This window comes from Malus sylvestris, chromosome 12 (assembly GCF_916048215.2).
Source record: "Malus sylvestris chromosome 12, drMalSylv7.2, whole genome shotgun sequence".
In the NCBI taxonomy this organism is placed as follows: Eukaryota; Viridiplantae; Streptophyta; class Magnoliopsida; order Rosales; family Rosaceae; genus Malus; species Malus sylvestris.
The window spans coordinates 6,490,191-6,618,947 of record NC_062271.1 but is presented as its reverse complement, the minus strand read 5'-3'; the positions used below and the strand labels follow the sequence as shown (position 1 = coordinate 6,618,947).

Below are 128,757 nucleotides of genomic sequence, written 5' to 3'. Positions count from 1 at the left end.
GTATACCTACTCTCGAAACTTGTACTCTTTTAAAAACAACAGTCACTTTCCTATGATCTTTCCACTAACCCACGAATCATCAGCTCTCCCTAATACGAAATCCCCCATTTTCAGAATTCTCTACCTTCCCAGATATTTTTATTTCTTCCAAATTTTCAGACTCCCTTTTTGCTTTTCTCCCAATATCTTCTACCCTCGTCACCTGCTCCTTCCAATCTTACCAAATGGTTTCAGGATCCGACCAAGTCTAGTTATCATACGAATTTGGTGAAGGCATCGCTACTTTACGTCGCCTACTCAATGAATTGCATCACCCTCGGGTAGGTTTATGCTCTGAACTTTTCTTTGAAGCACACGGGGTACAATCGTTGGGTTCTGCATGGATTTCTCGCGTCCCTGCTGTGATAGAAAGTAATATGCCCAGGGGTAACTGGTTTACCCCTAATCCTTTCTTGGCCGGGTCGGGCATTTCTTCATCTAAGTGGTCATCATATCGTCGTGGCTTTCCTTTAATGAACGACCTAGCCTGGGCTCGGTGGATTGATGAACTAGAGCCAACTTTCAAGAAGAAATGGATGAACAATGGTATCTATGAACTAATAATGCTTTCGAAGACTACCATTATTCCCAAGCCTGAACTGCTTGCTACTTCTCTTCTTTTCTGGAATTCGGGCACAAATACTTTTGATTTTCGCATGGGTCCCATGTCTCAAACTGTTCTAGACATGACCCAGGTCTTCAGGCTAAGACCATCGGGCAGGATTGTAGATGTTACCCAAGACTGGGTTTCCTCTTCTTCTTCAATTGCTGAAAGCTCTGGTTCCTCCGCCTCTTTTCTTTAATTGGAATATAACTCTGCGACCTTTAAGAGTTACGGGACTTCTTTCAAGGGATTCATCCCTTTTGTAAAGGAGAATTTTGGTGCAGATTCCTCTTATGCCAATCAAGATCAGGAACATATGTATTTCCTTTTATACTAGCTCAACAAGCACATTTTCCCAAATAATCTAAAGGGGTGAAGGTTGAATGGATCCCTTTAGTGGAAGCTCTTCACAACTTTGATGATGTAGCCACAGGTCCATTTCTTTTTTCTCATCTTTATCATCTCCTTTTTGAAATGACTCAAGGTGAGCCATTTGAAACCAATCTGAATGGACCCATATGGATGATCCAAATATGGCTCTAATGGTATTTCCCATAATTTCGGGCTGTTAACTTAGAGTTCCGCGAGGGTGTGGCCCCTGCCCGAATCTTAGTTGAAGTCGCTCCTACAGATTTTATTTCTTCAAAGTTTGTAGAACCCGATCATACTTAGAGTGGGGTGCTTCAGTTTTGAGGAGGTATCCTTGGTTCTCTGACCAAGCCTTCCAAGATGCTCCTGGAGAAGATGCTACCTCATTTTGCAGGGAGAAATTTATCAGTTGTATTCAACCAAGAGACATAGCCTGGGTAGTTCGTGGCAACCGCTACAATCGTAGGTTGGAAGTGTATCATCCTAATTTTTGCAGCAGGCAATTAGGCTTTAGGCAAGCCATTCCTATCCCATTCTTTGATTCTATCCATTGTGGCACTTTCTTCCGAGTACCATCCCCTTCAGAGGTGACCTTTCGAGCTGCCCGACGAAGTCTTGAGGTTATGAATCAGGCTACCCGCAAGTCCATAATTCTTAACTTCGAATGTACTTCACTCTTCTCCACCTGGTGGGAAGCCAAATGGACCAAGAAATATGGAGGAGATTTGCGAGAAACTCACGACCGCCTTTTTAGCCAACTTTCCCTCAAGTCATACCCAAGTTCGGGCGAACTTGAAAACTGGAAGGAAATGATTCAGCAAAAGAACCAATTACTTCTGATAGGTATTTCTCTCATTGACTTGATTCTGCCTCCCTTTGAAGTTATGTAAGTCTTATTTTCCTTGATCCTGCAGCTCAAGTAGATGTTGAATCAGCATCTATTGAATCAGATGATGATTCAGCTGATGCAGTAGTTCTTCATGGAGCCGCAGTAGAGGCTAAAAGACGAGAAGCTGGAAAAGGCGGGGACAATTCAGAATCTTTTGGAGATTCAGAAGCTGAAGAAGTACCCGAAGCAAACATCAGAGCACCTAAGCAGAAAAAAGTAGTTGTGGTTGAGACCTCAGAATCTGAACCTGCATCACCACCTAAACCTAAACGGCCAATCCCCACCAGAAAGAGTAAGAGAGCGAGGACTATCCAAGCTTATAAGTCTTCGGCCTCGTTAACTCTAGTTTCCAAGGTAAGCATAAAGAAACAAAAGTCTTCAAGTAAGTTTTTTGCTCGTCGTTATCAGACTGCCATCCTTTTCCCTCATCTAACTTGTAAAGGCCCATATTTTAAATTATATTATATTTGTGATAAGAGAAAAGATTTTGATTTTTATATACTCATGTGCTTCATTTTGTTTAATTCGGTCTTCCATAAGGTTAGATATTTAGGCACTATTAAATATACATAGGAAGTGGATGGAAGCCACGCGAAGGTCTTTCTAAGTTTGAGTTGGATAGGCTTGTGAGTTTGAGGTTCTAATTTGGAATTGGGTAAACACGGGTTGTGATTAATGAAGTGATTAGGAAAAGTACTAAGTAGGATGGGAGCATCCTTATATTGTTGACAGCACCTCCTCTACGTGCACGCACATATCTGTAACAGGTTAATGTTTTATCTCTTGCCGCTAGACCATCTAATCAGAGTAGAGCTATTGCTGCCTTTTAGCTTCCTATAAATAGGGGTTGAGCCAGGGGTGCAGAGATCAGTTTCTTACAAGAAAAAAAAAGGGAATTGCAGAGAATGAGAGAGAGAGAGAGAGAGAGAGAGAGAGAGAGAGAGAGAGGGGACAGAGAGACGGCCGGCAAAAAGGAGGAAGTGATTAAGACACTAATCCACTACACCCCTGTTAACGCTATGGCACCCAAATTATAGGTAAGGATTTCTTATTCTTTATTCTTTCTTTACAACTAAAATGAGGAATATAAGGGATTGACCTAAACAGAAGCAGTCATCTCTTATTAATTTCGTGAAGTTAACTCATCTGTCTTGGTCCATGGGTGGTGTTATTCAAGCTAGTTTAAGACTCTTATAGAAATCTAGGGTTTAAGTATCTATACAAGCTAACATTTGGACTTAGCTTTATGAATATATTTTACTAATCATTAAGATCCGGTTGAGAGTATGTGTCTTTCAAGTATTTGAAAGCTTGGAGACTGAGATTAGTAAAAGGATGTGGCAAGTGTATTGACGAGGTCTCTAATATTTGCTAGGATCATGAATTATGATGTATAGGACTGGTGGATTAATTGATTGAGCAATAATTGGTTGATAAATACAAGTTCACCGCCTGATTGAGGGAAGTAGTCGGTGAAGTAAGTGTGTAATGTACTTTCTTTTACCACAAGTATTTTGGAGGCTTTATGAATAGTAATGGAGAGTCATGAACTAGATGATCAAAGTAGTACCCTTAGGCTTGAATAATATGTGTGTATTGTTGACTCAAATTGAAGAATTTCAATACCTTGATTTATATACAGAGTGATGTATAAGATTAATGTAAGATTTTAATCCTTCTACGAAGTTGAAGTTGTTGGTTAGTAGAGGATTAAAATAGTGATAACTTGGAATATTGACGGTTCAGCGGAGTCATGAATTGGTTTCAAATTGACGTCATGAAGTGATGGATTGTTGTAAAATTTTTGTGGTGACTCTTCAAAGAGGATTTAATTCTTTTGGATTTGGAGATATAAGCAATGCATGTACACAAGTTTATAAAAAAAAAAAAAATACTTGGAAGAGTATTAAATTTAAGGTGAACTCACTTGAGAATATTTGAGATGGGGTCTAAAAATTGATATTAGTGATATATATTTGAAAAACGTTAGCTGACATAGTACTGTAGTAGAATTGTGGGAAAAAGATTTTAATTTGATAGAAAGTGAATATTGCATATTGGAGAGTTGAAAATGCAAATGGTGATTGGTGATGGAGAATTTCTAGAGCTTACCACTAGTTGGAATATATATATATTTTCTTTTGAAAGTGACCGGAACAAAATGGTGGGGTTTAGTCCAATTCATATTTTAAGAATATGGATATGAAGAAAAAGAAGATGTATGTTGATAACCATCTATCATTATCATGAATGTAATTTGAGGAATTAGTTAGTATTAAGTTTCGAATGAGGTATATTAGTGGAAATTAAGGGTTGACAACTGATCATTTATGGTTTCTAGTTACTCTGTAAAGTTTGTAGTTTTAGTCTCTAAGATTTGTATTAAAATTGGTGACTAAGCTCATATGGATCTCTGTTGTTCGTTATATATTTGTTGTTCCCATAGTAGAGCTTGAGTTTGTTGTGGTTCACTTCTTGACTTAAGATTTTGGAAGAATACATTTATGAGTGATAGTAGAAAGTGTGCATGGCTTGATGCTTTAGACTTGAAAATGAAGAAAGGAAGAAATGATGAAATTAGATCAGAGCAACATTATGATGATCACAAGAACTATTGTCATACAAGACTCAACAAATTTCGAGGAAAAAATAGGAAGTTAGCGAATAGGAAAGCTTACAAAATGATGGAAGATTGGATCTTCTTATTACCTTAAAGGTAAGATACTACTTGAAAAGGATGTGAGGAATTTGAAGTTGACAATTCGAATCAAGGTCAATGTACGAGTTCAATCAGCTATGAAACCGAAGAAACAATTTGGAGATAAGAATTCGACATTTAGATATTCACCTATATTTGTTGAGTAGTTCACTATTTAGTGGATTGAAATTGCAGTATAATGACAAGAAAGTATTGGCTATTTGTTTCTTTTCTTATTCATGTAATCATTGTCATTTGCTCGAGTTAAGAGACCGACTGGCCACCGGATCTTTGATACTCTATAATGAAATGTTCATTGGTTCATGGAATAAGAAATATGATAGATAGCATGATGAGAAAATTGTGCAAAGGTACACACCATTTTCTTGGGATTTTGTGTGTTCGACTAAGTACTAGGGACGAGCACGCGTAATCACTAAGCTTAAGATTTTGAACTCGACTTGGAGAATTACATGAATACTTACTCTACATGCGACCATGGATTGACTTGGATATTAGAGTCCAACATGAGAAAGAAAAGTTTGCACTTGTTTGAATAGCTTGGATGTGTTGAGTAAATTTCGAGGACGAAATGTTTTTTAAGGAGAGTAGATTGTAAAGGCCCATATTTTAAATTATATTATATTTGTGATAAGGGAAAAGATTTTGATTTTTATATACTCATGTGCTTCATTTTGTTTAATTCGGTCTTCCATAAGGTTAGATATTTAGGCACTATTAAATATACATAGGAAGTGGATGGAAGCCACGCGAAGGTCTTTCTAAGTTTGAGTTGGATAGGCTTGTGAGTTTGAGGTTCTAATTTGGAATTGGGTAAACACGGGTTGTGATTAATGAAGTGATTAGGAAAAGTAATAAGTAGGATGGGAGCATCCTTATATTGTTGACAGCACATCCTCTACGTGCACGCACATATCCGTAACAGGTTAATGTTTTATCTCTTGCCACTAGACCATCCAATCAGAGTAGAGCTATTGCTGCCTTTTAGCTTCCAATAAATAGGGGTTGAGCCAGGGGTGCAGAGATCAGTTTCTTACAAGAAACAAAAAAGGGGAATTGCAGAGAATGAGAGAGAGAGAGAGAGGGGACAAAGAGACGGCCGGCAAAAAGGAGGAATTGATTAAGACACTAATCCACTACACCCCGGTTAACGCTATGGCACCCAAATTATAGGTAAGGATTTCTTATTCTTTATTCTTTCTTTACAACTAAAATGAGGAATATAAGGGAATGACCTAAACAGAAGCAGTCAGCTCTTATTAATTTCGTGAAGTTAACTCATCTGTCTTGGTCCATGGGTGGTGTTATTCAAGCTAGTTTAATACTCTTATAGAAATCTAGGGTTTAAGTATCTATACAAGCTAATATATATGCATATATGCAAAGGGTTGTGCGATTATGAAGGAAGAGAATGAAGAGTTTTCATATAGGTTGAACTGTAAAATAAGAGGGAATGCATAAATGTATATATGGCTACACGTGTAGATTAAGGAATTAGGAAGAAAGAAAAGGAAAATAAGGAGAGCAGGGACTTTAATATAAGAAATATAGGCTATTGAGATTTGTATGGCACAAAGTGATCTTACCCTTGTTAATTAAGGGTTATGGTTTTGTTCTTGGGTTACTGAATGCAGAAATGAATGTGGAAAATAAAAGGAGAACATCAGATTTCACAAGGTGTGGTCAATGTGATTGCTTCGTGATTGCTTGCTTTGGAATCCAGGTAGGGGAAATACGGCAGACCTTTACGGAGATTGGCTTTATTAAATTTCGTGAAGCATTATACTATTATTATCGATCTTGTTGGTTGATTAATGTGATATGGGTTGCTAATTGGACAAATACTGCTCTTGGGTGTTTACTTGTTATTGGTTACAGAATTATTGGTGAAGTTATATTCGCTGAGAATATGTTATGGTACATGTGAATGATGAAATGAGATTATTTGTGCATCACTCATGTGTGAGAATAGTTGGAAGTTCGTTGTTGAGGAAGGAATTATGGAAATGAGGGTAGTTGGAAATATCTTTTGTGTAGTTGAGCCAAACTCTTAGTAGGTACCAAGTCTCAGGCGAGCCCACAGTGCACAGTTTCTTTGAGGGTAATTCGGGATTGGCGACGAAGGGTTTTGGCAAGATGACTAACAAAAGGGGAAATTGGGATGATTGAGTTACAGGGGCTTAATTTGTATATTAAAACATTCGAACCACCACTGCAGAGGTAAAATGCATGGTATGGGACGTGTAGGTCCGCGTGTTTTATTATATGAATTAACGGGTAGAGATGAAGAGTATTGTATTGCACTCATGCATTGTTGATGATAATGATTTGGTACTTGATTACATGATTTTATTACACTTAATTTAATATTGTCAATTTACTGTGATAAGGTTATGTCCCTACTGAGCTGTTGAAGCTCACCCCTCTATTGTTATGCAGGTTTACTAACTAAACTGTCAAAAGAGTAGACGGGATGAGATCGAATTAGATGTGAGGCTAGAATTGTATTTATTTATTTTTAGCTTTGTAAAGAATTTTGGATTTCTTTTTATAAGAGGAGTTTATCTTTTCAACCCGTGTCATTTCTTTTATTTATTTAGCTTTTAACTCACGTTTCGGATTCGGGTTCAAGTTTTTATTACCGACCCCGGGTCCGGGGCGTGACATAACTGTCCTTGTTCTCTTTAAATCAGGGCCTCAAGTCTCCAAGAAACCAACCGTTGCATCCAGGGAAGATCCTCTGGGAACTAAAATGCCTAAAAAAGCTGAAGATCTGCAGAATGTCACCCTTAGGAACTTAAGGTATTTGCTTGTACATTCATCTGTATGATCTCCCTTGCTTTTATTAAGTTCTGAACATAATTGCTTGATTTAGAAAAAGATTCCTCTGCCCGAGGTTTCTTTGTCATTTACCCGAGAAACAAGCATCTCTCTTCCCCGGGTTAATCCTTCAGAAGTGTGTTTCCCTCACCCTTGATTCTTGAGTAACTTTATAGTCTCTGGAACAAATGACAGAACAAACTTTTCTTTTCCTCTCTTTTCATCCAGGTTGGGATGGTTAGGGTATCTGCCCCTTTGCCCAGTCAAAGTTCACCTCAAAAGTCTTCTATTTCTCCTTCTGCCTTAGAGGCAACTCCATCTTCTCAATTTAATCCAGCAACAGGAGTCATGTTGCATTTTGTAGATGAAGACAGTAATTTGCTGAAATCTCTTGATGTTCTTAGGGCATTAGTAAAGGCTCGGGCACAGCTCTTTTTTCCCCTGTTGGTGGTAGTAATTCTCCTCCTCAAATAGGCACTGATTTTCCTCCTTTTAAAACCCCAGGACCTACTCAGGCATATTTCTTCTTCCCAAAGCTTCTCTCTACCTTAAACTGTCTTTCTTGCCTTAACTTGATCTTCTTTGGTTTTTGCATCAGACCCTAGAAGAGGCTTCGGGCAAATCTCCCCCACGTTTGGCACGTAAGACGGAACTCCCCTAGCCTCCTTCAACTTCTGAAGGTACAGGGATTTCCCTTCCTAGAATTGAGAGGATCGGGACCAAAATTGGAGATCTGGCCTCATCAGTGATCACTACTCCATCAGAAGATACTGGAGTACGAACTCCTCCCCTTTCTTTTTCATTTTCAACGACTGTTGAATTGCCCAAACTTTTTGAAGAATTCGGGCAACTTGAGACAAGGCTGAAATCTTCAAAGCGTTCTTCTGAACCTTCCGTCTTTCAAGAGCAACGCCGAACTTTCCAAGAATGGGTGAGGAATGACTTCTCTGCTTCATTCAGCCTCAAAGCTCTTCATGACATAGAAAAGGTTACGATAAAGTTTTTTAAAGCCGGCCAGCTATCCAAAACCCAACATGATTCCTTTCTCTCCCACTTCGAGAACCTAAGGGCTCTCAGGGATCAACATCAGAGAGCTGAGAGACAAGCCAATTGTGTAAGATGCTTTCAGGAGAAAGAATTAAGCATTTCTGCCCAAGTCGAACAGTTGATAGATGAGGGCTTGCTGACAAAAGAGAGGATTAGAGTGGTAACTTCTGAAATCCAAAAGCTGGAAGAACAACTTGTTGCTCTTAAAGCTGAGCAAAAAACTCTTCTTGGCACCCTTAAACATCAAATTGAAGAAGTAAAAAAGTCAAACTCAGAGTTGGAGCACACTAGGTCCCAACTTGTTAATAGCCATACTGTTCTGACCGAACCTAGTAGAATTTTTGCAATCATGCAGACTTATCATTCTCGAATAATTACTCTGAGTGAAGATGTAAATCTGTTAAACTAGGATCACTTGCACCTCTTCTTTTTATCAGAATGAACAAGTGTTTTGCTTCTGCTTGCCTTGCTCATGGCACTATCTGAATAAAAAATTTCTTTTTGAAACACCTCCTGAGTTGGGACAAATCCCATGTTATATATCTGCGGGAAGCTCCATGCCCCTTTTTTATTTTCTTTTCTGCTTCCCCTACTAATACTAATTCCAAGACCTGATCATGATCACTTAGTCCTCCTTCCAATGTTTTGATTATTGACGTGGGGGTATTGGGGCAACATGAGATCTATCTCCCTCTTCTTCTGCAATGATTGATGACCTCGACTTCTTTACCCAAATCAGGTTAATCGTGTTGATAGGGGCTTTCGGGAAAGGGTTTGTATCAACCATCATACTGGTTTGGGGTTTGTCAAGCAATAGTTTTCCCTTCACTATAAGGTCTTGTATCCAATCTCTGAACTGGACACAATTGGCTATGGAATGGTTGAAGGTATAGTGCAACTTGCAATACTTCTTCCCCCTTAGTTCTTCTGGCTTGGGCATCTTTTTAGTATTGTCGGGCAAAATCACTCTTGCTCGCACCAGTTCTTCATAGATCTCAGGTGCTTTGGCCAAATCAAATGAATAACTTTGGTATTTGGGAGGTTTCATAGGAACGAACGCTCCATCATTCATTATGATCTTCTGGTCTCTGATGGGTTGCACCAATCCTTTCACCGTTAATGGTTTGAAAGGCGTGATCATTTCAACAGTACAAACATCAATTTCCTCTCTATCATGACCATCTTCATGTTCTGGCCTTGCTTATTCTATCTCTACACGATGAATTGTAGATTTGTTTTTGTAAAAAGGAGGAGCCTTAGAAGTATGCTTCACTTGTTGTTCTTTTAGCAGCAACCTTTCATACTTTGTGGCGACGATCACCAACTCCTGTAATTCGTTGAATTGCGTATTATAGAACCTTTTCCTCAGAGGTAATTTCAAAGCCCTCTGAGCAATTGATATAAGTTGAGCTTGGTTAACAGGGAATTAGCATCCCATTCTTGTCTTTCTGAACCTCATCATGAAATCCTCTGTGGACTCATGGTCGTATTGTTTGACTTCAACCAGGTCATTGATAGTCATTTCTGGTTCTATTCTATAAAACTGTTCATGGAATGCTATCTCCATCTGCCCCCAGTTGGCAATAAAGTTAAGGGGCAATAGAGAGTACCACTGAGATGCTAGCCCCGCCAATGAATTTCCAAACAACCTCAACTTGTAGTTCGGGTTGTCTTCATATGCTACACAATGATTGGATAATTTGAAAATGTGATCTTTAGAGGACACACTGCCATCCTCTCCCGTGAATGTTGGGAATGCAGGCATTTTGAAGTTGAGAGGAAATGGATTTTTCTCATCAATGTATTTAGGATAAGGTTTTTGATAGATAACCCTAAATACTGGACAAGCTTGTGGTTCAGTATTATGAGCCACCGTCCTCCTTAACTCAGCCAACTCATCCCTCAGTTGCTGAGTGGCTACATTATCATTATGGAAGATATGAGTAGACTCATCCTTCGGGCTTCGGTAATTGCCCGCACCTGCTTCCTTATTTGATTCGGGCTTTCTCCAGTTGGCTCCTCCTCCCTTATTAGCCAACGGGGGTGGTCTATAAGGAAGAGGTTTATCTGAGGTTGCAAAGCCTTCCTTTCCGTTGGATTTTCCGGCCATTATGGGCATCCCATACTTCGTTCTTTCTTGTTCACTATGCTTCCTATTATTAAATGATAATAATGGGAAGCTGGGGAATTCTTTCTCTATAACCGGTTCAATCACGGATGTACCTTCTTCAAGAACTCTCTTTTTCTTTCCCCTTTCCTTTTCTTCTTCGAATAGCGGAAATAAGGGAATAACTCGTTCACTTCCGGATGTAGCCTGGCTCACCACACTTCCTTGAGTACCTTTTGGGGTAGAAAACTCCAGATCTAGTCTCCTCTGTAGATTCCCTGTTAAGGTACAAAGTCTACTTACTTCTCCCTTAGTTTCCAAAGAAATCATTTCCATGCTCTTCAACACTTGTATCATAGTAGCCTGCAGCTCTTCATTAGTTCCTTTTTCCTCAGACCTTTCAGATGAAGTCGGGCTTTTCAAGACCACCTGTCCTGATGAAGAAGAAGGATTTCCTAGTTGATTTGTCATCTTTGGCAAAGGTTGAGATGATTCGTACTTTGTACTTTTTCTGGAAGTTTTATGGCTTCTCTTCTTTAACATACGAGATTGAAAAGTGGTCCCACCGAGCATGCCAAAACTATGTTCTTCTTGAGGAATATCCAGTGGGGACGTTTCCTGATCAACGAGCACACAGCTCCCCGAGAGGTTTGGCGCCGGTTGATATTGTCTGTCGGGCTTCTGCTTATTGGCGGGCTGTAAGAGAAGGACAGAGTTAATCCTGAAAGGTGCCTTTGTGGGGCCTTAGGTGTAGGCGTTGAGGCTTACAATCAAAATTAACCTTTAGGTGTTCAGGCGTGCCACTGCCATCTTTAGCATGACAGATGTAAAACAAATGTTTAGTTTGATTAAATATGCCCGAGTTTAGTAATGAAATGTGTCTTTGTGAGGCCTTTGGTGTAGGTATTGAGGCTTCCAATCAAAACTAACCAAGTACTCGAACATATATTGGTTGTTTCATTGTTGCAGAAATATCATGATCGTTATATTTTAATCGCCCGAGCCCGCAGAGCAGAACAAACTCGGATAGGTGCCTTTGTCAAGCCTTAGGTATAGGCCTTGACCCCATCAGAATTAATTCTATATTCAAGCGTTCTGTAGCAATCATAATACAACAGAAGTAAGACTAAGAAATAGGCTAATTACTTGCGCCCCAAGTAACTTCGGACTTCTTTGTTATCAAGGACTGTCGTGGATGGGTTAAGTCCACATAAGGTTCTTTTTTATGCCTTGAGACTAATGACTTTTAATTGATCAATCTTGTCTGCCCGAATGGTTAGAACTTAGAAGTCTTTTAATCATAAACTGGCTAGAAATAACTTGGGTGCAGATGGAAATATACATCATATTACTAGATTGATAAATGAAAAGACAAAAGCAAAGGAGGTCGGGCAAGGCTGTTCGTCTTGCAACTTCATCTCTTTGTGATTTACAAAGGGTTTGAGTGCTAGAATGGGAGATTGGAAGATGAGTTTACATGAGGGAATCGATACTACAGCAAGATTTAGACAGGGTAGCAGAGCTTTTATAAAGGCTTTTTGGTGAAGGTTGATCCCGAAACGGATGAAGGCTTGGTGCTGACTACAGCTTCATATGCAAATCTGGCTTGAACAGAGTTTGTGTATTTGTTTGTTTGATTGAATGTCCTTGTCTCTGATTCTCCTTTCTCCTTTTATAGACGATTTGGCTTGGCTGTCTGTAGCTTCAATCTTGCCCGGATGCCTCTGAAGGGTAGTGACTCATCAGCTTTTTACTTATCCTGCCATTATAAAGTACTTTTGGGCTGATTAGCTGGCTGGTCTACATCACTTGACCTTTAGGTAGGTGAGTAGGTGGCTTGAGTGATCTGCACCTAGTCGGGAAAAATGCCTCTTGCGCCTTCTGGGCTTCAGCTGAGCCTTGGGCTTCTTGCTTTCCATTCCTTCGTCTGGGCTAACTCCCTTTTGAGCCCAAAGTTCAAGTTTTAACCCAAACAGGAGGTTTTATAGATTAACGGGTCGGGCCATGGTGAACGAATTGGTTTTAATTAACAGAGTCAAGGGCCCGCCAAGAAAAACATCAAGAATTAAATATTGATCCTATAAAATGGTCTCTAGGATTTGAAATCAATAGAGGTGGTTCTTGAGATTTTCCACCATCAATCATTTTGATCCTTTTGTAAAAAATTATGTTAAATAAGGATTAATTCATCTTACAAACAACCTATTTATTCCATCCCAGTTTTCTAACACATCAAAACTTGAAATTTTATTTCGTAACCCATACGCTCAACAAGAAACACAAACGCTAATTTTACTTACAAGTATTAATTCATCTTACAAACAATCTATTTATTCCATAAATCATTGATGAAGGAACTTGGAACTAAAACCCTACCTTACTATGTCTGCAGAAGCTTTCCTAGTCGGAAAAAAATAGAACTTTCCAACCAAAACAGAAAATATGGTACAAAACCTAGCTCACACTTCTCACCTCTCTCTCACATCCTTTTGTTTGAAATCAGAGGTATGAGGTCAACCCAAAACCCAGCTCACTCTTCTTGCTTCTTCTCTTTGGACTTCCCTCTTTTCGAAATTGGAGTTCAACCCAGAAACCCAGAGCTCATAGAGCTCTCTCGACAACCCTCTCTTCCAAATGAGAACAGCGATGCAATGGCTAATGATTTTTAGTATTTATATATGGGTATTTTAGTAATTTCGATTTTGTGCATGGCTTGTCCATGACCATTTTGTCCCAAAATTAAAAAATTGTCCCATTTTAGGGTATTTCCCTATATTTGTTTGTTGACATATTACAATATATTTTTAATTGTCCTACTATGACATATTGTACTTTAGTATTTAGAGATTTTTCATATCGTAGTCTCATGTAGCAATGTATCACTATATTCGTATCTGCTTCATTGGGTAAAAATGAAACAATGACCCATCTAATTTTTGTGCAAGTGTAAAGCAATAATTGTTTGGGTTGAACTAAAATTCCCCAATAGAAACAAATTTGTCTGCAGCAAGGTTTGTATTTCCTTTTTATCAATTTCCATTTCCATTTCCTTTTCACATTCAAATTCCTACTCCTACCATCAATTTCTATTTCCTTTTCACATATGGATTCCTACCTCCCGAATTTGTCTCGAGCATGGTTTGTATTTGGTTCCTAGTTAAAATACGACCCCTATTGAAATATTAATGTGTGCCTATATACTCAGTACTGCAAACCAATTTGCCTTTGGCTGGCTAGGTTTTTGGAGCATTGGATAACCTGCAAACCAAGGGTTTTGGCTAGGTTTTTGGAGCATTGGATAACCTACAAACCAATTTGCCTTTGTCAATCAGTTTTCCCAGCTGCTTCAATGAAGAAAAGTGATGAATCAATCACAGTCCATGACGCGGTTCACAAAGGAAACAATCAATTGCTATGGTTAGACAGGTCAAAAACAATCCTTGATCGAGGGCCGTATGCTACACGAAGAGGTCCTGGTAGAAATTCTCTCAAAACTACCTGCCAAGTCTGTGATTAGGTTTACATGTGTCTCGAAAGGGTGGTATGCCCTTACAAAAAGTTCTTATTTCATTGCTAGACACCTTCATCGCTCTCGATCTGCAAACAATCCATGTTCTCTCCTCGTCTCGGGAATTAGGACTGAGAAATATAATTATAAAACCCTTGCAGTCTCATTGCTTGCTGACGAAGAAACAACACTTCTGAATTTGGATGTATCGTTCCCCAACTACACAAGCTTGAGGTATGAATCTTTAAGGTTAGTGGGATCGAGTAATGGTTTGGTTTGCTGTTTTTTACGAATTAAGAATCAGAATAGCACTGCACAGGTGGAGGAGGAAGCTGATGTTGCCACCAAGTATATGGAATCCGGCAACAAAACAATTTAGGCATCTTCCGGAACCTATTCCATTGCCTTTGGAGGAGGAGGGCAGACGGGCGTCCACAACGCATATGGGGTTGCTGTGAAAACTATCCTCTCATAGGTTTTGATTTCATGCAAGAGATAAATCAATACACTGTGGTGAGAGTTTTCCCGGAAGCTGATGGCGATGATCCCATTAATGATGATGGAAAAGTTACTTTTCGAGCCAAGTGTTTCTCCAAAAGCACAAATTCGTGGAGAGAAGCCAAAAACAAATTAGAGCTGCCATCATGTAAAACTTGTATAACATGTTTTGCGGCTACCTCAAATGGAGTGTTTTATTGGTTGGTACAGCAGATAGGGGCGTGTACTGTCTCGTGTCGTTCAGCTTACATGGTGAGGTTTTCCATGTGAGGCCTCCACCAAAAGAATTGTGTTGTCCTGAGAATGGACACGAGTATGCTTACAGGATACCATTATTTTCAAGGAATAATTCAGCTGCAATTCTAGCAAGTCTTCATCAGATGACAGACGGAGAATATTTCATCGAAGCCCTCTGGGTGATTAGTAGTAGTACTACTAGTACTGCTAAGCCAGCTTGGGTTGAACAGTTTAGAAGCAGATCCAAAATATATTCAGGATCCCGGTTTGTAGGTGTTTGGAAGGATCGATATATAATGATAGTCAGCTGTCAGAAAACTTGTTTGTGTATGACCCTAGAAGTAACACAAAGAGAGATTCTCAGTCATGGAGAAATGAACAAGTTTTGGATAGGAGTAAATTATGTGGAGAGCCTAGTTCCAGTCTAGCTGGTGATAGTTCTATATTGTGTGTGGTTATGCAGATGATCTCCTTTACTAAATATTTTTTTGATGTTTTGTTGGTGGTTGATGTTTATTTTGTAAACAAAATTGTGTGTATTAACCGAAAAAAGACAAGATGTTAATCTTGTATTCAGAGTAAAATCATGAGGTTAATTCCCTGTTTGGTTCCCTAGAAAAATCTAATAAGAATCAATCATAAAATCTAAAATCTAATAAGGTTTTGTTTTGTTGTTTGATGAAGAAAACAAAAGGGAAAAAAATTGTTAAAATGTTCATCCTTCTACTAGTTTCTTCAAAATTTATTTAGAAGAAACTGGTCTATATGCGGGCTCGGAGGATTTCCCTTCACTTTAGGCCATCTCCAACGGAAAGGTCCAGAGGGCCAGATGACCGAAAATAGCCTGAAAATCGTCTCCAACCGAGGGCTAAGCCAGAGGGCTGTGGAATCTGAGAGGGCCCCACGGAATTGGAATGGGCCAAAGGGCTAGAAGGCTGGCCACTTCCAGCCAGCCAGCCCCGAGTTGACCAGAATTTTTTTAAATGTGTCGGATTTTCTGTCGGTTATAACCAATTTATACTATATAATATAAATGTATTCCTGTCGGTTAATTCTTAAGAAAAATTTCAAATGCAACAGCTAGCTGACTACTCGTTGCATTTGAATTTTTTTTTTTTTTGTTTACAGTTTTATTATTATTTTTTATTGACAAAATTTTTCATATAACTTCTATTTTTTTCCTATAACTTTTATTTTACAAAATTTGTTTATTATTTTTTTTTAAATTCCATTTTTTCCTATAACTTTTATTTCACAAAATTTGTTTCATTTTATTTTAAATTCTTTTTTTTCCTATAACTTTTATTTCACAAAATTTGTTTCATATTTTTTTTTAAATTATATTTTTTTTCCTATAACTTCCTAAGCCATTATACAACATTAAATTAAATTAAGTAACATGAAACAACATTAATCAATATGAAACAACATTAAACAATATGAAACAACATTAATCAACATTAACCAACATACAAATTATACAACATAAAAAAACATTTAACAACATGAAACTTAAACAACATTTTTAAAAACATTTAACAACATAAAATTTAAACGCCTACTCCATGCTTCTTTTGGCCCAAAGATGTGCAACAATATCCTGTTGTAGGTACTTATATGTGGCACTAGAATGTATCATTCTATAGCGCCTCATGTACTCATTTATAGAGATACTACTAGTACTTGGATTGAAAGGCAAATTAGGCCCATCATATATTTTTGCACGAGCCCTTCTTGACCTATTTGGATCTTTTTGGTCGTCATCGGACTCTCCATCAATATACCCATCTAGCTCATCCTCCATTATCATATTGTGTAATTTGATGCAAGACATCATGATGGAGTCCAAATTTTCTTAACTCCACCCTATTGCCGGTTCGTTGATGATCTTCCACCGTGCTTGTAGAATACCGAAAGCTCTCTCAACATCTTTCCGGTATGCCTCTTGGTGTAAGGTAAACAACTTTTATGCGTCATTTCTAGGGTTTGGAATAGCTTGGACAAGTGTCGCCCACTTTTGGTAGATGTCATCTGCCAAGTAATACCCCATATTGTATTGACGGTTGTTGATGTAGTAGTCAAGTTGATGTGTTTTACCTTTCGTCAAGTTATTGAAGAGAGGTGAACGCCCAAGAACTGTAATGTCATTTTGGGATCCAGGAACTCCAAAGAAAGTATGTCAAATCCATGTGTCATATGAGGCAACGGCCTTTAACACAACAGTTGACTTTCTCGACCTTCCGCTAAAGCCTCATTGCCATCCAGTATGACAGTTCTTCCAATCCCAATGCATGCAATCTAATGACCATATTATGCCCGGAAACCCACGATCTTTAGCTTTGCGAATGAGTCAATTCAGATCTTCTTGATTTGGCTCGCGGAGGTACTCGTCTTTGTAAACTTGAACAATTGTGTCACAAAATTGTTTAAGAGTATCAAGGCATGTAGACTCAGACATACCATGGGTTTCATTCATCGAATCAGCTGGGGAGCCATAGGCCATCATTCAGAGTGCAACGGTAACCTTCTGATGAGGTGAGAAACCAGGGCAGCCTGCTCTGTCCTACTTCTGTCCAAAGTACGGATTGACCTGCTGGACATCACGAAGTAAATGTTTGAAGACATGACGCCTCATTCGGAAGCGACGTCTGAAATCCTCTTCTATTTACACCGAGTTGGGGTTGAAGTAGTTGTTGATCAAATTGGTATGCATCATCGTTCTGTTTCGTGATTTGTAAGAGTGATCAGCAATAGAGCCACCCCATTGAGGCTGTTCCTCAGTTGGCTTACACACCATGACCGCAGCTATGGCTGCTGCTCTATTTTGTTTGTTACGCCTTACTTGAACTTCTTCATCAGACTCCTCATCTTCTCGTCTCATTTGCGCCCATTTTGCTTCTCTTTTGGAATTGGATGAGGACCCCTAGTTAGAATCTGAAGAGGATCCAAAGTTGGAATTCATTGCAAACTTGAATTGAAAGAGATTAAATTGAAATAGATTGAATTCAAAGTTATGTGAATTATATCCCAATATCCATCCTATTTATAGCAAAAAAAAAAAATTCAAATCCAACGGCTAGCTGACGTCACTTAGCCGTTAGATTTGAATTTAAGTTGTAGATTTTAAATAATAAATTATGTTGAGCCTTATAACCCTTTGGCCCTCGGTTGGAGACAATTTTTTGTGACAGGGCTAAAACGAGTCATCTGGCCCTCAGTTGGAGACAGAAGCAAATGACCCTATATTGTTTATTAAAATATTAATATCTTGGAGGATCTTGGAAGGCCAGAGGGCTAAATGGGCCCGCTGACCAACCATCGGTTTGAGATGGCCTTACTATCAAAAGACAAGCACCTCATCCATCCGTACATCTTTTTCCCAAAGCCCTAGGGATAACAACGAATCTTTGTAGCACAATCTTAAGCAAGTGATTCTACGCTCTCTGTTCCCTTTAGTACAATACTACCAGGTGACCATGGCAAATTGTGGTACTGACCAAGGTATAAAATATCGATGATATCGAAAATATCGGTAGTCCAAAAATACGAAAATTTCGATGGAAATCGGGATATTATCGATATTGATAAAAATTGAATAAAAACCACAGAAATTGTAAGAAAAAACTTGGAAATTTTGATTGAACTTTGCAGAATATTTATTTAGTCAATTATCTATTAGTTTATCATAAAAAATTGGTAGGAAATGCATTGCATAATAGATATAACTGATTTAAGTTGATTATATAGCGAGCTGGCAAACATTGTGAGTTAAAAATATGTAGTAATTAATGAAAGAATTTTAAACACACCATAATCATTTATATATAATGAATTAGTACAATATTTTACACTTTATACATTGCATGGTAAGATACATGAGTGACTTAGCAAAATCTATAATATCAATGATATCGAAAATATCGGTAATCCAAAAAAAGATCGGTAGTCTAAAAACACAGAAATTTTAATGGAAATATCGGGATATTATGGATATTTTAGACCATGGTACTGACTAATCAAATCGAGATACGTAGACTTTTGAGAAGTGAATCAAAGAATTCGACGAACCAAAAACTGCATAATGAGAGAACGGGATTGTGAAAATCACTTCTCCCTTTGAAAATTTGTTAATCTACTTCAAACCCGTCTCTATATACATAAAAACACAAACCACTAATGCATATTCAACATCCAAATAGTAGGTTTATTGCTAGGTAGGAAGTTCAAGCCTTGAAGGCGAACTATGCATAGTCAGTTTAGGGTTCAACCATAAAAGGCATAAAACCTTCTTAGTTAACCTTTTAAACAAAATAAGCATAGTTTAGGGTTCTCCCATAAAAGGCATAAAACCTGCAAAGCAGATTCCATGGTTTTAAAGTGACCAGTGCATCTGCTGACTGGTGGAGTCATAGCCCCTGGTGTGTCCGAGTTCCATGTGTTGCTGCCTCCTACCCTGTTGAGACAGCTCCAGCACACCAGAGTACTGACTGCTAAGCGGCTGCGAGATTTGACCGAGACCCAGATCTGGAAGCATCCCGTGTGAGCTGCTACCATTTTCATTTCCTTTGAAACCCCACGAAGTGGTCGGAAAGTGATTGGAGGTTGCAGAATGAGGGACTGGTTGAGCCACAGGTACCCCTTGAGTGTTCATCAAGGAATTCATCCCAGCACCCAATACTCGGTTTCGAGAACCCCATGGTTGATTTGACAGAAGAGAGAGAGCACAGCTTGAGTCAGTGACTACTGTGACACATTCTCCTGGAGGAATTCCAGGACCAGGATAACTAGTCCCGCCTGCTGAACCTTGTAGGTAAAAGCCGGATGTAGAAATCTCAGAGTTGCTCTGCCACGGCTGTTGTAGAAACTTCCCTGCGTCATTGGCATTTTGATTAACAGGTGCTCGCTCAGAGGTTCTTGTTGTCGTTGTTGTCCATGTATCCCTCCCAGAAAACCTTGGGTATGCAGTGAAGTCCATCAGAAAGCTTCCAATTCTGCTGCTGTTTTCTATAATTTCAAGTAAAAGATTTTGTAGCAGTTTACAAGTAGTGTTAGAGGAAACGCACATTTGACAGGTACAGAGTGAAAATTATGAGTCGACCAATAAAAAAGAAGGGTTCAACAAATGATATGATGATGTCCAACCGTAGAGAGACGAAGAAAGTCTGCCACGCGTAGACAGTATGGATCCTGGAGGTGGTTTTCTACGACGCTCATTATGCCCAGCCAAGCGTCTACGACAACTACGTTTTCCTTGATCAAATTCAGGAAGTAAATGAAACCTGAGAAATGCAAGGTAAGAATATTGTTTATCATTAACGTAGGGACTGAACTAAAGACTTGAAATTTGTAAACTAACAAAAGCAAAAGTGGACGTTAACTAGGGTTATTTCTTGTTAATGTTCTAATACAAATCTAATCAGAAGGACTGCCCTCAGCAAAAAAGGCATTAGAAAACATACATTTAAGAACATCCTAGCTGAAGTACCGACAAAAACAAAAACAAGAGACAATACCGTGTACAAGATTGCTGCCACTCCACAGCAGTACATCCTGAAGCAAAGTATTACATGACATATCTAGCAAGTAGTATAACAGCATAGGTGAAGGGAATATTCGTGTTCTCCTTCAATAGGCACGTAATATTTTGTTTGTTAACAGCAGGCCTACCATCACATAGATCCAGTAACAGATTGTGAACCCCCCAAAAATATCACACTTATAGGATTGTAGGGGACCAAAATATAAAAGAACCATCATAGAGACTAAATGATCCTGAAAACCATCTACTACCACAGGTAAATACATTAAATGCTAAATTTCAACTTGTACTTGAACAGCAGATTTGTAAAGAATGTCATGGTTACCGTGGTTATCAAATCAATCACAAGGACTTCTATAGCTCTAAGAAGTGGCACAACAATGAAAAAGAAGTTTATCATTTGTTTCAACCCAAGGTGTTATTCAAATCGCTATTGCTGCAAGCATTCATGAGTCATAATTTATCTGGGATGAGTAATATGTTAAATGGTACAGCTCAATGAAACGCAAGGCCCCCATCAAGGTCCAAAGCAGCTAACACACAGAAAAACATTATCCAAACAACAAGATACACACGCGCACACACTCACATATATATAACACAACGTACTCACTCACAAACAGAAGTCAAATGGGAAACAATCACAGCTAAAACACAAAGAACCCCACCAAGCACCAAGGATTGTAATTCTTCAAAAACTTGAAACTGCAAAATGTAATGTGCAATTGGGGTTCCCCTGCAAATAAGTAAATAAAATAGCCAGCAATGAAATTTGAAAATTTGATTGACCTGCTACACTGTTGGCAAAACCTCTGTTCAAGACCAGCAACAATGACAGTGGGGGTTTTAGAGTGCAAGCCACAGACTTTGTGCCTGGAATAGTAAGCTTTGGCACCACTCAGATCTACCTCGCAGCCCTCCACCTGACACCGCGGCGGCTGACCCAAATTTCCGCCGCCCCTTTGCTTCTTTGGCGGCGTAGCCCCGGCGGAGGAAGACCCAGCAGCAGACCCGCATGATGATTTGTGCAGAGCTCCAAAACCCCCATCCTCAAAGTAGATTTTCCGGCCGAATTTCAAGCCGTTGAGTGACTCAGCGGAGGAGTTGGGCGGCGAAGAGGAGGAAGAGCTCGCTGACTCGGTCTTAGAACTCGAGCCCATTTCCATTATTGTCCTCTACAGCCCCTTCATAATACTACCTTGGGAGGGTCATCAATTGATAGAGAGATAAAGGGTAGTTTGGTTTGTTTCTCTCTCTAAAGGAGTGGTAGTGGGAGAGTGATAAAGTTGGTGAATGTGGAGGGGTAGTGAAAAGCACACACCTGGCAGTGACCCATGCCAGCTCTGAGCCAAAGAAAGTAGGGGGAGGGAGGGACGGAGAGAGAGAGAGTCTGTTGGTGCAAATTGTGTGGGTAAGAGAGAGAGAGAGAGAGAGAGAGAGAGAGAGGGAAGTGGTACACTTTGTCTGGGAGTCCACGGTGATTGTACAAAATAATGCAGCAGCAGCAAAGTGCAGAATAGAAGAGAGAGAGAAAGCGAGGAGAGAGAGAGTATGTACTTTATGGAGCTTTCACTCTCTCTCTCTCTCTGATGAAGAGGCACCGAATCATCAATCAGCTTTACGAGAAGCTCCTTTTGCGCGCTTGATAATTACTACTATACAAACTCACAACTGTCGTTTTTACAAATCTTACAAATCTCTCTCTCTCTCTCTCTCTCTAAGATTTTTAAGCCTTTTGCTTTCTTTTTTACTGGGATATGGGTGCCCATATGCGTGATGATGCATGGGGCCCATCATTTTTGCATTAGGTTGCTGTCAAAGGTCTAATTTGCCGCTGTTCTCTTGATTATTGTGTTTTTACAGTGATTTGAGTAGATTTTTTTTTTCCAATAATCAAATGGGATGTGATATCCACACATCCTTTATACTTCTCATACATTTTTTTAGTTTTCGGCCGTCCGATCGGATGAATTGAAGAAGATCAACAGACATAGATTAGCAAGATGTGTGTAAGAAGTAAAAAAAGATATGTGGATAGCACATTCCTAATCAAATCCCCTCGTGCTTTCACTTTTCCTTTATATTTTATTAAGTCAATTCTACACCCTCCTAAACATAACTTTAATAAGTCGATAAAAAAGAACACACAAATGGTTATAATATAGTTGATTAATATGATTTTTGCAAATTCACCAGCAATTTCTACTTTTATTCAATTACAAATAAACACATGTATAATTTATGTTTATAGTTTTAATTATTTGGACAAGTATTTATTTGTAATTGAATAGAAACAAGACTGAATTTGTAGCAATCGAATAGTGTTTCATGATTCTTGGCTAGGTACATGTCATGTCATGTCTTTCACAATAATCTAGTTGAATATGATTTCTATACATAAGGAATTTGAATTTTAACTTTGATTTTTATACAACATACAACAATTATTATAGTAGTGTGAGTTTCATAGAAATAACACGTCTACTTCCTAATTTATGAGAAATTTTTAATGTGCTTCGAATACAAAGTGGTATTTATATGTCATTATATAAATTGAGAAAGTGTTTTTTTTTTCAATATATTAAACTCACTAATTGGAATCACTTTCATATAACTCAAAATTTCCTACCCAGTGTAGAAGTTTGATTCCTATAAAATTAGAATCAAACTCAATTAACATGTCTAGTGTGAAGGGCCTAACGAGTCATTTTTCATTACTACAAATTACAATTTGACATGTGTGCAGAAAACTCTTTATCTTTTTTTAGTAGAGTGATACCGTTAGTGGATTAAATAGTTAGTTGTTAGGGAGAGGAAAGTTGGTGGGGATTAAATCCACACTGGAGTGCATAAGTATGATTGTGTTCTGCCATTGCAATAAAGCATCATCTGCTATGTGTAGGAATATTTACTTATAGGAATGAAAGTCATTTTCGTTTATTGTGGAAGGCCTAAGGAATTATTTTTCGTTGCAGATAAATTACAGTTTAACATACATGCAAAGACTTTGTGTTTTATGATCTTAATGAGATACTTTTGTACATGGGAAGTCATGAATCGAGAAAGGGAAAATTGATTAGCCCTCTAGTTTAGCTTATTCTTGATTTTACAAATATTTTTTTTAACAAACAATATTTATCTATTCTAATGATGTGAGAGAGTGGGCTAAACATCACAATGAGATAGCAATAATATGATTTAAATTAATTTTTAAGATATTAAATTAGTAATTTTGGTGTGAAACTTATACTTCTATGTACGTGCTACTAAACACATAGAAATTCAAGAAATCAACTAATTTCGATAATCACATTATAATAAATAAAAATATTTTAATATCAATTCTCATGAAAATGTATTTAAATCAGACACATGCAATAAAGAGTTGTTATTTTTTTTCTTGTCTCAGGTGCAAGTACAACAGTTGGTTGTGACAAGTTTGTTGGTTAATAAAAGTAAACAAAACATATTGTCCATACTTTAATAAGTAATGGCAGGTTAGTTGTTTGTTGTTACTAGGTTTTTTCGGGGGCCAACTGTTTCTAAAAAGGGTCACAAATTAATTTACGTGTACTTGCAGATGCAGTAGGACCTTCCCCAGATCAACCTTGTACTGCAGTAACGCAGTTAGCTTAGTTAATTAGAATAAATAAAGTTAATTAAACATGTAACCCAGTGCAGTTAGTTTAATTATTTAAAATAAAGAGCACTTGGGAGAATGATAGTCTTCACCTTTCACATATAGAGATTTTTCATGTACTAAGAGCACAAGTCAGTATATTATATGTTATAATATAAGTAGCAAAAAGTATATTTTTAGTGTTATTTCATTTATATTATGTCATATGATCTGACTAGTATTCCGAGCACACTAAAAAACTTATTATTCAATTATCAACTTTATTGGTTTGAATATGAACATTGTTTCAAAAAAATTCTATAGTGTTTTGGAGTATTTATACTTTGAAATTTTAATCATTAAACCTTACCATTGGATTTTAGGTATAAAAAATACCTTGAAAAATTAAAATATACTAAAAAAATTTCATAGTATAAAATACCTTGAAAATTGAAATATACTAAAAAAGTCTCTACTTCCTTCTTCAATGAGCTATAACATGTGCGAATATTTCACACTGTTTCAGTTCGTCCATGAGGGACAGTCATGTAGATAATCCACAACTTTGTAAGATCACAACATGGATTTCATACTGTTTCCTGTTTAAAAGGTTAAATTATGGACATGATTTACATTCAAATTACATTATTAGAAAGGAAACCTATAACTAAAACAAAAGTAAACTTTAAAACTACAATTCATTTTCAATTTTTTTTTTAAAAAAGGGACTAGATGTGACACATCCCGACCGGTCTCAATAATTTATTCATATTCTTACAAGTCATTGACACTTTTAGCTACGTTACATTCCAGATGTTGGCCAACATGCATCGACTCAGGTCAGGATGTGTTAAGTTGGTGGCTTCGCCACGATAATTGACTTTTTCAGGAGTTGAGAAGACTCACAAAGACATTTCAGTTTTTCCTAACCACTATAGAACATTGAACAACAACCAGTTCAATCTTCGATAACCATATCAACAAAAACTTCGAAACATCTTTGTGTAATCACTTGTGGCATGAATATTTTGAAGGGTTGAATATTTGGGGGTCCTATGTTTTTGCACCTATAAATGGCACAACCCTCGTCCACGCCTCTACTTGTCACGTTAACATGACATGTCTGCTAGGCCAATAATTTACTTGTAATGGTTCATACCTCATTCTCTTTCTATCCTCCCTTATCATTTTTACCAACTTTATTTTTTTTTGCCCCATAACAAATAAATAATAAATTGTATGTAACAGATTTATCGCTATGTAGTGTAATTCAATAATGCAAATTATGTGGATAAAATTTGTATTATTGAACGATAATATCATTGTGATGATGAATCTATACAATATAAGTTCTCAACTATGAAAGTTTCTCTTTCAATCAGGTGGGTCTACAGCTACTTCGTGTAGTAAGCAACTTACGTTGTCACCATTAATTCACCATAATTACACTACTAGATAGAATTTGTTGAAAGCATGACTTGCTAATGTTATAAAGCGCACGTATATAAATAAGTTGTTATTTTACAGTACATTAGTGTATGAGTTATATTGATGTTGAATGGTTAGATTGAATAAGTTAAAATTCAATTGTCCTATACATCAGTATATATCTTGAAAACCATTACATTGTAGAATTTTCTTACTTCCTATTCCAAGGGAAAACCAATGGAACTAAAGAAGGGTACAAACTGTCTCTTGGTATTAAGCAAATAGTCAAAATCCAGCAATTAGCCTTTGACTGCCCCGTTAGTTTCCTGCTACCAAGGCTCATATATATCTTATTGTTCTAACGAGAAAACCAATGTTAAAAGATGTGAAGATTTGTCTCGTGCTCCTTTACAGGTCACAATCTACTCAGCCTTGAGTATTTCCATTTCAAACTTGATATTAATGGCCCGGCTTCTCTACCCTTTCATTTTTCATACATTTTCATTTTCTTCTATTTTATGCGATTACAGTTAAGTCATGTTAATATTTTATATTGATTTTTTATAAAGATAATAAAATAATAAATAATAATAATATAAAATATTAACATGATTTAACCGTGATCGCATAAATAAAAAGAGATAAAAATGTATGAGAAATAAAAGGGCTGAGAAGCCAGATGGGATAAGGATCCTGTTAGGTTTTTTTTTTTGATAAATAATAGCTAGAAAGCGACAATTTTTTTGTTGGAAAATAATACTAAGGATGTGACATTTTCTGGGGATGTTGGCATGCGAGAGTCTGAGAGATTGTACTTTGATTCTTTTTTTTGATATCCTAGACTGCTCTGCAGATATCTTGGCTAGAATCTCACTCTGAATTCTGAACCCTGTGAGTGTGGGGTGTCGGAATAGTTTTCTTATCCATTTCTAGTGAAACTACTTGAAATCAGAGCTGTGTTTGGAAAATGGGATACTTGATCGCCTATAGGAGTCGAGGTTGGTAACTAGGGTTTCAGTTTGTTAGTTTAGTTTTGGTTACAATTTGGTTGGGCTTCGATGAATTATTCTTTTTCCTTTCATGAAGGCTACCTATTGAATGAGAAAGAACCTTGGTAGAAGAAAGATTACATAAAATAAGTTTATTATTATTGTAGCGTTATGTTCTAATAAAATAATAACATACGTACGTTTTTCAGCACGTGATATTGTATTATTAGATAAAAATGTCATGTGATAGTAAACTTATTTCTATATAAGCTGCCCTCTTTTAGTAGGGATAGCTTGTCGCGTCATCTGAAAAAAAAAAAAAAAAAGGGAGGTGGATTGTCTACCCTCTCATTTCTATACTCTTTTCATCCTCTCTTGTTCATGTAATCACGGTTAAATTACGTTAACATTTTATATTAATTTTTTATAAAAATAATAAAACAAAAAGTAATAGGAATATAAAATGTTGACGTGGCTTAATCGTGATCACATAAAGTAGGAAGGAATAGGAAAAGTATGGAAATGAAAGGGTAGACAATCCACCTCCAAAAAAAAGTTTGTGTGTTTGTGAGAGTGAGTGAGTAAAGCCAGAAGACTGCCCTACTAAAGTTTTTTCCTCCATCCTATTATTGTCAACTAAGTTATTATCAATACTCTACAAAAGTTAATCCTACGCTATCTTTTATACAAACATAATTGAGAAATACACTCTTGCCAAAAGATGACCTTTCTGAAGGATCAATATCTAACTGGATACACACTTGAACAAGCCAACCTACTTATAAAACCCAACTAAACCTCTATTAGAATCAATCATGAGCAAATGACCAACTTCAAATTTCTAGGACAGATCTATCTGGCTGTAAATTGAGAATGAATTCTACATTAATAAGAAGAGAAATTTTGCATGTGCTTGTAAATAATTGGGTTACCCTACCCTTCATATTATTAATTGGTTTTATAATGAAACCTCAACTTTTTTCATGGTGTCAGAGCAGATTATCTAACGTGTGAAGCCTAACAATTTCACGTTACCCGAGTTACGTTAGCCACACTTGAGGAAGCGTATTGAGAATAAATTCAACATTAATAAGAAGAAGAGTTTTACCTGTACTTATAAATAATTAAATTACTTTTTATATTACTAATTAAATTTATGATAAAACCTCAATTTTTTTCACTTCCCACATTCACTAAAACCCTAGAATAATAATTTGATTATTTATGCCAAAAAATGGTGAGTAATCCATGACGGTGTGGCAGGTGACTGTCCTTTTGGAGGCCGAGGACCCTAACAAGTTAACAGCAGTTGAACAGTCGGTTATCATTAATCCCAGAGGCATTGCTTCCTCATTGGGGAATCTTAAAGTGGGTTGGTTTCTTATTACGATTCTTTTTTCTCTTGCTTTGTTTGGTATAAAGTGTTGTTTTTTTTAGGGACAAAATGCTTTTATCTTGCTGACTGCCATAAGAAACCATCTCTCTATACAGTAATTGACAAAAGAAAAAACTACACTGAGCCGGTTTTCTTTCCTCTTAAAGGAAGAATATGGTATATGATTATGTAGGAATATTTTCTTTGCAGATTGGTCACACTTTTCAAGGACTAATTAGTACAAAGCAAAGCAAGATACTGTGACCGCTTGTAAATAGGAAAGAAGTGTTAATGTCATCTCTAACCGAAAGCTGGTCAGATGACTCGTTTTAGCTCTATGGTCCTCTAATAAATTAATATTTTAATGAACAGTACATGACCATATTTGCCTCCATCTCCAACCGAATGCCAAAGAGCCATAGGGCTCGTTTTAGCCCTGTCACAAAAAACTGTCTCCAACCGAAGGTCAAAGGGTCATAGGGCTTGTTTTAACTCTGTCACAAAAAACCGTCTCCAACCCAGGGCCAAAAGGTCATAGGGCCAAACATAATTTATTATTTAAATTTAAAAATTACAACAACTTAAATTTAAAAACAACAGCTTAAATTTAAAAATGACAAATTAAATTTAAAAACTACAAATTAAATTTAGAAACAATATTAACTTAAATTTAAAAACTACAACAACTTAAATTTAATATCCATAATCAACATCATCTTTATTATCCGCTATTGTAGGAGTATAGTCAGAGGTAAACAACTGCTGCCGAGTCATAATTTATTTATTTTTTCTTCTCAAAATAGGTCTTACTTTTTGGAGTGTAATTCGAAGTGTTCATTTCCATATTCTTATCATCTATCTCTTCTTGTATTTGTTTGGCTCGTTCTTCATGCCTACGGTTTTCGAGCAATTTTCGACATTCTGACTCTCTGGACCCTTCAGTTGGAAATGGTCTAAAGATACTTTCTCAAAGTAGGACTACTTATGAACTCTCTGTCACCTCACAGTTTAATGTCAATTCATGTGCCAATATTATAAAAGGAAAACTAATGAAAATGGCTTGAAAACTTTGAGTTTTAACGATAAAGACAAAATAAAAGGTAAAATGAATAGTACCAGGATTGACTTTTTATTGTATAAATGTGGTTTTTCGTTAAAGTAAACAGTACCAGGAGTTTTACATTAAAGTTCCCTATTTACATTGTATCAAAACATGACATGACAAAGAATTCATAGAGAGTTCTATATTTAAAAGAGTCTCCTTAGCATTTCTTGTAAATAGAACTATCAAGTAATCATATAGCATTTTGACCAACTCCAACCCTTATTGGGGAATTATAACTACATACTTTTTTTCTGCACTTAGACCATCTCCAACTCTTGGATTAAAATCTAAAAATTTTAGCCCAAAAAAATTAAGTTTTAAATCAAAAACAATTTTTCACCTCCAACCCTTCTGGGTTAAATCTGTAGTCTGAAATTATTAATGAATGAATTTAGACTAATTTATTTAAAGTAACTTTTTTATAAAATAAAATTATGTACACTATCATAATTTAATTTTATGAACATTTTAACTTAAAATTTTTTAAATTTTGATAAATATTGAAAATTTACTAATTTTATTAAAAAGAAAGAACAACACACCAGCACACTTAATTTTATTACAAGAAAAGACCAACACGCTAGCAGGAAAGACCATCATGCCCTTGCTCTTTCTTAGGGGTGATTTGGGAGTGAAGTGCTTAAAAAATAGCACCCATGAAAAAAAGCTGTGAGGGTTTTAGGTGTTTGGTAAACTAAAAAAAAAGGGCTTATTTTGAAAACTGCTGTGAGAATAAGCTGAAATCAAAGGAAAAGCTGAAGCTGCTATTTGCAGCTTTGGAAAACTGGTTTTTTTTCAAAACACATGGAGCTACAGTGCTCCTTTAATGAAAATACCCATTATCAGAGTGCTTTTTTTTTCTTCCAAAAGCACTTTTACAAAAAAGTTTACCAAACACTTTACTGATTTATTTCACAGCCGCTTATTCTCACAGCACAGCCACTTATTCTCATAGCAGCTTTTTTTTCAAAGTACAGCAATACCAAACCAACCCTTTATGGCATATATGCTCAACCAAATATTTTCAGAGTGTGTTATGGCCTTTTGGAGCTTGAATCCTATTGAGACGTCTCATGTACTCATTAAGTGTGACATATCTTGTCAAGTATCTGTTTGGGCCCAAAATATTAGTTTGGGCCGAGTATAGGATCATTATCGGCCCGGAAGGTCTTATGACAAGGGTACCATGGATCGTTTAGTGCGTGGGCTTCCAAACCTAGGTCGGTTAGGTCATGCTGCAAGACAAGTCGAGTTCTGGTGCAATAAGGAGTCTCGGCAGGTTAATAACTCGAAAACGAATCCGGCTCAATAAAGGACTAGGTTCACAATTATAGTGAAAATAGGACTGGTCGAGTTCGTGTTTGATCAGGAGAAGAAGACCTAGTCCGAGTAGGGTTTTAACTCAGCTTTAAAGGTATCCAATGCTATAAATAGAGGAGGCTGTGCATCATTCAAAGCCCCCTCCAATTGAACACATAACTACCCTGCGCAAACTCTCTCAACAACTTTGAGATTTTTATTTTCTCTTTTCGCTGACACATCTTCCGTTGGCATCAACAGCACTGTGAAAGCAACCGGTGACATCTTAAGTCGGCATAGATAGCTCTGTCACTGTAGAATTAGTCGGTCTCGCAGCATATTCCGTTGGCATCAACAACACTACGACGAGGACGATTGGTTACCTATCTAAGTCTCGGTCGAGAAGGATTTCCGAATCCTTTTTTACTGAGGTCATCTCATTAGCCTTCTCGGCGAAGTGAGGTGTTACAGTTTACTGAACTCGGCGCATTGCACGCCGAGTGATTTTATGATTGGATACTCTCAAGTGGGATTTAGAGTTCGGCATTCAGACGGCCAAACCACGTTTACTATCAAGACTTATATTCGCTTTGAGTATTTGTACCCTTACACTTTGGTGTCGATTCGGCGTGAGTTTACTCTGACGAATAACATCACTGTGACAGAATCTGACGACGGCGATTCATGAACTTCGTAAGAATAGTAGCCTTATCTTCAGGTTCGAGAACCCAAGAGGCCGAGAAGTGTTCCATCCTCGGTCGCAATCGCAAGACGCAGAAGTCAGTCGCACGCCCAACGCAACATCAACAAATTTACTCCTCGGCCGAGCTTGATCGACGAGTTGGCACACCCCGCATTTACCGAATGACGTAGTTAACTTATAGATTACTCGGCCTGCGCGCCACGTAGGTTTGGTAGTTTTTAGGGTCAACATTTTGGCACGCCCAGTGGGACCCAGTGCTAAACTACGAAGTTCATGCCAATTGAAACACGATTGGTAAAAAAGAAAACAGCTATGGGAAAATCAACAGCCGATGTACCAATTCAGAATATAGGACACAGTGTGCCACAGGCGCAGAATCCCATCAGCGCCGTAACACTTGAGTCCACGAGTGTGACTAGCCAAGAAAGGGAAGTTAATCTCTGCGGTCAGTTTCGCAGTCTTGAAATCCCCGACAGGAACACCTGCGTTCTCAATGAAGGGATAATACAGGATTGTGACGAGGATGGTGGCGAAGGATCTGATCTACCAACAAGGTCGTTTCTTCAAAAACAGCTTGACGAGCAATCTCAGACGGTTGAACAGACGTTTAGTCGAGGAATCGATAAACTTCATGACGTGATACGTAATACCAGTGAGGCACAAACCAGATTACTCGAAATACTGGTTAATAAGGTCAGCGACGGTAGGACTTTCGATCTTGCCCAGCATTTGCCACCGAGAAATAATCTATTACCAAGTGCACCGGCCGAGTCAATCCCTACTCGGCTCAAACCAATTAACTTAGAGAGAGGATGAGGATCGAATAGTAGGTTAGACGGATTCGACCAGAGAGTGGAAGCAACACCCGTCGATATGACCGAGGTCCAACGGATGATCGATTCGGCCATGAAGAAAGGGCCGAAGTTCCCTAAGTTTATACATCCGTATCCAGCTTATGTGGAACAGTTCGAATACCCTAGAGGTTTCAAAATCCTGGATTTTAGCCTTTTTGCCGGAGAATTATCCTTGTCCTCGTTAGAACATATAGCTCGTTTCACCGTGTAATGCGGAGACGTCAATAACGACTTTCACAAGCTGCGCCTTTTCAATTTTTCGCTGACCGGTTCAGCGTTTGCTTGGTATATCAACCTCCCACCGAATTCCGTCCAGAGCTGGGAGGAGTTGGTCGAGAAATTTCATGAGCAGTTTTATCGGCCGGGGATGGAAATGTCAGTATCCTCGTTAGCAAGGATGGCTCAGGCATCCGACGAGTCACCCATGGATTATCTTACTAGATTTAAATCAGCCAAGAATTGGTGCCGAGTACCTCTCCCCGAAGTCGAATTCGTCAGACTTGCTCTGAACGATCTTGACGTCGAATACAAAAAGAAATTATTGGGGGTAAACCTTCAGGATATGTATGAACTAGCCCAATATGTCGAGCAATATGATTATTTGCTCCGCGAGGAAAAGATTTCGAAAGCTCCATCTCGAGGGACGATTTACAAGAATCCCACTGTCAATTATGCATCGACCGAAGATGAATGCGTTAGCGTGGATGCGGCTAAGATAGTGATAGATAAGCCATATGTTTGCAAGGCGTTGACTCAAGTTGACTCAAAGGTAGTCAAAACCCGCTCGGCCACTGAAGAAACACTAAAAACGTCAAAAGTTTATACTTTTGATATTACAAAAGCCGATGCAATTTTTGATCAATTGTTATCAGCGAGGATCATCAAACTTCGGCCTGGGCATAACATTCCGAAGGCCGAAGAGCTTAAAGGAAAGATATATTGCAAATACCATAATTCACGCAAACACACGACAAATAATTGCGTCGTGTTTCGAGATAACATCCAAAACTGGATTGATAATGGAAAACTTAGATTTCCGGAGAAGAAGATGAGTGTTGATACTGATCCATTTCCCACGGCAACAGTAAATATGGTAGATGCATACCTACCTAAGGACAAAGGAAAAGGGAAGGCCGAAGCCGTTACAACGCAACCCTTTCTGAATCAGAATCCTCGACCACGTTTTACTGCCGATTTTCGTTCAAACAAACCACCTACAGTTCTAATGGGACCTATTATTGTTAAGCCTATGACAGAATACAGCACTGACAAAGAAGGTGGGTTGGCGCTGTTATGCAGAAAGTGTAAAGCAAATGTCAATACCGAGCCAAAGGAAAAGTTATCTCCGACTATAGTGGAACAACCTACGGCCTCAACACAGTAAAAGGTGCTCAATGTAGGCCAACACCAAGGAGTTTTTTATAGGCTCGACCCTAAAGTGCAGGTGGAAGAAACACTTCCGGTCAGACGGCGCCTTGATTTTGATGCCCCGTTTTATGACGAAGACTATTACGTCCGTAAATGTAGCAGTTTGGAATCATTGAAGAGCCAAAAAACTTTCAAACCTCCTGAACCTTGTGACCAGCGTTGGTATACGTATCATTCTTCGAAAGGTGTATACACCGCATTGTCCAAATCCCAGAAACGTCGGCACCAAAGAATAGACTGCAGCCCAAGAAGCTTCGGTCCCTAAATGGCGACCGAAGGAAACAGTTGCCAACGATGATGAACGACCATCTCCAACTATTATGATAGAGCTGGTTCAAGGGAAACGGCTAGTCAATCGAGTTGTTGAAACCATATTTGAGGAGGCTGATAAACGGATCAAACTTTTTCTTCAGCCCGGAGAAATGAAGGCACGCTTCGAGCATTTCAAGCAAGAAGCTGAAAGCAAACTGTCCCCGCCAACCACACAAGAACCTTTGATCAAAATTCGACGGAATTTACATCCGCCATTTCTTGGGGAGGCCTTGGAATATATGCAAGAATTTCATAAAAAACATTCGGCCAACGATTTATATGGTTTGCCGAAAGCGTGTCAAGACATAATCGATCTCGTCCTCACTTGCCCGGATGCCGAGTGAATTATTCAGAAGACCTCAGACCTAGGATTGAAAGCTAGGTTCCAGCACATATGAGAAGCTCATGTTCTTGGCTTTGAAGTCGACCCATATACTGATATCGATATAGTCGACCTTCATTTTTCAATGGAGGACCTTCAATATTTACGATACCATTTCGAAGTTTTTTCGACTGTTTCCCTCTTCGGCCTCACGGCCGATGAAATAACACGAGTTGCACGGTTGGATGCCTATCTCGACACCAGGGATGCCCGTATAATGTACCAAGAGCAAGCTCGTATCTTGGCATCAATCCCAGACACAATTTCGATTTCAGACGCACCTGCATCACCTGTACACAACAACCAGGCTTCCGAAGAGACACTGCGGGAACAAACCATTGAAGAAGGAGCAGAAGAGTCTCTTAGTACTACTCCGTCGCAAGTAGACGCCGCAATCGGTGACTAGGAACGAGAAGAGGCGGAAGAGGATGATGGTAACCCAATGGGCCCGTCGGTCATGGATAACATGGAAATAAGCATGGTCCATGTTTTACCCGTTGATTTTCAGTCAAGCACATCTCAACCGAATTTCCTCGATGGTGACATAATCACCGAGGAAGCCGGTCACATTGATTTTGTAACTGCTGCTGACGAGAAGTCGACAACAAAAGCTGATAACCTCAAAACAGCTTTAGCCGAATTGTTTCCTTGCTCATCATCGGTCGAACTTCATCATTTGAAGCCATTGTATGTAACGGCCCATATCGAAGGGTATCCAGTCTCCAAAGTCTTTGTCGACTGTGGAGCCACTGTTAATATCATGCCTGTAACCGTCATGAAGGCGTTACGTCGCTTCAATGACGAACTTATACCCTCCGGGATCACAATGAGTAGCTTCGTCGGAGATAAATCCCAAACAAAATGGGTGCTTCCCTTAGCGGTAACTATCGCCGACCGTAACCACATGATCGCCTTTTTTATCGTCGACTCCGAGATCGAGTATAATGCACTGCTCGGACGAGACTGGATCCATCAAACCAGCTGTATTCCTTCATCATTGTATCAAGTCCTCGTTTTTTGGGACGACAAATCGGTCATTGTTCACCCAGCCGATAATCAACCCTTCGAGTCTAACATGATCCAAGCACGGTATTATGATGATCACGTCGGCTATATCACCCTACAGGGTTTCAATGATGAAGGACGGCCGACTCGGATTTCTGTTCAAAAAGCTATTGAGGTTGGCGCCGAAACTATCCACCAGGATTCAGTGAGACTCGGTTTAGGTAACTTTATCCCCGATCCTGATGTTTGACACTTATCGGGAAAAATGTCGGGCCGCGGTTTCATCTACTATGGAACGATTGCTGGCTCATTGGTATACTATATCTAAATAACCAAATTCGGGCGTTAACCTCGTCGAGTTCCTCACCGAAGGAGATAATGGTCTTGTCTTATCTCTTGACAAAATTCAAGCCGCCCCGGCCAAGCTCGAAGACAATCGACCCCAAGTCAAAGATCCCTTGGAGGAAATTAATGTTGGGACGGCCGATGACCCATGGCCTTTATTTGTTAGTGCTTTACTTCCTCAACCTATTAAAGCCGAACTTCGTGCCTTGCTTGAGGAATTCAAAGATTGTTTTGCTTGGAGCTACCATGAAATGCCTGGCTTAGATCGCACTCTCCTCGAGCATGAATTGCGTATTAAACCTGGGTGTCAACCTTTCCGTCAACCACCTCGACGCTTCTCGACCCAAGTGCAACTTGGTATCAAGGATGAACTAGTTCAGCTTTTGAAAACAGGGTTCATTAGGACAGCTCGATACGTTGAATGGTTGGCCAATATCGTTCCTATTTTAAAGAAAAGTGGTGTATTGCGCATTTGCATCGACTTCAGAAATCTAAACTTGGCAACTCCCAAAGATGAGTATACAATGCCGATTTCAGATTTGTTAATCGATGTCGCGGCGAATCATGCGATTTTATCCTTTATGGATGGACATGCCGGGTACAACCAAATTTTCATTGCCAAAGCCGATGTGCACAAGATTGCTTTTTGCTGCCCGGGGGCACTCGGTACTTATGAATGGGTTGTCATGCCATTCGGCCTTAAGAACGCCGGTGCCACTTACCAACGGGCAATGAACACCATATTTCATGATTTAATTGGAACCATCGTCGAAGTCTACATCAATGACATTGTAGTTAAATCTAAACGCCGACAGACACATCTGGATGATCTCCGACAAGCTTTCATCCGTATGCGTCAACACAACCTCAAAATGAATCCTGCCAAATGTGCCTTCGGTGTGTCGGCTGGTAATTTTCTCGGCTTCCTCGTGCATCACCGTGGGATTAAGGTAGATGAAAATAAAGCACGCGCAATCATTAGTGCTCAACCCCCGACGACAAAGAAACAACTACAGTCCTTACTCGGTAAGATAAATTTTCTCTGCCGATTTATAGCTAACTTAGCGGGTAAAATGAAAGCGTTCTCTACGCTTTTGAAACTTAAGGACTCGATAAATTTGAGTGGACAGACGAACATCAGGCGGCGTTTACACAAATCAAAGTTTCCTTCACGAAACCGCCTGTCCTTGATCCACCCCGGCGCGGTAAGCCTCTCAAACTATATATCTCGGTAGTTGAAGAGTCCATTGGCTGCCTCCTCGCCCAAGATAACGATGCCGGGCGGGAGCAGGTTATTTTTTACCTCAGTCGAAATCTTAATCAACCGGAAATCAATTATTCCGCCGTTGAGAAGCTCTGTCTCGCCGTGTTCTTCGTCGCTTCCAAGCTTCGGCATTACATGCTTCCGTCGGTCACACAAGTCATTGCCCAGACCGACGTCATTCGGTACATGCTCACTCGACCAATCGTGAAAGGCCAAATTGGGAAATGGACAATGGCGTTGTCCGAGTTTAGCTTGCAATACGTGCCCCAGAAAGCTGTCAAAGGCCAGGCATTGGCGGACTTCCTCGCTCAACACCCTTCCCCCTATGGTTTTGGGGACACTGACGTCGAAATCGACATGGTTGAAACGCGCGATAACTACTGGACGATGTACTTTGACGGTTCCAGTACTTCATCCTCGGCCGGCGTTGGCATTGTCATTCAATCTCCTAACCATGATCGTTGGTATTTTTCGTTCAAGCTGGATTTTGACTGCACCAATAATCAGGCTGAATATGAAGCCCTTATCATCAGCCTTGGCATCCTGCATGCCTTGCGAGCCACCCGTGCTCTCATCCTTGGAGACTCCGAACTTATGATTAACCAAGTTAATGGGTCTTTCCGCTGCATAAGTTGTACCCTGGCACCCTACCACATGGTTGCCAGCTATTTGGCCGAATCCTTCGACGGTATTACATTCAGCATATTTCCCGGATCTATAATACCGACGCGGACGAGTTGGCTCAAATCGCCTCTGGTGCACAACTCTTGGGAGGCAAGCTAGGCCGAGAAATACCGATGTTACGACAGCTATACCCGGCCTTGGTTAACTAGCAAGTCCTCCGACGCGACAACGTGATACGCACCAGAGTCATGTCCTTACCTTCGTTGCTAGACTGACAAGACCCTATAGAGGTTTGTGTCGTCGAGGCAATGCCAGATGATTGGAGAAAGCCCATTATGCAGTACCTTGACAATCCCAATGGCAAACATAGTCGCAAGACATGAGTTCACGGCACAAACTATGCCACGTGCCAAAACGAGTTATACCGAAAGGGTGAGGATGGTCTATTACTGCTATGCCTCGGCCTCCAAGAGAATGCTCAAGCAATCACATAAGTCCATGAAGGGGTGTACGGAGCTCATCAGTCCAGATGTAAAATGCGGTGGTTACTTCGACGACACGGTTATTTTTTGCCAAGAATATTGAAGGATTGTATCGAGTTCGCACGAGGGTGCATACAGTCAGATTCATGGTCCTATACAGTGGGTCCCGGCCAAGCCATTACATTCGGTCACTAAACCATGGCCGTTTAGAGGATGGGCCATGGACGTAATCGGCAAAATCACACCATCTTCCGGGGTTGCTAAGCACACATGGATACTGGTAGCAACCAATTACTTCACTAAGTGGGTCGAAGCTATATCGTATGTTGAGCTAACGTCTAAAGAAGTTTGTGACTTTGTGGAAGAACACATTGTGACTAGATTTGGTGTACCAAAAACGATTATAACTGATAATGGCACAATCTTTACAGCCGAGAGGTTTAGAGAATATACGGCAAGTTTGAAAATTCGACTTGAACAGTCTACACTGTATTATCCACAAGTAAATGGGCAGGCCGAGGCAAGTAACGAAGTATTGATCGGCATTCTTGAGAAAATAATAAAAGAGAGGCCTGGCATGTGGCATTTAAAGTTAAACGAGGCTTTATGGGCATATCGAACATCGCTCCGATCGGCGACTGGGACAACCCCGTATGCACTAACTTACAAACACGACGTAGTGTTACCAGTTGAGCTAAGCATAAATTCGTTACGAATAATTGAACAAAGTAGTTTGTTCAACGCCGAATATAATCAGTCTATGAGACAGGAGTTAGAAGACTTGGAAGAAGCGCGACTCGATGCTTATAACTTGCTGGTGGCAGAAAAACAGATTGCCGAGCGAGCTTACAATCAAAAGGTCCAACAGAAAACATTTGGCGAATGAAAATTAGTTTGGCAAACGGTGTTGCTCGTAGGAATTAAAGACCCTAGGTTCGGCAAATGGTCGCCAACTTGGGAAGGGCCTTTCGTCATACATAAGGTTCTCGGCAAAGGCGCATATCATCTTAGAGACCGAACTGGTTTAGCTCACAAATTGCCAATCAATAGGAAGTTTTTAAAGAAGTACTATCCAGTCACATAGGAGATGCAGGAATAGAAATTCATTTCATTAAGGTCGATGGAAAAATACACATTGAGTTAATCGATCAGTTTACATTTAGGGTGAAGAAGGAAGAAGAGTGTCGAGAAGAGCCTTCAACTCCAGCCACCGCACCTCGCTCATTATGACCTCGGCCTGCCGGTTCTTCTTGTCCATCTTCAACTGCTCGATTCGTTTTACGCCCGCCGCATACTCGGTTAAACAATGTTTGCCGCCCGACTCAAAGTCTTTCGTAAGCTCAGAAGCAATAGCCGACCTTTGTTTTGCCAATTCAGCTATTTGATGTTCGAGGTCGGCCAAGGCCTCCCCTTTCGCCTTTAAAGCATCAATCTTCGGACGAAGAGCATCTTGGATGGCCATGGCAGCTTTTAGATCCTGTTCAGCACGAAGAGCGTTCTCAAGGATGTTAAAAGTCTCCCGAACTCGCTCTAAGGCAGACGACACCCGAACGATGGCTTCGGCGCTCATATGACCATCTGCGCTGAGGTCGTTTAAGCAGGCACCCAATAAATCAAGGCCTTTGCTTTCAAGGACTTGCGACGTAGAAAGAGACAAAATTTCTTACACTCGAACCAGAGCAGTTGAATAGGCAGGGTCAGTTGTAGGGACTAAAGGGCCACCTGCTCCGGTAGTACTTGACAGTAGGGCCTTTAACTCAACTTCCCAGGAAGCCTACACACAAAAATCAGTTTAAGCTCAAGGAAATCATGAAAAAGGTAGTAAGAAGGTTTTGTTTCTTTTAACCTGCCGAGATGAGACTTCGGCCATGTCTTCAGGATCGTTGCTCGAACCTAAAGAACTTAATGGCCGAGCCCAGTAGCTTAGACTGCTTCTCAGTTCACGCGGCCGATGGAGGTTATCTATCTTCGATTGCCACTAAGGCGGCCAAGAAATATTGATAACACCCTTCGGTGCGTAGAATTTTTGATGAAAAGAATGTGCAGGCACCTGACAGTTAGTATTTTTCTGATTTAGAGTTCTATGGCAGAAAAATAACCAAAAAAAAAAAAAGGGTAGGAGGTACTTACGAAGGCCGAAGTGGCTTCCTGCGGAGGAATATTGAGGTCTTGGTCCTGCAGATGAACGAGTGTGTCCGCTGTCGCTTCTGGCTCCCCGGCAGGTCGTTAGCCACGATCGGCCGTAGAAGGGCTGACTTGGACGGCCGCTCCGGACAGGGGGTGGAGGTCTTGGTCCTGTGGAGGAACGGGCGTTTTCGCCGTCGCTGCTGAGTCTCTGGTCGGTCGCTTGCCACGGTCGGGCGGAGGAGGGCTGACTTGGACAACCGCCTCGGACTCAAGAGGAGGTTGACGGCGGGGACGAGGACGACTCGCCAGGGGAACCTCGTCGCTCCCCTCGCTCTCTTCTAGAATGAAGGCCGAAGGTTTTGGATTTGCAGGAGAAGTTCTCTCGGTCGCAAGGACTACCTCTACCAGGACAGGTGCAACCTCGATCGGGGGAACAATAACTGGGTTACCGACCTCAGAAACAGGCCGTGCTTGGATGGTTTCTTCAGCCGGAATTGTCCGATTGTCGACCAAGGCTTGGGTGATGGGGGGAGAAGGGGAAACGCTGGGAGTCGTCACTCTCTAGTTTGACTAGAGATGACGTGAATCTCCCGTTCTCCTTTCTTCGCCAGTTTTTTGATCCGTTTGGCGGGCCGAGAAGTTCTGTGGTCGGCTCGGCTTCTCGACGAGGCCGTTTGCTCAGCAAGGCCTGCGCAGTAGTCTTTGCTTTCTTAGAGACAACCGATTTTCTCTCGACCGCAACCTCAGCAATGACCACCACTTTTTTCAACGACCGGCTACCTGAGAAAGTAAAAGCAAATCAGCAAAGCAGATCAGTAGTTCAAGGTTGAAGGAAAAAGGCAGAAGTAAACCGTTACCTTAGGCTTGGGGGGCAGAAGCCTTCTTAGGTCGACCACCGAAGAGTTTATTCAAAACGGTTTCGACCAGAACACCAAAAAACTGCTGGGTATACTTTTCCCACCAGTCACCGAAGGTGTCAGTGCAAAGAGTCTCTGGAGTGGCCGGTCGAAGGTGGAATTTCTGACACCGCTCCTGGAACTCCCTTTTGGCGTCGGTGCATTCCTTCTCTGAAGAGCCAGGTTCGCGTCCCCGGCTTAGGACTGACCTTGAGGAAAGAAGAGGGACTGGATAACCTTGGAGATAGCCAAGCTGCCAAGCGAGGAAGTTGGGATGATACACTTCCCAACTCGCTCGGCGACCCTCACAATCGAGAGGCAGGTCGCGGGCAAGTACGAAAGACCCCCAGGATTGACGAAGGTTAACATCTTCGTCTGCACCCCATGCTGTTGTAGGAAGTCTGATCGACGAAGGGTATTCTCGACGACGACAGATTAAGAACTCGTCATTAGAAAGGTCGTCAAGAGTGAAAAAGTATCTGAACACTTCTTCGGCTTGGTGAGGGGGGATTGGCTGAAAAGCCAATTGAAGGCTAAGAACTTCCCTAGGCGAGAAATCAGCAATCGTTGGCCGAAGAGGAGCAAAGTAGACCTGCAGCCAGAGTTGGAAGACCCAGAGGGGCCCATTCTGCTATGGATTGACCTTATCTAGAGTCGTTTTGGCCAAGCAGTGTAGAAGATGAGCGAGAATGACCAGGCTAAGTGCTAAAGTGTGACCGCTAGCTAAGGCTTCGGCCACTGGCATGTTCTCGACCAGACACTTATTAGATTTGGTACAACAAATAAATTTGTTGTACCAATAGAAGAGGAAAGCCTCGTGTTCTCCTTCTCGCAGAGCCTCTTCTCCTCGGCCGGCGAAATGGAGGTAGAGGGTGTTGTAGTTGAAGAAGTTCTTGTGAAGCTTGTGGACCTTTTTCTTCGAGGGTGTTTGGCCTTCACTGCTTAGCGTCTCAAGGGCCTGTTTGTCAAAGAGCGCCTTCAAATTAAGGTTTGACGGGTACCCAGGGAGGGCAGAGTCGACTGGGATTCCAGTCGGGGAAGTCCCCAAGATGGTAGTAAGGTCGAGGATGGTGGGGCCAATGGGGTCGAGAGGGAGGACCATGATGTTAGTGGCCGAACACTAGAAGCATAAAGCCGCTAGGAGAAGCTCCTTGTCCAGAATGACCTCCGTGGACGAAAGGTGAATGGCGTCATAGATGCCTAGGGCTTACCATTGCTCGCCAAAGAGTTTTTCCATTTGAACAACCCAAGCTGCCCAGGTTGTAGTGGTCGAGAGCCAAGAGCCTTGAGGCCTCGCCACATCCCACTTCGACCAGTCGAACCCTTGTAGCAAGGGTGATAGGCAGTGCTCCTGGAGAAGTCCAGTGATGGTCGATGGCACTGCCGCTTTGAAGATAGGACCCAAGATCTGATGAGGGGTACTTATGTCACTTTCAAAACGGATGGTCTTGATTGAACTCTGATCGATAATTTTCTGGCATTGGTCACACTCCTTAGAAAGCTTGGAGATAAAGAAGGCCATGGTGAATGGTTGAAGGGATGACAAGAAAAGAACTTTCTAGGTTAAAGATTGAAGAACGAAGACCTGGAAGGAAGAAATGCACTGGAGAATGATGGCGAGAAATTTCAGAAAATTTAAAAGCGTGAAGTACAAATGAGAGAATTTCGGTATTTATAGAATTGTGGAAGGAATGGCAATCGTTCGAAATTCAAAATAAAGGGTAAAATCGACCGAAGGAATCGCTAATCATTATGGACATTCAGGAAATGCAGTTGAGAAGACCGAGGGTCTCAGGTTTTGGGGGCGCACTATTGCGTGTGGCGGGGAGAATTAGGGCGAAATACGTTTTGGCGTCTGCACGATGACGAAAGGCTCGCGGATTGAGGTAGCATGGTCATGTTTAGCAATAATGTCATGATGGCACGACGGTTCAGGGAGCCGCACGCCTTAGACGTCATTATTAGGGATTGGCCGTGTTAAAGGATGCCACGTGGTGTTTTGGTCAGCAGGATCAAGATCGTGCAATCGTGCTCAATAAATGCACCTTGGAAATAGAGTACTTGGGTTCTGAGTGTTAGATTCGCTTCTTCAAGGTCAAAACTCGACCAAAGAATTCAGGCCGAGGACCTCAGAAGCAAAGGGGCAATGTTTGGGCCCAAAATATTAGTTTGGGCCGAGTATAGGATCATTCTCGGCCCGGAAGGTCTTACGACAAGGGTACCATGGATCGTTTAGTGCGTGGGCTTCCAAACCTAGGTAGGTTAGGTCATGCTGCAAGACAAGTCAAGTTCCGGCGCAATAAGGAGTCTCGGCAGGTTAATAACCCGGAAACGAATCCGGCTCAATAAAGGACTAGGTTCACAATTATAGTGAAAATAGGACTGGTCGAGTTGGTGTTTGATCAGGAGAAGAAGACCTAGTCCGAGTAGGGTTTTAACTCGGCTTTAAAGGTATCCAATGCTATAAATAGAGAAGGCTGTGCATCATTCAAAGCCTTCTCCAATTGAACACATAACTGCCCTGCGTAAACTCTCTCAACAACTTTGAGATTTTTATTTTCTCTTTTCGCTGACACATCTTCCGTTGGCATCAACAGCACTGTGAAAGCAACCGGTGACATCTTAAGTCGGCATAGATAGCTGTCGCCGTAGAATCAGTCGGTCTCGCAGCATCTTCCGTTGGCATCAACAGCACTGCGGCAAGGACGGTTGGTTACCTATCCAAGTCTCGATCGAGAATGATTTCCGAATCCTTATTGACTGAGGTCATCTCATTAGCCTTCTCGACGAAGTGAGGTGTTACAGTTTACTGAACTCGGCGCATTGCACGCCGAGTGATTTTATGATTGGATACTCTCAAGTGGGATTTAGAGTTCGGTATTCAGACGGCCGAACCACGTTTACTATTAAGACTTATATTCGCTTTGAGTATTTATGCCCTTACACTTTGGTGTCGATTTGGCGTGAGTTTACTCTGACGAATAACATCACTGTGACAGAATCCGACGACGGCGATTCGTGAACTTCGTAAGAATAGTAGCCTTGTCTTCAGGTTCGAGAACCCAAGAGGCCGAGACGTGTTCCTTCCTCGGTTGCAATCGCAAGACGCAGAATTCAGTCGCGCGCCCAACGCAACGTCAACAAATTTACTCCTCGGTCGAGCTCGGCCGACGAGTTGGCACGCCCTGTATTCATCGAAGGACGTAGTTAGCTTATAGATTACTCGCCTTGCGCGCCATGTAGGTTTGGTAGTTTTTAGGGTCAACAGTATCATATGTGCTTGCATCTAGGTATTCAACGTCCCCATCCACATCTCATCAGAATTCTTTCAATTTCTCTGTACTCATCTTCACCAATCATATTGTGCAAAATTATGCACGTTATCGTGATTAAATGTAGGTCGTCTATATTCTAGAATCGTGCAAAACCTCCTCTAAAAATGGTTCATTGAGCTTGTAGGATTTCAAACACTCTATCCACATCTTTCCTATACAACTTTTGTTTATGTAAAAACAATTTCTTCTCTGCACTATCGGGATGGGAATAACTTTTCACAAGTGTAGGATAAATACCATCAATTAATTAGTAATCTAGCCCATGTTATTACCATTTATACCGAAACTCATAGCCTGAATCCTGAAGCAATTCATTGATGGGATCTCAAAAACTGAAACCGAACTGCAATTATAGGATTCCCGAATAATTTACAGGATCTTGGTATAGTTCAGGACAATTGCAGAAATCCAAATTCCTGAAATCAATTGCAAAAATCCTAATTACAGAAACCCCTATTGCAGAAATAAAATCCTAGAACAAACCCTAATTGTAGAAACCAAATCCAAATCCTAGAACCCAATTTTCACACACCCTAGAATTCTAATCTTAATTCGAAACAAAATTGCATCAACCAAAGAAAATTAGTTCAAACCAATCTGATGCTACTTCTGATTCTGATACTAGTGAGTTTATGCTTGGGGCCATCTTTTTCCTCTTCTTTCCTGCTTGCTGGATCTGATGAACTTGATTTGCTTGTTGGTTGTATGGTGGCTGGAGTTGAGACTCGAAGAAGATGATGATGCCTAGGTTCAAGATCCATCAACGGAATGGTGGTGGTGGCTGGGTTTGAGATCGACTAACGGAGAAGTGGTGGTGGGATAGGTTCGAGATCGACCAATGGAGAATTAGAGACGAGGACTAACAAAGGTGGAGAATAAGGTAGGATGAGAGATCGACCAACGAAGAATTAGGGAAGAGAAGTCGACAGAGAGAAAGGCAGTGAGAATGGGGTCGAGAGAGGTTAGGGTTAATTATAAATGAACGGTTGAGATTAATTCTCAACCAAATTCAATGGCCTATAATAATTAAAACTATATATTTAATTATATATAAAAATTGTTCGGTTCAGATCGAGATTCCCGAGCGAATGACCGAAACTCGCATCAAAAATTTCAGTTTCGATTCGGTATAGGTTACTGAATTGTTCGGGATTTGTTGGTTTAGGATTTTTTGGTTTTGGGTTCGGGATTTTTCGGATTTTTTTTCTAGCCTTAATTTATCTTGTACCTTCATCTGGGCCTCCATCCATTAACGAGATCATCGAACATGGGAGAAGATCAAAGAGCATTGATATCATTGTTTGATCCAGGACGCCGAAGAATGCATGCCAAATCGAAGTGTGGTAAGACACCATAGCCTAGAGAACGATAATTGGCTTGTTGTGACGACCTTTAAATTGGCCAGCCCAAGCAGTAGAACAATTATTCCACCCTAATGCATACAATCAAGACTTCTTATCATACCAAGAAAGCCTCTTTTGTCCACCTTACGTAGAAGCCTGAAGCATCTTCAAGTCTTCACGATTTGGCTTTCAAAGGTATGCCTACCCATATTTGACTTCAATTGCCTTACATAATCGCTTGCCATTTTTAATAGCAATGATCTCTGCAAGTCGACAATATTAGTCAGTTGTGTTTGCAGATCACTTATTGGCTAGTATCTAAAATGTATATGTGAGCTTCTAATGCAGTGATAGACTCAGTCGGCCTACAACATCTTACTTCCTTGCAAAGTAGTTATTCTAGTGGGCAACTGCATTCAAGATGCTTTCAAAAAGCTCTCTCTTCATCCAATATTGCCTCCGAAAATCATGAGGAAGATATTTCGGACGTTCGATTAAATAGTATTTCATTATCCTATCATGGCACTCTTCTCTATCACGTTGCACAAATTCATGGCCTGGGACAGAACCACGAAAGCAAGATTCGGCAAGGTGTGCATATTGCATAAGTGTGTTTCCAAATTCGGCATCTTCGTTGTTGATTTCTTCTTCGTCAACTATAACAAGTGCTTGGAATTGTGTTATCTGCATTGCCAAGCTTCGTTTTCTTCTATCACCCATTGATGAGAGAGTGATGATTTTGAGGAAACAATAACAATATGGAAGAATTGTAGGAGAAAAATGAATTTTGTGTAGATGTTTGAACAAATACATAGGTACTTATAGAGTTTTTAGGTGAATTTTGATTTAAACAATTGTTTTTAATTGTTTTAGCAGTTGGATATAATTTTGGGTAGTTAGATTTTTTTAATTTTTTTTAATTTTTTTTTTTTACCGTTACATTTGATTATATTGGATCTCAGCCATTAGATTTGGTTATATTGGATCTTAGCTGTTAGATTTAATGAATTAATAAATTAGATATAAAATTAAAAAGAATTGAATCTGGACAATTGGATTAACCAACGATCCAGTAATATCGGTCGTTGAATCTCGAAAAGAGCCATTGAGCTCCAGCTGGTGTCTAACACCTGCCCTGACAATGGGTCACATTGTTGTCGGGCGCTGCAGGCCTAACGTACATAGGGCTTTTGGGGCTCGTCTTTTTTTTTACACGTCCATGCTCAGGGGTGGCCAAGCCTTTACCTTAGCTGGTTTCTTGTGTTAAATTTGCCCCTAAAATTAATTTTAACCCAAAATTGATTTTTGGCCCAATGATTAGAGTAAGTTTTTTTTTGGCGGGGGGGGGGGGTTTAAAATCTAAATTTTAGATTCTAACTCAAGGATTAGAGCAGGTCTTACATATTACTCTTTATTTTAGATCGTCGAATAAATCAAATATATTCTATGAAACAAATCTGTGTAGGAAAAAAAAGGTAGATATTATCATTTTCTTAAAACATAAAGTGCATGGACAATGCTATACAGTTTTAATTCTTTTGTTGATTACTTTACAACGTATTGCCAATAAGAAATTGTTGACCCTAAAAACTACCAAACCTACGTGGCGCACAGGCCGAGTAATTAATGAGCTAACTACATCCTTCAGTTGTGTGTAGGGCATGCCAACTCGACGGTCGAGCTCGGCCGGCGAGTAAAATTTGTTGATGTTGCGTTAGATGCACTGTTGACTTCTGAATCTCGCGACTGCGGCCATGGAAAGAACACATCTCGGCCTTCGGCTTCTAGAGCCTGAAGACAATGCTGCTAGTTCTACAAAGTTCACAAATTGTCAGCGTCGGATTCGATCACGATAATTATATTCATAAGAGTATAAGCACGCTGAATCTTTACCAGACTATATGGACACAAGTATTCAAAGCAGATATACGTCTTAATTGTAAATGTGGTTCAGCTGTCAGAATGCCGAACTCTAAATCCAACTTGTGAATATCCAATCATAAAATAACTCGACGTTTAATGCGCCAAGTCTAGTGATTCGTAACACCCCACTTCGCCGAGAAGGCTCGTGAGATGACCTCTACCAATAAGGATTCGAAAACCCTTCTCGACCGAGACTTGGATAGATAACCAGTCGGCCTTGACGCATTGTTGTTTATCCAAACTGAAGGTGCTTCACGGTCGACTGATTCTAAGGCGACAATATTGTTTATCCAAACTGAAGATGTTCGCCGGTTGCCTTCACAGTGTTGTTTATCCAAACTGAAGATAAGTCGGTGAAAAAGAAAATAAAAATCTCAACGTTGTTGAGAGGTTTCGTGTAGAGCAAGAGTTTGTGTAGGGCAATATGTGTGTTGAATTTGAAGGGCTTGAATGATGCATCATCTTCTTATTTATAGCAACCACTTTCGTTATGGCCGAAACAGAACTATACTCGGATTAGGATTCTTTATCCTAATCTCACTAAGACTCGACTAATCCTACCTCCATTAGGACTTTGAACCAAACTCTTTATCCGGCCACATTCACTTCTCAAATCTCAGCATCCTCATCCTATTAAGACTCATTTTTATACTAGGATTCAACCTACGTTATCAATCCATCTTAGATTAAGGTTCGGCCGATCTTAACCAAGCGGCCCATAACAATTGGAATTTATGATGGTTCTAGAACTATACTGTCGGGCCAAGAACTATTCCTCACTCAGCCCACACCAATATTTTGGGCCTAAACATTGCCCCCTTGCTTCTGAGGTCCTTGGCTTTCATTCTTAGGTCGAGCTTCGACCTTGAAGAAACGAAATCGACTCATACCTCTTATAAAAACTGACATGCCTTGAATACCCCAACCATGCGTATTTATGAGATACGATCACACGTTTATGATTCTCTTAACATCCTGCCACGTGGCAATTTTCTACTTGTTTGTCCTTGACACTGATACTTCTTCTCAAACCTCAAAACCCTATCACACGCTATTATTATAACCTCGAACTGTGAATTTCCCGGTCTGTTTGAGTCGTGCAAATAATCAAACGTCTCCTCATCCAGATGTAGGAAAACCTGATGAATGTCATCCAGATGTTTGAGTCGTGCACACTGAAACCTCTAATCATACGTAGGAAAGCTTGACGAAGGTCATCCAAATGTGTCTGCCGATGTTCTGATTTGATTATAACATCGTCGATGTAGACTTTGACGATGGTACCAATCAAATCATTGAAAATAGTATTCATGGCTCGTTGATATGTAGCACCGGTGTTTTTTAGGCCGAATGGCATGACCACCCATTCGTATGTGCTGAGTGCCCCCGGGTAACGAAAAGAGGTTTTATGAACATCAGCCTTAGTGATGAAAATCTGGTTATAACCAGGATCTTCATCCATAAAGGATAAGATCTCGTGGTTTGCCGCTGTGTCGATTAACAAATTTGAAATTGGCATTGGATACTTGTCTTTTGGAGTTGCCAAGTTTAAATTTTGAAAATCAATACAGATGCGTAGGGCACCATTTTTTTTTTAAACGGGGATGATGTTTGTTAGCCGTTCAACATATCGAGTTGTCTGAATAAACCCAGCTTTTAAAAGTCGAACGAGTTCGTCTTTTTTGCTGAGTGGTACTTAGGTTGAGAATCATCAAAGTGGTTGGCGGAATGGTTTACACCCAGGTTTGATGCCCAATTCATGTTCAACTAGTGTGCGATCTAAACCAGGCATCTTATGGTAACTCCAAGCAAAACAATCATTAAATTCTTTGAGCAAGTTACAAAGCTTGATTTTTACATGTTGGGGTAATAACGCACTAATGAACAAAGGTCATGGGTCTTCGGCCATTCCAACATTTATTTCCTCTAAAAGATCATTGACTTGAGGTTGACTATCCTCAAGCTCAGCTAGTGCAGCCTGAAATTTGTCGAGTGAAAGTATTGGGCCGTTATCTCATTCGGCCAAAAATTATACTAAGTTTAGGCCTGAATTTGGTTGCTTGGAAATAGCATACCAATGGGCCAGCAATCGTTCCATGGTAGATGAAACCGCGGCCAATCGTCGGTCATCACTATTTTTAGACATTGACATCTGCAACCAAATTGGCCAACCCAAGTCTCGTCGAATCCTAATGGACAATCTCGGTACCTACCGTAACTACTTTTTGTACCGAAATTCGAGTCGACCACCTTTCCTCGTTTAAACCCTGCAAGGTAATATAGCCGACGTGATCGTCGTAATATCATGCCTGAATCATATTGGCTGCAAACGGCTGACTGTCGGCTGGATGAACCACAACTGATTTGCTGTCCCAAAAAATGAGAACCTGATATAAGGAAGAGGGAATGCAATTTGTTTGATGGATCCAATCCCGATTGAGTAAGGCAATATAATCGGTATTGGAGTCAACGATAAATAATGCAGTCATGTGAGTGCGACTTGCAACGTTTACCTCCAAATGAAGGACTCATTTGGTCTGAGACTTGTCGCCGATGAAACTGCTCATGGTTATTCCATATAGGATGAGTTCGTCGTTAGATTGTCGTAGTGCTTTCATAACGGATATGGGCATGATATTGATTGTCGTCCCACAGTCGACGAAAATTTTGAAGATTGGATAACCTTCAATGTGAGCCGTGACATACAACAGCTTCAAATGTTGAAGATTAACCGAGGTCGAGTAGGGAAACAATATGGCTAGAGCTGCTTTAAGTTTGTCGTCTTTACTCGCTTACGCATCTTCTGCGGTAGTGATGAAATCGACTTGTGTTGCTTCATTGGCAACCACATTGCTGTCCAAAAAATTTGGTTGGCGTGTAGTTGGCTAAAACTCAGCAGGTAGAACATGAACCATGCTGATTTCCATATATTCGAGGACTGAAGGGCTTATCGGATCTTGGTCGTTGTCTTCTAGGTTATCGAGGACTGCGGTATCATGCCTTGGAGTATCTTCGACCTCATCATCTTGTGCTGCAACAGGTATTTGCCCTTATGGTATGTAAACTGACCCTGTTTTATTCTGACTGTCTTCCTCAAGCTCGTTCGTTACTGGTGTTTGATGTTGCCTCTACAGTGCTTTACGTGCTCGTTCTTTATAGGAGATCTATGTGTCCCTTGTGTCTAGGTAGGCATCCAAACGTGCCATACGTTCATTCTTATCGGTCGTAAGACCGAAAAGAGATAAAACCGAGAAGACTTCAAAATGATGTTGTAAATATTGAAGGTCATCAAGAGAAAAAGGGAGCTCAGCGGTGTCTATGTTTGTGTATGGGTTAACCTCGAAACTGAGGACCTAAGCTTCACGTATATGTTGAAATATGGCCTTCATTGTTGGATCGGTGGTTTTCTAGATAATCTGTTCAGCATCAGGGCAAGTCAGTGCCAGGTCGAGAGCTTCTTGACACGCTTTAAGTAGGCCATACAAGTCATTGGCAGAATGTTTCTTGTGAAATTCTCGTATGTACTCCAAAGATTCACCAAGGAATGGAGAGTGTAGATTCCGTCGAACTCTTATTAACGGCTCTTGCTGAGATAATGGGGGACGCTTGCTTTCAACTTCTTTTCTAAAGTGCTCAAAACGAGCTTTCATCTCCCCAGGTCGAATGAGGAGCTTGATGCGCTTCTCGGACTCTTCAATGGTAGTTTCAAAGTCACGATCCATTACCCTTTTCCCTTGTAATTCGGCCATGATTGTCGGGGTTTGTCAGTCATCTCTAATTCCTGCCGCGTCTTTCAGCTGCCATTTGGCAGCCATAGTGGCCCGGGCTGCCTGTCGTCAAGCCATACAGTCTATCCGTTGGCGTTGACGTTTCTAGGATTTGGATAAGGCAGTATACATGACTGTGGAAGAATTGTAGCTATACCAATGCTGGTCGAAGATTGATGATCTTTGCTATCAACAAGTAGTCAAAGATTGCATTGGCTTTGGTGATATCGAAAGTGTAAACTTTTGATGTTTTAACTGTCTCTTCAATGGCCGAACGATTTTTGGCATCATTGGAGTTAATTTGAGCCAACGCCTTGCAAACGTACAATTTATTTATCACTATCTCGGCCGCGTCCACACTGACATATAGGGAATCATTGACTTTGGCCGATGCGTAGCTAACTGTGGGATTTTTGTAAATTGTTCCCAGGGATGTGGACTTTAAGATCTTTTCTTCCCGGAGCAAATAATCATATTGCTCAACGTGCTGAGCCAGTTCGTACATATCTCGGAAGTTTGCCCCTAGGAATTTCTTTTTGCACTCTATGTCCAGCCCATTCAAAGCAAGCCTAACAAATTCAACTTCAGGTAGAGGTACTCGGCACCAATTTCTGGCCGATTTAAACCTTGTAAGATAATCCATTGGTGACTTATTAGATGCTTGATCCATCCTAGCCAATGAAGAAACTGACATTTCCATCCCCGGCCGATAGAATTGCTCGTGGAACTTCTTGACCATTTCCTCCCAACTTTGGATGAAGTTAGGTGGGAGATTGATGTACCATGCGAATGCCGAGCCCGTTAGTGAGAAGTTGAATAGTCGCAGTTTATGGAAGTCACTATTAACGTCTCCGCACTGTGCAGTTAAACGGGCCACATGTTCTAACAAGGACATGGACGATTATCCAGCAAAAAGGTTGAAATCTGGGATCTTAAAGCCTTTAGGATATTCAAACTTTTCTGCATAAGCTGGGTATGGATGGATGAGTTTTGGAAACTTCGGCCCATTTTTCAAGGCTGAATCGATCATTCTTTGGACTTCGATCATATCCGCGGATGTCGTTTCTTCTCTCGATCTGTCTGATCTACTGCTTGATGCACCTTTTTTGTCCGAATTGATAATTTTGAGCCGAGTAGATCCTATGTCGGCCTGTAGAGTTGACAACGGATTACCCTTAGGTGGTAATTGTCGAGAACGATCGGTGGGTCCGTTGTCATAAATTTTACTAACCAGTAGTTTGAGCATTTTGTTGTGTGCCTCCCCATTACTGTGTATTTCTTCAAGTATTCTCCTTACTTCTCGGCTGAGAACCTGAGATTGCTCTTCGAGTCTTCTCCGAAGAAAAGATCTAGTTGGTGGATTAGAACCTTCACCATCATCGTCATCGCAGTCCTCTACTATCCCTTCAATGAAAACACCTGCAACTTTTTTCAGAATTTCTGCATTACGTGGCTGGCTACTGAGACAAACTTCGTTTTCTTGATATGTTGCACGCGCAGCCTCAAGGGTTATAGTAACAAGAGGATTGCACGTATGTGACAATTCTTGTCTGGGATTCTAAACTGGAAGGTCGGTCGTTGACTTTCCCATGATTGCTTTCTTTTTTACTGATCGTGTCTCAATGGTCATGAACTCTGAGGTTTTAGCACCTGGTCCCACTAGGCGTGCCAAAATGTTGACCCTAAAAACTACCAAACCTATGTGGTGCACAAGCCAAGTAATTAATGAGCTAACTACGTCTTTCGGTTGTGTGCAGGGCGTGCCAACTCAACGGCAAAGCTCAGTCGGCAAGTAAAATTTGTTGATGTTGTTTTGGGTGCACTGCTGACTTCTGAATCTCGTGACTGTGGCCGAGGAATGAACACGTCTCGGCCTTCGACTTCTAGAGCCTGAAGACAAGGCTGCTAGTTCTACAAAGTTTACAAATCATCGGCGTCGGATTCAGTCACGGTGATTATATTAATAAGAGTATAAGCACGTCGAATCGACACCAGACTATATGGACACAAGTATTTAAAGCAGATGTACGTCTTAATCTTAAATGTGGTTCGGTCGTCAGAATGCTGAACTCTAAATCTAACTTGTGAATATCCAATCATAAAATAACTCGGCGTTTAATGCGCCGAGTCTAGTGATTCGTAACACCCCACTTCGCCGAGAAGGCTCGTGAGATGATCTCTTCCAATAAGGATTCGAAAACCCTTCTCGACCGAGACTTGGATAGATAACCAGTAGGCCTTGACGCATTGTTGTTTATCCAAACTGAAGGTGCTTCACGGTCAACTGATTCTAAGGAGGCAATGTTGTTTATCCAAACTGAAGATGTTCGCTGGTTGCCTTCACAGTGCTGTTTATCCAAACTGAAGATGTGTTGATGAAAAAGAAAATACAAATCTCAAGTTTGTTAAGAGGTTTTGCGTAAAGCGAGGGTTTGCGCAGGGTAGTTTGTGTGTTGAATTTGAGGGGCTTGAATGATGCATCATCTTCTTATTTATAGCAACCACTCTAGTCCTGGCCGAAACAGAACTATACTTGGATTATGATTCTTTATCCTAATCTTACCAAGACTCGACCAATCCTACCTCCATTAGGACTTTGAACCAAACTTTTTATCCGGCCACATTCACTTTTCAAATATCAACATCCTCATCCTATTGAGACTCCTTTTTATACTAGGATTCGACCTACCTCATCAATCCGTCTTAGACTAGGGTTCGACCGATCTTAACCAAACGGCCCATAACAACTGGAATTTGCGATGGTTCTAGAACTATTCTGTCGGGCCGAGAACTATTCCTTACTTGGCCCACACAAATATTTTGGACCCAAACAGAACTACAATATTGTTGTTGTCTTTTCTCTTATGAAAAGAAAAATGCAATGACTTTATGTGCATATCATGTGTCACATGGCGTAGGAAAAAAAAATAGCAAGAAATTTATTATATATAGGAGCGCTTAAGTGCTCGATAGTTAATAAGTTAATATGATGCTAATTATTTGTTTGGACTTACTCTATGAAGAAATTCATGATCAAAACGGTTCATTTTAGGTCCCCATTCATAGGTCATTCTTGCAAAAAATCTAACCAAATAGAATTATTTAGCTCTTCGATTATTATTATGAACATATCACTATCAATCAATAACACTTTATGCATTTATCTATAAAGTCATAAATAACTTAATAATTTTCGATTCGAGTGAGTTTTTGCATAGTTGATCTTTCAATGATAACATAAAAAATGACCAGTTAATATTATGAGAAATATTTGTAAAGTAGACTTAAACAAGTGGTTAACATAGTATTAAGTTACTAACTGTTTAGCGTTACCTTACAGATAATATTGTAACTTAATTTCTCCACTTATCCTTAGTGTGAATATAAAAACTACGTACTAACTAGGAAAATATATCAAAAAGTGGTTTTTCATAACATTTAAAGAATGTTATAATTGTAAGAAACTGAAACTTATTTGAGGGAAAGAGACGGTGTTGCAGCAATAAAGATAGTGGAGAAATTGTAACATGCTTAGTAATTGTGTGATTCTCCCTATGTTAGTGCCTTTACTTATAGTAAACCAAGATAAGAGGATTAGCTTGTCCCCCAAGTAAGTAAAATCCTAAAATGAAAGAATCACTAGAATAATAGATAATCTGGAATCCAAATCTAACTAGGATTTACACAATCACATGTTAAATAATATTCATAACACTATCTCTTCAGTGTGTAAATACTCAAGTAAATGCAACATCAAGTTCGGCAAAGTTGAGGAAGTTGACTTGTCGGCACTGATCTGGGAACACGCTAGTCTCAAACAAAGGAACTTGCATATGGAAACAAGTCTCACGAAACCCTGCAATAGTAAAACCCAATATGGGACAAAAATCCATAATCTAAGGAAAATGCTGTGTTGGATGCAAAGCCAATTAAACGCCTAGGGAACATACACAAGAGTATGACTAGCCTGGGATGGGTGCCTCATTAAAACCTAGGCAGAAGCAAAACCTAAGGGGGAAAATGCTCCAAATGTAGAGAAAATAGTACATTAAGGCCAAGTGAGCATACTTCAGGATACTCCCCCTGAGTTTGACATAATTCCGAAGAGAACTAAAAATGTTATAACTCAGAAAGTACGCATACCAATTCCTTGAACAAGCTTATGGAAGGTAGATTTTGGTAATGACTTAGTGCAAAGGTCAGCCAGGTTGTACTGTTAACGAATTTTCTTAACTTCAATGATCTGATGTTCATGTTAGTGATGAGAGAAAAAGAACTTCGGTGTTGTCATCTTTGATGTATCCCTTCTTGAGTTGTTCGATATATGCTGCGTTATTTTTGTAGCTCTTTGTAGGGACGTCAGCAAGGGAGGAAAGTCTGCAGGTACTTCGAATATGTTCTATAAATGTTCTCAACCAAAACCACTCTTGAATGGCTTCATGTAGGGCGAGTATCTCAGCATGGTTCGCAATGGCGGAGCTAGAAAATTTTCATTGGGTGGGCTAGCTTAAAGATTTAAATCTTTATAAACAGACAAACTTGATACTGTAGTTTTCACAGTATCCTCTAACTTAAGAAAATTTCACAAGGTGAGCCAAGAATTTTCATTATTAAACAAATACGTGTTAAAATTCAAACGAATCCAAACTTGTATATGTACAAGAAGTGATGAGAAAAATGATGTAAAAAAAAAAAAAAAAGAGATAGTTTGTAAACTGTATTATACAATTTTATATAATTAAACCAAGAGAATTAGGATTAGTGACTAAATATATGATGAGCTACATTCGAAAATTAATAAAAATTACATGTAAAATTTTCATTTTCTATGGAAAGCTACTTGGGCTATAGCCTAGGGTAGCCCTGAACATGGCTGCGCAATTGATGGTTCGAAAAAGCTGCAACTAAGGTTTGTTTGGTTGACCTTCAAAATATTGTGGTGTCTCCAATGATAAAGATATAAGTCATTGAGAACGCGCCTTGTGCAGGTCAGATAAGTACCTAGCGTCACCATAACCTACAACGCGAGAATCAATTCAAGAATCGTTCATAAGGATAGAACAAACCCAAATTCATTGTAATTTTGAGATAATGGAATATGTCTTTAACATTTGTCTAATGTCTGCGTGTAGGTACCTTGTTATATGTCTCTAAAAAGATTAACAGCAAAGGAGAAGTAATGCATTGAACTACATACAATAATGCATCAATTGCACTAAGGTAAGGAACTTTTAGTTCCATGGCCTCTTTCTCATCGTTTTTAAGACAAAAAAAGATCTTGTTTTGCATTTAACATTCGGACGACCATAGAATAACAAAAAACGGTGAGTAATCCTTGATGGAGTGGGGAAAATTTTCGGAGTTCCTAGAACTCCAACTCACATATGCCAGGTGGTGTTCCCCATCAATGAGAATTAGATACCTGGATATTTTTTTCTTTCTCCTTTAATTAAAATAAATTCTTAAAAGCTGAAGTGCAACTGTCAAACATAAACTAACAAGGGTTTACTTCGAAACCCCAAAGGTGACGTTGGCAACATTTTTCTAAGGGCTTCTGCAAATTGCTTTCAAACTACCATCTAAAAAGAGATGATGGAATAGAGGCAACGTAACGATGTGAACGGAGAACACAATTCTTTCTCTCTCCATGGGAACCAACCCAAGCAAGCAAAGCTTGCAGGATGAGTAACGACTAACAATGGTGGAGAACAAGTGCGATTACACAGTGTGGCCTGGCATTCTCTCCAACGTTGATGTCTCGCCTCTTCCGACCACTAGCTTCGCCCTCTCATAGGGCGAAACCAAAATAAACTCTACACCGACATCCTGGGGCAGCTGATTCTAGGGCCGAACCCTCTCTCCCAAGACTTCGTCGGAATTTTTTTTTGCCTCATTGTCGATTGCAGCTCTAGAAAACTAGAATGCTTTGGCAACGGTGCCGCCTAGGTAGCCATTCTCGTTGAGTTCACGTTTGACGGGGCGGGCGATGGAAAGTATAACTCCATGAAATTGTTTTTGTTTTTTTCCGTTGACAGATCAACATCTCAGTTAAAAAAAAATAAAATAAAAATAAAAAGATCCAGGTGTCTAATTCTTGTTGGCGGGGAACACCACCTTACATATGTGAGTTGGAGTTCCAAGAACTCTGAAAAAATTCTCCTAAAGGATAGTTATCTGCCACACCATTGAGAAATTTTTCGGATTTCCCGGAACTCCAACTCACATATGCAAGGTGTTGTTCCCCGCCAACAAGAATTAGACACTTGGATCTTTTTTTGTTTTTTATTTTTTTAATTGAGATGCTGATTTGTCAACAAAAAAAACAAAAATAATTTCACGGAGTTATACTTTCCATCATCGGCCTCGTCGAATGTGAACTCAGCAAGAGTTGCTACCTAGGCGGCGCCGTTGCCAGAGCATTCTAGTTTTCCGAAGCTGCAATCGATAGTGAGGCAAAAAAAAAAAAAAAAAAATCAGCAGAGTCTTGGGAGAAAGGGTTCATCCCCATAATTAGCTGCCCCAGATGTTGGTACAGAGTTTATTTTGGTTTCACCCTATGCGAGGGCGAAGTTGGTAGTCGAAAAAGGTGAGACGCCAACATTGGAGAGAATGCCAGGCCACACTGTGTAATCCCACTTGTTCTCCACCATCGTTAGTCGTTACTCATCCTGCAAGCTTTGCTTGCTTGGGTTGGTTCCCATGGAGAAAGAGAGAGAGAATCGTATTCTCCGTTCACGTCGCTATGTTGCCTCTATTCCATCCTCTCTTTTTATATGGTAGTTTGAAAGCAATTTGCAGAAGCCCTTAGAACAATGTTGTTGGCGGCGCCTTTGGGGTTTCGAACTAAACCTCTATTAGTTTGTGTTTGATGATTGCACTTCAGCTTTTAAGAATTTATTTTAATTAAAGGAGAAAGAAAAAAAATATCTAGGTATCTAATTCTTATTGGTGGGAAACACCACCTGACATTTGTGAGTTGTAGTTCCTGGAACTCCGAAAAATTTCTTGTCCTTTAGAGCAATTCCACCCATAGAGCCCTTCCCCCTGGCAATCCACTATTCAATCCACCCTATTAAACAGTAACTGCCTTAAATGAATAGTAACTACCATTAATGAACAGTAATTGCCATTTACATCTCCACCCTTGGAACCCTCCCCCTGGCAATAAGCAATTAAAATAATAATTTTTTTGTTTGTTTAAATAATAAAACCCCCCCCTCTCTCTCTCTCTCTCTCTCTGACACAAAAAAAAATAAAAAATTGCAAAGCCCTCGGGCCACAGGCCCGTCGACTCCCCAACCCCCCTTCGCTCGGGCTCCCACCCTCACTCGGGCCCTTCCCTGCTGGAGCTGCTCCCATCGGCCCTCAGGCCCTTTCTCCTCCCCTGTCGCCCGAGCAACCAGCATCCGCTGGAGTTGCTCTTAGGAGGCCAAGGACCCTAACAAGTTGTCATTAATCCCAAAAGCATTGCTTCCTCATCGGGGAATCTTAAAGTGGGTTGGTTTCTTGCCACGACTGTTTGTTACTCTCTTTTCTCTTGCTATGTTTGGCACAATTGTTTTGTTTTTTAAGGGGACAAAATGCTTTTATCTTGCTGATTTCCAAAAGAAACAATCTTTTCATACAGTAATTTATAAAAATAAATAAATTAAAAAAAAAAAAAAAAAAACTCACCGAACTGGTTCTGTTTCCTCTTGAAGTAATAATATGGTTTGATTACGTAAGAATATTTTTCTATGCAGGTCGGTCACACTTTTCGAGGACAAACTATTACAAAGCAAACTACTGTGATCACTTGTATCTAGGAATAACTATCAAGTAATAATGTAGCATTTTGACGTTTTACCAACAAAAAAATATAGCATTTTGAGGAATGACAACGAAATATATAGAAAATTATACCTGTACACATTTTTCTTCTCTCACAAACTACTCTTTATTTTAAATTATCAAATTGAATAAATCACATATTAAATAAATGTGTGTAGAAAAAAATATATGTATAGAGGCCTTTTAAGTAAAAGGAGAATTAGTTGTGGGACCAACCTTACATCGAACTTTAACAATCCGAATGTCTATTTTGTAAACTTCGATTCATAAATCATCATTGCAAAAATTCAATTCAATTCGAAATCATTTGCCTATTTAATTATTACAATGAAATTTTATTGTTTCTTATAAAATAAAGTATTTGTCAAGTTCATTTTACTCAATTAGATGTTTCAAATATTTATGATTTGATTAATATTTTACAAAGATAATCTAAGAGGTGTAACTTGAAAAATAAACGATTAAAATCGTTGAAATTTTACGTAATTAGTCCCAAGCATCACATATAATATATAATTATCATTTTCTTAAAACCTAAGGTGCATGCCATATAGTTTTACTTTTGTTGTCATTCACTTTACAAAGAATTGTCAGTAGGCACTACAACATTGTTGTTGTCATTTCTCGTAAGAAAATTAGAAAAGGAAAACTAATGAAAAGAGCTTGAAAATTTTGAGTTTTAAAGATAAGGACAAAATAAAGGGTAAAGTGAATAGTACCAGGATTGACTTTTTAGTGTAAAAATGTGGTTTTTCGTTAAAGTGAATAGTACCGGAAGCTTTTCGTTAAAGTTCCCAATTAGAAATGCAATGATTTTATGTGCATTACTGCATATCATGTGTCACATGGGGTAGAAAAAAGACAGCGAGAAAGTTATTATGTAGGAGCACTCAAATTGATAGTTAATAAGTTAAATACAACACTATTTATTTGTTTGGACTTACTCTATAAAATAATTTTATGATCAAAATCCTTCACTTTTAAGTTTTTTTTTTATAGGTTATTCTAGCAAACAGTGGCTCAAATCTAAAACTATTTAGTTCTACGATTATTATTGTGAACATGTCACTATTTATCAGTTACACTTTGTGTGTCCATCTATAAAGTTATAGACAACTTAATAATTTCCGATTTAAGTGCATTTTTGCAAAGTCGATCTTTTAGTAATAACGTAAAAAAATAACTAATTTAGATTATGAAAAATATTGTAAAGCAAACTTAGACAAGTGATTAACATCATATTAAGTTACTAACTGAGTAACTGCTTAGCGTTATTTAATGAATAATATTACAACTCAATTTCCCCATGTATCCTTAGTGTAAATATAAAAACTACGTACTAACTAGTATAATATACCGAAAGTGGTTTGTCATAACTTTTTAAGAATGTTATAATTGTAGTAGACTAAAGCTCAAGTAAGTGAAGATATTCAGTTATAATTAATAGCGGAGCCACATACAATACTAGCATGGGCTATAACACAAGTAGCTTCTAGGGAAGAAAACATTCCTAAATGTAGTTTTGCTTATGTTGAATATTGGTCACTCAAACTGATCCTTGTTGCCCACCAAATTAAAACTAATTGTACTAAACTCACATTTTACCGTCGATCCCGCTAGGCGTTACCAACAAAATTTGATAGCAACCTGTTTGTGCTCTATTTTGTGCCATCGGATAGAGGAATTGAAGCAATTGAGTGAGCAGAGTTTTAAGCCGTTGGATGAGAAAAAAAATCAAAGATTGGAATTGTATATGCAATTGGAATTATACAAACACCATGAAGATCATTTATCCGTTGGAGACTTCTATTACAATTTAATGATTTAATGGCGACACATGAGTTTATCCATCAATTGGAAAATCATCTTCCAATTTCGTGGTTTATACCTGAGGTGAATGGAGACTGTTTTGATATATCCATTTATTGATGTTATCTCAATATTATCCCTATAAGCATGAGATAATATAGCTGCTAGTCAGTTGTGTTGTTGCATGCTTTGAATTGAGTACGAGATATCGACTCAGAATTGGACTTTGGCTACATAAGGTGCACGTGGTATTTGTTGATAACTAAGACATAAAAAAAGGTGGATTTGATTGGTGAGGTGATATGGTGGAGATATTAATTATTTATCCAATTAAAGGTTGGTGATACTAATGATGGGTAAATGTTGCCATGTACGTGGCTTGGTGAGATGCGTGCATGAGATGGAACTATTGATGAGATAAGAAGCCTAGATGGGCTACGATTTTGGTGGTGCTGTGATAAAGCCTAAATAGGCTTTCGATTTGTTTGAAAAGTGGCGGATAGTCATCTGAAGGCTTGACTTTAGCGTATGGTACACGGATCAGTCTCCTTTCTAGAGTTTGAGTTGCAGTTAAATTCTACGAAGGATGTGTTATTTACACATTTTTTTTTATATACTTTTTATTAATTTGTATCTATTGATATTCTTCAATTCATCCGATCTGACAATCAAAAATAAAAAAAAGTATAAAAGAAGTAAAAAGGGATGTGTGAATATCATATCCCTTCTACGAAAACCATCAGGCCGTGCCAAGCAAGAATGTGACTTCTGTAAATACAAGCTAGAAGAATGTACGAACTTCAACACAACACACAAGTCTGTTATGTGTAATTTCTCGCTTTACGCAAAACTCTTTCATCTTTGAAAGAAAACCCTAACTTCCTTAATTTCGTCAAACATATCTTACAAACAACACTGTGCTTGACCATCAGCAACATCTTACAGTTTGTATTGGACAACACTGACATCGTAGAGTCAGACAAACGTGGAGTAGCTTACAGTTTGTATTGGACAACACTACTCCAAGTTCGATTGACTACCTATCCAAGTCTCTATCAACAAGAATTCTTGAAGACCTTGTTGGAAGAGGTCACTTCATCTTTCTAAGTTCAGGTTATATCATTCGGCACATTGAAAGCCAAACTTATTTTATGATTGGATTCACAAGTACATTTCAGAGTTCAACACTTCAACGGCCAAACCACATCTACAATCAAGACACTTATCTCCTTTAAGTATTTGTGTCCATACAGTCTGCTACTGATTTGCGCACTTATATTTGGACAAACATAATTGAAGCAGCCAAGTCTGGTTTAGGCGATTCGTAAACTTTGAAGTAACTACCAGCCTTGCGTTCAGGCTCTAAAATCCAGAGGCCAAGACGAGTTCTTTTCTCGGTCGCAATCGCAAGATACAGAAGTTTAGCACATTCGACACCACCACTAACACATTCATTCACTCATCGACTTAGCTCAGCCATCAAGTTGGCATGCTCCGAATTCAATTGTCGGTTAAGTTGTTTTTAGACTCAACACAACCCTATTAAAAAATATGACTTTGCCATTGCTTATAGTATTTTGTATTTGCTTCCATCTCTCACGGTCCCACTCGTATCTTTAGTTGGCACTTGGCAGCCTTTTTCAGTGGCTGGCCGTGAGATGATACTTATTTAAGAATATCGATCTATGCAAACCTTAAAAGACGATACTAATTTGCACATAAAAGAAAATCCCCTTGAAACCTCCCTCATACATATATTGGAGGAAAATGCTAAAGAGATTTTTTCAAAATGTAAAATTTTTTATGAATTCTTCGTTATCTTAAGCTTAAACATAATTTCCGATGTGCTTTAGATTTGTGAATACTTTGTAAAAAAGTGCAATCCTATATGCCAAAGCTTCAAAGGAAACATTACACAGAAGAAAAGTCACTGACTTACTAAACAAGAAAATCACCGACAGACTGCTTTAGGATTGGGGTAAAAAAGAAAAAAGAAAAAGAAAAAGAAAAAGAGGTGCTCCAGCATTTTTCAATGCGTCAATCTCAAGCAAGGTATATTTTTGTTCCACTGTAACAGAACACTCAAATTAGTGCATTAGTAATTTTCTACCAGAGATCGAGAAAATGGAGATTGAACATTTCAGTCACAGACATCAATTGACGTACATAGAAGAGCAGAGAAAGGATGATCGATTCGTTATTTGCAACGGGTGCGAGGAGGCCTTGGTTGGCCCTTGCTACACTTGCAACCAATGTGTCAATCCCTATTTCCCCTACAACCTCCACAAAACATGCGCGGATCTACCCCGTGAGATCCGCCACCCTATCCACCGTAAAACACCCCCTTAAGCTCCAATGTTTCAAAGATCCTTTCACAGTTTACACTTGTGACTCCTGCGACCAGCCTTGCCGAATAGCCTACACTTGTTCTGATTGCGAGCTAAACCTCGACGTCAAATGTGCCTCGAATTGGCGCCTCATTCTTGAGGATCGCCGACACGTGCATCAGTTCACTGTCCTCCGGAAGAAAATTCCATTCGATTGTGACATCGGCGGCGGAACATGGGATCATGTCTCGTATCTTTGTACCGTCTGCCACCTCTTGGTCAACAAAGCATGTGCTCATACGTTACCACACCGCATTAGGATCAGTGCGCACGAACACGGCCTCACGCTTATTTGGTACCTTGAGGATGCCTATCCGTGGGAACAGTTTTGTAAAATCTGCTATACAAACACTGATAGTTGCCGCGCTGTTTATTACTGTCGTCGGTGTGGTTACGTTGCTGACACTCTGTGCATTCGAGGAAATAACCGACACCTTTGATGATGACAATGCCGACGACGATGATGATCTTATACCTGGTCAAAAGCAGTCGAACACGGCGGATGACCAAAGAGAATCAGCGGCGGCACAACAGATCAAGCATTTTAGTCATGATCAACATTTGTTAGTCCTCAGTGATGCACTTAGAGATCTTGATTGTACAAATTACTTGTAACGGTTGCATGCAACCCATCACCATGAGCACCGGTGCCTTTTATAGTTGTTGCACCGAAGAAGAACAATGCCGTTTAAAACTACACCAAACCTGTGCTCATTTACCTAGAACAAGGCTTCACCCACTTCATCGACACCAGATCACACTCCTCTCGGCAGCTCCTTCATTTGACAGAGTTTTAAGTGTCATATGTGCCGAAGCTAGAGCCAAGGCTTCTCTTACTATTGTGACAAATGCGACTTATACCTTGACCTCCAACGCATTTCTGTTTCAAACCCTCTTAAGCATGACGCTCATAGGCACCCGCTCTTCTTCAACTTTCATCCGAACAAAGAAGATTGCAAGGGTTGTGGTATTTCTCTTACGGACGTACGCTTCAGTTGTATCAAGTGTAACTTCCATTGTTGTGTTGCATGTGTTAAACTACCTCTTACTGCAAGGTACAGAAACCTCAATCTTACCCTCAACCTCACCTATCATCCGGTTCCAAACAAACTAGGTGAATATTATTGCGAAATATGTGAATAATTCTTTCGTTAGCCATAAATCATAGAGAATAATTCTTGATGTCAATCTGGAAATTCAAACAATTTACCCGAAATGTAGTCCTTTATGCCGAAGGATCTTACTAGCAGTAGTCTGTAGACCTATACTACTTACAATCTGATAATTTCAGATAACTAGACCATTTAATCCATGTGCTATGCTCTCTGTAGAAGTGGAATTTTTATTTTTTCTTGTGAAAATGGTTGCCTGAAGATTAACATTTTGACAGGCTTTAGTGGCTCCACAGTGTCGTCTCTCAAAACTTTCATACCTGAATCTAGACGACACGAACAATGCAACCTCGGCTCATTCTAACGACGTCGAATGTGCTCCTATCTGTTGCCACATTGACTTGTTACCACAGGGGATCTATAAAAAGCATACAAAGTTTATTGTTTCAGAACCGTTAGCTATAGTTATTACATGCTCCAAATCTCGCAAACTCATTTAACAATATGGTTGTTTCATCGAAGTTTTAGAAGAAAAACAATGCAGATCAACAATAAAAGAAACACCTGTTGGGAGGAATGTGTTTTTCACTTCTTGTTTGTCGAATAAGAGCTGGAAAAGTGTTGTTTTTCCTATACTATCCCCACCAACAATGCCTACTTCCCTGAACCGATCATCACTTCCTTGCTGGAAAAGCAACTTGTTCATTGAAATCACATCCTCATCAAATCCATAACCTTGGAAGCATCTACTGAACGAGTAGTCCACCTCAAAAGCTCTCTGTCCTGTGAGCTTGCTTGGCCATTATTAGGTTGTGGAGCAAATTTCCATGGGATGATCTCTTTTATGTGTTATAACCTTGAGTCTCCCTCCTGATTCTGTTTATGGTCAGTAGCTCCTGATTCTGTTAATGTTCTAATACGAATCTAATCAGAAGAACTGCCCTCAGCGAAAAAGGCATTAGAAGACATAGATTTAAGAACATCCTAGCTGAAGTACCGACAAAAACAAAAACAAGAGACAATACCATGTACAAGTTTGCTGCCACTCCACAGCAGTAAATGCGGAAGCAAAGTATTACATGACATATCTAGCAAATAGTATAACAGCATAGGTGAAGGAAATATTCATGCTCTCCTTCAATAGGCACGCAATACTAAATGATCCTGAAAACCATCTACTACCATAGGTAAATACATTAAATGCTAAATTTCAACTTGTACTTGAACAGCAGATTTGTAAAGAATGTCATGGTTACCGTTGTTATCAAATCAATCACAAAGACTTCTATAGCTCGAAGAAGTGGCACAACAATGAAAAAGAAGTTATCATTTGTTTCAACCAAGGTGTTATTTAAATCGCTATTGCTGCAAGCATTCATGAGTCATAATTTATCTGGGATGAGTAATATGTTAAATGGTACAGCTCAATGAAACGCAAAGCCCCCATCAAGGCCCAAAGCAGCTGACACACAGAAGAACATTATCCAAACAACAAGATACACACACACGCACACACTCACATATATATAACACAACATACTCACTTACAAACAGAAGTCAAATGGGAAACAATCACAGCTAAAACACAAAGAACCCCACCAAGCACCAAGGATTGTAATTCTTCAAAAACTTGAAACTGCAAAATGTAATGTGCAATTGGGGTTCCTCTGCAAATAAGTAAATAAAATAGCCAGCAATGAAATTTGAAAATTTGATTGACCTGCTACACTGTTGGCAAAACCTCTGTTCAAGACCAGCAACAATGACAGTGGGGGTTTTAGAGTGCAAGCCACAGACTTTGTGCCTGGAATGGTAAGCTTGGGCACCACTCAGATCTACCTCGCAGCCCTCCACCTGACACCGCGGCGGCTGACCCAAATTTCCGCCGCCCCTTTGCTTCTTGGGCGGCGTTGCCCCGGCGGAGGAAGACCCAGCAGCAGACCCGGATGATGATTTGTGCAGAGCTCCCAAACCCCCATCCTCAAAGTAGATTTTCCGGCCGAATTTCAAGCCGTTGAGTGACTCAGCGGAGAAGTTGGGCGGCGAAGAGGAGGAAGAGCTCGCTGACTCGGTCATAGAACTCGAGCCTGTAAGATGTGAGTGTCAAGGAGAATGAGCCTTGTCGTTGACAAATTGATAGCTCAGTGTATGAGTTATCATGTTGAGGAATTTCCGATCCTACTTGGCTTTAGATTAAGGGCTTGTTTGGTATTGCTGTGCTTTGAAAAAAAACTGTTGTGAGAATAAGCGGTTGTGAAATAAATCAGCAGAGTGTTTGGTAAATTTTTTTGTAAAAGTGCTTTTGGACAAAAAAAAAAAAAAAAACAGTCTGATAGTGAGTCTTTTCATTAAAGGAGCACTGTAGCTCTGTGTGCTTTGAAAAAAAGCCAGTTTTCCAAAGCTGCAAATAGCAGCTTCAACTTTTTCCTTTGATTTCAGCTTATTCTTACAGCAGCTTCCAAAATAAGCCATTTTTTTTTCAGTTTACCAAACACCTAAAACCCTCACAGCTTTTTTTATGGGTGATTTTTTTTTAAACACCTCACTCCCAAACCACCCCTAAGAGTCCTAATAACATGCAATTATATTCACGTAACCCTGTCAAGATTTGACAAGAGTTCAAAACTTACTAGGACTATATCAGAAACCTTAATCTGTTAATATCCGAGGTATCAATTAATAGGCCTAATATCAAGGGATTATGGATATATATAGGGAGGTCCCTGCACTCACATCACCGTCCCTTTTGAGCGAACCCTATTCTAGTTGGACTATTGGCTGCTGAGTGTAGAAGATCTTCTATCTTTCCTTGCAGCAATGTCGAGTTCTTCGTCTTCAGGTAAGTCTAATATGTTTACGTATGCATGTCTTTGTACGTGTGTGATTCTATGCATGCAATGTTTAAACTTCCAACATGTGGTATCAGAGCACACACTATCGTGTTTAGAATCCTTACAAGCACAAGAATATGTTGATTAAAATGCATGATCCTGACATAAGGCTTCCGCGCAATGAAATTGATATAGTTATCGACTATTATCTATAGACATCATGTGTAGAATAATATCACTTATACACGCACACATGTTTATATATATATATATATATATATATATATATATATATATATATATATATATATATATATATGTACCTGTTCGTCTTTAGTTTTATTTTCAGGAGAACAAGGATGAGTCTTCGGATCTCAGAAGACCAAAACCTAATGAGTTACTATCACTATATGACTTGACAGACAAATCTTTTGTGAATCATGATCAATTTCAACTCAAAAGTGTTTGAATCATGCTTCAGTTCATCTGTTCAACATAATGATTAAACTGATGGGAATATATTTTGAGTTAATTCTAAAGAATTCTTATATTCATTCATGTTTAATTGGTGTATAAGTGAGATGCAAAATTAACATTGATACAATTTTATCTGCTTAAAAATGTTAAAATTGTGTCGCTAATGCAAATTTTGTATTTCAGTTGTGCAAACCCTAGTATAATCAGTTTTCGATCTAAAGATGTGACTGGTATTATATGATTTTGATGCCGTTAATTGTTCATATCCTAAACTTTTAATGAAGAACTTATGAGAACAAATACTAAATTATATGTTGTTGATGCAGCTACGGCTTCTCTTAACTTCTCCAATATCGAAACACTAACGGGTTCAAACTATAAGAAATGGAAGGAAGACATGGAGATAGCTCTTAGCATGATGGATTTTGATTTAGCCTTAAGGGAAGATAAACCTACAGCGATAACAGCTACAAGAACAGCTGAAGAAAAACTGAAGTTTGCTCAATGGGAGAAGGCAAACAGAATGGCTCTTATGATTATGAGGAGGGCCATGACTAGCAGTGTGAAAGGTGGCATTCCAAAAAGTAATAGTGCAAAAGAATTTTTTGATGCAGTGGGAAACAAATTTAAGGATTCTGAGAAAGCTGAAACGGGGAATTTTCTCACAAAACTAACATCCAAGAAGTTTGATGGTGTTGGTAACGTGAGAGAACACATACTAAAGATGTCAGACATTGCACAGAAGCTGAAGGAACTGGAGCATCCAATCACAAATCAATTTCTAGTGCATATGGCATTGAATTCCTTACCTGCACAGTATGGCCAGTTGAAAGTGTCATACAACACTCAGAAAGCAACCTGGGACATTGATGACTTAATCTCCATGTGTGCATAAGAGGAATTGAGACTATCAACCGATAAAGTGGAGACTATAAATCTTGTTCACACTGCAAAGGGCAAACATGTTGCAATTGATTAGTCATCTTTGGCTGCTGGTAAGCAGAAGAAAACATTACATTTTTGTTTTTTTTTTAAATATTAACCCCCTTAAACGATCTCAAAAGTTTAAAGCCGTCTCTGAAACACCAAAGCCTTGTTATTTCTGCCAAGAAGTTAGTCATCTAAGGAAAGATTGCATTGGTTTTAAAAATTGGCTTGTTAAGAAAGGTAATGAAATCAATGTTTATGTTTGTTTTGAGTCAAATTTGATTTTTGTCCCTCATTTTAGTTGGTGGTTTGATACTGGTTGCTCAATCCACATTACAAATACCTTGCAGGGACTCACAAACCTAAATGAGAGAAATAATGAAGTTACAATGTTTTTGTTGGAAATGGGAGCAAAGTAGCAGTCGAGTCAGTTGGCAGTGTCTCTTTAAAGCTTTCTTCTGGTTTTATTTTGTTTCTTAGTCCAGTACTCTATGTACCTTCTATGAGAAGGAATTTGATTTCAACTTCTAAGTTAGTCAAATCAGGTTATACTTTTATTATGAAAACGTTGATGCACAAAATAGCGGGGGCTTTGGTACAACAGAAAGTGTTAAGTTTGTGACCTTCACCAGATTGCTCCAATCACTATTGTGGATAAGTATGTAAATGGATAGAGACAGGGAAGCAAACACAAGATGTACGTGGTTCACCCAGATTGGCTACGTCCACGGAGTAGAGAAGTTCTCATTAATTGTGAAGGGTTTACACAAGCACATAGGTTCAAGCTCTCCTTTAGTGAGTACTAGTGAATGATTTAGTACAAATGACATTAGGAAATATTGTGGGAGAATGATCTCCTTTTATAGAAGAGAGTTTCTAGCTTTGTTTTGACATTGACACATGTCGTGTTGTGATTGGCTTATGATGATTGGCTTTTAATGTCGACACGTGTTGCACTGTGATTGGCCTCCTGGTTTGAGAGAAACTTTTCTGGGTCATTGACGGTATAACGTTGACCGGTGATCGATAGTTTCGGGATTGGTTAAGTATGGTACAAACAGAAAGTGTAAGACTTTTCCATTCGAATAAATTAGACACTTTGCATGGTTATGCCTTAACTTCATGTTGATATATTGCAACTAGAGTGTGATTGTTTACATTAATGTTTCACAGTTTGTCACATTGATTCCAAGAAACTATCTCAAAATGAAAACTCTCACATACTTTGGCATAAAAGACTTGGCCATATATCCAAAGAAAGACTTGTGACTTTAACTAAACAGAATCTCATTCCACATCTCAATTTTGAAAGTCTTTTGACCTGCATTGATTGTTTCAAAAGAAAAATGACCAACACCAGGAAATTAGGATCCACAATAAGTAACAAACTATTAGAGATAATTCATACACATGTGTGTGGCCCTTTTCCAAATAAAACAATATGTGGCAACTCTTATTTTGTCACATTCATTGGCGACTTTTCAAGATATTGTTATGTGTATCTTATATCTGAAAAATGTTCTGTTCTTGATTGTTTTAAGACATACAAAAATGAGGTTGAAAACCAGCTAGAAAAGAGCATTAACATAGTGAGATCGGATAGGGGTGGTGAGTATTTTGGCAGGTTCACAGAGACTGGACAACACAAGGGAGCCTTTGTATATTACCTTGAAGCCTCGAGGATCATTGCACAGTACACCACTCTAGGTACTCCACATCAAAATGGAGTAGCAGAAAGGAAGAACAGAACCCTAAAGGACATGATTCGATCCATGTTTTCAAGGTCTAAACTTTCAAGTAAGTTTGTCAAAGGGTTCCAAGTAAGTTTGTCAAAGTCATACCTTTTGAAGCTTAGACAAGAAGAAAACCAAGTTTCAATCATTTTCATGTATGGGGATGTAGAGCTGAAGCACAGTTTTATAATCCTCATGAGAGGAAGTTGGACTCGAGAACTGTCACTTACAGGTTCATTGGATATGCAGACAAGTCCAAGGGTTTTAAGTTCTACTGTCCTGATTCTCACATTAGAATTCAGGAGACTAACAATGCAAAGTTCATCGAAGATTTGGAAGAAGAAACAGTGCATCATAGTAGCTCAGATTTCCAAGAAATTGGAAATGAAGATGGTCAGCTCTCCACAACAACTGATGCATCGTTACTTGGACTTTAAGAAAACTCTTTTTCTCTCCCAACTGTTTTACAAACTACTCAATCAGTAAACACTTTGTCATTTCCTGAAACACTGCCTGATCAAATCCCCGAGCATCAAGTTCCTGAGGATGCAGCTCAACCATAACAACAAGGGCAGTTGGCTATAAGACACTCAAATAGGCAAAGAAAACTAGTGATCCTACCTGACTTTGTGCACTTACAAGAGACTGAATATGACATAGGAGATGATGATGATCCTCTAACTTTCAGTCAAGCTATCAATAGCTTGAGAGTAGGCCTGTGGCGTGCAACTATGGTCGAAGAACTAGCAACTATGGAGAAGAATCAAGTTTGGACACTGGTGCCACTTCCATGCAATGCTAAACCTATTGGCTATAAATGGGTGTTCAAAACCAAAAGAAATGCAGAGAGAAAGGTTGAAAGACACAAAGCTAGACTTGTAGCTAAGGGTTTTACACAAAGGGAATGAATTGACTATAATGAAACCTTTACACCAATTTCATCCAAATACTCCTTAAGGGTGATCATGGCTTTAACAACCCATTTCAACTTGGAACTGCATCAAATGGATGTAAAATTAGCCTTTCTTAATGGTGTTTTGGATGAAGAAATAGTGATGGTTTAACCACCAGGTTTTAAGGAGAAAGGGAAAGAGACTATAGTTTGCAAGCTCAACAAATCGATCTATGGTTTAAAGCAATCCTCCAGGCAGTGGTACATCAAGTTTGATCGAGTGGTTTCTGCTTTTGGTTTTGAAGAAAGCAAGATTGATGACTGTATATATCTCAAGGTCAGTGGCACGAAATTTATATTTTTGGTATTGTATGTGGTGATATTCTCTTAGCTAGTTCAGACTTGAACCTTTTGCACACCACTAAGACCATGTTAACCGAGAGTTTTGATATGAAAGATCTTGGTGAGGCGCATTTTGATCTTGGCATTGAGATTGAGCGAGACAGATCTAAGAGGATGCTGAGGTTGTCTCAAAAGTCCTATATCGACATAATCATGAAAAGATTCAACATGGAGAAATGTGCAGGTGGTGAGCTTCCCATTGCAAAAGGTGATAAGTTTAGCACTAACCAATGCCCCAAAAATGACCTCGAGAAAAATGGAATGAATGACAAGCCTTATGCATCACTTGTTGGCAACATCATGTATGCCCAAGTATGCACAAGGCCTAATCTAGGGTTTGCAGTTAGTGTTTTAGGTTGTTTTTAGTCTAATCCTGGGACTTCTCACTGGACTGTAGCAAAGAATGTACTGAGGTACTTAAAAAGAACAAGGAACCTTGCATTGGTATACCAACAAGTTAAGAATTTGGAAATGGTGGCTTATTCAGATTCAGACTTGGCAGGTTGTGTTGATGATAGAAAATCTACAAGTGGATATGTTTTTCTTCTAACTGCTGGTGCAATTTCGTGGAAAAGCTCCAAGCAAAGGGTGATTGCTTCTTCAACTATGGAGGCTGGATTTATTGGTTGTTACACTACCACAAAAAAAGTAATCTGGTTGAAGAACTTCATCATGGGACTGAAGATTGTAGACTCAGTTGAGAAACCTATAACCATTTACTGTGACAACAAGGCTGCAATCTTCTTTTCTAGAAACAACAAGAGGTCCATTGCTTGCAGATTAATGGACATTAAGTATTTATGTGTGAGGGATAAAGTCAGAAAATGGCTGATCAACATAGTTCACATTGGAACTGATTTTATGATAGCAGATCCAATGACTAAGGGCTTACCAGTGGGAGTGTTCAGGAAACACATCTACAACATGGGAATGCGAGATGATTTTGATTCTGTTAATGAGTGGGAGTATTAAACCCATTTGATTCTGTTAATAAGTGGGAGTAGTAAACCTATAGCTAGTTCTGGTTCATTTCGCTTAATTGGATGCTTTTATAATGTTTTGTTCTCATGTTATGTTATGATAATAATATGAGGCATACTTTTGTATGAGGCTCAGTTCAGGAGTTGAATTATGTTTATCAACCTAAAACTTTTGAATTTTGTCAAACAACACAATGCTTATGGTGTAGGTACTTGTAATCATAAAGTGCACATGTAGAAGAGATTACATATTGCATATATGATTCAGTATTTGAAGCTATAAGTGACAGGTTGTTAAAGGGTAATTGCAGCTTTCGGGGGCTTGTGATCACCTTAGTCTTAGCCTATGTAATATCATTCTTCTTGGACATTCAAGTGGGAAAATGTAAGATGTGAGTGTCAAGGAGAATAAGTCTTTGTCGTTGACAAATTGATAGCTCAGTGTATGAGTTATCATGTTGAGGAATTTCCGATCCTACTTGGCTAAGATTAAGAGTCCTAATAACATGCAATTATATTCACGTAACCTTATCAAGACTTAACAAGAGTTCAAAACTTACTAGGACTATATCAGAAACCCTAATCTGTTTGGAATATCTGAGGTATCAGTTAATAGGCCTAATATCAAGAGATTATGGATATATATAAGGAGGTCCATGCACTCACATCGCTGTCCCTTTTGAGCGAACCCTATTCTAGCTGGACTATTGGCTGCTGAGTGTAGAAGATCTTATGTCTTTCCTTGCAGTAATGTTGAGTTTTTCGTCTTCAGGTAAGTCTAATATGTTTACATATGCATGTCTTTGTACGTGTGTGATTCTATGCATGCAATGTTTTAACTTCCAACAGAGCCCATTTCCATTATTGTCCTCTACAGCCCCTTCATAATACTACCTTGGGAGGGTCATCAATTGATAGAAAGATAAAGGGTAGTTTGGTTTGTTTCTCTTTAAGGAGTGGTAGTGAGAGAGTGATAAAGTTGGTGAATGTGGAGAGGTAGTGAAAAGCACACACCTGACATAGACCCATGCCAGCTTTGAGCCAAAGAAATGAGGGAGGGAGAGAGAGGGAGAGAGAGTCTGTTGGTGCAAATTGTGTGGGTGAGAGAGAGAGAGAGGGAATTGGTACACTTTGTCTGGGAGTCTACAATGACTGTACAAAATAATGCAACAACAGCAAAATGCAAAATAAAAGAGAGAGAGAGAGAGAGAAAGAGAAGAGAAAGAGAAAGAGCATGTACTTTATGAAGCTGTCACTCTCTCTCTCTCTCTGATGAAGAAGCACCGAATCATCAATCAGCTTTATGAGAAGCTCCTTTTGCTCGCTTGATAATTACTACTATACAAACTCACTACTGTCGTTTTTACAAATCTTACAAATCTCTCTCTCTCTCTCTAAGATTTTAAGCCATTTGCTTTCTTTTTTGCTGGGAAATAGGTGCCCATATGCATGATGATACATGGGGCCCATCATTTTTGCATTAGGTTGGTGTCAAAGGTCTAATTTGCCCATGTTATCCTGATTATTGTGTTTTTACTGTGATTTGAGTAGATTTTTTTCCCAATAATCAAATCCCCTCGTGCTTTCACTTTTCCTTTATCTCAATTAATTAATAAAACCTTCTTTGTCAATAAAAAAAAAGTTAAAAAGACAACTTAATCTTCTATCACACAGAAAAAATGATGGGTAATAATGTAATTTCAAAGGTCCAAATTTTACTTTTTTTTATTGAAGTCTCACCTACAGATGATGTTAAAATATCTCTAGTATTTAAAATTAAAAAAAATCAAAAACAAAAACCTCTCACTCCCCCCATGTTCTCTCTTTCTCTCCCTTTCTCCTTCTCATTTTCTAAAAAAAATGTATTCATGCACATAAAGTGTGTAGACAAATGCTGGTATTTTATTAAGTCAATTCTACACCCTCATAAACATAACTTAATAAGTCGATAAAAAGAACATACAGATGGTTATAATATAGTCGATCAATATGATTTTGAACACTGGTTGGTTACTGCAAATTCACCAGTAATTCCTGCTTCTATCTAATTACAAATGAACATGTGTATAATCTGTGTTTATGGTTTTAATTATTTGGACAAGTATTTATTTGTAATTGAGTAGAAACAGGAGTTGCTACTGAATTTGCAGCAGTCGAATAATGTATTATGTTCTTGGCTGGAGGCAGATTCTCTGCCCTCCCACTTCTCGTGCCCTCCTGTTTGTGTGGTCACGGTTAAGTCACGTCAACATTTTATATTACTATTTCTTTTTGTCTTATTATCTCAATAAAAAATATATATAAAATGTTGACGTGGCTTAATCGTGACCACACAAAACAGGAGGGCACGAAAAGTGGGAGGCAGAGAATCTGCTCCTTCTTGGCTACATACATGTCATGTCATGTCTTTCACAATAATCTAGTTGAATATGATTTCAATACATAGGAATTTGAATTTTAACTATGATTCTTATACAACATACAACAATTATTATAGTAGTGTGAGTTTAATAGAAATAACACGTCTACTTCCTAATTTATGAGAATTTTTTAATGTGCCTTGAATACAAGGTGGTATTTTATATGTCATTATATAAATGGAGAAAAGTTTTTTTTTTCAATATATTAAACTCACTAATTGGAATCACTCTCATATAACTCAAATTTTCCTACCCAGTATAGAAGTTTGATTCCTATAAAATTAGAATCAAACTCAATTAACATGTCTAGTGTGAAAGGCCTAACGAGTCATTTTTCATTGCTACAAATTATAATTTGACATGTGTGCAGAAAACTCTTTATTATTTTTTAGTAGAGTGGTACAGTTAGTGGATTAAATAGTTAGTTGTTAGGGGGAGGAAAGTTGGTAGGGATTGAATCGACACTCAAGTGCATAAGAATAATAAAATATTTTTATTTTTAAATATATTCATTTAGTGTTAAAAATGTTACAATTAGTATATTTATATTTATGACTAAATTTTTTTTATCATATATTTTTATTTTTAGTTTGTACCTATTTTTAATTGCAAATATTTTTTAATTTGTACCAATTTTCTTTTCATTTTTAATTTGTACCCATATATTAGTTTCTTTTTGTGCCCAATTTTTTTAAAGTTTTATTTGTGTTTGTACCCATGTGTATACCGTCACGTGATATTGTATATTTAATCAATGATAGAAAAATTACATATGGTATATTTATGTTTTATGCCTAAACTTTGTATCATATATTTATATTTTTTGTTTGTACCCACTTTTAATTTTCAACATTTTTTTAAAATTTGTAGTATTTTCTTTTTAATTTTATTTTGTACCCATGTATTAATTTGTTTTAGCACCTATATTTTTAAAAAAATCATTTGTACTCATAATTGTTTAATCTTTTATCTGTATCCTAATTTATTTATAATGTACCCATTCTTCTTTATTAATGTACCACTTTGTTATATGTGAAATGTACCTATTTTTTTTTGTAAAATGTACCATTTTTTTAACACTATGGATACATTCTTTTGCCATTTATTATTTCTTATTTTTACATAGTTTTTATCCATTTATTAAATCAAAATGTTTGAATTTTTTTATTGTAACCGTTTCTAATAGTATTATAATGAGGGATTTTAAATTTATAGGATTATAAATCTTATAAAATATCAAACAATTAATGTCAAAACTATAAAAATATAAATATTAATAGTAATATAATGAGGTGTACAAAGTCAAGGGACTTTGATTAAACTTTGAATACTATTAAGGTTTTAATCAAAGAATGTTAAGGATTAATGGCAGTATCCAAAGTATCCCTATATATATATATATATATATATACACATGTGACTTACCAAGTAAAGTCGGCATGAAGGAATTGCAGAGGACGAAAAGGTGGAAAGCATGAAAATATTGCAGAGGTTGAAGAGGTGCGGTGATGAATCACTCCTCGTCTCCAGCGCAACTGAACTCCTACAAATAGCACAGAGAGTTGTAGAGGTCAAAGAGGTGGAGGCAACTCGCCCTTGCTGTTCGAACCTGCACTCGCAACCACTCTTTTGTCCAGTGCCAAGTTCAACGGTGGTAGACGCGGAGAATGGAGTGCAGCACAGGATTGCAGGACAGTGTAGTTGGGATGCAAGACAAGTGTAGTGGTTGTGCAATAGCCACGCGGTGCCCTATATGTGTGTATGTGTACGTATATATATATATATATATATATATATATATATATATATATATATATATATTGGTCTCAACAGTTGCAAATGAAACTGGTCTGCATATAATGCAGTGACTGTGTAGTCCATAATGATCTCTCAAGCGTCACTGACCCACATAAGCAAAAGAATGTGATAAGGTGATTGTGTTAAAAAAAAAAAAAAAAAAAAAGCATGCGGAGAAGATTGTGGAGCAAAGTGGACGACACCATGCGAAAAAAAAAAAAAGCTTTAGAATGGTGCACAACACAAAGAAAGAAAATGGGAGACATCATGATAATGCCTCTTCTTTCTTTTGGAAAGTAAAGGCTACTTTTTTGCAATTCGTTGAGTAAGCTTGAACGGATAACACAGAGGGAGAATCTTAGCACCGAAAACACCACATGAAGAGCAAGTGGAAAGCACCATGTAAAAAAAAAAAATATATATATATATATATATATAAATAAATAAAAGAAAAAGAAAAAAAAATGTACAATGAATGAAACAAAGCTCGTTTATTGAATTCTCTAATAAATTACAGAAGTACATTTACATAAGTTAAAAAAAAAAAAAAAGTAAGGAGCCTTCACAAAGGTTGATCAGGTGGCGCCTCAATACTCGGCAGAGCTCCAGAAGGGGGAAGCACCAGAAATTGATTATTTGTAGCCTTAACACTTAGTAGAGCTCCGGATGACGAAGGCAGTAGATTCCTTTGGAGTAAAGCCACAAACGTCCAGTGGTCACTCTGAATCCAACCTTCGGATTCCTGCAGCTGGTCGAGCTTTCTTTTCATGCTCGTTAAGTAACTATTTGCGAGCATATGCAACTCTCTATTTTCATGCTTAAGCCTTTTAATCTCTTGCTTAAGACTCGCCACCTTAGCCATCAAGGATTCGACCTGGCGAGTACGAGCAAGAAGGCGTTGGCCCATATTCGATACAGAGCCCGCACATTGAACATTGAAAGCCAGAGAGTCTTGAACAACCAGCTCATCAGACTGCTTGGAAATGATCCTGTTGTCCTTGGGGTTAAAAGATTTCTAGCTACTACCGTAGCGGTTATGTCATTCTTTATCATAAAGTCCCCAACTGCAAGAGGACCGGTGGTGGATAAGAAGGACGGACGTCATATGTTGTCTGGAAAAGATATATCAACATCTTCCCTAACATTCAAGTCAAGACGACGATCCTAAGTGTGTTTTTAAAAACACACTTAGAGAGTTGCTACCTGTTAGGAATTTCCCTCATTTTGTATTTCTAAGAATTCGACTTACACGACCTCTTCTTCTTTCATCATTTTTGCAAATGGCTTGCCCATCTGATCGTCGTCTTGACTTGAATGTTAGGGAAGATGTTGATATATCTTTTCCAGACAACATATGGCATTCGTCATTCTTATCCGCCACCGGTCTTCTTACAGTTGGGGACTCTATGATAAAGAATGACATAACCGCTACGGTGGTAGCTAGAAATCTTCTCACCCTCAAAGACAACAGGATCATTTCCAAGCAGTCTGATGAGCTAGTTGTTCAAGACTCTCTGGCTTTCAATGTTCAGTGTGCGGGCTCTATATCAAATATGGGCTAACGCCTTCTTGCTCGTACTCGCCAGGTCGAATCCTTGATGGCTGAGGTGGCGAGTCTTAAGCAAGAGATTAAAGGGCTTAAGCATGAAAATAGAGAGTTGCATATGCTCACAAATAGTTACTTAACGAGCATGAAAAGAAAGCTCGACCAGCTATAGGAATCCGAAGGTCGGATTCAGAGTGACCACTGGAAGTTTGTGGCTTTACTCCAAAGGCATCTACTGCCTTCGTCCTCCGGAGCTCTACTAAGTGTTGAGGCTACAAATAATCAACTTCTGGTGCTTCCCCCTTCTGGAGCTCCGCCGAGTACTAAGGTGCCACCTGATCAACCTTTGTGAAGGCTCATTCCTTTTTTTTTTAACTTATGTAAATGTACGTTTTTGTAATTTATCAGAGAATTCAATAAACGAGCTTTGTTTCATTCATTGTACCTTTTTTTCTTTTTCTTTTATATATATAATTTTTTTTTACATGGTGCTTTCCACTTGCTCTTCATGTGGTGCTTTCGGTGCTAAGATTCTCCCTCTGTGTTATCCGTTCAAGCTTACTCAACGAATTGCAAAAAAGTAGCCTTTACTTTCCAAAAGAAAGAAAAGGCATTATCATGATGTCTCCCATTTTCTTTCTTTATGTTGTGCACCATTCCAAAGCTTTTTTTTTTTTTTCGCATGGTGTCGTCCACTTTGCTACACACTCTTCTCCGCATGCTTTTTTTATTTTTATTTTTATTTATTTTTAATTTTTTTTAACACAGTCACCTTATCACATTCTTTTGCTTATGTGGGTCAGTGACGTTTGAGAGATCATTATGGACTGCACAATCACTGCACTATATGCAGACCGGTTTCATTTGCTACTGTTGAGACCATTATATATATATATGTACGCATACACACATATAGGGCACCGCATGGCTATTGCACAGCCACTGTACTTGTCTTGCATCCCAACTACACTGTCCTGCAATCCTGTGCTGCACTGCGTTCTCCGCGTTTACCGTCGTTGAACTTGGCACTAGACAAAAGAGTGGCTGCGAGTGTAGGTTCGAACAACAAGGGCGAGTTGCCTTCCACCTCTTCGACCTCTACAACTCAACGTGCTATTTGTAGGAGTTCGGTTGCGCTGGAGATGAAGAGTGATTCGTCACCGCACCTCTTCGACCTCTGCAATATTTTCATGCTTTCCACCTCTTCGTCCTCTGCAATTCCTTCATGCCGACTTTACTTGGTAAGTCACATGTATGTATATATATAGATATATCTATATATAGATATATATATATATATATATATATATCTATATATATGGATACTTTGGATGCGGTCCCTAATCCTTAACAATCTTTGATTAAAACCTTAATAGTATTCAAAGTTTGATCAAAGTCCCTTGACTTTGTACACCTCATTATATTACTATTAATATTTATATTTATATAGTTTTGACATTAATTGTTTGATATTTTATGAGATCTACAATCCTATAAATTTAAAATCCCTCATTATAATACTATTAGAAACGGTTACAATAAAAAAAGTCAAACATTTTGATTTAATAAATGGATAAAAACTATGTAAAAATAAGAAATAATAAATGGCAAAAGAATGTATCCATAGTGTTAAAAAAAATTGGTATATTTTACAAAAAAAATAGGTACATTTCACATGTAACAAAGTGGTACATGAATAAAGAAGAATGAGTACATTATAAATAAATTAGGTTACAGATAAAAGATTAAAAAATTATGAGTACAAATGATTTTTTTTTTAAATATAGGTGCTAAAACAAATTAATACATGGGTACAAAATAAAATTAAAAAGAAAATACTACAAATTTTAAAAAAAATGTTGAAAATTAAAAGTGGGTACAAACTAAAAATATAAATATATGATACAAAGTTTAGGCATAAAACATAAATATACCATATGTAATTTTTCTATCATTGATTAAATATACAATGTCACGTGACGATATACATATGGGTACAAACACAAATAAAACTTTAAAAAAATTGGGCACAAAAAGAAACTAATATATGGGTACACATTAAAAATGAAAAGAAAATTGGTACAAATTAAAAAATATTTGCAATTAAAAATAGGTACAAACTAAAAATAAAAATATATGATAAAAAATTTAGTCATAAATATAAATATACTAATTGTAACATTTTTAACACTAAATGAATATATTTAAAAATAAAAATATTTTATTATTCCCATAATTAATGATGTTATTAATACCTAAGGACCTTGATCAAAAATTGAAAATGAATAGGATTTTAATCAATGGAGTGACAAAAAGAAGGATGTGAACCTAATTTTCCCATATATATATACGGAAAGCTGCTGTTGTAGTTTGCTTTATCACCATGCATACATATATATATGTAATATGATGTGCTTCGACCTCTGCAATTTTTTTTTTCATGCTTTCCAACAGCAATTTTTTTCATGTAAGTCACGTGTGTATATATATATACATGTACATACGGAAAGCATGCATACATATATATATGTAATATGATGTGCTTCGACCTCTGCAATTCCTTCATGCCGCTTTTACTTGGTGAGTCACGTGTGTGTGTGTGTGTGTGTGTGTGTGTATACGGAAAGTTGGTGTCCTATCACCTATCACCGTGCATATATATATATATATATATATATATGTATATGTACTATGATGTGTTTGTTTGAGTATAATATATACGTGTACCCCACCAATGGATTTCTTTGTTGTACTACCAGGAATCTTTAATTTTAAGAAGGCAGAGCATGATGCCAGGACTCTCACGAAGCTTCCAGAGACGTGGTTGTTGGCGGCGGATTGAACCGGTTGCCTAGTGCTTGTGCCAGAGACTGCAACGGGGTTTCGCTATGTAGTGCCTTTTTATCATAGTTTTCCCTCGGTGGTGCACTGACGTGTGGTGCTGTGCAAGAGCCTGCAGTGGGGCTGTGCTGCGTGATGCCTTTTGGTCACAGTTCTCCCCTTGGTGATGACGTTGCCATGCAGTGCAAGAAACTGCTTGTGTAACCGCTACGGGGCTGCGTAGTGCGATTGCGTAGCATTTTAGTTTTCTTTGCCAGTGTAGCGTGCCTTGAAAGACTGCTCCGTAGCTGCCCTCTTTGCCGTGCTGCTCAAGTTTTGTGGCTTTTTTTTTTTTTTTGCGATCATGGTGTTTTTCAAGTGTTTTAAGAGCAACACCATCACCATTCTTGCAAGGAAGGCGATCCGTAAGATAAGGGAACAATGTTAAAGCTTTACGCCCCACTGACTGGTCCTAAGGTGCTTGCTCTTCTCGCGAAAGACAACTCTATGCATATTAAGTCATGGTCTTCTAAAGTATCTTGGGAGGTGGTAGACTATGTTCGACCAAATACGAAGAAGAAGACGCGCACATCGAAGGTTCTTATCTTGAATCCTTCTCATCATGCTCGTGACAATCATCTGGCCTTGTTTAAGCTTCTTGGTGATCACATTCGTAGTGGAGCTATGACTTGGAATGGTACCCTATCGACTGCTGGAGAAGCCGTCTTTGATAAGTTTTATTGGGAGTGGCTTGAAGATGTCTTAAGCCAATTGAAAGATGTGTTTACTAACGTGGGCCTTTACCACGCTGAGTACGCATCTTTATTTAGTTATGATCGCCATCCTTCCGTCCTTCGTGCGTTCTTTGAGAATTGGTGTTCGGCGACCAACACGCTTCACACGGCGCAAGGGGAGATGTCAATTTCACTTTGGGATCTTCACAGGATAGGAGGTTTGCCGATCCAAGGTACGTTTTACAACGAGGTCGTTCCCAGCGCGGAGGAACTTTCTCTTTGCAATAGCCGAGGATTGCCTACAAGTTTCCGTTGTTTGTTTTAGGCATATCACAAGCTTTTCCAGGATGCTCAAGGTAAATCAGGCGTGAGGATTTCTTCGTGGATCCGATTCTGGTACTGGGAGGCCATGAGGTATAAGAAGTCTTTGAAGAAAAGTAGTCGTAACAAGACCACTAGGCTAAAAGGAGACTCAGACCCGTCCGGTGTTATTGGCTCAACCAGGCGCTGCTCCTTTGACGAGTTGAAAGCGTTTGAGGATCTTGGCATAGCATCAGAGCATGTGGAGGAGTCTTATCTAGCTGCTTTCTTAGCTTGTTGGCTTTGTAAGTTTGTTTTCCCAACAGGCGATGTCAACTTAGTTTATCCTGGAGTTTTCAAAATTGCAAGCAAGATGGCTGCAGGTGAGTCTTTTAGCCTTGCTATTCTGGTCTTAGCCAACATTTACAATGGCTTGAGCATTGTTTTGAACTCGGTAAGCACTGAATATTGTGCTGCGGTGCTTCCTTACCACTATGTGTATGGTTGGTTGGGTGGATACTTTGGCACTCATTTGTCTTTGTCGACTCTAGACAAGTCAAGGCCTTCTTCATCGACTGCAGCCAAGCTGGGGCCTTTGATAACGAAGTATTTTAACGTGTTCTCCGCGAAGAGCCTTGATGATTTGCAGGCGTGAGCGCTATTTAAAAGTTATGAAGGTTTGAGGATAGACCCCTTAGCAAGAGTTGGCTCGATGCGGTGAGGCATCGTAAACGATTCGCATCTTCGCTTATCAGATTTGTCTTATCTTATAAGTCTTTGCTCGGGGTATGTTTCTTTACGGCAATAAGATCGATGCATTGTTCAACCATATAGTCCCCACCGTTTTAGCAGGCAATTTGGTTTTGTCCAAAACGTGCCAGGCAAGCTAAAGGAAAAAAAACAATTGGCATCCTTATAAGCTGTGTATATGCATTGGGAGTCTTGTACCCGTGCATGTACAAATGTTGTTATCACGCTGCCAGCCAAGGACGAGTTCAAGAGTAATCCAGTGACCCATGTTTACATACGTTAGTGGTCAAAGGTACATTAGAAGAACTTGGGGATGTCAAGTGGTATCAATTCTTCTCACTTAGGCAATGATATGTTGATAGAGGGATGTCCTGTGGTTCCTATGCAACTGGTACCTCTTGATTGCGCGAGTGCGGCTCCTTTGCAAGATAAGTTTGTAGCTTTAGCCCTTCAACACCCATGCTTGTCTCCGGATGCTTATGAAGAGGCGGGAGATGAAGTTGATTCGCACCAAGATGGATTTACTTTGTAGCAGCGTTAACAAGATTCAAACAAGCAACCACTTGAAAGTGCTCAGGTTGACAGGGATGTCAATTTTCATCATAAAAAGAAAGAAGTGTCTAAGCTTCCTCAATTCGAGACCATGTGCTATTTGATGGAGATGTATGTATTTCCTTTTCTTTCGTGATTTCTTCTGCTTTCACCATTTTGGCTTTCGTTTCTAACATATTTCTTTGTCTTCTTTAGGTTGGGCCTTCTTGTCCTTTTGATTTGGCAACCGCGGATGTTTATTCCTATACGGAGATGCTATTTGGAGGTAACCTACAGACAGGGAGATCGGTGATCCGCCTGGTGCAGAGCTTATTCCAAATCCACCGAACTTCCCGACAGTGGCGGATCCAGGAAATAATATTAAGGGGGTCAGTAAGAATAGCGCATAGAGCACGCAATTTTTTTTATACCAAAAATAGCATGCATATTGCCATTTCATCGAGTCTTGGTAGGCTTGAAGTCATTTGAAAATGCATACTACAGACATGTTAATGTATGCAAGGGGTAGCACCCAAGGTATTCATGGACATTCATCGGGTTTTGGTAGGCCTGAAGTTGGTTGGAGGGCAAGTATGAAGCCAACTCTAATCTTCAAAAGGGCAACACTCAAGGTATCCATGAACATTCACCGAAATTCGAAGGGTCAGCACCTAAGATATCTATGGACGTTCATCGAAGTTCGGGGGGTCAGCTGACCTCCTTTGTCCCTTAATGGATCCACCAGTGCTTCCCGAGTTTGCCATGTGTAGGTGGAGGTATGCAAGAACCTGTCATGCGTCCAACACCTTTGCCAGCTAGCTCTGAGATCTCTTTGAGAGGGCCGAACCTTAGTGGTATTGAGCGACTCATCCATCGCATCAGTCTTGGTGCGGCAATGGATATCAAGAGCCATATTGAGGAGAGGATTTCTAAGTGCCCGTTGGAAGACCTTACATTGCTCACGGAGGATTTGTCGAAGCTTGTTTCTATGATTGACAACCTTAACGTTGATTCTTCATCCTTAAAGATCAAGATTGCTGAACTTATGGCCGCTTCGGCTGAGTATTCTTCCTTGCGTGCTATTTCCTTGGAGAAGTTGAGTCCATATGATAAAGCTCATCAGCTAGCAACAATAAACTTGTCACTGGCTTAAGTCTTGTCTTCTTAACAAGCTGCTTCGGGATATTATCAAGTCACATAAACTTCTTTAACTTCTGTCCAGGTGCGTCTAGATGCGTTGGTGCGAGAACGAGAGCAGTTGGTAATTGAAGCATCGCAACTTGAAAGTGTTCTCGCGGAGCAGGGAACTACACTTTCTCAGAACCAATAGGAGATTTCACGCCTAGAACGAGAGAAAGACGTGACTATGGAGTTGCCCATCTTGTCTCCCACTGAGATAGAGACTTTGAAGACTTTGGAAGGCTTGCTTGAAGATCGTCTCCGTAGTTTTAGGGGCATAGTTTTCAAGTAGTGTCTTTTGTTATTATTTTTTTTTTATCAAGCTTTGGAGTCGACTCATTCTTTTAAAGAAATAAAGTATTTACATTCTTAAATCTACTTTTTTATTATTATTATTATTTTTAAGATGGTGTGACTGTACTTGAAGTTTTAACGTTTCAAGTTGCCTACATATCCTCGGTTGAGGAAGGATCAAGTCATAACGTAGTTCAAATGGTTTTTTTTTTTTTTGGTGCCATGCGCAGTTTATGCTCTTGCGGGCCAAGAGTGTCTTGATGCCGTTTGTTTCAGGGGTAGTAGCGCTTCAAGAATCTGCCATTGATGGGGCCAATTTTCAAGCCGTTTTCTGCCATGATTAAGTAGGCGCCATTGGTGAAAATTTATTGTATCATGTAAGGTCCATCCCACTTTGATGTGAACTTGCTTTTCATTTTGTGAGTTGTGATGATAGGTCTACGTAATGCAAGGACGAGATCTCCCATTTGAAAAGAATAAGGGCGTACTTTCTTGTTGAAAGCCTTGGAGAGTCGTGCTTGATAACACTCCAAGTGCTGTTGAGCTTCGAGCCTTCTCTCATCCAGCGCTTCCAACTCTTGAAGGCGCAACTTTGCATTCTCTTCATCAGTAAAGCCTTCTTGTATAGCCATCTTTAGTGAGGGGATTTGACTTTCAAGCGGTAGAACAGCTTCCACGCCATATACGAGAGAATAAGGCGTAGCTTGGGTAAGAGTCCTATGTGTCGTCCTATATGCCCAAAGTTCTTCGCTTATTCTTTCATGCCAGTCTCTCTTTGTTCAGCCGATCACTTTCTTCAGGAGATTGCACAATGTTTTGTTAAATGCTTCTGCAAGACCGTTGGCCGGAGCATGATACATGGAAAATTTATGCTATTTGAACTTGTATTTCTTGTAGAGCTCGTCCACAAGTTGGTTAGAGAACTATTTTCCATTGTCAGTGATAATGTAGCGAGGCACACCATATCGGTAGATGATATGCTCCTTGATGAAACGGACGACAGTTTCCTTCTTTACTTCCCTTAGGGGTATGGCTTCAGCCCACTTGGAGAAGTAATATGTTGCAGCTAGGATGTAAGCTTCTCCTGCAGATGACTTTGGAGTAATAAGTCCTACGACGTCCAATCCCCATGCATTGAATGGCCATGAAGCAGCTGTAAGGTGTAATGGTTTAGGAGGTTGGTGTATGAAGTTGGCGTGGAATTGGCAGGCTTGGAACCTTTTGGCATGTTCCAGGTAGTCTTTCACCATGCTTGGCCAGTATTAACCCATTCTGTTGAGATGGAAATGTAGCTTTGGTCCAGGTTGATGTGCCCCGTATACGCCAGAGTGTGCTTCTTCCATGGCTTGATTGGCTTCTTCCTCACCTAAGCATCTCATAAGTACTCCTTCAAAAAAGTGTCGGTATAGTGTTTCTTTGTAGTAGAGAAAGCGAGGTGCTTGTTGACGTATTTCAGAGCGGTGTTTAGGATCATCTGGAAGTTTTCCATACTCCAAGTAGTCGATCAACAGTTGTCTCCACTCTTCAACATTAATTGGAAGTACTGAAATGACATTTGTATCATCCAGTAGCATTTCGGTGACGAGCGAGATCACCTATCTTTGGCAAACTGGCACGTCTGCAGCTCCGTCTTCTCCTAGTGTCATGCTTGAGGCTAGGTTGGCGAGAGCGTCTGCCATTTGATTTTCTTTTCGTGGCACATGTTCTAGTGTCACAGTCTTAAACTTGTGTAGCAGTTGAGTTGCCAGCTTGAAGTATGGGACGAGATCATCTTTCCTCACCTCATATTCAGTTAAAAGTTGATTGATTATGAGCTTGGAGTCGCCAAATACCTCAAGGGCTGTGATTCCCATGTTGATCGCCATTTGGAGCTCGATGATCAATGCTTGGTACTCAGCAACGCTGTTGGAGCATAATTAGCTTAGTTGAAAAGAATAAGGTAATATTTGCCTTTGTGACGACATGAATACTACTTCTGCCCCCGCTCCGTCTGCTCGTGCAGATTTGTCGAAGAACATCGTCCATGTCGGGAAGATGTCGATATAGAACACCTCTTCGTCAAGCAAGTCGTCTGAGATTTTCCAATCAACTGGGATTGGGTGATTAGCAAGAAAGTCTGCTAGCGCTTATCCCTTAACGGCTTTAGCTGGGACGTAGATGATCTCATACTGGTTAAGAAGCAACACCCACTTAGCGAGTCGCCCTGTCAAAACTGGTTTGGACATGACGTATTTGACCGGGTCAGTTTTAGCAACCAAGTAGATGGTGTAAGCATGCATGTAATGCCTGAGCTTTTGGATAGCAAACACCAAGGCAAGGCACATCTTTTCTATTAGGGAGTAATTCAACTCAGCGCCAGTGAGAGTTCGGCTGAGGTAGAAAGCGCTCATTCTTTCTGGGATTCATTCTCTTGTGCCAAGAGTGCTCCAACTGAACTTTCCTGAGCAGCGATGTACAATATGAGCGATTTCCTTGGCACAGGCGCCCCCATAATAGGTGGACTTGATAAATACTTTTTTATGCTTTCAAAAGCATTGTGGCATGCTTCGTCCTATACGAACGGAATATCCTTCTTCATGAGTCGACTAAACGGTTGACAACGCCCTGCAAGGTTGGAGATGAAGCGTCTGATGAAGGCTAGTCGCCCTTTTAGACTTTTCAGCTCGTGCAGGTTTCTTGGCTCAGGCATGCTTTGAATGGCCTTAATCTTTGATTGGTCCACTTTAATGCCACGGTGCTTGACAATGAACCCAAGGAACTTTCCAAAGGTGACGCCAAATGCACATTTTAACGGGTTCATCTTGAGGTTGTATTTTTGCAGCCTTTCGAACACTATTCGTAAATCCTTCAAGTGATCTAATCTTTTCTTTGTCTTGACCACCACATTATCTACATAACACTCTACATTTTTGTGTAGCATGTCATTAAAGATTTTCTGCATTGCGCGTTGATATGTAGCTCCAGCGTTCTTTAGACCAAAGGGCATCACCTTGTAACAGTATCCCTTTTGGGGTGCGAAAGGCTGTTAGTTCCTCGTCTTCGAGAGCCATGTGAATTTGATTGTATCCAGAAGAGCCGTCCATGAATGACAGTGCCTTATGACCAGTGGTTGCGTCTACCATCATTTCGATGATTGGCAAGGGGAAGTCATCCTTTGGGTAAGCATCGTTGAGGTCTCGAAAGTCTACGCAAACACGTATTTGTCCAGATTTCTTAAGGACAATGACGATGTTGGAGATCCACTTAGGGTATTGCACCTCTCGAATGAAGCCTGCTTCGATTAGCTTGTCAATCTCGGCCTTAATTTGTGGGATGAGCTCGGATCGATAGTGCCTTTGAGTTTGCTTTATCGGTCGTGTTCTAGGCTTGACTGCAAGATGATGCACATCGATGACAGGGTTAAGGCCGGGCATTTCCTTGTAGGTCTAAGCAAATACGTCTTTGTACTCTAGTAGCAGTTGGTAATACTCCTCTATCTCATTTGCACTTAGCAGCGTACTTATGAAGATAGGTTTCAGCTCATCTTTCATGCCTAAGTTGAGCTCCTTAAGATTATCAACCATGGCTTGCCCCCCCCCCCCCCCCGGTCCTCAAGTTGTGGTGGTGCAGCAGTGATGTCTTCCTTAAGGATTTCATCTTCTTTGCCTTCTTGGATTGTGATGTGGAAGACGTCTTGGACTTCCTCTTCAGTGTCGTCCCTTCGGGCTTGTTGGCGTGAAGGTTGGCCAGTGTGGATGATGGTGCGCCTTTTCACTTTTAGTGATCTAATTGTGTCAACCTCTAAGATTGCTTGGAGCTTGATCCTTGAAGGAATAGAGCTTCGAACATCATCTTTTCCTGCCAGATCGTCGAGTTTTTCTTTCATTGGCGTTGTCTCCCTCTTTCTAGAAGGCTTCTTGTTATCTTCAAGTTTTTCCAAAGCTGACCAGCGCGGAGGAGAGCTAGCCGTGTTGCTTTGTTTGTTAGGTTTTGACAACCTTTTGAAAACAGAGCTTTGGGATGTTGGCATGCTAAGTCTCTTGAAAACAGAGGTTTGGTCTTGACCACCAATGCGATCAAGTGTCGAAATTCAGGCCTTGAACGATTCATCCTATCGAAGACTGACATCCGAGGGGCAGACTTAAGTTCTCCTTGATGTTGTTCAATGCTCACGCTGATATGTTGAGTGCTAGCACTTTTCGCTTTGCTTGAAATCTTCATGGGTGCATTCGGTGTGAAGCCAAGTCCAGCTTTGTTGTTGTCAATTTCGTAACCATGCTTCTTCAATTTCTTTTAAGTCTCGGTGAGGTCACGTTCTTTGTCATTGACGGTGTTTGAAACCTTCTTTTCAGGATTTGAAAAAGAAGCGAAGTCGTACCCAGCCTTCGACATGAGTTTGTAGGCGTTTGGATCAAAACCTTCTTTGGTCCTCTTGGTTGGAAGAAAGCTTGGTTCCACCCCTTTTGGCAGAGCTTTTATGAAGCCTTGTGGTAGTCCTACAACCTTAGCGTCGCTAGTTATGTTAGAGGCAAAATTGCATTCATCTTGAGCAACTTTACATCATCCTTGTACCACTATGCATCGGCTTTGCTTACTCCAGTTTCAAACGGGGATTGACCATTCTTTGTTCTCGACATTGGGATGTATCAGAAAACAGGTATGCTTGGTCTATTTGAGGGTGTCCTATTCCTTTTGGTTGTTACAGGTTTAGCAGGCTCATCATCATTTTTACTTGAAGATGTCGTAGCTTCTCCTTCTTGCTTTTTGGGCATGGCTTGCCACTTCTGCTTTTTAGGTGTTGCTTTACCCATGGATTTGATCTCTTCTGGAAGAGCTTCGGGCACCATGTCTTCGCCCATGTAGAACTTGGTGTCTGCGAGGTGTGATTCGACTTCGGTGAATGGCTTGGTTGGATCACTTTTACTCTTTCACGGTAAAATTTTAAGCATTGGTGGAGGGTGGATGGCACTACTCCATTCCCGTGGATCCAAGGCCTTCATAGGAGCAAGCTATAGGAGGTTCTTGCATCAATCACGTGGAATATTATGCTTGATTTGAGTTCACTAATGGTCATTTCTACTCGGATCATGCACATCGCCCTTTGTCTTCCTTGGTTAAAACCCTAGATCAGCAGACAGCTTAGGGATAGTTCATCCACCTTGATGCCGATCGTGGTCATTGTTGACTTTGGCATGATGTTTATGGCCGATCCACCATCCACAAGCATGCGGTTGACTTTATGCTCCCTTACATGCCCAGATACAAATAGATGACGGTTGTGGGGCTTGGATACTAACAGCAAGTCTTCATCAGTGAAGTAGATTGCGTCCTGGGCAGCACAACAAGCGGCATACTCATATGGTTGAAGTTTCAAGTCTTCGTCCTTGCTTTCTTGCGCTTTGTGGTCATTGGGTCTTTGCAAGATTGCTGCTAGTGCTCTTCGCATTTTCTTTGGCAATCGTAGCGCTTCCTCGATGCTAATGTGTATCGGCCTTCTTTGGGTGTGAGGGTAATTTCTCCCTCAATGACGATGGCTTTGCCCTTTGAAGGTTCTTCCATTTCTACTTCAACCATGTGACATGCAGCGATAGTGCACTGTTGAAAAAAGTTCTTCGGGAAGTACTCGTGTAAGGAGACAGGAATGCGTGGCTCTTGCTCCATAGGTTCCCCAACATACGTTGGCTTAGTAGCTTTTACGTTTCTTTTGGGCTTCCTACTATTGCAGCGACGGTGCTTCCTCGCTTGTTCCACCTTTGGCCTTGTGGCTTGTGGTTTTGGTTTCCTTGTTTTTTTGTAGGTCACCAATGTCCATCCTTCTTTATCATCGGTATGTGCATCTTGGTCGTTTGCCCCTAGTGATGGTTGTGTCGAAGGTGCTGTGTAGCTTGAGCATTATTGGGAATGGTCAAATGTCGCTTGGAGAAATACCGGATCGAATGATCCAAACGTAATTGTAGTAGTATGTGTTGCTGCCGTGTCTTCAAGGTCGAGCTCAATTTGCCCTTGTTGCGCTAGCTTCATGATAAGTTCTTTAAGGACGAAGCACTTGCCAACAGGATGGCTCACGATAAGATGGTATTTGCAGTACCTAGGATTGTTTACTCGATTCATCTCTTCAGGGTGCTTGCATTCCGGTAACTCGATCACCTTCTTTTTCAGCAAATCGTTTAACATTGCATCCATGTCTGAGTCAGGAAAAAGGTATGCCTTCTGCTCCAATTCCCTCAAGGTGTTTCTGTACCTATCTTGGGTGCGAGGAGGCTCACCTCTCTTTATCTCATTTGCTTGGGCGCAGTGTTGACAGTGAATGCTTCCTTGGGGGGCTTCTTCCCGGTTTTGTCTACATTTTGGGAGAACACCTTATCCTTCTTGAAGTCGGTGATTGGCTCTTTCTTACCGTGATTGGCAACACTTAGCTCTATGTCGTGGGAACGAGTTGCCAACTCTTCGAACGTTCTTGGTTTTATGCCTTGAAGGATGTAATGTAACCCCAGTGCATGCCTTGAACGCACATCTCAATGTCGGAGGTTTCAGAAAGCCGATCTTTGCAATCCAGACTTAACGAACGCCATTTATTGATGTAGTCGACGACAGGTTCATCCTTCCACTGTTTCGTACCGGTCAGCTCCAACATGTTTACGGTGCGACGCGTACTGTAGAAGCAGTTAAAGAATTCCCTTTCTAGCTAATCCCAACTGTTGATAGATTCGGGCTCGAGGTTAGTGTACCAGTCAAATGCATTACCTTTCAGCGAGCGCACAAACTGCTTGACGAGGTAGTCTCTTTCCGTCCCAGCATTGTTGCAGGTTTCAATGAAATGGGCGACATGTTGTTTTGGGTTTCCCTTTCCATCGAACTGCACGAATTTTGGTGGTTGATAACCCTTCGGCATATTCAAATCGTCTATCTTTTTGGAGTAAGGCTTTGAGTATAGTACGGAGTTATGTGAGCTTCCTTCGTACTACGCTTTGATGGTGCTGGCGACCATCTCCTGCAGTTGCTGGATAAAAATAGATCTCATGAGTGCCGTTGCTTGGTCCGGCTCCGGCTTCACATCGGCTTTCTCCACCGGATGCTCATCTTCTTCGTCAACATCTCCTTTTAGTGGATTACCCTTTAGGTCTGGTTTCTCGTCTTGTTGCGCCTCCAATTGGTTCACGAGTGCAGGGATTTGTGAGTCTTTTTCTGCCAGAGTCCGTGTTAGCCTTACGATCGCTTCATTCATATGAGCCAGCAGCTGCTCATCGGATTGAAGTCGCTCCAGTGGTCATGACTTGCATGGTTGAGCTGTCACTTAAGTCGGCATCGAAAAACATGGAACCAAAGTACTTCCTTGGGCTTTCCTCCCTTGGCGCCCTTAGCGAGGCCAAGGTGATCACAAGTTCGTGCCTCGGGTGCTCTTGTTCATTCGGCGGAGTTGATGCAGGGGTGGAAAATGCGGTAGAAAGAGCTTTTGCCTTGCTTTGAGTTGTGACACCCGAAGTGACACCACCTGCAGTGATAACGCTTTTGTTCCTTGCATTGATTGCGAGAACAACTTGAGCCTTCTTTGATGCCAATTGTGCTTTTTGCGGATTCAAAGATAGAGATGAGAGGTAAAGAAAGTCCCACTGGGCGTGCCAAATTTGTAAACACGAATTTTCCTGAAACGAAAGAGACAAGAACATGTTTACAAAATAATATTTGTATTAATGATTTAGGGGTTACAATCTCTTCTACAAATTTAGCCTCTGATTCGATCTTCGTAATGTGTAGATTTGTGGATTGTGATGTTGATCCAAGGGCCTTTGAGGCTTGATCTTAGGATGAACAGGTGATGAATGATGAACGCTTTCTTCAATGGGGCCGTCGATGCTTGATTTTGAATTATGGAAGTTCTTCAAGGGTCGTTGGGGATTAATCTTGAAAGAGGAAGTTCTTCAAGGGCCGTTGGGGCTTGATCTTGAATGAAATTTGACGAAGAACGAAGAGAGTTTTCTTGATCCTTCGGGATTTACTTGGGAACTTTGAAGTTTCAAAGCTTCAAGGTTTTGGTGTGAGGTGAATTGGTTATGAATTGGTGTCCCAAAATGAATGCCTTAGCTTCCTATTTATAGAATTCCAAAACTTGATTTTTTATTTATTTAAATAATCAGATGAAATAAATCATTTCTGCCAAGTGTTGACACATGTCATGTTTGATGACTTTTATGATGATTCTCGATTTTTCGTTGAGTCACACGCTATGTGTAAAATTTATGTGACACGTGAACATTGAAATTTTAATTATTGATCAACATTTATTTCACCGAAATTTCGATGTCTACACACATAATTAATCAATCCCCTTTAATTATGAAAAATTAATTTGTAAAATAAAACCACAATGAGGAGTTGTTCAAAGAATCAAAATAGTTTTCCTTATCCTAGTAAATGCATGGTGAAACCTTTTCTGCATGCACTAAATGACTTCGGATAAAAACAAACAAAAACACCTTCTGGATAACGATAACGGATAACCCTTTGGTTCTTGAAAAACAAGGCAAAAATATGTTACCACCAAAAGTTAAAAGGTAAAACAATGAAACTAATTAGTCCCCAAGCTCCATTGGCGGATCCATTAAGGGGCAAGGGGGGTTAGCTGGCCCCCTGAACTTCGATGAACGTCTATAAATACTTTAGGTGCTGACCTTCCGAATTTCGGTGAATATCCATGGATACCTTGAGTGTTGCCCTTTTGAAGATTATAGTTGGCTTCATAATTGGGTGTTGCCCATGAATGTCCATGAATACCTTGGGTGTTGCCCCTTGCATACATTAACATGTCTGTAGTATGCATTTTCAAATGACTTCAGGCCTACCAAGACTCGATGAAATGACGATATGCATGTTATATCTGGTACCCCTAATATTATTTCCTGGATCCGTCACTGGCAAGCTCCCAAGTGAAAATTTGTTCTTTTTTTTTTGTCGAAAGAAAATCTGTTCTAATTAATAAATAATTATTTGGTATAAGATATCTTTTTTTTCCTTTTGTGTAAGAAATCGGTTATGAAATTAAGTAAGAATTAATAAAACATGTAAAAAAGATTTGTAGACTTACCGTTAGAGGAATGCCAAGCACAGCGAACAGAGACAATGCACCGGCCTTGATACCGGCAGGTGGCAGAGGCAGCTCAACTCCGATGTGACCGTGTCGGCTGGCCTCAGGCAATTTAGTGATTAAAACAGTCAAGGCCATGCAGACGGCAAGCAAGAAGTTGACAACAACCCACAATCTCTTGACCCCACCAACCCAACGGTCGAGATGCTCGACCCCGAGAGACATGAACCTTAAAAGGACAGAGTTTAACAAGAGGCCGAGTGAACCGGCCCTCACCCCCAAATCGTACAGTCTCCCTTTACCGACCTGGCCAGAGTACACCTCATTTCCCATCCAGTCAGGATTGAACAGCAAGAACGGGAACCACACAATCCAGTTCAAACACGTCACCAAAAGCAACACCAGCATTGGCCTCTGCAACTCCTTGAAGGCCCCAATCATTTGGCCAAAAAAAGGGCACCTTCGGAGTTGTCGTTGACTCCTCCTTCGGCTCGTCTGGAGCAACGTCGGTGGTGGTTTCCCTGACGATGGTGAGGGCCAGTGTACGGTGAGGGTGATGAGGAGGGCTATGGAGAGGAAGAATCAGCTCTTGAGATTAGCGCAGTAAATGTCGCAGGCTTTGGTCTTGGTGAAGGGGAACATTTTGTGGAGGTTGTTGATAAGAGTATTGAATTCACCACAAATCTCTCCACCACATCTGCTGTCTAAACGTAATCCCACCATTCTCTCTATATTGTTTTATGTAAATAATCAAGAGTTATTAGTTACCTTTTATGTTGTACAAAGTCAACTACATGCTTGTATATATCTTGTATCAATATGATAAACAAAATCAAGGAATTTATTCATAATACAGAACTACTTCTTTCTATCACTATCTATTTCTCTATATGGTATCATCCTTTCTCACAAGCTAACGCTTCCCAACGTTCGATCCTCTATACGCCCTCACCACCCCAACCCTCCACTGCCTCCTTTGATTCATCTCCTTCTTCACCCATGGCTGCATATAATGCTTCCCTCCCCACCACCTTCAACATCTCCCACACCATCAATACTCCCATGGACCGAAATAATTATCTCAGTTGGCGATCTCAATTTTTCGACATTCTTGAAATTCATGGTCTGGAAGATGTCGTGACCACCAATACCAAACCTCCCAAGAAGCTTGATGATGGATCTCTTAATCCGAATTATTCTGAGGACAAACTTGTCCTCAGTTAGATCAAGTCTACTTGCTCACCCTATATCCGCTCTGTACTGCTTCCTTGCGCCTACGCTTTCGATGCTTGGTCTCTTCTGGAAAAGCGTTTGTCTCCTGTCTCCAAGACTTACATCCACACCCTTCGTGAACAACTCCGCACTCTTAAAAATGATTCAAAGAAGTCCATGTCTGACTATTTGCTACATGCCAAAAGTCTTGCGGATTCACTTACTGCTGCTGGCTCCGTTATTTCTGATGAAGAACTCATTGAAAGCTTCTTGGACGGTCTTGGTCCCGAATATAAAGAGTTTACAATAGCTGTTCATCTTCGGTCTTCTCTCTCCTACGATGACTGCTACGACCTACTCCTTCAAGAAGAACATCTCATAAAAAAGATGTCCACTCTCTCTTTGTCCAGTAGCGCTGTTTTTGCTGCCTCTCGTCGCCGTGCTGGTTCGTCAAATTCTGACCATAATGGTCATCGATCCTTTTCCTCACCTCACTCTTTTGGACAAGGCAATGGTCGTGGTCGACATTGGCGCTTTTCTAATCAAAACCGTCAAGCCAACTGGAATCCTCCTTGGCCTAACCCCAGTCCATCGCACGACACTCAACCACCTCTTCTTCCAACCCCGTCGCTGCCACCTAAGCCACCCACATTTGAATATGATGGCTACTGTCAACTTTGCAAAGAATATGGTCACAAAGCCCGCCAGTGTCCCACTCGAGGAAACTTTGCCTACCTAGCGACTGCGGACTCTCCCTCGCCAACACCTTGGGTGGTTGATTCCGGCGCCACAAATCACATGACCAATGATCCTTCCGCTCTCACACAAATCCCAACCATACACAGGTACCGATACTATTGTTGTGGGCAACGGCCATCACTTGCCTATATCTCATGTCGGTAAATCCTCCATCTCTAGTTTACATGGACCTATGTTGCTAAAAGATGTGTTATATGTCCCTGCTATTAAGAAGAACTTATTATCCCTTCGTCGTTTTTGTTATGACAATCACTGTTTTTTTGAGATTGATGATCGTTCTTTTTGTGTGAAGGACAAGAAAACGGGCCAACTCCTTCTGATCGAGCATAACTATGGTGAACTTTACTATATTAGAGCTGCTCCTCACGTTACTCCAAAGCTTGTGTTTTATGGCGAGCGGACGACTAGCGATGTGTGGCATGCTCGCTTGGGTCACCCATCCACTGCTATATTTCAAGTTTTGGCAAATAAGTACCATATCCCCATTAGTGGTACACTTTCATCTAATAAAAAATGTCATATTTGTCCACTAGGCAAGGCATGTCGCCTTCCGTTTTCTTCTCGGACATCCATGGCTCCATCTCCTTTAGACGTCTTACATCTTGATGTATGGGGCCCCGCTCCTGTTGTGTCTAATTTTGGCTACAAGTACTATTTATCTATGGTGGATGATTATTCAAGATTTGTGTGGTTGTTCCCTCTTGTTCGTAAGTCCGATGTCATAACTACCTTTGTTACTTTCAAACGCATAATTGAAAATCGTTTGAATCGCACTATTAAAGTATTACAAACGGATGGTGGTGGTGAATTCACTAGCCTTGCATTTCGGCATTTTCTTCGTGATCATGGCATAACACACCAATTCTCTTGCCCACATATGCCACAACAAAACGGTATAGTTGAGCGCAAACATCGCCATGTTACCAAAATGGGACTATGTCTCCTTGCTCAATCTCATCTCCCGCAAACTTTTTAGGTAGAGGCCTTCACAACTGCCGCATTTCTTATAAATCGGTTGCCTCTTCATAATCTTGGGAATGTTTCTCCTTATGAAAAACTATTTGCCAAAGTTCCCGATTACCGATTTCTAAAGACGTTTGGGTGCACATGCTTTCCCCACTTGGTTCCTTACAACAAACATAAGTTAATGCCCAAGTCCATCCCATGTGTCTTCATTGGTTACGACAACAACTACAAAGACTACCGTTGTCTCGATGTTGCTTCTAGTAAGGTGTATATTTCTCGCAATGTACAATTTGATGAACTCACCTTTCCGTATAAAGATCGTATGACAGATTCTCCTCATCACGAGCAGTCCCATCAACCATTATTTTTGGAGCCACTGATGCATGCCGCAGCACCTGTGTTTCCCTGCCACATTCTACCAACTGTTTCTGATCCTCCACCGCCTCACTCTCCACCCACGGCTATTGCAGCGCCTATACCAACTTCACCTGCAGCACCTTTTCAATCATCTGCATCCACCACTGCTTCTTCACCGCAACCTGTCCCTTCTCCAGATTCTACTCCTCCACGCAAGTTCGGGAGCATCAATGCCCTCACTTACGACTCGCCCAGACATCCACTTCCTCATGGTTTAACCGCTGCCCTTGAAGATCCTATGTTCATTGAGCCCACTAGCTATACTCAAGCGTCTAAGTTCCCGCATTGGCAACAAGCGATGAAAGAGGAACATGATGCACTTCTTCAGAATCACATCTGGTCTCTTGTTCCTGCTACTCCTCATATGAATATTATGGGATGCAAATGGGTATTTCGTGTTAAACGCAAGGCCGACGGCTCCATTGACCGCCACAAGGCTCGTCTCGTCGCCAAGGGCTTCAATCAACAAGTTGGGGTTGACTACGATAAGACCTTTAGTCCTGTTGTTAAACCAGGTACTATTCGTACCATTCTTGCCTTAGCAGTCTCACAACATTGGTCATTGTAGGAACTTGACGTCCGCAATGCTTTCTTGAATGGTATTCTTCACGAGGAAGTTTATGTGAAACAACCTCCTGGCTTTGTTGATTCCAACCACTCTCAGTATGTTTGTCGCCTTCACAAGGCTATTTATGGCCTCAAACAAGCACCTCGCGCTTGGTTCCAGCGTTTAGCCTCATTCCTGCATAATCAAGGCTTTTCCCATAGCAAATCAGATGCATCCTTGTTTATTTACCATTCCTCTACATACTCACTCTATGTTCTGGTATACGTTGATGATCTCATTGTCATAGGTTCCAACAATGATGCTATTCACAGGTTCATTGATACAATATGTACCAGCTTTGCTAGCCGCAAGCTAGGTGACCTCCATTTTTTTTCTTGGAATGGAAGTCACTCGACGAGGCCGCCAACTATCTCTCCCTCAAAGCCGTTATGCCTCTGATTTATTACAGAAATTTCAGATGGACCAGTGCAAGCCCAGCCCTATACCATTCCTCTCCTCCTTGCGTTTGTCTGCTCATGATGGTGATCCTATCTCGGATCCTGATGTTTATCGGAGCATGGTTGGTGGACTTTAGTACCTGACCCTCACCCGCCCCGACATTTCCTTTGCCGTTAATCAAGTTTGTCAGTACATGCACAACCCCAAATCAACTCATCTTCAGGCCGTCAAACGCATCTACCGCTACATCAAAGGGACTGTTGAACAAGGTCTTTTATTTCGTTCGTCTCCAGACTTCTCTCTTCAGGGCTTTTCTGATGCTGACTGGGCCGGTTCCATTGATGATCGTCGCTCAACAAGTGGTGCTTGCATTTTTCTTGGTCCCAACCTCCTTACATGGACCGCCAAAAAGCAATCCACAATGTCTCGTTCTAGTTCCGAAGCTGAATACCGTGCTCTTGCCACCACAGCCGCTGAAATTCATTGGTTTTGCTATCTTTTCTGTGAACTAGGCATTCCGCTTCGTACTCTACCTTGCATTTTCGTCGACAATGTCTCTTCCCTTCACATGGCAGCCAACCAGGTTTTTCATGCGCATACTCGTCACATAAAGATTGACTACCACTTTGTTCGAGAGCTTCTCACCCACGGTGTCCTTCAAACTCAACACATCTCCTCTCATCATCAAATCGCTGATATCTTCACCAAAGGACTTTCACGAGATCGATTCTCTTTCCTTGCTTCCAAGCTCAATCTACACTTTGTTCCGTTTCGCTTGAGGGGGGATGACAAGAGTATTGAATCCACCACAAATCTCTCCACCACATCTGCTGTCTAAACGTAATCCCACCATTCTCTCTATATTGTTTTATGTAAATAATCAAGAGTTATTAGTTACCTTTTATGTTGTACAAAGTCAACTACAGGCTTGTATATATCTTGTATCAATATGATAAACAAAATCAAGGAATTTATTCATAATACAGAACTGCTTCTTTCTGTCACTATCTATTTCTCTATAGTTGTTGTAGGCCCCGACGGCGCAACCGAGGATGTTTTCGACAGCCATGAAAAAGGCGAACAGCGCGTTGGAATTTCGCATTCTGTTCGGGTCGGATCCCGAGATGTCGACGAGGAGGGCCCTGCATGGCCCTTGCAGCGTGTTGTTGGTGACATCGAGGATCCAGAAACCGACCACGAAGACGGAGACGGCACAGGGCTTGGTGGCCTTCTCAAGGGAGTCACCGGTGAAGTGTCCAAGTTCAGCAGCGTAGCAAATGAGGAAAACGGTTGCATTAAAAAAAAACCATAAAGAAGCTGTCCTTTTTCCTGAACCGCCAAGCCTAAAACAGGTTGAAAGTCCTAGGATGGATACTAACTTAATCTATAAATTTCAACTTAACACTAATGCAAATTATGGTTTAAATTAATCAGTTATGCAAACATAATCCTACACAAATATTCAGCACGAATATAAAGAGCACACACACGATGTAGGATTTAACGAGGCAAAACCCACCACTGGGAAAATCCTCGGGCTACCAAGCCAGGAAGCACTAAGAAAGAAACAATACATAAAGACTTACAAAACTCATCAACTAGACACTCATACCAGTTGGCAGCTTTGTCTCCGCGCTTTGCTACTCGATCTTTCTTCAGTCTTCGAGTTGAAGTGGCACGGCACTAACGCAGCCGTCAATCACCTTTCCCTCGAACTTTGCAAGATGCTAACTCGATCATGCAGAATGTTTATATGATGAAGTGTTTGTTTGAAAAACAATCAATTACGAAAATCACAAGGCACATTTCCATAATTGATTTTCAATTTAAAACCTCAAAGAAATCAGCATGAAAAGTAATATTTTCTCTTAAAAACCCATGCTGTTGGAACCACAAGATAACAGCAGTATTCAAATTATTTTTCCACGCACAAAAAACCAAAGCTGGTGCTTCTAAAAATTCTTTTCAATGAAATCAGTTTTCATGCATATATGGCTCAACTTTTTCACATTCCTGACTTCCCATATATATACAAAAAGCATCGGCCCTTTATCTGATAAGAACTACAATGCAATCCATGTAGTTTTATAATTCTACCAACATGCAATCAGATAACTCCCATGCAAACAGATAAGTCCTACCGACATGCAAACACCTAAGTTTGAAAACACGGTTTGAAAAACTGGTTTGATAACACGGTTTGATAGACGGGATAATTCATTCTAGAAAAGTAAAACACACAAGGATAAAAGTCCTAACCCAAATACAATAACATGATATAGATTAATGTACTTGGATGCATGCATGCAAACGTACCTGGATGAGTATCGCGTTTCGGTAACATCTTTGCATCGAAAGTGTGAGAAACCTCCCTAGACTAAAACTATTACAATTGTAAATATGTAACAAGTCTAAGCTATTACAGACTCAGGCATTTTGTCAGGGATTGCCAATTTTACCCTAACACAGGTCAATGGCGGCATTACACCTCAAAACATGACAACTAAAACTTTACTCATGATAAATATAATTATAAAATATGGAACTCATTTCGCTTTCGTTAGTAATCAACAACATACACAGGATTTTAATTTCCAAATAAGAGACGAGTCAACTCTAAAACTGAGAGTTGAGACGACCTTATACTTGCTCGTATCTTGATATTTAGCTTTTTTTTTTTTTCTTTTAATGTAACGCCCACACAACACTTACTTGTAAGTGCATGCAAAGTCCTTTCTACCATTTTTCACTGAATTAATGGATATAAGCACCGCAGATGAACTTTGGATAAAATGTTATCCTATCATGTTAATCGTTGGTGTATTTTGAGAGAGCAAGGGAGGAGCATGAACTTTGGATTATTAATTGAATATTCTGTACATATTAGCTACTAAGGAAAGCTATAAACCAGCATCTTTTCTTTCTACACAAATTTAACTTACATTGATCAAAATACACTTCTCACCCTACATTTGACATTCAAAACGGCCATGACTTCTCTCGTTTTTTAGCACCTATGCCCGCTTCCATAACATCGCCACCGCCATGACAACGAGCACACGACAAAGACAAATGCCGCAGATGAACCTACTAGACATACATAGACAAGAACCACTTCGCCTGTGCATTCAAATACTTCGAATTGTGTCCACCCGATCAATGACATCCAGTGCTTTGCTCTTGTCGAAATCAAATTCAATGATGGGAACGGATGGCCTCCTGATTGGAAATGGATCCTTCCTACGTTCACTTGTCAGGGAGTGGTTGCTACGTTCACTTTGTATACTTCCAATACTAACCCTCGATTGGTTGACGAGATGGTGAAGCCACACCACCAGTTCAAGAATGTAAGCATCGGTTCTATTTTTATCAGCATGGTGCAGTGTCTCAATCCTCAGCAAGTCAGTTTGACCAGCAGGTTTCCGGTTCATCCCAGACCTAAAGAATTGCAACTAATAAAATTAAGAAAATATGTAATCACTACAGTTAAGAGGGATAAAAGAAAAACTAAAGAAGCTTTACTTGGTTGTGTTAGTGGCAATGGGAACTAGCCACCTCAACGTTTTCTCCATTTCAGCTTTAATTTCAGCGATTGTATGCTGCCAAAAAGAGAAAAAGAAAAAAAAAGCTTTTGATGATAAGTTACAATCTTGAATGAATTTAAATTTTGAGATTTTTGTTTATCTATTACACAGATTTTAAATTTAAACTCATCTCTTGTTAATTAATAAGATAGTAAACACCACCCTCAAACATCACCATCACTTGATGGTGGTGAGGAAAAATATTGACTTTTTTTTTTTTTATTCACACATCTATTGAAACATGTACTTGTTGGCCCACAATGTATTTTAACTGTTAAAATATAAAATAAAATTTAAAGAGTGTTGAAAAGTGGAGTGAAGCAACAACCATTTAGGAGATAATAAAATTGCCACTTAAATTAGCAAATGATATTTTGAAAAATAGAATTTGCTAAATGCTTTAAGAGCCAAAGTCTGAATTGTTTTAATAGGGCATAACAGTGTCAATCCTATCATGTTAATTGTTATTGTATTCTGAGAGAGCAGTGGAGAAGCATGAACTTTGGATTATTAATTGAATATTCTGCACATACTAGCCACTAAGGAAAGTATAAAACCAGCATCCTTTCCATCTACAGAAATTTAACTTACATTGATCAAAATACATTTCTCATCCTACATTTTGACATTCAAAACGGCCATGACTTCTCTCGTTTCTCAGCATCCATGCCCGCTTCCATGACATCGCCACCGCCACAACAAAGAGCACACGACAGGGACAAATGCCGCAGATGAACGTACAAGACATACAGACACAAGAACCACTTTGCCTGTGCATTCAAATACTTCGAATTGTGTCCATCCGATCAATGACATCCAGTGCTTTGCTCCGGTCGAAATCGAAGTTAATGATAGGAACGGAGGATGGCCTCCTGATTGGAAATGGATCCTTCCTGCGTTCACTTTGTTGTGATTTGGATCTTATCTGGTAAATTGATGAAGAAGAATAAAACAAAATGGACAATAAAATGAAGGAGTCGAAATGATTGAAGCTCTCTGCAGAAATCTAGCAGAGCATATTCTATTTCTTCTCTCTGCAAAAAATGCACACACACAGTGCTTACATTACTGTTGGAATCCAAGATGGGTTCTCTCTCATTACAAATCAATCTCAACCCTTCATCTAGCTAGTTGCTAGGATTACAAAACCTGGCAATATTTGCATTACTTCTATATACCTTCTCACTTGGTATTTTAACATAAGTGCATACACATTAATATCACAACTTATTCCTAATCAGCTATAGACTTATAATTCAACACACTTGTCGGGGAGTGGTTGCTACTCTTGCTCAGCCGGTTATGCTTGCTGAACCTGGTCCTTGAGGTGTCAAATTCTTGACTCTTACTAATCCCCGGCGTCAGTTTTCTCTTACTTACATATCGAAGCATTTCTTGGTCTTCAACTGTTAATATGGGTGATGAGCAGTTGGTTTTGTTCATACATAACTGAATTGCCTTCTGGTTGGGGGAGCAAAGAGGGGATTTAACAGGAGATCTAATTCCACAGTTTCCAACCCTCGTTTGGTTAACGAGATGGTGAAGCCACACCACCAGTTCAAGAATGTAAGACTCGGTTCCATGTTTATCAGCATGGTGCAGTGTCTCAATCCTCAGCAAGTCAGTTTGACCAGCAGGTTTTCGGTTCATCACCGACCTAATGCATTACAACTAATAAAATTAAGAAAAAATCGGGAAATCACAAGTAAATGGAAGGCAATCTGCAATTAAGAACTCACCCAGTGTTTGCCCATTCTCCAACCCAGCCAAAGCCATGATGAGCTCTACATAAAACCGCATTGCAAAGAGTAATCAGTAAACAGAATTGAAGAAAAATGAGAGAGTTGTGAAAATAAACATTGTCATAAATGAAGAATGTGGCCACCAAAAAGATTGGATGATATGTTAAACCACTCCAGTCAAGGGGGATAAAAGAAAAACAAATGAAGCTTTACTTGGTTGTGTTAGTGGCAATGGGAACTAGCCACCGCAACTTTTTCTCCATTTCAGCTTTAATTTCAGCGATTGTATGCTGCGAAAAGAAAAAGCATTCGAAGATAAGTTATAGATCAGTACATGCATGGGCATACAAATATGAGCTTACTTTGTAGTAGTACAATACAATGTAGGTGAGTTGTTAATAATTCCACTTGTTAAATAAAACTATAGATACCTCTTCCTTCAACTGAAATGACTGTAGTTTTGAGCGGAAAGCTGATTTCACACCAGGCGGGAGCCCCTGATATAAAGTATCCCGTGTGTTTGAAGGCACAGAACTTGATCGAGACACCTGGTTACATTCAAACATTAACTCAGAGGTCATGGCCCAAGTGATCTGATATAAAGCATAAAACTCCCATTTATCAAGCAACATAAACATAACATTTGATTGAAGGAGAATGATTATTGTGCTTTAACATAAAATGGGAAACTTCCTGTCATAGACCAGGTAACTACTATAACCTGCTAATTGCTAGTTATGCTATACACAACTGAAGAAAAGCTAATACACATACATTGTCCGAACATCCTACATTTATGGAATCCAACTCACAGAAATCAGAACCCAATACTTTACCACCACGCTTGAAATCTCCCAGGCACAGGACTGCTCATTAAAAAAATAGTCTAGAGGTAGCAAAAACTTTAAAAGAACAGTTCGGAGAGAAACAGAGAAGGATTTTGGCACTTAAGAATAAGAGGTTGCATAACCCCACAGAAATATGTTTACCAAACTGACCTGGATACAACCCACTCTCACACTCAAAGTCAGTTGCTCCACACTAATATAACCCCCATAATAAACACATTGAAGCCTAAAAAGGTATTGAAACTTAAAAACCTGCTAGCTTACAGTAAAAACAAACTGTATTTTCACCACCGTATTAAGTAGTTCACTGACAATACAAAATACTTGTTTATACTGAAGTAAAAGAAAAGAAAAGAAAAAATATTATCACAAAGGTTGAAAATTTAGGAAATGAATATAACAACATCAACTCACAAGAAGATCAATTTGAGTGATAATATTTGCATAATGCAAGGCAAGACCAGCAGACCCCAACTTTTTGTGATTGTTCTGAGAACCTTTCACAGGTTTTTCAGTATCTGCACGACCACAAAATTCACACAAAGTCACTTAATAATTGAACACTATGATTAACTTCTAAACAATTGTTATGCACAATTGAATATTACAAGAGATAAACAATACATGTAGAGATATATTACAAGAGACGTTAACTTTAATTTGGAGATGTTATCTTTACCAGATTGGAGTGGTTCCAATACCATACCATATATCAACTACACTTAAATTTGGGAATTGTTATTAGCACTCCAAAATTTAGAAAGAAAAACACTTGTGATGAGTGCACAATGAGAACTTTGGAGTGCCAATAACAATTCCCTTAAATTTTTATACTAATTCAAGAATGCCAACTTTTTAGCAGTCAGGTGCAAATTTGTTTTGTAAGTATTAAATTTAATCAAAAACAAGAAATAGCCATTATCTTTCTCAGCCTCCTGTCCTACTCCCAACTGTCCAAGCAGACTTCGAATACCAACAACAACAACAACAACAACAACAAAGCCTTTTCCCACTAAGTGGGGTCGGCTATATGAATCCTAGAACGCCATTGCGCTCGGTTTTGTGTCATGCCCTCCGTTAGATCCAAGTACTCTAAGTCTTTTCTTAGAGTCTCTTCCAAAGTTTTCCTAGGTCTTCCTCTACCCCTTCGGCCCTGAACCTCTGTCCCGTAGTCACATCTTCGAACCGGAGCGTCAGTCGGCCTTCTTTGCACATGTCCAAATCACCAGAGCCGATTTTCTCTCATCTTTCCTACAATTTCGGCTACTCCTACTTTACCTCGGATATCCTCATTCCCAATCTTATCCTTTCTCGTGTGCCCACACATCCCACGAAGCATCCTCATCTCCGCTACACCCATTTTGTGTACGTGTTGATGCTTCACCACCCAACATTCTCTGCCATACAACATCGCTGGCCTTATTGCCGTCCTATAAAATTTTCCCTTGAGCTTCAGTGGCCTACGACGGTCACACAACACGCCGGATGCACTCTTTCCATCCAGCTCGTATTCTATGGTTGAGATCTCCATCTAATTCTCCGTTCTCTTGCAAGATAGATCCTAGGTAACGAAAACGGTCGCTTTTTGTGATCTTCGCTAGATTGCTCCGGTCATTAGTGTGGATAAGTATATAAATGGATAGAGATAGGAAAGCAAACACAAGATGTACGTGGTTCACCCAGATTGGCTGCGTCCACGGAATAGAAGAGTTCTCATTAATTGGGAAGGGTTTACACAAGTACATAGGTTCAAGCTCTCCTTTAGTGAGTACGAGTGAATGATTTAGTACAAATGACATTAGGAAATATTGTGGGAGAATGATCTCGTAATCACGAAACTTCTAAGTATCGGAGTGTGGTGTCGTCTTGACTTGCCTTATCTGTCTCATAGGTAGATGTGGCATCTTCTCTGGAAGTACTCTTCCTCCATCCAGGGGTGGTATCTTTAACTGGTGGAGATGCACAAGGTAATGTATCAATTTCATTTGAAGCTTACTTGTAGTTTCAGGCTTGGTCAAGCGCGATACAAACCATGTAGTAGGAGTCCCCCAAGTCGTCGAGCTAGGGGGTCTGCTGAAAGCGTTGACAGACAAGGTAAGCAATCAGAGCTCCGACTGATTGTTCACCTTCTCCCCATCTTGCAGCAGCATGAAGGATAAAGAGAAGAAAAATGAGAAGAGATGATATGAGATACTTTTGCTTTTGAAGAAGTAACTTTCCACAGGCTTATTCTTGAACTGAGCTGGAGGGTTTTCTGGTTTCCTCCAGAGTATAAGGCCGACTGAAGAATTTGAGGGTCAAAACAAGTCCATCAAATCTAGAGTACGTTCCACCCTGCTGATATGGGATACTTTTGCTTTTGACAGAGTAATGGATGTATCGGCACGTGTGCTGTTACGCTTGTCTCCACATGCTTCCTTGTATCCTTCGCACTTGCCCTATCTGTTCCTCAAGCAGATGCGGAATCTTCCCTGGAAACATAAGATGATGAAGATGAGTACTCGAGAGCAATGCCAGGTAAGTAATCAGGTAAGGGGTTCCAGGCAGTCAGTTCCTGGCTGGAAGCTTGATTCCAAGTGCTGACTGATTGCTCTCTTTCTCCTTGTCTTGCAGGTAAAAACAAGGCCAAAAGAAAAAACAGGGAAAAAGCATGATATGGGATACTCTTGCTTTTAACCCTGATGATATGAGATATTCTTGCTCTAGTATAGCTTGTTTGCAGAGGTATTATCGGGGGGAAAGAAAGCTGAATATTTCGAAAGGCTTTGTTGGGAGTGCCCTCTCAGATATGATGAAGGGTTGAGCATTTTTGCAGGTCTGCCTGTCCGTTGGGGATGGAGGTCGACATATATAGGCGTCTCCCTAACAACAAGTAGTAATGCTATTCCTTTACCCTGCTTGGTCATAGCACGGTAGTGGGAGCTGCCAGTTTCACATGTTTTAACTCTGTCAGAGCACTTTGAAAAAGTGGTCTGTGGTATCTGGCTCTCGAGATTCGAAGAACGATGCCTCTTCGATTTTTGAGAAAGCAATTATGCTGGGGGTCTGACTCTCGAGATTCGGAGAGCAGTGTCTCTTCGATTTTTGAGGAAGTAATCATGTTGGGAGTCTGGCTCTCGAGATTCGGAAGACGGTGCCTCTTCGATTTTGGAGCAAGCAATCTTGTTGGGAGTGTTGTCTCGAATGTGAGTAAAGGTTGGACATGTTTGCTAGTCTACCTTGCCACGAAGCACAAAGGTTGACACACAGGGACTTTCCAATTATCCAGCAATGGTACTGTTCCTTTACCCTCTCTTCGATTTTGAGAAAGTAGTCATGTTGGGAGTCTGGCTCTCGAGATTCGGAGGACGGTGCCTCTTCGATTTTGGAGCAAGCAATCTTGTTGGGACTGTTTTCTCGAATGTGAGTAAAGGTTGGGCATGTTTGCTAGTCTACCTTGCCACGAAGCACAGAGGTTGACACACAGGGACTTTCCAATTATCCAGCAGTGGTACTGTTCCTTTACCCTTGTGGGTAATAATATGGTAGCTAGACCTTCAAAATTTATGTGTCTAAACTTTGTTAGTGCCGTTTCTTTGCTATTCTTTTACCTTTCTTGGTCAGAGCGATGTAGTGGGAGCTGCAAGCTTCACGTGCTCAACTTTGGCAGAGAACTTTGGCAAAGTGATCTGTGGTACCCATGAGTTATTGTTGCGTGTGGGAAGTGGGTGATTGAACAGTAAGATTCATGTGCTTTCTACTTCACCAGAAGTCTTCGACAGAATGCCCATAATTTCTGCAAAGCTGAGTGTGCGTGTGACAGGTGCTGACAAGGCTAGAAAAGTAGGTGCCTCTTCGATTTCTGAGATCGGCCCTCGTGGTCTCTGAGCAGCCCAGCTTTTGAGAAAGCGAGCGCCTCTTCGATTGATTCGGAGAATGGTGCCTCACCGATTTTTGAGAAAGCAATCATGCTGGGGGTCTGGCTCTCGAGATTCGGGGAGCAGTCTCTTCGATTTTTGAGAAAGTAATCATGTTGGGAGAGTGGCTCTCGAGATTCGGAGGGCGGTGCCTCTTCGATTTTGGAGCAAGCAATCTTGTTGGGAGTGTTTTCTCGAATGTGAGTAAAGGTTGGGCATGTTTGCTAGTCTACCTTGCCACGAAGCACAGAGGTTGACACACAGGGACTTTCCAATTATCCAGCAATGGTACTGTTCCTTTACCCTCTCTTCGATTTTTAAGAAAGTAGTCATGTTGGGAGTCTGGCTCTTTAGATTCGGAGGACGGTGCCTCTTCGATTTTGGAGCAAGCAATCTTATTGGGAGTGTTTTCTCGAATGTGAGTAAAGGTTGGGCATGTTTGCTAGTCTACCTTGCCACGAAGCACAGAGGTTGACATACATGGACTTTCCAATTATCCAGCAGTGGTACTGTTCCTTTACCCTTGTGGGTAATAATATGGTAGCTAGACCTTCAAAATTTATGGGTCTAAACTTTGTTAGTGCTGTTTCTTTGCTATTCTTTTACCCTTCTTGGTCAGAGCGATGTAGTGGGAGCTGCAAGCTTCACGTGCTCAACTTTGGCAGAGAACTTTGGCAAAGTTATCTGTGGTACCCATGAGCTTATTGTTGCGTGTGGGAAGTGGGTGATTGAACAGTAAGATTCATGTGTTTTCTACTTCCCCAGAAGTCTTTGACAGAATGCCCATAATTTCCGCAAAGCTGAGTGTGCGTGTGACAGGTGCTGACAAGGCTGGAAAAGTAGGTGCCTCTTCGATTTCTGAGATCGGCCCTCGTGGTCTCTAGGGAGCCCAGCTTTTGAGAAAGCGAGCGCCTTTTCGATTTCTGAGATCGGCCTTCGTGGTCTTTGAGCAGCCCAACTTTTGAGAAAGCAAACGGCTCTTCGATTTCTGAGATCAACCCTCGTGATCTCTAAGCAGCCCAACTTTTGAGAAAGCAAACGCCTCTTCGATTTCTGAGCAGGCGCCTCTTTGATTTCTGAAGCTCCGTCGAGTGCAGATTTTTATAGAGGCTGGCATTAAGTTCCAAAGCACACTTGAATCTCCACCAGTAGAAGCTTCATTCTTGCACTTCTAAGATCTTGATTTGTCCGACCTCTTCTCTCTTCAACACCTTTGAAAATGTCTGGCCCCTCCGACCGTCGTTTTGACTTGAACCTTGTTGAAGAGGCAGCCCCGCCTTCTCCAGACAACATATGGCGCCCATCCTTTGTCTCCCCAACTGGTCCTCTTACCGTTGGGGATTCCGTGATGAAGAATGATATGACCGCTGCGGTGGTGGCCAGGAACCTTCTCACTCCCAAAGATAACAGACTACTTTCCAAACGGTCTGATGAGTTAGCTGTTAAGGATTCGCTGGCTCTCAGTGTTCAGTGTGCAGGTTCTGTGTCTAATATGGCCCAACGCCTATTTGCTCGAACCCGCCAAGTTGAATCATTGGCGGCTGAAGTAATGAGTCTCAAACAGGAGATTAGAGGGCTCAAGCATGAGAATAAACAGTTGCACCGGCTCGCACATGACTATGCTACAAACATGAAGAGGAAGCTTGACCAGATGAAGGAAACTGATGGTCAGGTTTTACTTGATCATCAGAGATTTGTGGGTTTGTTCCAAAGGCATTTATTGCCTTCGTCTTCTGGGGCTGTACCGCGTAATGAAGCTCCAAATGATCAACCTCTGATGCCTCCTCCTTCTAGGGTTTTGTCCAGTACTGAGGCTCCAAATGATCCCCCTCCGGTGCCTTCTCTTTCTGGGGCTCTACCGACTGCTGAGACTTCTCCTAAGCAACCTTTGTGAAGGCTCCCTCTTGTGTGTTTATTTTGACTCATGTATATGTACATATTTGTAGCTTATCGGGGATATCAATAAATAAGCTTTCCTTCATTTCAACGTATTGTGTTAAATACACCAAAGCCTTCTTCGCTAAGTTCTTTGAATTTGCTTTTGTTGAAGCTTGTATGTTGAAGCTTTCTGAGTGGAGCATGTAGGTTGGGGTAGTGTTCCCTTAATTTCCCGAGTGAGGAAAACTTCTTGGTTGGAGACTTGGAAAATCCAAGTCACTGAGTGGGATCGGCTATATGAATCTTAGAACGCCATTGTGCTCGATCCTGTGTCATGTCCTTCGTTAGATCCAAGTACTCTAAGTCTTTTCTTAGAGTCTCTTCCAAAGTTTTCCTAGGTCTTCCTCTACCCCTTCGGCCCTGAACCTCTGTCCCATAGTCGCATCTTCTAATCGGAGCGTCAGTAGGCCTTCTTTGCACATGTCCAAACCACCGTAACCGATTTTCTCTCATCTTTCCTTCAATTTCGGTTACTCCTACTTTACCCCGGATATCCTCATTCCTAATCTTATCCTTTCTCGTGTGCCCACACATCCAACGAAGCATCCTCATCTCCGCTACACCCATTTTGTGTACGTGTTGATGTTTCACCGCCCAACTTTTGACGCATACCTGCATTTCCAAATGCTTCATGAATCTCCATATGTAAGAAATGAACAACATCGACAAGTTTCTCCATGACCTGTAAATAAGAGATATAAGGATAGTTGTAGAACTTCAAGGGAAATTCTATTGGCACAGTGCACCCACGATCATCGTTCAACAACCCAGAACTTAAGCACAAGACATAGAATTCACACATCCTAGAATATTCTCAAAATGTCATAATAAAAAGAACAATCTTTTTATTTCTTCAGAACCAAAAAATTTAAATCAAATAAAAGTAAAGGTCCCCTCCCTATCGCTGGCTTTGTTTGTTTATTTTTTTCTTTTCTCCAAAAAACCAATTAAGTAATTTGTTTTCCTCGAGTGGTTTAGGCTTTAATGTCTTTTTATGACATCCCTTCTAGAAATTCGGAAGAAGAGTACTTTAAAATACATGGGTGCATTCTCTAGCTGCAAATTGAAGCTTCCAAAGTTTTATTATGTGACTAACAAATATATACCCCACTTTTGTGTGCTGCATTTGATCAACAGAAAGTTATTCTCAGTTGCACCTAAGTGAGATACACAAATAGAAATACTAACTTGCTACCTCTTCCAAAATTTGGGACCAAAGTGATTTTTTCTTCAAACTTCTCACATGCTTCCTTTGACTCTTCAACTCTGCTCTCAAGATTGCAAGGCTATCTCCTACACGTGACAAGAATATACAGGCACAATAAACCAAAATTACCTTCAAGCGACTCTAATCATTTCATTGCTAACAAAACAATAAATTGAAGGAAATCAAAATTTCAAAAATATGGAAGGTTTTGTAGGACACGTTGAGATGAGGCCAACTGTCGGTATTAAAGGTTTATTGGCTTAGACCAACAATGGAAGAACATTTGAGTCCCCCGGCATGGCATTATAAAGGTACAAACAAAGAAAAAATCCGGAAATACCAAAATAGTAACAATTAAAAAATTACATAATCAACAAACTTCAGAACAAGTATTAGCATGGCATCATTATTAGATATGAGAACTGCCAAAACAGACCATGGAAAAATCTACAGTTCCACACACATACAAACACATAGAAAGTATATTGATGTACTCCTCTCTTTATGATACTCAGTCATCAACTAAAAAAAAGACTGGATAAATACAAAACAGAATAACTTTATTAACCTACAAGACCAAAATATAGAGATAAATTTTCATATGACATTGTAAAGGAAATACAAGATGCAAGTTACCTCTTTGGGTAGTACTTGAGTTGTCTTCCTCTTGAAGCTTCCGCCGATAATCTTGTTCAAATCTGTCCAAGGCATGTAACTCATGATATAATTCCTGTAACCAAGAAAAAGGTTTGCTTTCATTCAGTAAAGTTCTTGGGAACAACATATGCCCAGCAGTTGCAGTAACATTTTTTAACACCACCAATTCTTGTTTACTAAATTTTAAAGTTATCGTTCAGTAAAGTTCTAAGGAACAACATATGCCCAGCAGTTGCAGTAACATTTTTTAACGCCACCAATGCTTGTTTAATGATTCTGCAACACGAAAGAGTGCTAAATCCTAAATGCAGAACAGAAAATTTGATTGTCTTGCTTGAAAGCCCTTCAACTGAATAAGGACTACAACAAAGCTAAGCAACGTTTTGAGTAATTAACTGGAATCTTCATATGGATAGATGATTGACCAAATATTTGGTACTTCAAGCAACAAAACCTATTATACTTAGAATACAGCTGACAAAATATAAAAATAAGGAAAGTTATCAACTTTTAATGCTACAGAAACAAAGAAACGAAGAGAAACAGCCTCTTTGATCCATAATATGAAGCATTTTAATTCAGTTTCATTTGATATCCTAGTTATAGAATTCAACCATGTCAGACAAGAAAGCACATAGCTTGAGGAGGGAACCTCATTTAAGATAACTATAAACAATAAAGTAAAACTAATCCAATGACATTCTTATGCCAATTGTGTTTCCCAGTGGAAAGGAGATATTAAAAATATTATTATTTTTGTCTTCAACATGTGCATGCTGTTACAGAAACTTCTAAGGTAAGTCACTAATGGACACAACTGCTACTAGAGGTTGCATTCTCTATAGGTGTACTTACAGCTGTATTTAGAACTAACGTCATCAATTGCTGCATCACTGTCTCTGCATCTTCCTTCAATTGCCTCTGTGGTGTAATTTCTGAACCCAACCTAACATTTGGGAGATAGCACAGGTGTCAGTGTCAGAACATCGTCTAAGGAGTTAAACAGACATGAGGAAAATATCAAATTTCTTGATAGATTTACTTTTCAAAATAGCGATCCAGATTATGCCACTGAGGATCTTTACAACGATTTCCAAAACGCACTACTTCTCCCGAGAAAACTTTGAGCTCTTCTCTGCCACAATTTTACCACAAAATATTATTTCTCCAACCTTCATGTACAATTATTCAAGATATAAACACATGTTAAGAAACAAAAATAGTAATAGCTTGTTCTGATCATCCGAAAATTATACAAGGAATTTTCAATTATTAACCTCTTGTCAGCAGCAGCAATTCTCAGGAGTTCATCCATATCTCTTGATATTAAATTCTGTACCCCTTCTGATGGAAGCACAACCCCTTTTAGATATTTGATGTTATCCTTAGAAAGGGACTGCATTAAATTTGAACCCTTAACAACTGTGTTTGCGACTTCAAAAGCCAAAATTGAAATTTTATTCCCTTTTGTTGTCACCCCTGAGGTAAAACCACTGCTTGGATTCAAATTCGTCATGCTACTACCAAGGGTGTCCAATACTTCCACTGCCTTCCCAAGGCCAGCAGTACCAGCCCTGCCCAGAAGGGAGCTTACTTCTGATACCTATAACAAGAGAACAATAAGAATAGGAATTAAATAACGGACAAACTGATATGATAATGATGGTAAATAGTTAAAAATAACTTTAAAAGGGAAGATTCCTATAAGAGTTGCATCCCCTGAAAAGGATTTTCACATACAAATGGGAACATCTTTCTGTGAAGCTCTTGATCTGTGTATAAAAGCCCTCCAATCGGGAACCACAAAAAAATCCAAGTATCTGATTCTATTCCACAAAGCTTTAACCCTCTCCCCTCATCAGTAAAAAAAACCTTCTACTTTTCTGCATTCACACTACCCAAGAGTCAAGACACAGCCTTTGTTCAACACCTCCATAAAACTACAGCCTTTATCCCTTCCCCAAAAGCCCATAATTGTATTCTTCTCACTAAATAGCGTGGTAGATACTGGAATAGCCTACCTCAAACACCTCCTTTATACTTCCTTCCTTACTTTCTAATAACGTGTTCTAAATATTTGTTCAACCAAAAGACACTCTACGAAAAGCCCTGGTAATTCCTGAAACAATGTTCCTGTTTAAAGTATTTGACTTCTATTATCACCAAGTCCAGTCAACTCCCTCAATCCAAACGAAGTGGGAGAAACACACGGACAAACTTTTCTTCTAGTCCAAGTTTCACACTAGTATTTCTATGTCAACCCCAATTAAAGGTCAACTTAATACGCAATAACTCATAAACTGGCGTCTTTGAACAGCTTGTCACCCTCATTTTCTGATGACTACACTTTTAGTGTAACAGTTCCATCCCAACTCGCTACGAACAATTTGTGGTTCCAAAGGTATAGAAACTAAAAATTAACATTAAAAAGTCAGGATTACCTTTGCCACAGCCTGCTTAGACTTGTTAGATCTATTTTTGTGCGATAAGGTCCTCGACAAGTGAGGAATCCCGTCGTTGACATCATCTGTAATGAGCCCATAAGATACCATATTATTTGTTTCTGGCAACATAAACGGGTCTCGCAATTGTTTATCCACGCCTTCACTAACTGGGGATGGAGTCGAATTGGAATTCAATTTCGGGGGCAGACAACGAGATCCATTACTATGATGACCATTAGCAGTAGGAAGGCCTCCATTGGGGGCATTATTTACATTGACATCGTCTACAGTCGATCTCCTCCCCTTGGAGCACATCCCACCCATTGTGTTGATAAGCCACAACGTATTTTTCATACAAAATCCAAGACAAGAACTTGAAGCCTTTTCAAGAGTTAAAGCCAACCCAACTCCGGACGACTATTCCTATCGATAAAAATGCACAAGATTGAAGCAACCAGTGGCGAAATCCGAATCATCCTCAACGAGTTATAAAACAAGAATGACCAGCTCCAAAGCGGTGAAATAAGTAATACAGATATCCGGGTTCAACATACATTACAAAACCAATTCTGATCACTTTTGGAGTTCCAATCCATCAACTCTGGATCACAGAAGCTGCAAAATAAAGAAATTAGCCATAACCCATCAATCAGAAACATTCGTAACCAACATTAAACTACAACGAGGATGGAATCTGCAAAGAACAGAAAAACCCCACATCCAAAAATTAGATAAATTGCGATATTTGAGATTTTACAAATAGATACAAAGCAAACCAAGCAATAGTGGTTAGAAATTGTACAAGTTAGAGAGAGAGAGAGAGAAGAGGGGAGGGGACTTACAGCTGGATCTGTGAGAAGATGGGAGAGATTCTGTACTGCAATACTTTTGAATAGGTTAAGAAACAGAGATGGTGATAGGAATGGAAAGATGGGTTTTTTATTTGCTTTTTTTCAGTACATGCAAAGGGAGGTACAGCAAAAATGAAACTAACGAAGAGCAGAGGGAGAACTAGAAAAACCCAGCAAAAAGCAAAAGAGCAGCAGTGAGTGAGAGGCAGTCTTTGCATTCTCTCTCTCTCTCTCTCTCTCTCCCTCCCTCCCCTTATTCTCTCTCTAGGTTTGGTCAGTGGAGACTCTGGGCCTGGCACAAACAGTCTCTTTCTTTCCCGTTTGAGGAGAAAGTGAAGGTAGTCAAAACGCAAAGTCACCAACCGGACTGCTCAATCTTATGTATTTTGCTCAATTTATTTGCACCCAACAAAAATAAAACAGCAATTCACCATTTACCCTCGTAGTGAAAAAAATATTATGTTTTTATATGACAGTATAAGTTCAAATACCGTCGATAAATAATCTAATATATAATTTATTAATGTTATCGTTCGACTCATAAAATAAAAATAAAACAAAATTAACCGGTAATTTTCAACTTAATCATTAGCATTTGACAAAAAAAGAGTCCTAACGATTAAGCTTCGGTTGGCACTCAACTTTTCTAATAGACTTGGCCCACCAACAGAAATGGATCTATTTTTATTAAAAATACGATACAAATGTGATATATAATTTTTAATAAGAGTAACATTTTTGCTAGGTTTATTTAGTTTAGCCCGACTAGTTAGAATGAGGATCCTTTTTGGATTCTCTTTGTGAGAATCTTGGGGATCTTTAAATCGTGTCGTTTATCGTACATCGTGCGATCAGAAATCATTTTAAATACTTTTATTTAAAATTAAATATGAATAGTATCTAACGAAAACTGATCACATGATATACGATAAACGGACACGATTTAAAAATGTCTAAGATCCTTACAAAGAGGATCCTCATTCGACTAGTCATATACCAATATTGGTATACCGTACGAGATGTGTCAAGTGAAATGCGTAAACATCACATTAATTAAAGATTCTATCTTATCCAGTATTATTTTACCTTTTAGGTGTTGATTGAATGTTACATGAAGTGAAACTAAAATGTATTACAAATATATGGTGAGTCTAACATTATTTTTTTGGTAAATTATATTTTACAAATTTGTTATTTTAAATTCTCATTCATAGAAAGTTAGAAATGATACTTATTTGCATAGAATTTAAACTTCGGAGTTGATAGTCCCAAATTTCAGATTTTTTTACACGGAAATTCTAAATTTCTATATTTATGAATCTAAACAAGATAATTGATGCATGTCAATTTATAAACTATGATTTTTGTCAAAATTCCAAGTTTATTCCCTCATGCATGTTTTCTTGTAAGTAATGCTATGCTTTGTCCTTGATTTAAATCCAAAATTAGTTGGACGACCTTCTTGTAGATCTTATGATGAACTCTTGCCGAGTCAACTGAGTCATGAGATGTAGGGTCCTTTTGGAAATGATGGATGTCAACTTTAGCATTTGGATTCTTTCTTGGGACAAATATTTTTTTACAAGCAAGGATAAAGAGATTTCTTTAATTAACTAACATAATTACACAAACTGTTAAATGGGTAAATTCTATGATGACTAATAATTTGATCTGAGGAAAACTCTTACATGGCCGCCATATGAACAAGAAATCACTGAGAATAAAGTCATCACCAAATGGCGAGACCACATGAACTGCTAAATTGGCACAAACAGTTACAACAAAACTAAACTAATATAAACTAAGAAAGAACGAATCCGCCAATCAACTTCATCTTCACAGTGAATGTTAAACCGACAGCATCAACGACATACCTATATCCCTACATTCATATAAGATGAACAATTGATGGTCAAGATTTATTTGGTGATGCCAAGATGGACAAATGATGTGTTGCCTTCGTTTTGAGCAAGACCAAGTCAAGTATGTAACTTGGAAGATCAAACAAAGACTTTTGGGGGATTTTTCGTCCTAAAATGGGTCATATACTTTACTTCGGTCTACGGGGTAGTCGAAAGCAACCTATACCTAAAATCAAAGACATAGATAAAATGATTGAATGTATTTGATTGGGAAAAACTTACGCAAGGGAAGTGGTAAGGAGACTCTATCAACAGGATTGTTTATGGAACATCTGTTACCTCACAGTTTGACATAATATTTTATAATATTGGCACGAAAATTGAAGTTAAACTGTGAGATAACAAAGAATCCATAGAGAGTCTAACTTTTGAAATAGTCTCCTTAACATCTCTCAGTTATATATTTGTAACTTATGTTGTAAGATCCCCTTACATTGGGAAGAGTAAGGGAGGAAGACTTGTAGCATTGCTACTCTTTCGTGGGCTTATAAGTTGAGTTATGCATTCCCAATATCGTCAATTGATTTTTTGATAGAACCTTAATTTCCTTCATGGTAGAACCTCAATTTTTTTCATACTTCTTGTATTGGTAATTAGTTTATGATAGAACCTCAACCTCCTTCATGGTATTTTGAAGCCTCAATTTTCTTCATACTCCTCACATTACAAATTGATTTATGATGAAATATCAAATTTCTTCGGTTTGAAATTCGCTCATGTATGAGATAAATTACACATTCTTAATTGATCTGATATTATTGATTCAAATATGTTGACTCCCTTCTAGTTTAATTCCATATGTGTTGGTAAAATGTACTGAATGATACTAATATCTTACCAACTCATTCGTGATACTATGATGTTATTCGATGTGCTACTATTCTATATCCGTGATTTAGAGTGATACTTGTCACTTTCTATGCAATATTAATAGACAATTAGACGTGATGCTGAAACTTTTGTCATATTGTAATTATGAATAACCATTTTTTTTTCATATATGTTGTGTTACTTGTTTATAAAAAGGGTAATCTCACTTGCACGGCTGGCCCAAGCCTAGTGTTGGCAGGACGATTGTTCGGGGTCCAAAATAATTGGGGGCACCAAAATTATTAGGATTATATATTTATATATGTTTTCATAAGACTATAAATTTATAAAATTTGGTTCAATGATAAAGAAATTTAACTAGAAATGGTGGTTTTGTTGTTTGAAATTAATGAGGAGGTCTTGTGTTCAAATCACCATATGAGCTTATTTACTTTTCAATTTTTACAAATTTCTTTTCATAAGAGTATAAATATATAAAATTTGGCAAAATGATCATGAAGTTTAATTATAATCAATGGTTTTTGTTGTTTAAAATTATCGAGCTATCCTAAGTTTGAAATGCTAAGTGCATGTTTATTCTTTTCATTTTTTACAAATTTTTGTTTGGTTATTAATTTATTTTTAATTAGTAGCTAGTAGCTATGTGGGTTGTTATTTTTAAACATTTGTTCCAATTCAAGACTAATCTTCAACAAAGAGTAATGCTTTGATCAAATTTTTAAACCAAATTTGCAAATCATATGACGTGTCATCAAAAAATTTAATTTAGTACCCATTTATTACTTATACATATCAATTAAAGACTCAAAAACATCATTATTTTTTTAGTCTCATATTGACAAGGTTAGTAAAATGATGGTACATTTTTTGACGTTGTTCCGGACCTCAAAAATCTCTAAACCGGCCTTGAACAGCAGTTGAACAGTCGGTTATCATTAACCCCAGAAGCATTGCTTTTGCTTCCATATTGGGGAATCTTAAAGTGGGTTGGTTCTTGTTTACGATTCTTTTTTCTCTTGCTATGTTTGGTATAAATTGTTTTATTTTCTGAGGGACAAAATGCTTTTATCTTGCTGATTGCCATAAGAAACCATTTCTCCATACGGTAATTCACAAAAGAAAAAACTATCACTGAACTGGTTTTCTTTCCTCTTAAAGGAAGAATATGGTATATGATTATGTAGGAATATTTTCTTTGCAGGTTGGTCACAGTTTTCAAAGACTAATTAGTACAAAGCAAAGCAAACTACTGTGACCGCTTGTAAATAGGAGAGAAATGCTGAGAATGGCCTCTCAGAGAATCTATTTATGAATTATCTGTCACATTAAAGTTTAATATCAATTTTTATATTAATATTATAAAATATTGTATAAAAAACATGACATAACTGAGAATTCATAGAGAGTTCTATATTTAAAAGAATCTTCTTAGCATTTCTTGTAAATAGAAACAAGTCTCAAGTAATGTTATAGCATTTTGACCAACTCCAACCCTCCCCTATAGGGAAATTATAACTACATACTTTTCTTTTCTGCTCTTAGACCATCTCCAACCTTTGAGTTAAAACCTAAATTTTTTAATGGATTAATAAATTAGATTTAAAAATTAAAAAAAGTTTGAATTTGGACCGTTGGATTAACCAACGATCCAGTAATCTCAATCGTTGGATCTCAAAAAGAGTCATTGGGTTACAACTGGTGCCCGACACCTGCCCTAACAGTGGGTCGCACCGCGTGTCTCATCTTTTATTTTTTTCGCATCCACATGCAGTGGTGGGCCAGGCCTTTACCTTAGCCGATTTCTTGCTTTAAATTTGTCCCAAAAATCAATTTTAATAATTGGAGGGGGAGGGGGAGGGGGAGGGGGAGGGTTGGTGGGGGTGTTTAAATCTAGGAGTAATTAGGTTTTCATCCTTATTTTTACTACTCTATCGATTAAAACCTTATTACTTTTCAATTTTTTATCAAGGTCCTTTGTATTAATAATATCATTAATTATTTCAATAATAAAATATTTTTTATTTCTAAATATATTCATTTAATATTAAAAATGTTACAATTAGTATATTTATATTTATAGCTAAATTTTTTATCATATATTTTTATTTTTAGTTTGTACCCATTTTTAATTTGCAACCCTTTTTTAATTTGTACCAATTTTCCTTTCAATTTTAATTTGTACCCATATATTAATTTCTTTTTGTGCCCATATTTTTTAAAGTTTTATTTGTATTGTACCCATATTTTTTTATTTATTTGTACCCATTTTTATTTTTGCTAAATGTACCCATTTTGAAGAATGTACCCATGTTTTGATACAATAATTTTTTGGTTATTTTTTATGAATGTACCCATGTTTACACACACACACACACAATAGTATATTTATATTTTAATATTTTTAATCCCAAAAATTATGTTTTTTATTTAAAATCTCATTACTATAAACAACTATAAATTTTAATTTTTAATTTAAAAAATATAGTAACGTATATAGAAATAAATTATCAATTAATTTTAGGGACTTGGATCAAAAATTGAAAACCAACAAAGTTTCAGTCAAAGATTATTCATAACTAGGGACCGCATTCAAAGTCTCCCATATAAAAATTACGTACTACCTAGGAAAATATATCGAAAGTGGTTTTTCATAACATTTAAAGAATGTTATAATTTTAATAAATTGAAGCTTATTTGAGGGAAAGAGAGAGGGTGCGGCAACAATAGAGATGATGGATAAATTATAACATGCTTAGTAATTGTGTGATTCTCCCTATGTCAGTGCCTTTATTTATACTAAACCAAGAGGAGAGGATTAGTTTGTCCTCCAAGTAAATACAATCCTAAAAGGAAAGAATCACTAGAATAATGGATAATCTGGAATCCATATCTAACTAGAATTTACATAGTCACATGTTAAATAATATTCATAACACTTCCCATTCAGTGTGTAAATACTTAAGTAAATGCAACATTAGGTTTGGCAAAGTTAAGGAAGTTGACTCGTCGACACTAATCGGGGAACATGCTAGTTTCAAACAAAGGAACTTGCATATGGAAACAAGTCTCACAAAATCCGGCTATAGTAAAGCCCGATATAGGACAAAAACCCATAGTCTAAGGAAAATGATGAGTTGAATGCAAAGCCAATTTAAACGCCTACGAAACATATACAAGGGTATGACTAGATTATCCATGATGCAAAGCCAATTATGAGCTCACAGAGCCTCAAAATTTTCATGATGCAAATGAATCTGAAGTGTGGAGGAAAGCTATGCATGATGAGCTACATGCACTCGATCAACACAACACTTGGAGCATTGTAAAGTTACCAAAAGGAAAAAAGGTTGTGGGATGCAGATGGATATATAAGATTAAGTTCAACTCGGATGGATTGATTGAAAGACATAAGGCAAGATTGGTAGCTCGTGGATTCACACAAACACTCGATGTTGACTACAAGGAACCTTTGCTCCTATTGCAAAGATGAACTCAGTAAGGGTACTTCTCTCAGTTACTGTGAATAAGGGATGGCCAATGTATCAAATGGATGTTAAAAATGCATTCTTGCATGGGGACCTCGAAGAAGAAGTCTACATGAAATTGCCTCCTGGACAATCGCAAAGTGATAATTCACAGATGGTGTGCAAATTGAATAAAGCTATCTATGGACTTAAGCAATCACATCGAGCTTAATATGCCAAACTCAGCTCAGTGCTCTGATGCTGGTTTTGATAGAAGCAATGCAGATTCTTCCATGTTTGTGCGTATATGACATGTGGGGAAATTGGTGGTCCTAATCTATGTTGATGACTTAATTATCACTGGTGATAATGATGAAGAAATTGCCAATCTCAAACGAGCTCTCCAACAACAGTTTGACATCAAAGATCTAGGAGTACTGAGGTATTTTCTAGGTATAAAAATGGCTTATTCTCATAAGGGCCTATTTCTAAACCTAAGAAAGTATGTGCTTGATCTACTCAAGGAAATCAAGATGAGTGATGTCAAACCAGCCAAGTCACCTCTTGATAGCAAACTTAAACTCAGTTTGGAAAGTGAATCTTTTCCCAATGCTGGTTACTATCAAAGACTTGTTGGTAAGTTGATATACCTCACCATAAAAAGACCAGACATTTCATATTCTGTGAGTATTGTGAGTTAGTTCATGCATGCACCTAGTCTTGAGCATTTTAATCTTGTCAAAAGAATCCTTCGTTACTTGAAAGGATCAGTGGGTCGTGGCATAGTCATGAATAACAATGGAAGCACCAAAATAATTGGATATTGTGATGCTGACTAGGCTGGAAACTCAATAGATCGCAAATCAACAACTGGATATTGCATCTTTGTGGGAGGAAATTTAGTAACATGGAAAAGCAAAAAACAAGCAGTAGTTGCCATATCAAGTGCTGAGGCTGAGTATATATCGTTGGCTTCCACTGCTTGTGAGCTAATCTGGTTGCAAGGTCTCCTTTGTGACTTAGACGTCTTCAATTTTCAGCCCATGTCTCTTTATTGTGACAATCAAGCAGCCATGCACATTGCCTCCAATCCAGTATTTCATGAAAGAACCAAGCACATCGAAGTGGATTGTCATTATGTGCGTGAACAAATGCAAACACAGGTTATTCAAACTCACTATGTCCGAAGTACTAATCAACTTGCTGACCTTTTCCCTAAATCATTGCCCATGCATCAATTTCAACGTCTCTTGGGCAAGCTTGGTTCCATCAATTTGCTGGATCCAGCTTGAGGGGGAGTACTGGAAGAATGGTGATGGTGGTTATTAGGGCTGCATGGTCTCGGCTCTAGGGACTAACTAGGTGTTGCTTTATGGGTTATCTTGTCAACTTGTATGTAGTCTTTTTCTTGTTAGCTACGCCTTAATTTAAGGAGATTTGGTGTAAGTCTTTTCTCTAGTTGTCAACTCCTTGATTTAAGGAGATTTGGTGTAAGTCTCCTAGACTAGCTTTTGTGTAGTGGTTAATGGGGTTTTCCTGATGGCTGAGTGCACAGTCTGTGCACTGATTTCTACCCGTTATATATCTTCTCTTCCTTTTGTAACTCTATGACAATTGTAATAGAGAAAAGAAATCTATACTTGAAATTCAAGAAAAACAAACCACTAGACCAAGCTTTGAAGCCAAATCTAAATCTTTAAAAACCAAAAGATGGTTGTGGCCGAAGGAATTCCCGACATGGTGGTGCCAACGACCATGGACGAAGTCGAGGTCAAGGTCGAGGACGAGCTAAAGAAGATTCCATGATATCGTGTTTGGGTCCGCCGTGCATGTACAGAGTATGTATGATTATGTTGATCCCTATTGCTAGCAGCATGCATAGATATTTCTTTCGTCAAAATGTTGCTTTTCCTTTTAACCATTCCGTCATGAAAATGACATCATTGACTCTAGCATTGGAACCGTAATTACATAGACATAGAGTTAGTATTGTGAACTGAAAATGACATCCGTAGCCCTTGAACTCACCTTGTTTTCCCTTGTTGAGTATTTGAGTAACCTCAATCATCAACCGCGAGATGAGCCAACACCGAACAAATCTGTTCACATATTCATAAGGAGTAATCAGTGTTAGATTTTCTGTTAGAGTACAAAATTATACCAGTGAAATGCATTACAAGGGCGATATCTTAAGTTCACTTGTTCAACGAATGTGCAACAAAATCCATTCAAGACATGCATGACAAAGGCCATATCCCTATTCATGACTTCAGGGCTAGAGGTCTTTGTCCGGCTGTAAGTCTTCAGTTTCATCCTTCGAGCTGCCCGCATCAAACAATACTGTATACTCGCCCCTCCCTAGCTATTATTCTGTTAATAACAGTAAAATCCAAGCATATATTCACATTCACACAGATATGTCCATGTATATATATATTATATACTTCCATTTTCCAGAAAAATAAGAAAATAAGAGATAGAAAAATGAAGGGGCTTCGTCAAATTCAAATAAAATGAAGTTTGTTTGAGAATTCTTTTTACAGCTGGCAGAAATATGCGTCCAAAACCTCGCAATCAGAATCATCTGCCTGCAAAAGAAAGAACTCAGAAATTATATATAAACGCAAAACATATAACGATGGCAGTATAAGGAATGATAGGTAAACCAACAAGGTCTTCCTCAACTTTTGATTTATCATATAAGGCAAAGAAGGTGTGCAACCATCAAAGCAGAAAAACTGAAAATTTTACTCAACATCAGCTTCAGCAGCTTGGTGAGGGTTGTTTTTACGCCTACTCCCATTTGTTGAAATATCCCACATCGATCGTATCAATGAGAAAATAAGAGTTTAAATATCCTAACGTCACTCCAACTAATACCGAGACCTTTTGTGATAAAACTCCACACCTGAGGATTGTGCAGGTGGTTAAGTGGAGACAGTATCGGTGTTGTTGGAAGTGGGCTGTATGGCCCGTCTCTCTCATAATTCTACACCATTATGTTGGAATCCAAAAGACCTGTTCGGATGATCAAGACTCGATATTGGTTCAATCATTTTATCCTCCTTGACTGATTTTATAGTTTCTTTGACCTTAAGAGTGCGTAATTGTACGGTAAGATTATATATCAGCACCGAAGATGAAAAATGAATAAATCTATAACAAACGACGGCAGTTAACACCAGAATTGCAAGCTTCATATCTAACTTGTCAATGCTATGCTAACCTTTCAATTTGAGAAGTGATGTAACATATATTTATCCGTTGAACACTTTAGCTGAACATTTTGGGTAGGGGCTTCACTGCCATAAATGCATCTACCACCTCCGTCGCAGCATCCCTATTCCTACAATGTTCTTCCACTACTTTCCTATTGTGGAAGATTTAGATATCTAGGGTTTGGTGGTATTGAGGTACATATTCATAGGGGTTCAGACAAATAAAGTTACTTGGTGTACAAGAATTATACAAAAAGACAAGGAATTTAAATGAAGAAGTAATGCACTACCCTAAATGTTAAGACTCTAGACATTCCCAAGAACAATTATTCATGCACTACTCTAAATGTTAAGACTCTAGACATTCCCAAGAACAATTATTCTAGAGCCATTGTTCGTAGCCTATGTCTGCTAAGTTATCTAGGAAGAACTCTCTAGTACTTTGTATTCACTATATATATATAGCCTTTGGCATAATATTTTGTATCAAGAGAGTTACAATAAGAAGTAATACAAGAGGTCTGTTGTAGCAACTCAAATTTCCCATAAACTTGTTAAGTATTTCCATCTCTCTACACTTCCTACAAATTGGTATCAGAGCCGAGGGACCATCGTGTTGCCCGCATTTACCGAGATAGGGAAGATAGGCGAAGGAGACGGTGGCGTTCGGTAATTTCCTAGTATATTTACTTCTTTTTTTTTTAATTTTTTTGTTTTATATTAACTTTCCTAGCGGTATTGGAATTTGGAAGCCTTTTCTAATATGGATTTGCAAATCCATTTCCCTTTCGGTTTGGGACACTGTTTCTAAAACACACTAATAGACATGTTGAGGCATTACTACCATTCACTAAAAATTTCATACCCTTTTTTTCTCTCAACTTTCCTCCCTCACTCCCAAGTTCAAATTCGTGTTATAATTACTCTTTTTCTATTTGTCTACTTCTTGCTTATTTTCTGTTTAGTCATGGCTCTGAGAAACATTGTGGCCGTGAGTTGCATCATCATGATGGTTTGCTTTGGTGCTTGTTTCGCTACTGTTTATACAGTTGGCGACGATGAAGGGTAAATTTCTAGTGACGCAGTTGATTATAATGAGTGGGTTTCGTTAAAAGAATTTCATGTCGTTGACGAATTTATATTAAATTACAAACACGAAGACGACTTTGTGACGTTGGTAATTGAAGAAGTAGATTATAATCATTGTATTTCACCATCACTTGCCCTATCCGATTACGGTGGCTTAACCACCTTAACTTTTAGTGAACCAGGCACCTACTATGTTATTTGCGCTGAACCTGGAAGCCGGGCAAAAGATTAAAATCAAGATCGATGCCGCTGAAATAGAAAACTCAATCTCAAGTCCAAGACCCTCTCCTTGTCCATCATCACCATCCGGTTCTCCTTTTGACGCAATGTCACCAAGCTCAACTCAAAGCATGGCTCCAATTCTTGATCTTTTGATGGTTGGGTCGGCTGCTACCGGTCTTCTTGTTTTAGCGTTTGTGGTTTCATATTTTATCTACCGTCGTCGTTTACATGGATCTTAAATGCAGAACGAGAAAATTCCCCAGGTCATTTGATTAAGAATGTAAAAGTAGTGAATCGGTTTGTACTAGCTTATAGTAGAATTTATTTTATTCGGATTGATTATATGTGAATTTTGTATTATGTTCAATTCATTTTAGTTATATATATATATATATATATATATATATATGTGTGTGTGTGTGTGTGTGTGTATGCCAAGATTATTCAAATTACACACACACACATATATATATGAGTTTTTATCACAAATGTTCCTTGAAATTGACTTTCACATCAAGATGGTCATTGGAATTAAAAATCAATCAATGTAGTCCCTGAAAATAGGTGTCGCAAATCAATGTAGTTCTGTCACAATTCTATTAAAAATTTTGTTAAATGCTGATGTGGCACATAAATGAGTCCCATAAGTCTTTTTTTCTTACAAATGGTCTTTGAAATTGATCAATGACATCAAAATGGTCTTTGAAATTGACCAGCAACATCAAAATGGTCCCTGAAAACTGATTAATGTAGTCCATCAAGTAAGTGTCTCAAATCAATATAGTCATTCCATCACAATTCTGTCAAAAATTACGTTATGTGTTGATGTGACACATAAATGGGTCACACAAGTCTAATTAAATTAAAAAAAATTACAAATAGGCTTAATAATTTAATAGTTAATAAAAAATCAGTCAACCTAAAAAACCCAGTCCTGCTATCACATCCGATCCCAGTTCACATTTCTACACCTCCTTCACTCTCTATTCTCTAAAAAAAAAAAAAAAAAAAAAAAAAAAAAAACTCAATACACCAATCTTTACACACTTCAACACCCTTCACCAAATTGAACGTGGATCAAGATCACCTTTGGTGACGGCTTGGCTGATTAGCAACGACTGATGGGACATCACTATTAACATTTAGGCGATCAACATCCTCACAACCTTAATCTTGGAGAGCTTGTTCGGTGCTTCCCTGGAGGTCTAGTGATGCAAAGAATGATGAGGTATGCCTTGAGATAATGAGGTTATAACCGAGGTGCGTCCATTGTTGGTTGAAAACTATTTCCACACCCCTCTTAGGTCTTGGTTAAGCATTGTGCCTTTGAGAATTTATGGAAGTGAGCTCTCTTCAGAGTAGGCTCTACTATAAGAAAAAAATTCCATTGTGCAAAAGGTATTTAGACAACTTTTTTAATTAATTATTAAAACCCACATCAGCACATAACAATTTTTTTTTACAAAATTATGGCAGAATGATCATATTGATTTGTGACACCTATTTTCCAAGACTACATTGATTGATTTTCAATTTCATGAACCATATTGATGGTGTGGGTTAATTTCAAGGATCATTTGTGATAAAAACTCGTAAATCTTGTGGGGCCCATTTATGTGCAACATCAGCACTTAACGGAATTTTAAACAAAATTGTGACAGAAGGACCACATTGATTTGCAACGCCTATTTTCAGGGACTACATTGATTGATTTTTAATTTTAGGGACCATCTTCATGGTCAATGTCAATTTCAGGAACTATTTGTGATAAAAACCCTATATATATGGGAATTGTTATTAGCACTCCAAAAATCTCATTTGTCACTCAAAACTTTCTATAATTAGAAAGAAAAATACACTTGTAATGAGTAGCGAATGAGATTTTTGAAGTGTTGATAACAGTTCCTTATTATTTATTCGATTTTTACAATGAGATTGGACATGCATACACAACATTAAAACAAACTGCAACAAAACAAACAACTAGAGCAAGCTTTGGAGTCAAATCTAAATCTTTGCATTTGTTGTACCGGACTATCTCGGACTGGACTAGCTTCATGGACTAAGCTGGACTGGCTTAGACTAGACTAAGCTGGACTGACTTAGTGAAGCGTTTGATGCAATGCCGGATTAAGAAGCAGGATTCTAATATTATATTATTAAATCTATATATACAATATTTTATCATTAATTTAATCTAATCTACTAACTTTTTTATTATTATTTTATCATTTGGCTAGAATCATCTTCTTCCTTGATTCATTTTTATCTCCGCCCATTGACTCCCTCCCCTCTCCCTTTTTATGCCTTTTCTCCCTCTTTTTCTCAGTACTACTGTCTTCCCCCCAAAAAACCCCAACCCCTCCCTCTCAAGCTTTAATTACCAATTTAATGGCAGCCATGTGTGCTTTCCTGTTCATCTTCCTCTCTCTCTTCCCTTTGCCTCTTTTCCCGTCCAACTTCACTTGTTATTCCATGGGTGAGGATTGAAGTTGTAGATGGCACGGGTGGGTGGGGCTGGGTATGGGCATGGGCAGGGATTGGAGTTGCAAACGACAAGGGGTGCAATTTGGTCGGGTCGCCAAGAATATCACCGTAGTTATCTCGGATTTGAAACGAGGGAATGGTCTTGGTGTGGTGATGTGATCTTGTTGGAAAGAAGATGCAACGTAGACGAAGCAAGGTCTTCGC

At 39.3% G+C, this 128,757-nt stretch overlaps 3 protein-coding genes, 1 long non-coding RNA gene and 2 pseudogenes across 8 annotated transcripts; 3 read left to right on the top strand and 3 right to left on the bottom strand.

Moving 5' to 3' along the window:
• Positions 1-18,919: 18,919 nt before the first annotated feature.
• Positions 18,920-66,236, bottom strand: LOC126591834 (squamosa promoter-binding-like protein 9). 2 transcript variants are annotated; one of them, XM_050257551.1, is made up of 3 exons: positions 65,840-66,236; positions 19,980-20,116; positions 18,920-19,841 (listed from the first exon to the last, which is right to left on the bottom strand). In XM_050257551.1, the coding sequence occupies exons 1-3, from the start codon at positions 66,193-66,195 to the stop codon at positions 19,210-19,212; spliced, it is 1,125 nt and encodes a 374-aa protein (XP_050113508.1). In that variant the 5' UTR covers positions 66,196-66,236; the 3' UTR covers positions 18,920-19,209. The 2 variants fall into 2 exon arrangements, with proteins under 2 accessions (XP_050113508.1, XP_050113507.1); XM_050257550.1 differs by lacking the exon at positions 65,840-66,236 and adding an exon at positions 21,166-21,866.
• On the top strand, positions 62,476-64,360 carry LOC126591835 (uncharacterized; annotated as a pseudogene).
• A 700-nt stretch (positions 66,237-66,936) lies between the features above and the next one.
• Positions 66,937-68,322, top strand: LOC126592107 (uncharacterized). The gene is made up of 2 exons (XM_050257865.1): positions 66,937-66,958; positions 67,754-68,322. The coding sequence occupies exons 1-2, from the start codon at positions 66,937-66,939 to the stop codon at positions 68,320-68,322; spliced, it is 591 nt and encodes a 196-aa protein (XP_050113822.1).
• A 10,636-nt stretch (positions 68,323-78,958) lies between these two features.
• On the top strand, positions 78,959-88,292 carry LOC126591837 (uncharacterized). The gene is made up of 3 exons (XR_007612515.1): positions 78,959-79,365; positions 80,884-83,391; positions 83,476-88,292. It is a non-coding gene; the product is annotated as an uncharacterized LOC126591837 (long non-coding RNA).
• Positions 88,293-91,952: 3,660 nt separating this feature from the next.
• LOC126592105 (sucrose transport protein-like) lies at positions 91,953-94,516 on the bottom strand (annotated as a pseudogene).
• Positions 94,517-102,723: 8,207 nt separating this feature from the next.
• On the bottom strand, positions 102,724-115,644 carry LOC126591831 (protein PSK SIMULATOR 1-like). 4 transcript variants are annotated; one of them, XM_050257545.1, is made up of 13 exons: positions 115,312-115,644; positions 114,467-115,163; positions 113,303-113,628; positions 113,068-113,160; positions 112,881-112,971; positions 112,005-112,098; positions 111,357-111,454; positions 110,774-110,843; positions 104,742-104,845; positions 103,912-104,027; positions 103,693-103,773; positions 103,477-103,521; positions 102,724-103,394 (listed from the first exon to the last, which is right to left on the bottom strand). In XM_050257545.1, exons 2-13 carry the CDS (start codon positions 114,821-114,823, stop codon positions 102,971-102,973), a joined length of 1,899 nt encoding a protein of 632 aa, XP_050113502.1. In that variant the 5' UTR covers positions 114,824-115,163; positions 115,312-115,644; the 3' UTR covers positions 102,724-102,970. The 4 variants fall into 4 exon arrangements, with proteins under 4 accessions (XP_050113502.1, XP_050113503.1, XP_050113501.1 ...); XM_050257546.1 differs by having other exon boundaries at positions 103,693-103,769; positions 103,911-104,027; positions 114,467-115,084; XM_050257544.1 differs by having other exon boundaries at positions 114,467-115,084.
• Positions 115,645-128,757: the final 13,113 nt, after the last annotated feature.

Bases quoted from the DNA above. Each gene is read 5' to 3' on its own strand.
- LOC126591831 (XM_050257545.1), bottom strand. From the start codon at position 114,823: ATGAAAAATACGTTGTGGCTTATCAACACAATGGGTGGGATGTGCTCC. The intron at 104,846-110,773 runs GTATGCGTCAAA...GTGGTCGTGCAG, and splicing joins TGAAGCATTTGGAAATGCAG to ATACTGAAAAACCTGTGAAA. The intron at 104,028-104,741 runs GTGAGTTGATGT...GAATGTAACCAG, and splicing joins TCACTCAAATTGATCTTCTT to GTGTCTCGATCAAGTTCTGT.
- LOC126591834 (XM_050257550.1), bottom strand. From the start codon at position 21,542: ATGGAAATGGGCTCGAGTTCTAAGACCGAGTCAGCGAGCTCTTCCTCC. The intron at 20,117-21,165 runs GTCAATCAAATT...TGCATTTCTCAG, and splicing joins TTTTGCCAACAGTGTAGCAG to GTTTCATTTACTTCCTGAAT. The intron at 19,842-19,979 runs GTTGGACATCAT...TTGAAATTATAG, and splicing joins ACTTTCTTCGTCTCTCTACG to AAAACAGCAGCAGAATTGGA.
- LOC126592107 (XM_050257865.1), top strand. From the start codon at position 66,937: ATGTCGAGTTCTTCGTCTTCAG. The intron at 66,959-67,753 runs GTAAGTCTAATA...TTGTTGATGCAG, and splicing joins GTCGAGTTCTTCGTCTTCAG to CTACGGCTTCTCTTAACTTC.